The sequence below is a fragment of the Phasianus colchicus genome, chromosome 1, assembly GCF_987193195.1.
Source record: "Phasianus colchicus chromosome 1, bPhaCol1.hap1.1, whole genome shotgun sequence".
NCBI classification, from domain to species: domain Eukaryota; kingdom Metazoa; phylum Chordata; class Aves; order Galliformes; family Phasianidae; genus Phasianus; species Phasianus colchicus.
The window spans coordinates 122062624-122206802 of NC_143436.1; the positions used below are offsets into that span (position 1 = coordinate 122062624).

General features: G+C 42.1%; 2 protein-coding genes and 2 long non-coding RNA genes across 11 annotated transcripts; 2 read left to right on the forward strand and 2 right to left on the reverse strand.

Annotated features, from left to right (window-relative positions):
- Positions 1–5700: 5700 nt before the first annotated feature.
- Positions 5701–13452, reverse strand: LOC149919999 (uncharacterized). Its single transcript, XR_016459962.1, has 2 exons — positions 12126–13452; positions 5701–6885 (listed from the first exon to the last, which is right to left on the reverse strand). It is a non-coding gene; the product is annotated as an uncharacterized LOC149919999 (long non-coding RNA).
- A 9671-nt stretch (positions 13453–23123) lies between these two features.
- SCML2 (Scm polycomb group protein like 2) lies at positions 23124–92781 on the forward strand. 7 transcript variants are annotated; one of them, XM_090124947.1, is made up of 15 exons: positions 23124–23229; positions 33876–33983; positions 38686–38754; positions 44607–44677; positions 50614–50848; positions 54897–54985; positions 56368–56611; positions 70671–70921; positions 75243–75378; positions 77103–77306; positions 81979–82161; positions 83200–83313; positions 88137–88415; positions 89112–89275; positions 90740–92781. In XM_090124947.1, exons 2-15 carry the CDS (start codon positions 33962–33964, stop codon positions 90863–90865), a joined length of 2187 nt encoding a protein of 728 aa, XP_089981073.1. In that variant the 5' UTR covers positions 23124–23229; positions 33876–33961; the 3' UTR covers positions 90866–92781. The 7 variants fall into 7 exon arrangements, with proteins under 7 accessions (XP_089981073.1, XP_089981054.1, XP_089981092.1 ...); XM_090124928.1 differs by having other exon boundaries at positions 23125–23229; positions 88134–88415; positions 90740–92779; XM_090124966.1 differs by having other exon boundaries at positions 23125–23229; positions 77103–77189; positions 88134–88415; positions 90740–92778.
- A 9970-nt stretch (positions 92782–102751) lies between these two features.
- On the reverse strand, positions 102752–134875 carry RAI2 (retinoic acid induced 2). Of its 2 annotated transcripts, none has more exons than XM_031596045.2 (2): positions 134764–134875; positions 102752–104863 (listed from the first exon to the last, which is right to left on the reverse strand). In XM_031596045.2, the coding sequence occupies exon 2, from the start codon at positions 104770–104772 to the stop codon at positions 103126–103128; it is 1647 nt and encodes a 548-aa protein (XP_031451905.1). In that variant the 5' UTR covers positions 104773–104863; positions 134764–134875; the 3' UTR covers positions 102752–103125. The 2 variants fall into 2 exon arrangements, with proteins under 2 accessions (XP_031451905.1, XP_031451906.1); XM_031596046.2 differs by lacking the exon at positions 134764–134875 and adding an exon at positions 119254–120191.
- A 2409-nt stretch (positions 134876–137284) lies between these two features.
- LOC149920000 (uncharacterized) lies at positions 137285–143203 on the forward strand. Its single transcript, XR_016462165.1, has 5 exons — positions 137285–137454; positions 139967–140067; positions 141795–142105; positions 142354–142428; positions 142922–143203. It is a non-coding gene; the product is annotated as an uncharacterized LOC149920000 (long non-coding RNA).
- Positions 143204–144179: the final 976 nt, after the last annotated feature.

Sequence of the window (144179 nt, forward strand, 5' to 3'; positions counted from 1 at the left end):
AGGCTAGGCTTTACCAAGTCTAAATCTTTAGATTTGGTATTTATATTAGTCTGGTCTTTAGATTATATGCTGGGGGAAAATTTTCACTCAGAGGATGGTGAGGCGCTGGCACAGCTGCCCAGAGAAGCTGTGGTGCCCCATCCCTGGAGGCGCTCAGGTTGGATGGGGCCCTGGGCAGCTGAGCTGGTGGGGGGCAGCCCTGCCCACGGCAGGGGTTGGGGTTGGGTGGGCTTTGAGGTCCTTACCAGTCCAAGCTGTTCTCTGATTCTATGATTCTGAGTAAATAAATTAAGAAAACATATGTTTTATCGGGTAAGATGAGCATATATGAGTCTGAATACAAGTAAGAATTCAGTTTCATTCAAAACAAGATACCATTTCAGGCCTTTTTCCCATAGAAAAGAATAGCAAATGTCCCAGTTTGGGGCCATCTACGTGTTATTTTTTCAGGGAATCTGAATGGGGTTGTGAAGTGATCCAGGCCAGAGACAAACACGTGAAGAAAGCAGCCAGATTGCCTTGGCTTCCTTTTTTGGTACCCCAGGCGCTAGCTGGCTCTGTGCCAGGTTGGCCCTCCCGTGCAGATGGGAGAAGTCTGATCTGTTCTGCTGGAAACAGCATGAAGTGCCAAGTCTGACATGTGCCTCCTCTAGGAGCCGCATGAGTCAGTACTACTACAGGCATAGCAGCAGCTACAGGGCTGATGGCTGACCAATGTAACGCAGTCTCAGGAGTAACGAGCTGCTCATCCACTGCATCCCTGTAGTGCCACTACAACCAGGTAGGAAAAAATGTGATGTAAGCATCAATGGATGTGGAGGGAGCTGCAGCGTCTGATGCACGGACTCAGATGTGAACGATCCAAATTGTTTATTACAAGTTCTCATATCACTTACATACCTTCACAAGTTTTCTTTTTCTAGCTTTCCCATCCACCCCTACAACTTTCCCATCCACCTTTACATGTCAACAGAGCATTCTACAAAACACTCTTCAACCGTTCACACAGGCGCTTATTCAATCAGAGCCGTGAGACGTTCTCTCTTCTTCTAGAGGTGTCCTTGGTTCTCATGCTGTTTATCTTGCTCCACAGCTTCTGCTCTGAACAGTTTTTCTCATATTCCCACAGGGAGCAGCACAAGAATAGTGAGCATGCACCGTTGTCCACACAGCTTAAATGGGTATAAATATAAATACATGGAGCAAGATCCTAGCAGAGCACTTTAGAAAAGCCTTTAAACAGACAGCCATCAATGGGAGTTTCTCCTAGCTGAAAGGTACAAAAATTAGCACGCAGATAGGAGCAGATATTACATTATTCTCGCTTGCAGTGACATTTCATTACATACAGAAGAAATAAAAACCATGAAGAAGTGAATAGATATTTTTTCTTTCCGAGGGTCTTAAGAGAAAAAAAATGCAACAAAAGGGAATGCTGCTGCCTTTGTTATTACTCTCTACAAACCAGCTGTTGCTTTCCCATGCTCTCAGCTGAGCAAGCAGTAACTTAAAAAGAATTTTACCTCACATGTTCTATATGGCATTGCATATTTAATATGTGCAATAATAGGCTGGCAGCCACAATTCTCAGGTGGCAGAGTTTGCTATAACTGCACTGACATCCTTTCACAAAGATTTTCTTAAAATATACATTTTAAAATGTGTAATTTGCAAGCTCTTGAATGGGATAACATTCATTTTTTAACATTGGGCTCATGAACAAAGAGCAACAGCTTTATTCCTCTCCACACAGGCATTCCCATCCAAGTGCTGCATGCTAACTGTTTACTCCTCCATTCAGTGGGTGCCGCAGCCATCCTCTACCAGTGTGGCAGGTGGTACCCTGCCTGGGATTTGCTTTGGGATTCAGCAGGGATGCTGCCCAGCACTTCCCAGCCAAGCAGAGCCCTTCCAGAAGGCATAAAGTAACACAAGCAATGATGCTGATCTATAAGAAATAGTTTTAGTGTCTTATTTAACAAGACTTATTTAGGCTAATGAAAAGTACCAGTGATCTGGAACTTACCTAATCTGCCTTATGGTTTATAAATAGGTTTACAGTGCTGCTCAGCCACCTGCTGTACACTCCTCCTATGCATTACCACTGCCCTTTCTTCTGGCTTCCTAAGCATATGTGGGTAGATTGCAAGCTTCTGCTTTTACAGAGACAGGGCTCAGCCTAATTATAACCCACAAGATCAGGATGTGACTGTTTTGACTTGCAGAAGCAAAGAGGAATAAATGTGTTGTTGACATTTAATTTGTTTAGATATTCTGAACTCAGTCCACTTTTTCACTGTGATTTATTGAGTTTATGAAAATTCTGATACCTGATGAAATCCTGTGTTTGCAAACCATCGTTTGCACTGAATTTGCTGATGAAATACGGTGACCTTTAACGAAGACACTTCTGTTGTTCTTTTCTGATTCTGAAGTCAGTGTATTTTTATAACTTCTCAATGACAGGAAAATAGTACACAGAATGAAGTTAAATAATATTTCTTTTCAGACTACTGTAATTTAGACAATGTGACATTTCAAAGAACCATGCATATTTATTTCAATAGTAATGACCAGTTACAGTTAATGGATTCCATTCACCCTATTATGCCTTACTGTGTATAATAGGCACCTTCAACATGCACGCAGGTAGCTTTGCCTTTAAGGTGTTTCTTGCCTGAGCATAATGCATAGTTTTATATCAGCATTTGGTTGAAACAGGAAAGGGGAGAGATAGACTGATTGCAGGGTGGCTTTCCCTTGCAGTAGTCTGTGCTTTGAGTTCTGAGGGCAATTTCTGTAAGTCCAGACCCATCGATGGTGCAACCCTTGGCTCATCTTCCAGTAATGGCACACACATACATTATTTCAGCCTCACAAACCACATTATCTTCCCCTTTGCCTTCCACAGGGCTCTGGTGTCTCTACAGTTGAACAGACTCTGTGCAGGATTAGGAATCATGTAGGGCCAAAATAAGATGGTCCCAGACCCCGGAGCCTCGTACTTCAAGAGGTGACACAGTACCAGGAAAAGACGAGGTAGTTCACTTACTAATCTTACCTAAATCTATAGCATGATGGCAGAGGTGAATTTCAAGTAGAGATTTTTAAGGAAAATACCAAAGTGGTTTTGTTGATGTTTAAGAGAAACTCAAGAACACTTGACTGCAGTATTGGAAATAACTTGTGTATGTCTACGTGAAAATTTAATAAGTAGACAAGAGAGGATGTGATGGAGATAGGTCACAAACAGAGTTGAAAAAGAAATCTTCATTTGCATACTATTGATTCTATGAAGACAGGAGGAGACAAAAGAAAGGGCTGTTAGAGGGAGATCTAGAACTTGGGATATCTCTGAATGATAATGCATTATTATTAGCGCAGTGCATGGCAAGGGTAGAGAAACAGATGTTGCAGTAGTCAGTGTTTGGCTTAATGAAAAATTGGATGTGTTTTTAGTATGTAGATGAATTCAAAAAACACTTCTCCTAGAAATGTTAGTCTTGTTAAGATTACAGTGTGGTTTGGCTATGAGAAAAAAGGAGGTGGAAAGTGCAGATAAGTGGCAGGCCAGATATGATTTGTCACAGTGACTGCAAAGAAGATGCAACCAAAGGTGTTGTTTTAAACATACTGTTCTTAGGGTGATGTCCTGGAAGAGCAAATCTGAGCCAATTTATTTGAGACATTCATTTGAATAAAAACAGGCAGGTCTGGGGTGAAGAGATGAATATTCAAAATAATAACTAAATCATCAATGGTAGATCATCATAAATGCCGGAGGCAGGACTTGAAAGACCTCCAAATAGCCTGCAGTGCTAATGGACAGATGCACAGGGAAAGAAACAACAACAACAACAAAGAAAAGAAAATGCAGTCACAGAAACCTAATAAATACAAATGTTCAAAACTGAATTTTTATTTTTGAACTTTTGTTCAGTTCAAAACTGATGAGAGGTAAGAGCAGATTATGTTGTGTCTAAGAGGAGATGTCTAGTTTATAGAGGTTGTTGGTTGAAAGTGGAGATGTAGTAAAATTAGTGAACTTGGATATGAAAATAAGGAGCAGAGCTCCTCCTTTCTCAGTATGTGAGAAAAGGGGATCAGAAAAATAATGTTGGGGGTCTTTTTCTGGGAGCATGAGAACTGAAGGAGAAGTGAAGAGCAGCATGTTCAGGGTCAAAGAACTGAGGCAAATGGAAGAGTTGGAAATGAGAAAGTCTTAATACATAGAAGGAAAGGACATACAGGAAGGGAAGTGATGGAAAGCAGATACTTTCCTGTAGAAGACATCAGTTGAGATCCCAACTGGAGAGCAAAGAAGTTGCAGGAGCAGGAGAAGAGGGAGGATGATTCAGGGTAGCAAAAAGCCTTCTTGAGATGACAGATGTTCTCAAACTGGAGAATGGGAATTAATTAAGAAACTGAAATAACCAAAGATGGTTAAAAAATGTGTAGCGGGGGATCTTATCTCAGAACTAGCTGGTTTGGAGTAGAAGAGAGACAAAAGAATAGAGTGAAGCATGAAGAAGGCTGAAAGTGAGCAATAATCCTTGAGATAGAAAGAGACGGGAAAGAAGAAGTGCAAGGAACAGAAGAGAGACAAAGAAATACTCATGGTATGGAAGTTATCAAAAGAGTGAGTGACAAAGAACAAGGAGAAGAAGACCGTAAGTATGAAGCTGAAAGATACAGGAATGTTTTTAAGAAGGAGGAACACAGAAAACAGAGATCTGAAAATAAAGCTGTTGAAATCAATGCAAGCCAGTAAGCTTTGGTATAGGGTGAGCTGAAGGAAGAAAGCAGCCTGAACACAGATGGGAGACTTGGAGCAATTCAACAAAGGAATTGGATGAGTCTACAAAGACATACGAGGAATATGGTGAAAACAAAAGAATGTTCTGAGCTGAAATCAAAGAGCAAGGCTGAAGAGGGCTGCTGCATGAAGCATGAAAATTAGAGGGAGAAATGGAAAAGGGTCATATGTAATGTTGCTGAAAATGGAAAAAAAAGAAGGATTTAGGTAGGAGGAGCACAGGCAGAGAGAGAGAAAATGTGTGATCACCATGAAATGAAGCTGGGGAGAGAAGCGTGTGAAAAAGAGGAACCTCTGAAAGAGAGAGAAGAGAGACAAACGGATCCAGGCCCTGTTGAGGCTGAAGAAGGCATAGGAAGAAGTCATGGATGACAGGGTAGTTTTACAGAGACAAAGGGAGTGGGAGGAAAGAAGGGTGTGGGTGTGAACCTTGAAGCTGTGAAACAAGTCACAGGTAGAAGCAGCAAGAAGAGAATATGTAACATAAGGCATGAAAATTTTTCCAACTTAGAAGGTAAAAATAATAGTCCTAAATTCTGTTTATCCATCTCAGTAGAATGTGGCTTCGTAGAACAGTCCTTCTAAACATTTTTTTTCTCTTTCCTTTCCAGAGGTCATCTGCAAATAGTTGCTTGGATGTGTGGGCTTTCCTCTGTGGAGGGTGGGGGAAATGAACTGATTCCTGCTTCAGAGTGCTCATTAGGCAGTCAGAGAGGCTGAAAGAAATCGTATTTAATAAAGGGGTAGGTGATTGATTTAGCTGAGGGAAGGCATAGCTGTTAACAATGTCATTCCTAAGCAAAATTAAATCCCTGTTTCATCACGCTAAGCAGATATGGTTGGCTGGTGTACAAACTAATGCTCAACATGGATTTGAACTCAAATGAAACGTAAATGGCTGAGATGAGGTTTATTTCAGCAGTTTGCACAGAAAGGCTTTGACATTCCATGAGAGTGTTGGTTTCTGTCCCAGGGATTTTCTTCAGCTTCTTCTGCAAAGTGGTAGCAGCTGTGATAACTTGTTTCAGCATGAGCTTTGCCTGGAGTCGGATACCTTTTCCTTCTGGATATTGGCCTTGCCACTTCTCCATGTTTCTGTCCAACGTGGTGTTTGGGTATCTGTGGAGAGCATGGCACAAACCTGTTCCCAGAGCTCAGAAAGAAGCTTCTCCAGGTGCAAGCCCAACACCCACTGGTCCCTTCCTGCCTTCCTGACAGGCAACCTCGGCCTCTGCATAATTCAAGCCCTTTGCTTCTACTCTCAGTGCAAGGCTTTGAAAGGGGATCTGTCTCTCTTGGCTGCACCTCTTGCTCCTTGTGTTTAGTTCGCATTCCAGGCATGGTAGATCAAGGCCTTCTCCTACCTTCCATGCCAGAGGAAGGCCAACAGATAGATCCCAGACACAGTGCTTCTGGCAGGCATCATCTCCATCATTATCACCACACCAGAGCCTGAGGCTTTGCAGCCTGCCTCCAGTATCAGCTTTCCCCTTCCTGTTTTTGGGAAAGGGTTTGGCTGTTTGGCTACGGGAGTCCCAAAGGGCCATGGTTCTGGTTTGTTTTCTAGAAATGAGTGAGGAGAGGGTTTTTGTGCCTCCACCTGTGCTCTGGTGCCTCTACTAGCAGCCATGCCTCTTGCTGAAAGCATGCTTTTCATCCTGTAAAACCCTCCTCGATTTCCCATGTTGCTTCTCCTACACATTCTGTTATTTTCACTGTTAGGCTTCAGTCCTTTCTTGTCTGACAAACAGCCATTTCCAAGAATATGTTTAAAATGGTAATTTTCAACTCAGTAAACATTTTACTTTCACATTTCTTCATTGTTGGCTAACATTTGAATATTCCTTCTTTTAAGCAAAACCCCTACACCCTGCTTAAAAACAGCATTTACTTTTGCTATATGAGCGGACAAGCCATCTTAAAAGAAAAGAGATTACATCACAAAAATTAAAAACTAATGTGGCAGACATTTTTCTTTTTTGTTAGAGCCAAAAATGCAGAAAGAAGAGTTCAAATCTTGCTGAGAATGCTTCGTGCACAAGGTTGAGGACTTGATGAGAGACTGGAGACTGCAAGAGAAAGAAGGTAGTCATTTGGGTCCACAGAAGCAAGATGAATGCAGTGCATATGAACTGGTTTTGATTTAGAATGATGATTGTCCCAGATTATCTTTCCTGATGTGAATTCAACTGCAAACAGTTTCACATCTTTGGTCCCAATCAGGAAACAATGGTATTATTTTATTTTATTTTATTTTATTTTATTTTATTTTATTTTATTTTATTTTATTTTATGAGAGCTGATAGTGCTGCTGAAAATGTGAAGGCATAAGGCCTCAGTTCTCCGTAGCAGACCACTCCCTAGTGAAGCTGGTTATCATTCTTTTCCCCAGTCGTGCTAGCCTGTAGCTGGGTGTTATCCTGTGCTGCAGTGACACCTGCTGAAGGAAAGCATAAAACGCCTCTAGAAAGGAAGTGCTGGCTTTACCAGAGCAGTGCAATCATCAAATTAAATCAAAAAAGTGTGTTTTTAAATACGAAGGGGTTCCATCTTTTTCCCCTTCAATACCTCAGAGCTATTATTAAGTTTGTTACTCAGCACCCTTCATTAAAATGTTTCTGGACATTAAGCAAATGCATATGCAACTAATGCATTCTGAGGCTTGTTTTGCATGCAGATATTTTATTCCTGAAAGTCTGTGGTTAGGTTTAATTTGCTTTCCATTTGAAAATGGAAGTAAAGCGATTTTCCTTACTGAAGGAGTAGGGAGACTGGTAACTGCACAAAGTGTTTGGGTAGAGCTGTCTTGGGCTTGGCAGGATGGGAAGAGTTGGGAAAGGCAAGCAGCCTTGTCTTCTCTTTTATTGAGATGAACTTCTTCTATTTGTATTACATGTATGTAAGCCAGTTGGTCCTCTTCATGCTCTTTTCTTGCCAGCAAGCACTTTTCTAGACCAGAAATGAAACTGAGCACAGGTTTTTATTGGCTAATGGCTTAGTTTTACACTTAACTGTTTGTAGAGGAAAGTCTATCTTGTTTGGTGGTGATGGTCTGTGGTCTGCTCAACCATGATGCTTTCATCCCTCTCTTCCAGGAGATCATATCGAAAAAGATGGGAACAGAATTTGGAGGGTCTGTTGCAATAGGACAAAGGGAAATGATTTCAAACTAAAAGAGGGGAGATTTAGGCTGGATATAAGGAAGAAGCTTTTTTCTACAAGGGAGGTGAAGCACTGGCACAGGTTGCCCAGAGAAGTGATGGATGTCCTGTGGAGACATGCAAGATCACGCTGGATGAGGCTCTGAGCACCCTGATCTAGCTGTAGGTGTCCCTGCTCCTTGCAGGGGAGTTTGACTAGATGGCCTTTAAAGGTCCCTTCCAATTCAAACCATTATTTTTCTATTATGGGCTGTAACCTTTCTGCCACCAGCAGCAGTGGGGACAGGTCTCTGACTCAGGACAGGAGCTGTGATACCCACGTGCAAAGAACAGCTCCTTACAGAAGGAATCCTGCCAGCACATACACGTCCCAAGCAAGCAGGGGGATAGGAAAAGCATCATGGTTACTAATCTGAGAATGTTATTGTTTGAAAAAGACTTGAAATACTGATAGAAGGGTTTTATTATTCTGCTCTCTTTGGCTCTTTTTTTCCTTGCCTCCCAGAATGCCATGCTTACAACCTATAATTAAACCAGCTTGCTGCTATTTGCATTTTCATGAAAGGAGCCTCTCTAACGTACCACTCTTAAATCTCCAATTTGATATCTAGTGAAATTTAATTTCAAGGCTTTCCTCTTTGCAGATCATTTAACTCCTAATGGCTTTTTAGTCTAAATCTATCTCTGCTTCTGTCTGAGCCATCTCTCTCTCTCTCTAGCTCTCTGTCTCTCTTTCTCATTACCGGTTCACCTTTAAGCCATTCCAAAGCTATTGGAAAGACAGATTGCAAAGACAGAAGCCTGAATTTTGCTATTATGCTCAACAATTCTGGCAGGAGTCTCTACACATTCCTATTAAAATAATATGCCTGTAGCTGAAAACCCAGTGAGGGAAAAACAGGCTTTGGGCTGTTAATTAGTTAAATAGTTCTATATAGCACTATCTGCACATGGGAGTCACATTTATAGATTTAGTTGAACAGTGGAAGAACAGTGCTTGGTGCTATATTCTTGGAAGAGCTGAATTTGTGGACAAATATAAATTAAAATGCTGTGCATATGCTAAGCGCTGAGTACTTTGTGCAATACAACCAAGCAAGGGATCTCTTAGATAAGTACTAGCTATCAGCAAAGGATGTCTAGCAAGTGGAATTTTCTGTTGATTCTCTCATTCCCTTTCCCATCGTTCCTATTCCTGACAGAAACAGATGGACTTTTATTTTCTCACAATTGCTATGAACTAACAGCTCCTAAATTGGCAGTGAGGAGGTGGAAGGAGGTGAAAAGAAGTATAAACATGCAAACTCTTTCCAACAGTCTGAACAGGAGAATGTTGAAATAAACCCCGTCATACAAAATAGCCGTGACTGCAATGTTTCCAATGGATTCTCTTCTTTATATAATGATCCATAAGCTCTTCAAATAATGTGTGCATGCTAAGCAATAAAACAATGCAGTGGAGCTACTGTTAGTGGCCAGAATTCTCAAACTATCGTAAAACAGAGCAATACTATCATGTTATTTATCTGATCTTGAAATATGCAAAGTTTTTCAGCTTTGAAATTGTTGTTGAAGCATGATCTATACATTCAAGTCATCACTTTTTGGCACTTCCTACATTTGTGAACAACTGTTTTCAAGGATGAAGCACTGGAGAAGTAACATTTCATCAGAAGTCTCTGAGGAACCCCTTGAGAGCTCACTGAGAATGGCAGCCACTGCCATCTAACCAGGCTGATGCATTAGTTTCATAGAGACAGGGTCACATATCCTACTAGTTTTGCGGTTTTGTTACTCTACATTTTTATATTTTTAAATGACAAAAATAGTTTTCTCACTTATGTACATTAACTATATTATATATTTTATGAAGGCTACTCTGAAAGTAATGCCTCCTATTTTATGCTGTTGGCCTACAATGTCAGAGGTGGTTGTTGGTAGTACGGCAGTAGAGGTTGAACCTTCCCATCAATATCCCATTGCATTTTGTTGCTGTGTGACAGATGGCAGCAGAGAGGCAGTCTGACACAATGACATATGTCATGAAAGTGTGTTTGAAGCAAAGGTGTACCACTGAATTCCTCCATGTTGAAAAAAATGGCACTCATTGACACTCATCAGCACTTGTGAATGTTTTTGGAGACCAACCCGTGAATGTGATCACAGCGAGGGGTGGCTGGTGTGTTTCAGCAGTGGTGACAGCAACAGTGGGTCACCTCCAATGATGCAGATTGTTATAAGCATGGCATGCAGGCTCTTGTTCACCAGTGGCAAAAATGCACAGCTCATGGTGGTGACTGTGTTGAAAAATAGTGTTTTGAAGCTGAGAATTTGCTCTACCAAATAGTGTTCTTGTGCTCTTTCTATCTGTTGTCATTTATATGGAGATAAACAGGAGTCATTACTTCTGGAACAATCTACATATATTTTTGTTCACTTCATGTGGCCCAGGCAAGCCAAAAGGTTGAGCACCCATGAACTGGTGTGTGGATGTCTGAGAAGGAAGGCACTTGACTTTCTTATAAGTAAGTTCTGATGCTAATCTGGATGTGATTGACTGACAAGGAGTCATGAGGTCTCTCCCTGCCACACATATCCCTAGAAAGAAGACTTTTTAAGCTGAATCTGTTAACGCATGTCCTATGCAGGCTATATGGAAAGATGCCTCTCAGCACTGCCTCTTCACTGCACCACTACCACTGAGGAAATGATGTATTCCTACATCAGATAAGCTTGGGGCTAGAGTTGGTGCTTGACCCTACCAGTGAATTGCAGAGTGTACTGCACTGCAAAAGTGGACAACAACTGTAAACCAAGAGCCTATAGCAAAGTCCGTGCTTCCACAGTAACCTTGGGGTATTGGAATGTTACCCAAGTGAAGGCGGTTTTCCTTGTTCTGTTTGTCCATCTTTTTAGAAGTCTTATTGAAAATAGACTAAGAAAATAAACTCCCTTTTCTTTTGAGATAACTTCAAATTACAGTCACTATGAGCAAACCTGCAAATGATTTAAAGCTTGTATTATAAAACCTGTAGAAATATATTAAAGGAACTATTCTCATAAGTACATTTTCTATTGCTTGTATTAGAAGTAATAGAATTTTAAGAGTTTTTCTTCACAAAACTTAAATTCTGCCTCCCCCCGCCCCCTTCTTGACATATTCTGAGAACTCACACCAGCTTGAAATTTTCCATGCTATTTCAGTGAACTAAAATATTTAAAACAAAGGAAAAGAGAGTGAAAGGGAAGAACATTTCCTATTTAATATCTCATGAGCCGCATAGTTCTAGCTCAAAGGTGGGAAACATTCAGCCTATACTTCTGCCAAAGTTTGTTGAAGTCAGCAGAAAGAGCCATACTACATAAAGAGTGTTAGAATATTGAGGTGACTGAACAAGTTTTAAAGTACAAGAAAAGCCTGTGGAACAGTAGCTGGCTGCAGTGCAGTATGCAGATGCCCGAGCTGGATTTACAGTCAGTGCAGGAGGCAGCATACATAAGAGCACAGCAGCATGGACTGCTGTCCCAATACACTTTTTCTTTCCCTGTGCTTATTTCAGTCTCTGATGAGGATGTTTGGGATATTCCAGGTTTCTTAGTAATTCTTTGTAATTCCAACTGTTGCCTGTTGTTACTGCCCATAAAACAAGGCAGTACTGCTGAGGCTTCCTCAAGAAAGGAAGAGTGCCACATTTCCTTGAGTGTAGGGTCCTCAGCAACTATATTTCCCTCTTCACACAAGAGAGGAGAGTACTAAGGATGGGATGGCACTCTTTTATTGCATCTTGACCTCTACTACAATTTGGGGTGTATTTTAAGCTCAGTTTTGGCATTGTGACAAGAACCAAGATCATGTTGGTCCTGAGTACTGGTTGTGTGTTGATCTAAGATTAGGAAATTCATTTGGGTGTGATGGACTTTGATTTTGGTACTTCTGATCATGACCAGGTATTTAAAAAAAACAGAGTGTCTGTATTCTTGGTAATGCTCTGTACTGACTGAAACTGTGTTTAGAATTGATTAGCAATGCCAGGTAATAAGGACTGTTGTCTCTGGTCCAACATACATATTCCTTCCTCTTTGCATCCACACATGAATGATTCTAGTGCTGTCAGCTAGATTAGCCCACAGTGTGAAGCAATACTTACAGAAGTGGTCAGCGATTCCTTCTCCTTACTGAGGGAGATGAAATATGGAGGCTGCTGAAGGTTACACACCTTAAGCTTAAGCAGAGTTTCCGGGAAGGTGTCTGTGAAGCATGGGATAAGAGATCTTGAGAATACTAAAAATATTCAGTGAGGTACTTTATGCCAAGCAGACCCTAAAAGTTCTGGGAGAAATGCCAGAGTGATACGTGTAGATTGTTTCAGAGCCATCTTGTCCTTGACTGCAGGAAAACAGAAATGTTGTTGAATCAGGCTATATTTCTAAGGCTAATTTCTTTTTGTCTTGCTTTTCTTCCTTACTAACAGCCCAATTCACATTACTTACACTGCATCCTCATTCGGTCTGCCTTATTATATACAGATGAAGAATATTTGGGCCGAGCTATTCTGAAAACTTCCCGAGCACTCGCTCACATATATCTGCACTGTATTTTGGACTTTTGCACCTGTGCCAAAGAGGCAGTGGCTGTTGACATTTCTGCCTTTTTTGCAGAATGATTCCCTAAAATATAGCTTATTTTATTCTCACAGTTATTGTTCTTTGCCTAAAAAATTAAAAATTACTGCCAGGGTCTATTATGGTTTGAATTACAATCTTTGCTCTTGGTAATGTTGATGAAGTAGAAATGTTTCTAGCGCTGTACATTTCTGTTATTACTGCAATTATTATTATTTCAGTGCTAAAGGTTGGTTTTTTTTTTTTGTTTTTTTTTTTTTTTCTGTTCAGCACAGCCAAGGAAATTTTTATCTTATGCCTGCCATTTTTTTATATTGTTCATTGTAATAGGAAGACATCTTGCTGTTTTACTTCAATGTCTTCCACTGACTGATGTTTCTGAGGCTCTTTCATATCTTTTAATAATCACAGCTACAAATTCAGTGGGGCTCTCATTTCACATTAGCTCCTTGTACTCTGGAAAGATATTACAATAATGTGGAAAAGTTGTCCCAGTCTTCAAAGAAAGTTTGTCCAAAATAAAAGTGTTTAAGATCATTTTTAAAGTTTTTTTTTTTTTTTTCCTGATTTTTGACCCCTGTGAGACCTGAAATAGCCAAATCAAGTATATGTTAAAACATGAAGTATTTTTATTCCGTAATACAAGCAGATTTTTTTTAATGGATTTGTTTATACTAAGACTGATGCTAAACCAAAGGTGGGGTCATCATGATCTGTATGTCAAGGCTGATATTACATGGAAGTTCTTTAGGGGGAAGGGATTTAAATGCAGTGTTATTGGAGGCCATGTTACCATAGCCTTGAGAGTGAGAAAAAATTGGATTTGGATCCTATTTTCTTCCTATATCTTTCTGGAATATATGCATCTTTTTGATGAAACTTAGGAGCTCATGTTCAGTGCAAGCATGGTTAAGTTTTTTTTTTTTTTTAAAAGAAAGAAATTGAAGATATGCAAGGTTAGAATGGTGGCTTCCCAAATCTACAACATGGAAACAGTAGCTTCTTCTGCTTCTGTTCAGTCTGCTGTTTTTTTCTTTCTGGAACTGCATCATCTCAAAAAAGCATGCAGCCTAGCCTTAACACAAAGTGCATACTTTCCCATTTCTTGTATACCTACGGTAGCTTTTTGGAGAAAGGCATTTAATATGCTCCTGCTGTATTATTTCTAGATCATTGCTTCCTTAAGCTACTGAAGCACTGAAAACAAGCACAAAAGGGTCTTCGATTATTTTAAAGGGAAGTACATGAATGCCAGTACTCATATAACTAAATGAAGAAAAACACTGTCATTTTTTTGTGCTATCCCTACACAGTAGTCATTTCTCCAAATGCCTTGAGTATCTTTGGACATCAGTTTATTAAACATGGCTCAGCCAAGAATTCTAAGGCACTACTTTGCAAAGCATGTTTTATTGCAGACTTAAAATCAACAGATTTTGAAAATAAAGGTTCCTGACTTTGTATATGAAAATAAATCAAGTTTACAGTTTCTTTGGCAGTGAGAACTTAGAGAATTTCATCCATATTCAAAAGAAATTTCCTGTGATCGGGAGAGGATAGAGTAGTGACATTTGGATGGGGACAGTGCAAATACATAATTTTTGCCCATCTCATGACCTCAAAACCACTATCCCCAATGCTACAGCGCTCTCTTTGTCCTTCAAGGTATCTCCTCATGGTATCTCCATTGCATCAAAGGAGAAGTCAACCAGATAAATTCCAGCCATGTGCTGTCCTGTAATAGGCTAGTTCTATCTGGAAGCATAAAACATTCTGCAATGTGGGCTCATGCCCACACTGAGAAAAGTCCATTACAGTCTACGTGATTTCTATGGGTTTATCTCCTGGTACAGTCCCCTTGCATGTTGGACTTTACGTACGTATTTAAAAGGCAGCTTTCAGCTAGACATTATGAATTAAGAGGTCAACAGCTAGACATTATGAATTAACAGGTTAATAGCTGCTGCTATGGGTGTGTCTGGTCACTGCATTGCCAAAACTAGCTGATCATGCCTAAAGAAGACAGCAAACAACATGAATATAGCAGTGGTGCCATGACATGCAATGGTTCAATGTGAACACAAGCTGAGGCAGAGAAGCAAACACGTGGAAACACGACAGTTTCTAAATGGATGTGAAAAGGTTTCCATTTATCTTCAAGTGATTTAGGTGGCTATACACATTCAGTTGTGCCATCATCACAGAGCTGATGGCAGGGATTGAGGGGGAGTGGAGCGTTTTGTGGTATCTTTTGAAAATCCAAATTAACAAAATTTTTCATTTTGACAAAGTAGTTGTGAGTAGGATATTAGTAATTTGCTGTTTGTTCACAAGAGCGGTCTTGTAGAAAGCTAATTTTTAGCCTTACAGAGTGAGAAAAAAAAACATACTCAAAGTCTGTCAGTGCAATGGTTTTGCACTATCTAAGCCATCCATGTCTTGTCAGTGTTTTACCACAACTTGTTCGTCACTTGTCACAGTCAGTAGAAAAGATCTTTGTCTCGTGCAAATAAAAAGACATTTGAGTACCTCTAAGTACAGCTTTGAAAGAAAAAAATATTTGCTTGAGACAAACAACTGCTTTGTGACAGAACTATTTCAGGTAAAAAGAATGTAAGAATCTAAGCAATGTGTCTCTGGTATATAAATAAATGCCCTGTAATTGTCTGCTAAAAGTGGAGGTAATGGTGTTGAAACAATAGACTCAGTTGAAAAATGAAATCCTGTAAAGTGATAAATGTGGAAGGTCAGCTGAACTATTTAAAGGTAAATCATTTTTCTTTCCTCAGCTTGTGGCACCTTTAATCTGAGAAAGATGACTTTCAGAAATTAACTCCATGTGTTCCACAGAGGTAGGAAAAGACCTGTATCAGGTATAGGATCACACCTTCCACTTCTTTTAGGAGGAACCCCTTCACTATGCTGTCTCTTTGGGGATTAGACAGTTCCTAGCACAGAAATGCTCAAGCTGTGCTCAGACATGCTCAGCTCCGGCTAAGATGGTTTCAAGCAGATGGCTGGCAAGACTGATGAGATTGACACATTTCTGACCAGCCTGCTGCCATGGGGCTAATACTTCACATTCCTTTCAAGAGGCAGGGGTCCTTTAAACAAGTAAGTAAAAATCCTCTCCCATACACAAAGAAATGCTGGACAGGTGGGCCCAAATCCAGCTGGAGCTTGGGATTGGAGAGTGCTGACCAGTAGACAGAACATTTTACTTTCCATCCATTCCTAGCTCTGATGTCTCCCAGCCTCCTCCAATTCTATATATACTTTACATATATAAAACATTATTTACATTATACAGTATATACATATATCTAATACATACATGTCTATATACTACTGTTGCAATCCCAGGCAGCAGCAGTTTCTTGGTGTAAGGAGTTCCCCACTTCAAATACATCACTCATTAGAGGTGCTCAGGATCCCCACTGCACGTACAGAAATGCTCTGCTTGCAGTGGGAACACCAGCTTCTGGTTATTAATAACCCAGTGCAAGTGCAGAGGGTTTCATTTGAGAAGGCTTTGGCTCAGTCTCTGTGTTCATGGTCTCTTTCACTTGAAAGCAGAAGAATTTCTCCAATAAAACTTCATTTGCAAAGTTATTTTGAGAATAATTTCACATGCAACTGAACATGATGTAACATGAGAATAAAGACATAGACAGCAAAAGAATAAAGATGAGGCTGTTAATGCCAAGTGTGTCAAGAACTTGTACTCACAAAAAAAAAAAAAGAACAACTAAGAAGAAAAATGTTATGTTTGGATAATTTGGATATTTGATCTCTTATTTTTCACACAACTCATTTTCTTTACTTTTCCTTTAGAAATAGGGCTCTCCTTCACTGCCTCCTGTTCAGATGGCATTTTGATCATGACAGTTTTTCATCTTCAAGGAACAAGGGAATTTTTGTACTTTATAAGATCAGAGGCTGATGCAGTCCCACAACTTTTCTCTGACAATGCTAACCCAAATGATTGTTAAAAAAGTTGCAATTGTTGTAGGCAAATAAAAAGAATTTTCCTTCCTCCCTTTAGCAGCTCTCAACTTCAAAAGAAAAGTCTGAAGGGATGCTCCCTATTTAAAATTATCTCTATTATTATCAGTGTAAGATGCTCAGGCCTATTCCTTTGTGATATCCTCTTAACTCTTGATAGCAATGTTATGTTGTGGTAAGGAGTTTCAAGAATGATTCTACTTTAACTCTTCAAATTTTCTGCTATTCAAGTTCAGGGCATGGTTTATGTTTGCATTCTCTGTGTTTCTTTCTTGTTGTTATTGTATTTATATGTTGCTCCTCACTCATCTTATATTAAATAGTCCCATGTATAAGATCTTGCCTTGCACAGAAGAGTCTCTAGAGAATTTCTAATAATTCATTCTCTGTTTTTGCAATAATTTTCTTTGCACTGTTTTGAGATGGAGAGAATAAAACTAACTAGAACAGAGAATATACTTCTGACTTATATAGTGATTGTATATCATTAGTGGCTTTTCTAATGCATATTTGCTAATGATCCTTTTACTTAGGTATTTCCAAACTGTTACAGAATTTGCCTTAGAGACCACCCAGGGACCATATTCGATCCTTTGTAGGTAAATGTTTTAATACCTTAGGCGGAGAAACTTTTGCCAAGAAGTTTCTGTGAATTCTCTCTTTGCTTTGCCTAAGAGTAAATACACATTATTTTAGCAGTTTCACCATTTCTTTCAAAACCCTCTAAGTATAGCCCCAAGGATTTATCCTGCTGTTTTCAGCACCTTTTCCTTCAACACTTCAGTCTTCTTTACTACCTGAGGAAGAACAAAATCTGTGTAGGGTTAATCTAATCATTACTTACTCTTTCTACCCTCCCTCACAACTAAGTTTCACTGTTATTTTCTCATTTTTAACAAAGAAAATTTACATTATCTGTTTTATAAAAATGTTTTATTTGATACCAGGAAAAATCTTGTGACAATTGAAAGCTGGTAAAAGTGGTTGAAATCAATACTTCATTTTTTTCAGCCAATCACTGAAGAAAATTGAAGGTAAGGAGATATATTTATATGAATAAAAAAGGCTATTACCGTTGCTTTTGTAAGAGTACTTTCACTGCAGTACTTTTATTTCTTATGAGCTAACAAACTAAGCATTTTTTCAAAGTAACTAACAGCAATGTTTTGACACTGGTTGGATATTAGGAAGAATTTCTTCTCAAAAAGAGTGGTGAGGCAGTGGCACAGGCTGCCCAGAGAGGTGATGGAGTTACCGTCCCTGGAGGTGTTTGAGAACTGTGTGGATGTGGCACTGAGGGATGTGGTTAGTGGGCACGGTGTGATAGGCGGGTGGTTGGACTACATGATCTTACTGGTTTTTTTCAACCTTAATGACTCTGATTCTATGAAAAGAAAGACCCATTTCCTCTAGGTATTACCGATCTGAGGTTGTCTACTGTATATGCTAGCAGTTACTTTGGGAAGAGTAACTGGCTGTTAGCAGGGAGCTGTGCCTGGCACTGCCACACACGCTGCCACTGTGGGCACATGTCTATTTCTGGGAAAGCTGGATGAATGCAGTATGGGAATGAATAAATGACTGAGATGCTGCAAACATGAAATATCACCTTCCAAGTTCAACACAATCTATTCTATTTACAAAGAACAGCCTTTTAGAGAAGCAGAAGGCACTTGCCTTTCTGAGCTACTAGCAATTTGCCTCTGTCATCACTGCAAAACACAATAGTGACAGATCTCTGACTTGATGGTAGCACCACACAGGATGGCCACTTTAGCATCTCAAGTTTCATTGCACTGACATAGCAATAAGTGCTGTTCACACAAAGCATGGCATTTTACACAAAGAGTGGCATTTTTCTCAGTATCTGTACCTGCAACAGCCTCTCAGAACATACGCAGTCTTGCGCTTCACATCAAGCTGCATGTGGCTTAAACTAAGCTTTGCAGGTGTTACAACCAGCTAAATCTTTGGGTCTTGATGTACTAATTGAAACATACAGCAATTCAGCACAAACGTCTGCCAGAGAAGCAGAGTTTGGGGTGTATTCCTACAGAAAACATTCTTAAATCTGAATTTGGGTCAAGTGCATTACTAAAATATATCTTAGAATCACAGAATCATTAAGGTTGGAAAAGACCTCTAAAATCACCTAGTCCAACCAACCCCCAACCCATCACACCATGCCCATCACCCACATCCCTCAGTGCCACATCCACACGGTTCTTGAACACCCCCAGGGACGGTCACTCCACTACCTCCCTGGGCAGCCTGTGCCACTGCAGCACCACTCTTTCTGAGGAGAAATGTTGCTGCATGGGGACTGGTACGTTAGGGTTAGGTGATTGCAACATTTGCATTTGGCTTCCTTACACAAACCACTAATCTTGAGTACTGTGGTCCAGATGTAAAAGTTTTGTTTCTTGGTGCCACTGCTTTGTTTCAAACCATATATTTACATCCATTCAGTAAAATGGCTTCTCCCATTTTATTCATGTGTTTCAACTGATTAAATATACTTTTGTAAACTGTAATTGTCTTTAGTAAAGAGATTATATTGCTGCTTTTCCTAGATCCAAATAAACAAAAAACAAACAGAAAAACAGTGATAAGTGGATATATTATTTCTCAAAAGATTCACAAAATTTCAATTCAAACACAATGTAATTTCTATAAAAACATCAAAGAAAGAGAGTGGAAAAGGGTACTTAGAACCAGTGAAACCATTTCCATGTACTGAAATCGTTATACTACAGTTTTTCAGCATCAATCAGGACAGAAGAACAACCTGAAACACAGAAAATTCCTAGGGAAGGAAAAACAATTTTCTGCCTTGCCCCTATATAGCGTTTATCTCACCAAGAGGCAGCCTGAAGCTCCAGAGGACCTGAGAGATATCAGAAAAAAGAGCCCTCCATCACCTTAAATTTTATCTTTTTTGGTACTACAAATCTATTACAGGTTTTTGCCCCCAGCATCTTTGGAGTAGGCTATTTTGTTTGTTGTTGTTGTTGTTCGTTTGTTTTACTTTCCCTTTGTCCATGTGTGGGAAACAAGCACCTAATGTGATACGTAACCAAAGAAAGCAAATTTGTTTTCCCTTGCTGGAGCAAATTTACTCACTATCCTTTTGCTGACAAAAGATTACTTGTAGCTCAAGTCTGTCTTATCTGAAATCAGTTCCTCATTGCTTATCCCTCTACAAAGCAAATACTAATTAATACAACAAAAGATTTCTAAAAGCATGACGGCCAAGATCTTGTTCTCATTTACTTCTGAAAGCTTTTTTGCATCTCAGGAAAGTTATTTTCAGGTTTGTAGCCACACAAATGAAAATAACACAGCTCCTTTTCTTTCAGTCTAACCAGCTCCCACATGCATATCTAAACACCTAAGCTAAACATCTAAACTGCTTTAGAAGGCTTGAATTTTTTTTACTTATTATAGTCATAGTGAGTGTTCTTTACACTTGTCATCTGTAATTATTCCTGTTCTTAATCTACCCCATTTAAATAATGTGAAGGAGGTGATGGCATTTCCTACACGCAAGCAGAAAAGAAAAAAGCAAAAAAAGATGTTATTAAAAGAGTGTGTCATTGTCACACTTGAAAGACTTCTGAAGCAGTTCAGAAAAAGGTAAACTTCACTCTCAGGAAAGAACAAAATGTTACCATCCCCTCAGAAAAGCTATCAATAATTTATGCTGAATTCACATAACCAAGAGAAGAAACCAGACCCATTTATGTCTAAATGATGGCTTTCTTTAGGTAAGGAAACTGTGCAACCTTTCAAATATCTGTAATACACCTTACAAAGGGCAACCACCCTGTAACAGCTTGGAGGAGGGAGGACTCAGAAAGCATGAAGACAGTTTCCGATGGATAGAATCACAGAATGGCTTGGGTTGGAAGGGACCTCAACCAACATCCAGTTCTCAGCCCCCTGCTGTGGGCAGGGTTACCAACCACTAAAATTCACCTTCAAATTTTTGCTTTGGGAAGCACTCTTAAATACTTGTCTTACGTTCTTATCTGTATCTGTAAAGCTGTTTGTGCTGTTTTCCCTTTTACCCCTTCTTTTCCCCATTGCATAGTGCTGGCTTAAGAATCTCCTTGTAGTGCATACTCTACAGTTATCTGTTCATCCAAATTGCTCCTTTCTCTCTCTTCAGCCCTACATACTTTCTGCAGACCATCAGACCACTGCTACTGAGCTTCTCCACTGTGTAGAGACAGCTACTTCATGTGGAGTCTCTGATTCTGTTCTCGCATCCTTTTAAGTGGTATGACATTCTCATTGTGGCACTTTGATATTGTCACCTTGTGTACAGTCTGACTGTGACTCATATAACCACAGACTGTTCTCTTCTGCACATAATCGCACATCTGTTTTTTCTTTTTTTCCTTTTTTCCCTACAGAATACCTCATATTTCCCCGTTTCCTATGTGTTCCTATCTGCCTCTATGTTACCACCCACCTCAACCCAGCAGTACCTAATGACACATTCCTTTTTTCATACCTTTTCCCCCAATGTGTGGAAATCCCACTATCCCCCATCACACCATGCCCACTAACCATGTTCCTCAATGCCACATCCATACATTTCTTGAACACCTCCGGGGATGGTGACTCTACCACCTCCCTGGGCAGCCTGTGCCACTTCCTCACCACTCCTTCTGAGAAGAAACATTTCCTAATATCCAACCTGAACTTTCCCTGTGCAGCTTGAAGCCATCACTTCTCACACTATTGCTGGTTACCTTCACAATTGGTCTGTAGTGTTGTAGTTTTGCAGAGTTACTCAACCTAACTTCTCCATTCTGCTTGCTTCCCTCCTGCCTGCGCTCCTGGACTGGTTTGTGACAGCTAGGCTAGTCTTGTACTACACTCCTTATCTTTTCTGTGTGGACAGATAGTTCATTCACAATCTTGAAGCAGTTTCTTTGAGTAACTGCCAGGTTTCAAACATTTTTTCATCTGTGTCAGCTTTCTGGGACATCATACTGAGTTGTTGTAGGGGTTCATTGTAGTCTATCTTCATGAGATATTTTTATTTTGACATCCTTGCTTCTTTTGAAAATGATGTAATTTCCCTGCAAAAACCTGCAAAGCCATGCATACATGTATGTATGTATATACGTATTAAATATGTGTGAAAGCATAAGTATAGCGTATATATAAAAACATGTATGCATGCATGCGTGCATACTATATACTGTAGTATATACATACATAACTCTCTCTGTTTCTAAAGAATAACGAGAATTAAAATATTTCCTGGCTTTTGTGACCAATTAATTCAGATTAAGACCCATAAAAGTAAACAAAGGATGATGGGTGTGCCACCAGCAAACAAGCTCGTCACACTGCTGGCAAATGGAAACAGGCATGACTCCTTACTCATTTTTCTAATAATCCTGTGCAGAAATTGTTGGCTTTGCATCCACTGCCGCTAGTTAGGTGAAAGTGCTATGGATCCCTTTAGCTGCCGAATTACAAGAGAGCTTTAAAAGTTTTATTTTGTTCTGCTGTTTTTACTGGTGACGGTGGGTGATCTTGCACACATTCATTCTCAAGTCTGTTTATTAGCTACCGATTTGCCCAGGTTGCCAAGAAAGCCAATGGCATCCTGGCTTATATCAGAAATAGTGCAGCCAGCAGGAGCGGGGAGGTGATCCCTGTATTCAGCTCTGATGGGGCTGCACCTCAAGTGCTGAGTTCAGTTTTGAGCTCCTCACTACAAGAAAGACTTTGAGGCTCTGGAGCGTGTCCAGAGAAGGGCAATGAAGCTGTGAGGGGTCTGACATAAGTCTTACAGGAAGCAGCTGAGGGAACTGGGATTGTTCAGTCTGGAGGAGGCTCAGGAGAGACCTTATTGCTCTCTACAACTGCCTGATGAGAGGTTGTGGTGAGGTGATGGCCTCTTTTCCCAGGTAACAGCGATAGGACAGGAGGGAGTGGCCTCAGGTTGTGCCAGGAGAGGTTGAGGTTGGGTATTAGGAAAAAATTATTCTCAGAAGAAGTGGTGCTGCAGTGGCACAGGTTGCCCAGGGAGGTGGTGCAGTCACCGTCCATGGAGGTGTTCAAGAACCATGTGGATGTGGCACTGAGGGATGTGGTCAGTGGGCATGGTGTGATGGGTTGGAGGTTGCACTAGATGGCTTTAGAGGATTTTTCCAACCGTAATGATTTTATGGTTCAGTTATGTATTGCTTATTTCTGTCACACTGTCTAAGCACTAAGAATTAAATGGTGAAGATTCATCTTCCTTCTTTCTGAAGAACCACTGACCGCTCTGAGGGCGTTACTTTAAGTGCAGTAGCGACACTAGCACTGGCTGGCTGAATTCGACTTCCACACTGAAGAATTTGGTGCTTTATTTGGTATATATTTGGATTTCTTTTCTTTCCTTCTTCCCTTTCTTTTCCCTTCCCTTCCCCATCAGCACAGCCCGGACCCCCAACCACCCCGCCGGCTCCCCGCAGGTAGGGGTGAGGCCAGGCGGAGGGGGGGCGGTGGGGCCGGGTCGGGCATGCGCGTTGCCCCCGCAACATGGCGGCGGCGTGAAGCGGCCGGCGGCGGGAGCCGCTCGAAGGAGGCGGGGGTGCCTCTGCCCCCGGCTCGGTGAGTGGCGACGGGCAGGACCGCGGGGCGGGAGCGGCGGGGCGTGGAGCCGAGCGGGAGCGGCCACGTCCGTGTCACGGTAACGGCGGCAGGGGTCGGGTGCGCCCGTGCCCGGTGTCCGGCCTCCGGGGCGGGCGATCATTGACAGCGGGGAGCGGGCGGAGGAGGGGGAGCGGCTCCTGGGGAGCGATCCTCAGCGCTGTGAGAGCCTGAGCGCGGGCTGAGCTGCGAGGAGCGCTGAGAGGGCGGCCACGAGGGCCGGCTGCGGGACTGCAGAGTTACGGTGGTGTCCGAGCGAGATCTTACACTAGCAGGTACTCTTGGGGAGATGTAAGGACGCTTCACGTGTTTTAGCAAATGTTTTAAGTAGCGCTTAACGATGGACAGCGCTGTGAGCATCCTGATGTGGCTGTCGGTGTCCCTGGTCACTGCAGAGGAGTTGGACCAGGTGGCCCGCAAGGGTCCCTTCCAACTCAAAGAACTGTATGGTTCTGTGCCGTGTAGATTTGATGGTCTGTCTCGTGAACAACTCTTCAGTGCAAGCTGGGGTATGTTTTTTTTTTTAATTATTATCATTATTATTCAGAGAAGAGCAGCCTTAAATCTTTGGGTGTTTAAAGCTGTCATGCTGCATCTTGCTCTTTGGAGGTGGCAGGGGAAAGCAGTGTGTGGGACAGTGGGTGTGGGACCAATGGCAGCACCCATGCAGGTGGCAGAGTGACAGCAGGAGGGCACCCGGTGGTGGCTGTACTGCGAGGCAGCACCTTAGCATTGGGACATAACCAGGAGGTGAACGCCCTGCGGATTGCTGTCAGCTCGGGGGTCTTGGCAGTGTCTGAGGGAACTGTTGCCTGCCTGGGTCATGGTGAGCCCTAAGGTCCCCTTAGGGCATAATAAAACCTAAGTGCTTCTTCAGGATGATGGCACTTGGATTGATGTAAAGAAGAACCGAGTTAAAGATCTAGTATCATAGAATGGCCTGGGTTGAAAAGGACCACAATGATCATCTAGTTTCAACCCCCCCCCCCCCCCCCCCCCCGCTATGTGCTGGGTCGCCAACCACCAGACCAGGCTGCCCAGAGCCGCATCCAGCCTGGCCTTGAATGCCTCCAGGGATGGGGCATCCACAACCTCCTTGGGCAACCTGTTGCAGTTTGGTTGGTACTTCATTTACAGGAAATTTCATGGTAATGCAAGCAGAAAGTGTATAAAGTAGAAGCTGAAATCTAGGTGTTGAAGTATTTGTAGGGCTGTTAAGTGTAACGAGGTCCGGTTCTGAGTATTCAAGTAATGCTCACTGACTGTGTTTTGAGACGTAACTGACAGGATTGATGGCTCTAGTTCTCTCACTGCTGTAAGTAATGCAGTAATATTTGTGTAGTATCTGCCAGGTTGCTTGGTATTACATATTTTATAGGAATGTTCAGGTTCTGCAAAGAAATACATGACTCCATGTGATACATTCCTTTCACACCACTTAGAAGTGGCCTAGGTATATAAATGCAGCTCTAACGAGGTCATTCTTAAAGTTGGACCCTATTATAAGTGTCAATCTTAATGCAGAGTGGATTGAACAAGAAGCAGTGACAGTTTCCTAGAAGGTATTTCCTCAAACTCTGTGTGATGCTGCTTTGAATGCAGGTGCCTGCTTTCTTTCCTTCCACTGGCAGAGATGCTGCTGCTGCCCTTGCTGTCTGCAGTATATTGCTCTGGTAAGGCAGAGAGAGGTATTGTATTGCTTTCTGGAGTGGCTGGCTGAGTTCAGAGGAGGCATCAGAGAGGGTTTCCATTATACAACCAAGTGTAATTTTTTTTTCACTAGTGTGAAATTTGCAGTACTTAGAATGCATTTGTTTCCAATATCTGCCTAAAAGTTGCTTATATGAAATGCCGACTCTGCTTTACTTGAGAGAGCATGGAATAGGCTGAAGCAAATGTATGTAGCAACTTCAGCCCTTTGCATGTGGGTTTCCTTTTCTCACAAATTTGTCTCGTTGCTTTCTTAATATTCAGATTGGCTTGTGAGCTGGGAGTGAGCCATGTTTGCTTCCTTAACTGCTGGAGTCTGTATGTGATGGAGTGGAAGTCCGAGGAGAAACAGAGTCTACAGTAGTTACTGCTTGATATTAAACAGCATCACTGATGGGAAGAGCCCATTGTCATTAGCTGTCCAGGATGCTGCAGCTGGCTGTCTAGCTTGTCAGGCTGCCTCAAGCAGGGATGGGCAAAGTGCACGGTTCTTCTTGTACGTGTTCACATGATCTCTGAAAGTACCTCAGTGTACTGTCATATTTTCCAAGTGTAACTAAAACAAATGACAAGTGGGGATGGGGATAGTGCTTCAGCAAGTCTGCACAAGTGAGGCTGTTGACCAACTCATTGACCTTTGCATCTGCTGGGAATGTGAGGTTCTGTTTGTTCCCATTTGACAGAAGTAGCCTTAGGCGCACAGTCTTAGTGCTGATTGCTTCTTCCAGAGATTAAAATCTTAAATGTAAAGGATGATGCTGTCACTGTTCTTCAAAATGTAAGACGTGCCATGTAAGTGTCCCAGGACTCTTGAGACTTCTGGCATGTTGGAAGTGCCAGGAAATCCTCTGTAAAGTTATTGAGGCTTAATAGAGCCATTTGCAGTAGAGGAGCAACAGAAATGTTAAAGGTAAAGTTGTTAGTACTTGAACATTACAAGTGTTTTCATTGCATGTCATGATTTTGGTATTTTTTGCAAGTATCTTAACTTTAATTCAGCTCTATGTAATTTTAAGTCCCAGAATGTTTGTTAGTATTCCAATACAATTTGATGAATGTTTGTTTTTGTGCACACGCTGCTGCCACTTGACTTGCCCTTTGCAGGCCACTGCTGTGGAGCAGCAAGAGACGGCTTGGTGAGTGACAGGCTCAGCTTGCTCCTTGCACTGCCCTAAGCTTGTGTCCTACCTGCAGTCTCTTCAGGTTGTTGTCCTGCAGAATGGGTGAGGGGCCTTGTGCCTGCTACCACTAGGGCCTGGTGCTGCAGTCTTGTCCTGTGGCAGCTGCCTGGGTGTCCCAGCCAGCAGCAGGCATGCTGCGTTATTATTTGTGGGAGGTTTACGAGCAGCAACCAAGGCATGAGTGGTGGTGAGGAACTCTGGAGGTGCTTGTAATCTCTTCCCTGTTAGTCTTTCTGCTTGGTTAGTGAGGAAATGGCCAGGATGGATAGGACCCTGGGCAGCCTAATGTAGTGGTTGGCAACCCTGCCCATGGCAGGTGATTGGAACAGGGTGGGCTTTAATGTCTCTTGCAACCCAAGCCATTTTAAGAATCATTGATTCTATGAAATAAATTCGGAGGAAAGGCAGGAGCTGCATTCACACTGTGGAACAAGCAGGAAGTCTCTTTACAAGGCTTCGTATCTCTTTTGGATAGGTTTGCTCTGATCCTTTCTCTTGTATGTGGTGGATATGGGGCATGGGTACATGTAATGGTATTGTTTGTGGTGGAGGGGATATGCTGCCTCCTATACTATCACAGGGTTGCTGCCACTGGAAGTGAGACCTTTACTTTCTATGTTCTAGAATCATAGAATATCAAACACAGTATTAGCTTAGATATGAATGAAGAAATATACAATTCTTTGATGTGGTAGCGTGTGCGTCTCATATCAGCCCTCTGGGTTCAAGACTGCCTTATAGGTAGTATTTGATCATTTTTTATCCAAATTTGATATCAAATTCTTGATGAAAGAACTAAAGCCTTTAACAGAACTTTGGTGCTCTTCCACATGTTCTTGTAAGCCATAGTCTTTCTGCTCCACAGGGAAAATGGTGCCTTATCTTATGTCCAGACTAATCTCTAAGTACATTTTCTTTGTTAGAATTTGTTAGAATAAAGCTGTGAGCAGTGATTTTGGACTGATTTTTCTCCCCTGTATTTTTCTGGTGTATTTTCTGCTCAGCTCCCCATTTCGTATGTTGTCATTTAACAACAAGTAAGATATTACATTAAATGTAGAAATTCTGGTTTAAATCATTTGATTCTATGCTTTCAGCTTCACAAACCAGGTCAAATTCTATTTTAAGATACCAGGGAAATCTGGTCCTTTCATGAAAGGGATGAACTCCTTTGATGGGAATCCAAGTTTGTCATCTTCTCAAAGTAATACGATATACCTTTTTGTACAGGGCAAAGCTGAGGTTGAGCCTTTGGTCATCTGTAGCATGCATTAGTTCAGGGAGTGTCTGAAGTTTATAGAACATAGAAGAGAGTAGCACCGTTTTAATGGGGTGCGTACATGGAATGAAGCATGCGCCGTTATTTATGTACTGTATGGAATCTACCGGAGATTAAGGCAGGAAGGTTCAGTGCAAGGAGTGCAATTCCTGGGGCATGTTTAAGAGGCCATTTGAAAAGAACAGCTCATAAAAGTGAGTCTTGTACGTGGAGGAATGTGAAAGGGTATCAGAGAATTTGGTGGAGCTCTTTACTGTCACTATCATCCTTCCGGACTCAGATTAAAAGGACTGTGATGTCTGTGGTGGTGTCTGTAGGACCATATCTCTCGTGTCTGTACCCACTCTGAAAAGGTAGGCAGTGCAGGCACACCTGCCTGGTGGGGCATTGTGTTATTTGGGTTCTCAAGCAGGGAGGGGGGGGACGAGTGACCTTGCATAAATTTCTGCATGAAGCTAAAGGTGACTGTGTTCTCTAGTTACTCTGCTGGATGAGCAGAAATCTGGACCACAGAGATTGTTTTGTAACTCCACAATACATGTGGGGTGCTCTTCAGTCCCATCTACACTGAGCTTCTCCAGTCTTTCTAGGTAGCATTTGGAAGCAATGTAGCTGGGAGGAAGCCAGGGCTATCTAAGAGGTTGTAAGATCCTTTTCTAGCAGCCCTGTGCTTGTCTTTCCACCTCTTTTCTTCCTGTGTACACATGTTCTCCCAGTGCTGCTTTTGAAACTGCTGCTATCGTTTTCTGTCGAGAGGAGTGCTTTCGCCACACAGGGATCTCTGTCATCCCATTGTCCCCTATTCGGGCATTCTTTACTATGTTTGCAATAGCAATTTCTTTTCTCCTTTTACCTGCTGTGTTTGCTCGGTGCCTCATAGAGCAAATAGAGCTCTGCGCTGCCTCGGGGCAGGCTGAGCTGGAGGCAGAGGAGGTGCATCGTGGTGTCCTGAGAATTTTATGCAGCTGTTGAGCTCTTTGCCACTGTTGGTCATGTGAGATGCTTGGGTTTTTTTGATGCGTCGTTTAATGAGTTTGCTCCATGAAAACAATTTGAGTTAGGAATTCGAACAGAGCCAGGTCAAAGAATGAAAATGAATGTTTCAGGAACAGTACCCCAGGAAGTCGGAAACAGCACAGAAGCTTTAGTGAGTTGAATCCGCCAAAATGTTGGTGCTACTGCAAATATGTACCAGCAAACCACTAAAACTGACAGTCTGATTTAGATAGAAATGTAAGCGCCGCAGCTGTATTTTTGATTTATTTGTATATAACATTAGAATGGCCTTTCATGTGGGAAGACGGGCGTTTTAAGAATATTTGAAGCTGTTAATGGGCAGTCAGCCGCTGTGCTGAACTGCTGACTTCACACATACCATTTCCTTTTTCAGGTTTTTACAGCCCCACATCGTCTGACTTTTAAAGCAGGACGGGGGCGTGCAGAGAAGAGAAGGTATCTTTATTTTCCATCGGTAGCCATGGAGTGGCTCTTAACTTTAATATCAATGTCAAATTAGTAGATGTTGAATGTCTATGATGTGAGATCTTTCTGTTTTCGCTTGATGCTAGCTACGTTATTTACTTCTGAGACCTAACTTTTCTGCTGTTCACATTGATAAGTATATATTTCTCATTTTAGGAATTCTGGGGACAAATTTGTGGTCTAAACTTTGTTAGCATCACTTTTTAAGATGTACAATGCCTGGCACTGTGCCGAATAATATATACCTCGTATGGACTGAGAGTTTATGATTTTGTTGTCTTGAAATGTGTAATTACAATTGCTCACATCCTAAAGCAGATCGTAAACTTACCTGCAAGGAGGCCAGAACGTTTACAAACAGTATTTTACTGCTGACAGCTTAGAAGTTTGGTTATGTGATCACTTCGTAAATAGTAAGAGGTGCACTGTCAGTCAGTATCCAAGCAGTTTTTGAATTGCAGTAAATTTCTTGATGTTGTTACAAAATGATATTTGTAAAGCAGTAATTACTTACTCTCTTCCTTTACCAGCTTAAGAAATATTCAGTTAGTTGTATATGCAGCTGGCTAACATTGGCTCTTTTGGAAGCCTGTGATTTTTTTCCGAAGGATGGGCTCTCTGAGCTACGCTAAGAGAGGGCTTCTGGTCTCTCTGTTTCTTTAGAAGTTCTGCCATAGGAAAATGTGGAAGTTTAATTTCCTTTCCTGGAAAAATCCTCACTTTTTATTTATTTATTATTGCAGAAAATGTGAAAGAAAGGGGATTCTGAGTTGGATCGTGTTTCTTGTCAGAACACCAACTGGTTATAGATTTGTGTGCATAAATGAAAGGAAACCTCAGCTCTAGGTTTTGTTTTGAACTCTGAAATGTGCGATGCCAAGTCTCACTGATTTACAGCTGCAGAGCTTGTGTTTTGTAATCATGTGGTGTGCATTTGTGCCAGTGTAAGGTTGTTTTTCCTTTTGTCTTTTGAGATGTTGTTTTTCTATCATGGTGCCACAGTGTGTGTTCCTGAAAGTATTTATGGATGGCTCCCGTTGCAGAAATGCAGAGGTGTATGCTGTTGAGTCTTGAGTGTATGTGAGGCTGTGCACTGGGCAGCTTGCCTGGAAAGAAATCTTCCAGGAGACTTGGAAGTATCGAATGTTACAGCAGTACACTTTGTAGCCTTATTCTGTTTATTTGACTGTTTGCAGAGCCTCTGGGACTTGTGCACATGGTGTGAAGCAGTACTTGTGTTTAAGAGATGACAGGTGAATAGAGGAGTAGGTAAAATAAAATATTCCCAGTTCAGAAACAGTAATTGTGAAGGAGTGCAGCTCCTCCTGAGGAGCCAGAACTGCAGTCCTGCTTTGCCCTTGCACAATCCTGCTGTTTGGACCCCGCTTGCCTCAGAGATCACTGTCTCTGTCTTATCTCTGGTCCGAGCTGCGTGGTCCCTGACAGAAGCACCGTAACTCGTTTGGTGATGCTAAGCTCGCAATCCGCTGGGCGCTCAGGCTGCTTTCAAATGTTCCCTTTATCTCCATAATCCCACACTGTGTGCTTTTTATGAGCAGGCGTGCTGTCAAGATAAACCTGCGCAAGGAAGCCCTAAATATGCATGGCTTTTTTTTCAGGACATTCAGCTCGCTCGAATGCCTGAAAAGATAATGGAGATGTGGTCTAGAGAAAACAGAACAATTTGATGTCTTCTGCAAAATACCGGCTTCTTAGAAATGCAGCAACGTGTGTCCTTAGAGTAATTCTTTCAAAATTAGAAGAGCAATGTGAGACACAAAAATGTTTCCCAGCAAACAGGATGACCCCCAGCTCTGTGCAGTAGCAACGCAGGGAGGGTGAAGGCTGAGGTTCATCTGACAGTGCGCGTCCCACTGACAAAGGGCTGATGCAGGGGGAGCTGGCTGCTGGCAGAGACGTGGCTATTAGCATAAATGCTGCAGTAATTAAAGGGAGGTGAATGCTTTCCACCTGTTCTTGTTGGTTTGGTTTCAGTTTTTTGCTTGCTTGGTTGTTTTTTTAAAGTAGCTGATGCTAGGGAAGTTAATCAGAGAAAGAATAAAACTCAGCTTACAGGATGAATTGAGAAATAAATGGTGTAAATGATACAGTTGATCAATATAAATATGGAGATCTTCTCTATATTTTTATGATGATTTTAGTTTTCATGCTTTTTTTTTTTTTCTTCTTGAAGCTACTATTTTAATTTCTTAACCTCAGCTTTCCATTAAGGTTGGAAAAGACCTTTAAGATCATCTAGTCCAACCACCAGCCCATCACACCATGTCCACTTTGCTGGTAAGGGCTGAGGCCCACCTTGGGCAGCAGAGGAGGTGACTGCTCGCTGTTGGCTGCATTATCACTCAAGGTAGTGTCAGGCTGTTCCTCAGACTGCCCCAGTGAAGAAGCTCATCCTTCTTTTCAGATTGACCCTACTGTTTTGGAGGTAGCTGGTTTTTTTTTGGCTACTGTTCAGCAGTTGTTAGAGACTCAGAAACACCGTTTTTGAATGTCTTCTGTGACCAGTGTCTCTGCCTACCAATTACTATAATAGAGACTGTAAGTTGAATGCTGTAGGTGTGATTAGGATTTAAGCAGCACCTATTCCACACAGTAATACCCATAGTTCAGCCCACACTCTCAGAGCTTTCTGTTGCCTTGTATTTTTAACAGGCTGGTGGGCATGCTGTAAAACTGCCTATCTGCTGGAGCAGGGGCTAATGAAACGCTGGAATCCTTTTTATGTCCTGACAGACACTCCAGTTGTGCTAAACTTGATGACTATCACTGCAGGCTTGGAATCTTTATTACTGCACCAAGTGCAATCTGGTGCTTGGAACAAAAAGATAAAAACCATGCGCTGTTTTAAAGTAATCTGTAAAAACAGTTACTTTGACTCCGTATCACCTTTCGCAATTTATTACTCACGGCGGAAAAGCTTTGAATTTTTGGGGGAGTCTACGAAAGCATCAAGTATTTCAAATTTATTTGATGGCTTAAAAGGATTTCTGTTTTTAATCCTGATGATCGCTTACGCCGTGAGAGCCATTGTGTAGCAAAACCAGCTTACTTTATGTCAGTGCTCGGTTTTATTTATAACTGCTTTCAAGTCTCAGTTCCTTGAGTTTTTGTAATGAATATCCAGCACGTTTGTGTACACATGAAACACGTTCTTCAGTCATTAGACTTTCAAAAATCATACTTATTTTTAGCGGCACAACCTGCCCTGTGTGAAGTTTTCATCATAGAGTCTACCACCATAGTGTACAAGTTCCTCAGAATTTCACTGAAATTTCACCATTTCCAGGAATATAATTGTCTGTATGACACACCTCTTACTTTATGCAGTATTGGTATCCTTCTTTTTTCAATATGTGAGTATAAGATTCGAGAAATTCCAAGTAGATATCTTGCTTTTCAACTATTGTTCTTTTTTTTTTTTTTTTTTTAACGGCTCTAGAAAGATATGGTTGCTAAACATGTCACTTCTTGACAAAATTCATCTTTGAAAAAGTGCTGACTTACTTAAATTAGAAAAAAAAAAAAAATCTCGAAGTGTTGATGTTATAAACTCTGACCTCATGGAATTTCCTTGAAAGGAAGTGGTCAAAGAAGGGAATTCAGAAACGTGAATGTACAAGGTCTGCTCTGAAAGTAATGCCTCATGTTGTATGATGTCGGCCTGTGACATCGAAGGTGGATGTTGGTGGTATGGCAGTGGAGTTTGAACCTTCCCGCCAATGCGCCGATAGACGTTGTTGCTGTGTGACAGATGGCGGCCGAGACAAGATGGCGTCTGACATGGAAGTACGTGTGGAGCACAGGTGTGTGACTGAATTCCTCCATGCAGAAAAAATGGCACCTATTAACATTTGTTGACGCTTGCTGAACGTTGATGGAGACCAACCAGTGGATGTGAGCACAGTGAGGCAGTGGGTGGTGTGTTTCAGCAGCGGCGACAGCGGGCCACCTCCACTGGTGCAGATTTTTATGAGCACAGCATGCGGGCTGTTGTTCATCACTGGTGACAATGCATAGCTCATGGGGAAACCATTGAAAAAGAGTATTTTGTAGCTAAGAATTTGTTCTATCAAAAAGTGTTATTGCACTCTTTGGTATCAGTTGTAGTTCCATGGAAATAGGAGGCATTACTTTCAGAGCGATCTACGTATTTTTATGCACTATAATTTTGAAAAATGTCAAGTAAACTTACTGATTTTGTTGCTTTAGGGATAAAAAGCTTCAAATGAGTTTGTCTTGGATTTAATGCAGTCAGAATTCCCAAAACTAGATGCTGTAGAACAGTAGAACAATAGAACAGTAACACACATAAATGTTTTTGCTGTGTTAAAATGGTTTCACTTATAGTTTTGAAAAACTGCAAAAGTGTGTGGATCTGCAGTTAGCTTCCTCTAATGGCTTCTCCCAGCTCTGCTGTAAGTGGTAATGACCAGCAAGCAGATGCAGCAAGCAGTCGTGCCTTTGTGTAGATTTTTTACATCTATGTTTTGTTCCTCCTTCCCCTATAGTTCAGAAAGAGCTTTTTTTTTTAATCCTGGGCTCTTTAAAGTGGTGGTTGTTAAACTCTCTGCACATAACTGGGTGATGCATTAAAGTCTTTCTTCCAGTTTTCAGTAATGTTTGTTGGGGAAAACAAGAAAAAAAGAATGTTTTATGCCTTTCTTTGTATTAGAAACTCACTGTGAATGCAAATCATTACACAGCAAACGTCCTAAACCAATGAAATACAAGTTTGGGTTCTTACGTACCCTTGCTGCTTTGACACAGCCATTGTTTACATGCTGTTCTTCTACAAATAGCTTGTTAAACTTTTGCAACCTTAAACCGGCAAGATAATTGTAAAACAACACACACACACAAAATCCTCCTTTCCAGAACAAGAAGACCCAAACTCTAACAACCTCCCCCTAACTAGTTGTATTATTACTCCACAGGAAACTGTTGTGCTGAAAGGAAGAATTAACTGGTCTTTCAACTTCAGCCTTTTTATTGTGAGAGGGAAGATCACACAAGTGTTACCATGGGGAGAACCACAGCTAAAGGTGAGGCCTGATAACTTTTATCCAAGAGGAAACAGGGAACATGTTAAACTATCTCTTCTAAGGTGATGGGTTATTATTTGTCAATTAATATACTGTGAAGTTAAAGAGGAGAGATACTGAACACAGGTAGGTTTAAACTTTACATGTTTTTAGAGTAAGTATGCTGAATTCAAGTTATCCTGGAGTTCTGTACTGTTCAACTGAGAGAATTTTGACCTGTGACAGTCTTGAAGTCACTGTAGTGCTCTAAAATTGAAGAACATGTCTACATGCAATATTAAGTGCAATGTAGTGTTGTATTCTGTATCTGCACAAAATTTAGCATAAGAACAGCAGAGTAGTGCAAGGAATAAATTTTTACTGCAATTAATAGTGTTAGCTGCTGTCTTCTGCAGGCTTCTGAAGATAAAACGGGCACTTTTAAAATAAATCTGCCCGTGATGTGGGCAGTGTATTATGAAGGTGTGATTTGTGCTGTACCGTATCTGCAGAAGTTACTGTGAGTTGAGTGCTAAAATGTGTGAATGCTAAGAAGTGTTTTGGGGTTGGTGAAACAAAAAGAACGTAAAGCAAGAATGCCCACTTGAAACCAGGTTGCTGCTGCTTTCCAAACCTTTCAGATGGGTAGCTTTCCGCTATAAAAGATCCCCAACACTTCTGTACTTCTCTTGAGCTTTCCACCTTCTGCCCAAGCTGCTTTCAGTGCTCACGTGCTCCCTTGGTAAATAATTGTCTTTTGCTATAATAGATTTTCTGTAATGACAGCAGTCATCTCTTTAATTGTTGCACTGAGAGTTTATGGAGGAAGTCTGCCCCCTTTTCTTGTAGCTTTTCTGCATGACTGTTTTCTAAATGTACTGAAAGAAACACTCTGTTCTGGGCAGATAAGAATCCCAGTGGGGAAGCACAAAAGGAAAGGGAAGGGGGCATATTAGATTTACTCTTTCTTGATAACCTTAGCTGTGTGTACTGAGGTTTGGTGAAGGGTAGCTAAAATATGCTCACACCCCTCTATGTTGGGGAGCGAAAGCAGCTTGCTGATCTGTGGTAAATCTTGGTTTTTTTTTAGCAAACTTCATATGAGGGTGAGCAACTGCTTGGCATAGGCAGAGTAAATGTTTCTGTAACTGGAGTGTTTCATGTCCATCTGAAAGAGGAAAAGGATTTTATGTTTTTTAGAAAAGTAGCCTCCTGCGATGTTTTGAACACAAGCTAGAGTTGAAGACTTTAAGATGGCTAAGAAATAGCTGTGCGTGTCTTGAAAGCATGACTGTGAACTTTTTTCACCACATTGGACAGCAAGCAAATAGGAGATCATAGATGACAAACACATGCTTCCTCATGTAGCATGCAACGGTGAAACATTAATGCTAGCAAAACAAATGATGCTTGCTAGTGTACAGACAAAAAGTCATCTTGTTTGCTGTAAGGTTAACTCTTCCCAGAAAAAAAAGTGTTTTGGATTTGTTAAGTATATCAAGAAGGAAGCTGGTGTTCAGCACAGGATTTTGTAAGAGGAAGTGTAAATTGGCCACCAGAGTCATCTTTACCAGACTTTATATTCTAAAGGTACCTTTTCTGATTGTTGTTTGTTTGTTTTTTTAAACCCACATTTACAAGCCAGTAAAGATAACTTTGATTTCTTCTTTCTCTCTATTTTTTTGCATGATAGATGTGGTTACTCTTGCCTGTCTTTTGTTGAATAATCTTATCATCAGAAGAATTCTGTGGTTACTGATAGGGTGTAGTAATGTAAACACATGGAGTTTTGAATCAGTAAGCAGAAAGCACTGTTTTAAATAATCTGTTACAAACTTGTTGCATATCTACTGCTGTAGTTTATGATGTGTGCTGTAGAACAGCTTTTATTTCAGTGAATAACAGAATATACTGCTTTTTAATTTTAGTGAATGCGACCAAGATGAGAACATTCTTTTACAGGGTTTTGAAAATTCCTGTTTAGCCTGTATGTATTAAAAGCTACCTATATATACTGTGAATTACGTATACGTGTGTTATATGCTACCATTCACTTGCATAGTGAATGTAACAACTCTTTGTATACTTTTATATATATATATGTATATTACTGGATGTTTAACACTTTGGTTGAAAGTGGTATTTCATTCTTTTCTCTCTCTCTCTCTTTTTTTTTTTTTAGAAAACTGAATAGCATATAATTAAATCCACAATAGCAGCATTTCATTTTTGTTTATGTTTTGACAAAATGATCTGAAATATGCTGTAAGGCTAAAGTAAACACAAGTAAACTGGAAAAATGAAAACAAGCTTGTCCTTTGAAAATGGGCTTTCTGAATAGAGAAGATAGATAATGAATTAAAATTAAACTGACTTGCTTTGTTCACCGTGACCTTCAAGACTCTAGAACTAATAAGTCTCTGCTGTCTCTAACATACAAATAAAGTTCCCATTTTCGAGTCCACTTTTCTGCCTTGAAGGAAATAAATCATTGAATGTAGTTAGCTGAAGGAGATGAAAAGAAAATGCTCTTTGTGTCTATAGAAATATTAGGGACCTTCACGACCTCATTTTTGAAGATTGACCTGAAAGTTTACCCAAACTGAGGGTCATATGCTGAGGGAATCATATTCTTCAATCCAGGTATTTGACATAATACTCTTCCATGTCTTAATTTTGTTTTCAATGATCTTTTGAAATTGAATTTTCTAGAATTTGGTTTTCCAAATGATTTAAGTACATTGGCACACTTAAAGGCATTTATTTCATAGTTATACATTTAGATATTAATAGACCTTATATTCCTTACTATTTCTTATAAAAATAGGCCATAAATTCTTCTCTACTCTGACTAATGACATTGGAAGAGGCACACCAGACCACAGCATCTTAGCATCAGTAATGCATAGTCTAAGGGAAATCTTTCTGAGTTGTGGGGGGTGGTAGTGGATTTCAGGTATCTCAAGCAAAAACAGGATGGCAATTCCTTCAGTTAATGGTATTTCATCTGCTTAGATAAAATAGCTCCAACTTTGTGGTGATCTGCTCACCATTAAAAGCTGGGATGCATGAAAGCAAGGAAAGCCTTGAAAAACAATTTTGAATTTATTCAGACTTTTTTTGGGGATGCTTCTGCTTGAGTGTTTTAAAGAATAGCTTTCTGTCCATCAAAACCAAGTGATAGCAATGGTACTTTGAGTTTATTATAAATAAAGATGCTTCTAGCTAAGATTAAAGAGATATTTAAGGAATCCATTTCTTTTCGTTAACATCTTAATCTTGGTTTGTTCTTATAGTTTTTTTTAATGGATGATTTTAAGAAGAACGTATCCCTGACAGTGTTCCATTTCAGTGTTCCTATCTGTGAGATAGGCAGTGACTCAAACTGATAAAGGAAATAAATAATTTGTGTGGTAGTTGTCAGTGAGAACTCATCTGGTGTCCAGGCCATGGTTTTTCACATTCTTTCACCTGTTGTTGATTTCTCTTTTCATGAAAGGCTGTCATCTTGTTTGAAATCTGGCGTTGTAGGGGAGATGTTCTTTCATGACTGTCCTTTCAAGTTTTGGTCTTTGCAGGAAGCAGTTATTAGTTCTGTTCTTCAGTATTCTCATGTGGGACTCCATTGGATTTCCCCTTCAGAAATAAGTGCATTGGGAAGCTTTCTCTTCTGTAAGCTATCAGCCTGATGTCTCTGACAGTCTCATGATTTTTTTTTATTTTTATTTTTTGAAAGCCTGGGTACCAGAAGTTGTAAAACATGGCAAAAGGCTTTTCTAGTAATTACTACCACCCAGTAGAAAACTGGCTGGATTCAGTTCAATCCCAAAAAGACTGGATAGAATATATATTGAACTGTAGGAAGAAGGCAGTGATGATGTCTTCTTGTGAGTGGTGTGAGTCCCTTCTTGGGTTCTCACTGATAGCTTCAGGACATAGAGTGTGCACTGCTGAACAAGAACCTAGGTTAGAACTCTGTGGGCACCATCCACAGGTACTGCAGCTGGTCCAGCCCTCCATAAGGATTTTTCTTTGGGACCCTGTCAGGTGCTTTTATCTATTTTATATTTGTGAAGTGGCTCACCCCTGAGTACACTAATACACTTGAGTGGCCCTGATCAACCTCACCTAGGTCCTCTTCCCCACCAGCACACACGCTGACATCACCCTGGTACTGCCAACCGCTTCCCCAGCAATGCACAGCAGCAGGCTCTAGCACCCTGTAGCTCTGCCATGCCATGGTCAATCCCTGTCCCCAGGAAGGTTCTCATTGCTGGGACTGCCCTGATGTCCCTGGCTGCCTGCTGTGTGCTGGGGTGGTAGGACAAGCCCTGACTGCCAGGCCTTCCCTGGGTGTCCATGGACTGTGCTGTGACCTGGCAGGAGAATGCCACATCCTGTCCCGCATGGATCCCAGTGCCTAACTTGTCTCCTCACTGAACTATGGTGGAGGATTTGGGGACTGATGAAAGAAGACTATTCTTACTCTATTCCTCCTACATCTATATGTCTTTTCATGCTGTACTTTTCAGTATATTGTGAAAGAAAAATAATGTGATGACTAAATTTGTATTACAAATACTTTTTTATTATCCACTGAAATAGATAAAACAAAGTCTTTGGAATGACAGATTCTGTATTGTTTGAAAGTATTCTGTGTTATGCTGTATGTTATTATGATGGGAATATTACATTTATGAAGTAATGGAATCTTGTCTTTTAGATTCAAAGGAAATTAAAAAAGAGAAAGATGGAAAGAATCAGCAGGCAAACAACCCGTCTTTAAAGAGTGGTAGGTATTGCAGCTGTCAGGTTCTTAGTTAAGGTACCCTAAAAGGAAAAGTATATATTTGGAATGTCTGTCTCTTGAGACTGTTTTTTCCTTCAATCTCTTTGGCTATAACTGATGTCTAGTTAAAAACATGCAATTGCTTTTTGTCTAACTGTTAGCAAAGTATGTTTTAGTGTAGCAAATGACTGTTGAAACTGCTTGGCTTGAATTTGACAGTTTTATTAGCTCAGACAAGTACTCATGATGTATGTAATAAAAAACTATGTAAATATAAACACTTTTTAAAGATCATTTACTGATTTCCTTGTTCTTCTGATGATGTATGTTCCTGGTGAATGCCCCTTTTGCCTCAGTTACCTTCTCTTGCATTAATGCTTGCTTTTGCCAAAAAAGCTGAATTTCATTTTAATAGTTTGAGATCTTAATATTGCTAACTAGATTAAATTGCCTGAGCTTCTAATTTTATTTTAAATAAATTCTGTTTTCAAATAATAGTTATTGATAATGAACCGAAGAAAACTACATAGTTGTCAACAACAAGCCAACTTCTTGTAAACTTATGCAACCTCTGTTGTCCTCAGTAGGTGCCATAGGGTGACATATACGTTGGGCTGTTGGGAAATATGTGGAACTGTTGGCAATTGCACTTTCGTGAAGTGCAGTAGGAGAGAAGCAGCATCCTTATATGCTCTTCATGCACTTGCGTTGGTTGAGTTTGAGGCAGTGAGAAATGTCATGAGTACTGATGACTGAAGTAGAATATCTCTTTAGGAGTCCTTAGTTGTTAGGAAAGTATCACCGGGTTTGCTTAAACTCTCACTCTTCTTACATTCCCATACCATCTGACTCTTAGTGGATGATCTGGTTCAGAGGTTTTACTTCATGCCACCTGAGAAGTTGTGTAATTGACTATGTCAAGGACTATATCTTTGAATATAGTGAGAGCCTAACAACATAACTGGGTAGTTGAGACGATGTCTTTTTGCATAAAGATGTGATATCCTGCTTCTGCAAGCCGTACTAATGCTTTTTACAGTTACATTTGTTAGACTTCTTTCTTCCATTTCTTGGGAGGATATCAGTGGTAGTTTTCTTCTCTCTTATGAATGTCCTTCTTTGCATGTCTTAAAGTGTCTCTCTTCCCCTCTCCAGTTGTGTAAGAGGAGCTTACATAGGAGGACTCAAATGGCTTGTCTGTGTTTTAAAAAATGTTGTCTGACATGACAGATGGAGCCCCATGAGACAGCCCCCGCCAGCAAAGTGCTGTTCTTGTATGACTAAGATAACTGTATTTCTGAGTCACTATAAAACTTCCTTGTCTTCTTCTGCACTAGAGAACAGTATGTTGAAAAAACTTTGGATAGGAATAGTGCTAAGCAGGCAAGCCTTGTTCTGTTCTCTGTGTTCTTCCACTCGAGACTATGCTTTTCATCTGAGCAGTGAATTTGTTCATGAAATCTGGACTCAAGTCTGTCAAACACCTACAGAGGAGTGCCTTGCTTAGGATCTCTGATTAACTATAGATTAGATGATAGTTTTTATCCTGTGTTATTGTTGTTGGTGGCCAGAAAGAAGAAGGACACCTCTTCTGGCCACTGGAATAAAGAAAGATACCATCCAACAAATGTCCAGAATTTTCAGGAAAGCGTACGATAGAAAAGTTGAAGAGAAAGGGAAACAGCGTGGAAGAGCAAAAAAAGAGGGGAAAAAAAAAAAGCAAAAATAGTCTGCAGTGAGTTGGGAAAGGGAAGGGTAGAAAAACTGGCTGAATGATCCCAACATAAGAAAAGAAGTACAAAGTACAAAGAAGGATATGAAGCACCTTACAGTTTACCTGCTATGTTTGCAATAGTTGTAAAACAATTAAAAGGAAACTTTGTCAAGGAAGGGTGGTGGGAAGAAGAATAGAAAATATGCATACCTGGATCAGAATTCTCAGATATATACCAGGGGAACATAGGGATGAAATGAGAAGGCACAAGGTGCTTCATCTGTTTAAACAGGATTTAGACTGTGATAATACTATATTAAACTAAAAAAAATAACTCTTGAACTCTACTTATTTACAAGTTACACTTGAGTCTTCAATTTAAAATTTATCAAACTTTGATTTAAACTAAGCTAAAGCAGTGTGTGCAGTAGAAGAAGATAGAATTAGGGTACACTCCAAAAAACTGGGCATTCACACACGTTCGTAGGACCAGATGGGATGCCCTGGGAGTGCTGCCGGCCTGCAGGCAGAGCGTGAACCAGCAGTGTGCTCTTGTGGTTGTAAACATGAACTGCATGCGTGGTTGCAAAGATGTGGCTGCAGGCTGAGAGAAGTTGGCTCCTTTTGGGTGTCTGTGAGACTGTGTCTGGAGTACCCTGTTCAGTTTTGAGCTCCCCAGGGTGAAGAAGACGTTGACATGCTCGATGCCACCAACAGCATGAAAGTGCTGAAGCACAGGGTGTAAACAGAAGACTGATGATTTGCACAGCTGAAAGAAGAGGAAGCTTACAGGAGATCACCTTGCTGATTTCAACTGCCTGACAGGTGACTGTGAAGAAAATCTAGCCAGACGCATTTCTGAGACACAATGGAAGGTCATCTTGTCTTCACTCATGGGAACGTGAGACATTCCTGCTTCCTGTGAGGAAAGAAATCTTCACATGAAGGGTGATCAAACACAAGAAGAGGGGCCCAGAGAGGTTACCCAGAGATGCTCAGAACTCAGCAAGCCTCCGAGGAGCCTTGCTGTGATGGGACCTGCTCTGAGCAGCCAAACTGGAGGCATCCTAGGGTCCCTTCTGGTAGCTTAAGTTAGTCTGTAATGGGCAAAGCCTCTCCAGAAGGGCTAGGGTATTGACACAGAATTGAAAAAAACAGCAAGACAGCAAGCACTGTTAACCCACAGAGTGCTGACTGTAAACCAGTGCTACTGTAGGCAACTATGGCATAAACTTCTTTTCTTTTTTTTTTTTTTTGGTTAAATAATGAGGCTGTTTGGGCATGCTGATGGTCTTGGATCACTGTTTAGAATCCCACTCCTGTGCTGGCTACAAACTACCTAATTTTTTTACAAAATGTCCTGATTACCTTCAGGTCTTTGGATTTTTTTTTTCTTTTTTTTCCTTTTCCTCGTTCCCAGTATATGCTGATTTGTTCTTCAGCATGAAAATTCCTTTTTCTCTCTCATTTTTACTTTGCTGGTGGATTGCAAGAGTTGTCTGTGTTGCATGACAGTTTTTCTTAAGCTGTTTAATTCAGCCTGCAGGTTGAGTGGGAAGGAGAATGCATGTTAAATCATTCAGTGTGAACTAATTTTCTCTTCAATTTCTCAGAAGTTGTGGGCTTTAGAATTAGAAATATGTAGAAAACGTTTCTTTACTTTTTGGGTAGAGATTTTTGGATAGAGATTTTTTTTTTCCATGTTACTGTCTTCCTAGGTAACCATCTTACATGTAGTGACATTCTTTCATTTCTCTTTTCTATGACCGCAGCAATTAAATAAGTAGCTCTGTATCTGAGACATTTGTTTTACTGTAGCATATCTTCACAGATGGAGTGGTCCTAATGTAAACTAGGTCATTTATGCTTGAGGGAAGAGATTTTAATATCCCGCATTTAAAGTAAGGAGCAAGGCAATTTTTGTTTTCCTTATGGTTTTAGGTGCAGCTGGGTGTTGTGTTACCTTATGTAGCTTTCTAGCAAATACTCCCTGAAAAGTAAATCCATTTGTTTTCCTCTGTACTTTCTGGACACCCCACCAAATTTAAGTCCTATTATCACAACTGAGATCATTTTGGGAAATGGAGATATGGTATTTTCTGAGGATGTAAATGGTGTCCCTCTCTTGGAACATGCTGTCTCTGAGGTATCTACATTGCCTGGTCCTACCACAACAGCACTGTGGTTCATAATTACAATTTTGAATCAAGTTACAGCTGAAATAGCTGGAACATAATTAACATTTTGGTAGGGTTCACAGAATCATAGAATGGCCTGGGTTGCAAAAGGACTACAATGATCATCTAGTTTCAACCCCCCTGCTATGTGCAGGTTCGCCAACCAGCAGACCAGGCTGCCCAGAATCACATCCAGCCTGGCCTTGAATGCCTCCACAGATGGGGCATCCACAACCTCCTTGGGCAACCTGTTCCAGTGTGTCACCACCCTCCGTGTGAAATTGACCTCTGAGTTAATTTTATTGAACTGAGTACATTAAAGTTTACTTTGAAAAATATTTTTTTAATCACAAGTCAGTTGGTAGTGGCAGTTTTATTTTTAGATTCAAAGGCTATTTTTATAAGGTGAGACTTAGAAAGGAGTTAATTATTATTTTTCGTATTTGTGTTCTCCATGGCTTTTCAAAGAAAGGAGCAATGGAGCTGGAGGCGGGTTTCTTAGGAAAACTCTGAAGGACCATTTCCAGAGCATACCCTCCTAAAATAGAAGTATCTTAATGCATTTTTAAATTAATACCTTTTGTGAGTAATACAAAATCAGTGCAAGTGTATAAATGTGTAAATAAGGTTTTTATTACAAAATAGACAGGCTTCCGAGGTGCCCTATGAAAGCATCTTTGTTACCAGCCTAACTGCAGTTCAGTTTGCTGAATTATCAACTTTTGAATTTTTTTTACTTCTTACTTAGTTAACAACTGCATGCCCTCTGCAGAGTCAAGGACCAATCCTTCATACCCTTTTGAGGCTGCTGTGCCAAAAAAAAAAGGATCTTAGCAGACAAGAGGATGGTTCTCTTCTGCTTGAGGCCCTGTAATTTTCAATGAAATGCTGTGCTAATGCAGGCAAGCTCTGAGAAGTGTGCAAGTGACTGAAAACACTGCTGTTTTCTGTTTGTTTCTTTGTTTCTCAAAGTTGCAGAAATGTGTTTGCCCGGTAGTGTTTTTACTGGCAGACACGATGTAGTTTCTCCACCGTTGTGAAGATTTTGCTCTGTGTAGTTATCGCTGATTGAACCACTGGGTGGCATCGTTGCACTATTTTGGGGTTCATTTATGGTCTGCTTTACAGGAACATCAGATAGATTCCAGCTGCCCAAACAGAAAAATAAGCAAAGGAGATCGTCTAAATGATTTATGGACAAAAACATTAGTTGTGCTATGGTAGTTTTTATCTTGTAGTATTTACCTTACAAAGGGAAACCTTTATCAAACTTCTCATGAAAAGAAACAAAGGTGCTGTTGGAATGTAATGCTAATTCTTTTGATTTATAGTGGACTGGGGATACTGATTCTCAAAGTACATTTCAGTAGATACTAAGTGTCTGTGGTTTTTACTGTGTATTATTAAATTAGTCCTTTGAAGTTACTGTAGCAGTGCTGCTCTTCCTCCCACTGCTGAAGTGATGTGGAACTAAGTTGCAGAAGCCCTGAGGTGATTTTTACAGGGATGTGCAGAGAATTGAATCTAGGTATCCTGACTTGTATGTGTAAATGTGGAGCACAAAATATATAAATGTGGAGCACAAAAAGAAGAACTTGTGGGTATACATATTTTCCTGTTGTGTGATTCCCCTGTTGACTCTTAAATCACAGAATCACAGAATTACAGAATTGCCAGGGTTGGAAGGGACCTCAAGGATCATGAATCTCCAACCCCCCTGCCACATGCAGGGCCACCAACCATTCCACCTAATGCTAGATCTACTTCTGTCTACTTTAATCTACTTCAAAGGCTGTGTATTTTATGAAGTTTTCATTTTATTGTAATGCTGTTCTTGGGGAAACAAAAATATTCTACAGATATTTGGGTGAATTTTTTGCTCTCTTTTTCCCCAGCTTACCTCCTATTTTATGTTCCCTTTCAAAAATGTCCGCATGGCCTTTTCTTTGTCTTATGTCTTCCAGAACAGTTTAGTTGGGATGATTATCTGAAAGAGACTGAATCAATAGCTGCCCCTCTACATTGTTTCAAACAGGTATGCCAAATACTATTTTGCAAGTCTGTGTGTATGTTTACTTGTTATGGGGTGATTGTATGTCAAATTTTACATTTGGACTGCTTGCAGACTTTTACTTCTTTTGATCTCTGTTTATCAGTATCTTAAACTTTTGGTAGATACTAGCAACTGAAATTTTCTGTTTTTGTTTTCTGCCTCAAGCCAGATTTTGAGGGTTTCATTAAAGCTGTATCTTTGGACTTGCTTTTTCTTTAAAAGAGAACAAGATAGAACAGTCTCATTGGACTTCAAAAATAATTTCTGGTTTTTTTTTTTTTCAGTAACATTAGAGGATTACTGTGAAAATTAAAATTTGGCTGATAATGAAAGGAGCCTTCCACCAATCTGTAACTGTAGGAGTCCTTTCAATTCTGGCTAGGTATTAGATGTACAAAATGTATGTATATATATTTTTGTGCATACTGGAAAAGTTATTTACCACTTATTTTCTTAATCTCCAAAATACTCAAATCATAGAATGGATTGAGTTTAAAGGGATCCTATGAATCATCAAGTTCCAACTCCCCCTGCCAAAGGCAGAGTTGGTAGTCACTAGATCATGTACTAGATCAGGTTGCCTAGGGCCCCATCCAGTCTGACCTTGAATGCATTCAGGGATGGGGCACCCATAACCTTTCTGGGCAGTCTGTACCAGCACCTCACCACTCTCTCAGTGAAAAATCATTCTATGATTCTGTGAAATATGTTGCGTTGCTCTTTCAGATTTTTACCAAGGTATAATCATAGAATTGTTTGAGTTGGAAAGGTCCCCTAAGGGTCATCTGGTCCAACCCTCCTGCAGTGAACAGGAACACCTAAAGCTAGATCAGTGTGCTCAGAGCCTCATCCAGCTTGAATGTCTTCAGGGACAGGACATTTACCTGCTGTTTGGGCATCCTGTTCCAGAGCTTCAATACCCTTATCGTAAAAACAAAACAAAACAAAACCTTCTACCTTATATCCAATCTAAATCTCCCCTGTTCCAGCTTGAAACTGCTTCCCCTTGTTTTGTCACAGCAGACCTTGCTAAAAAGTCTGTCCCCTTCTTGAAGCTCTCCTTTAGATATTGAAAGGCTGCTATCAGGTCATCTCAGAGCCTTCTCTTCTCCAGACTGAACAGCCCCAGCTCTCTCAGTGTCTCTCTGGACACAGTCAAACAGGTTCACATCTCTCCTGTACAGAGGGCTCTACATCAGGATGCAGTACTCCAGGTGAGGTCTCGCCAGCCCAGAATCACCTCCCTCACCCTGCTGGCCACACTTCTTTTGATGCAGCCCAGGATATGGGTGGCTTTCTGGTCTACAAGGGCACGTTGCTGGCTCATGCCCAGCTTGCCATCCCTTAGTATCCTCAGGTCCTTTTTGGCAGGGCTATGCTCCATGCTTTTGTCCTCCAGCTTTCACTGATAGTGGGGGTTGCTGTGACTCAGGTGAAAGACCTTACACTTGGATTTGTTGAACCTTATGAGGTTCTCCAGGGCCCACTGCTTGAGCCCATCTAGGTCCAGCTAGATTGGAAAGGAGTGCAAGAAAGAACAAAATGGCTTCTACACGTGGCTCAACCAGAAAAACTCCTGAACAGCTGGTAGTCATTGATGGCCACGCCCACCAGATTTCAGTGATGGCAACTACATTATGGTTTTCTAGTGGCTTCAAAAATAGATAGTGGTAACAGGTACTGGAGTTGAAAGAATACATTAAAAATATTTAGAGGAAAGACTTTTTATCAGGACTTGTAGTGGCAGAAGGAACAATGGTTTTAAACTAAAAGAGAGTAGATTTAAACTGAATATAAGGAGGAAACACTTCCTTGTGAGGATGGTAAGACACTGGAACAGGCAGCCCAGAGGAGGTGCTGATGCCCCATTGCTGGAAGTGTTGAGGGCCAGGCTGCATGGGGTTTTGGGCAACCTATTTTAGTGGCATGTATCCCTGTCCTTGGCAGGAGAGCTGGAACTAGGTGATCTTTAAGGTTTCTTCAACTGAAATCATTCTGTGGTAGAATATAAAGGAAATATTGGATCTATAATAAAGAAAACTATTTGTCCCTGAACTTAATGTACTTCTGCTATGTCAAAAGATGGAGAGTGACTAGAGTTAAGTGTTTTGAAGATAGGAATTAAAAAGATTGAGTTAACTGAAGAGTATGCATGTGTAACTACAGTCTCAAGTTACTAGAATTCACTATTATTTGTCATTCAGTGAGAGATATTAAGGAGTTTGTACAAAGGGTATTTAGTATGCTGCTTTACGTTGTGCTCTACAAGCTTGATTTCCCCCTGCCTGATGGTTGTATATGTATTTACTGATGCAGTTTAAATCTACCATCTTCTGTGAGCTAGTGATCTTCATTTATTCAGCTCTTTGGAGAATGAATCAACCTCTGAAGGCGTTTTTCTCTCTGTAGGAGCATCTGGGGTCCAATACATTCCCAATTTGGAGTGTCTGACTTAGCTGTGAAAAATTATGTAGGATGAGTTTCAGTAGGTACACCTTCCATGTATTGGGTGCTGAAGGAATTGGGTAGTTCAGGTTGGTAGAACTATAATATATGTGAGAAGCAGTGTATACGTGGTTTACTAGGTTGGAGTATCCAAAAAGATAACTTTTAGGGTTTGTGGGCAGTCTCATAGTACAGTGTGATAGTGGCTAGTGGGAACCAAGCAAAAAGCAACAAAGGAATAATCTGAAGACCTGGACTAATAATATGAGGTGAGGAATCATCACACTGTAAATCTGAAGTTGTTTGCAGGAATGAAGAACAGAGAAAGATGAAAGCAGATGTAGTATTTCTTCATATTATGTCTTGAATTTCAACTTTCGCTTCAGGAGATGAGGATAAAGGACAAAATGCTCCTTTTGTGCTGCTTTCAATGAGAGAGGGCTAAGAATAGCAAAGTCCATAGCTCTTTTTGGTTGGATCACCTATAATTTATCATTTTCAATATGTGTTTTTCGTAGTAGATACCAGCTCAAGGCAGAGACCCCAAGCCCTGCTTGGGTAGGAACAGGGCAGTGGTCTGTTTCTTGGTCATTCTAAGTTAGTGCCATATTCATACCTTGTAGACCATGATGACCAGAGCATACACTCTTAAGATATGTAGCTGTAGCAGAAAGCTGCTCGGAAGCCTTTCCTTGTGTCTTTTGTTTGTTGACTTCTTTGTGAATGATGCTTGGGAAGCCTTAACCATACAACAAAATAACATCCCAAATAAAGGTGTTTAAATAACATGGGCTAAGATAGAGTGACTTGGATTTACGTTAGGAGTGTGTGGGTTGGAAAGAAGAGCCTTCATGTCTGTGCATAGCAAATTTCAAAACAATTTGCATATTGAAACTACACTTCTTCTAGGATTTGACCTTTAAGTAGGAAGTGAGATGCAGTGTTAATTATTGCAGAGCCAGCTCTTCTTGCTAATTAATGTTTGAGGATTTTAGAAACTAAAGTGCTTGAGCTGTGTGTAGGACTAATCTGACTTCTGTTGGGTTACACATGAATTGTACATGTTGTTATCACTCTGTGTAATGAAGGGAAGATGCTGTTGTGGCCAGCCAAAAAACAAGCAGAGAGCTTTATTTGACAGTTATATCCAGAAATTGTGACTTGTGCGAATATTACAAAGTTTACATTTTATAGTAATTAAAAATGACCTGGGAAGTAATAGATTAAAGTCTTTACCATAAGTTAAGGTACAGGCATAGACTGCTAATAGGAATTGATTAAAGTATTTTTCATAATTTAGAATATTTTATCCGTTGCTCTCTGTTGTTTTTAATTAGTTCCTAAAATTTTGAAGCATTCTACATCTCGTTCTCTTACCCCTAAACTTTTCTTTTCAAGTAGCTGAAAATTTTAAATATAAACAGCTCAGCCCCTTTGGGTTAGAATAGAGCTTCAAGCAAGGCTCTTAAATAGCTGGTTTTGTTATTTTGCTACATGGTAAGAACTGGTATGGAGGAGTTATCTTTTAGAACTGTGCCTTGAATTGTTGCTACTTAAACAGGCTCACCTTTCCTTCAAAAAAATAAACAAACTCCCTAATTTTTCAATTTCAATTGTCTTTCATGGTTGTAGAGAATAACAGCTGGACAAGCAATGTCCTGAAATTGAATTGCCCTTTAAATTTAATATGCTCAGTCTCCCTCTTAAGACAGCCTGCTGTCTAAATGCAGCATTGGCAGATGCTGCCCTCAGTGCTCAATGAGTATTGCTTGTCTCCTTGGTTTTTGGGCTCTGGCTCCTCCACGGCTCATGCTGTTGATCTGGGATCTGCTTGGAACACTGCACCTGCACACCATAGAAAAGACAGAGCAAGATGCATTTTTAAATATTAAGTGCTGTGGAGGCAAAATATCACTAATACTTATTTAGGTAGCAGAATTCCTCAGCCCTTTTCTGTGTACGCAGGCATACAGGTGCACCCTGTGTACTTAGTATAGTCTCCTACCTGGCCTGACCAGACAGGTGTGGAAAGGGATGTCTGAGTCTTGTGGATGTGAATGCCCATGTTTGTGAGCCCTCTGCCTGCCTCCTGTGTTAGGATTCAGGTTATGTTAGCTACAGGGGTAAAATGGCAAGTGGAAGGCTGCCTATATGGTTTTTAGCGTCTGCATTTGGGAGCAGCTTTGACCTAGATGAGGTACAGAAGGCAGGCTTCCAGGAGTACAGTCTTCCTTTCCTATGAGAAACCTCAGTGCTTGGCTTGTTTAACTTGAGGAAAGATTGATCAGAAGGGATTAGGTTGCCACATGGAAATACACTGCAGAATTTTTTCATATTTTCAAAGATGTAGAGAGAACTGGAAGTACAGTATTGGTAAAAGTTTCTACAAATAAAATCGGGCTGAAAGTGAGGAGGTATCTTCAGGGAAGTAGAAAGATTGTTCTAGAATCGCGCTAGAGCCAAGGTGAGTCATATACTACCAGTTAGTCTTGATACAAGATTGTGATCATTGTAAGGTGATGTTATTGCCTACAGGGTTCCATTAGGCAAGCATTTGGACTGTGATCCAGCTGATCTCTGCCAGTGCTTGTTGTCATGTGAACTTTTCTGTGTTCCTCATAATAGCTCACTAAAGAATATTCTTCTTTTTTAACTTCTAATTTGTAACAAAAATTCAGCTGAAAAACCAAATTGCATTCATCATCTCTTCCTTGTGCTGGCATCTTTTTCCAAGAATCTGATGCCTGTTAATTAAATTGGCATTTCATTGTGTATGTGTGTGTGTGTATGAATGTACTCAGTTCTCTGTGAGTAAGCTCAAGCTGCAGTTCCTATCTTTGCACAGTTTTACGTGACTGTAGACTGTCTGTTTCCTTTCTGTAAAATGCATTTAACACTAATTCCTTTTTCTGTTTCTTTCTTTGTACTGTAAGCTTTTTTTTGTGAAGAAACATTCTTGCCCGAAACTTTCATAGTGCCTAGTGCAAGAGGATCCAAGTTTTGTTTTAATTTGCAAAATATTTCTTATTTCTGTATTTCTGTATTTCTTATGAATTAAAAACTAATAAATATTGTCTGTTCTGGTATTTATTTGTTTGTTTATTTTTAAGAGTTGTCATGTTTCCTGATATTCTTGTTTTTGTTTCCCATTCGCTTCAAGTATTATTCATTCCTCCTCCATCTTTGTATTCATATTTTCGCAATATTCCCATCTTACCTGTCCTGGTTGTGCCTGTGTTTTAAAAAATCAGTTGTGTTTATGCAGCAGAAACATCAAATATTTGAAATTATGCTGCTGGGAGGTTATCCAGTCTATTTTTCTGATTTACTGCTAAACGCTGAAAGTTCAAAGGCTTCTTTATATTTACCCACTTCTATGAAATATCTGGATGAATGAAAGCTGTATATTGAAATGGCTGGCAGTTTAGCAATGCAAACAACAATAACAAAAAGTCTTTTATCTCTTACTGTAGTCCAGAATTCCACCTACAAATGATTTCAAAGTTGGTATGAAACTGGAAGCCCGTGATCCTCGCAATGTTACCTCGGTTTGCATAGCTACAATAATTGGAATCACTGGCGCCAGGCTAAGGTTGCGACTCGATGGAAGTGACAACAAAAATGATTTTTGGAGGCTTGTGGACTCCTCAGACATACAGCCCATCGGGACCTGTGAGAAGAAGGGGGGCATGCTGCAGCCTCCACTTGGTAAGAAACAAAGCTTCTGAATTAATGTCTATGGAGCAGACCTGTCGTGTAGTCAATTTTACCTTTCTGTCTTGGCAAATTCAGTGGTACTAAAGTCACCAAAGCATTATTTAATGCCAAAGGAGAGGTAAGTGAACTAATTTGGAGTAAGTGGATTGTGACTTTTTCCTTCTTTTTTGATGAGGAGAGTCTTTTGAAATAAGAATTAGCAGAATAATTGCTTTTTGGCTTTAGTTATTTTTATTTAATGAAGTCCCTTAGTACTGTAGTGTCAGTCAGCTTTTGTAATAGAGAGATGCTGTCACGTGCCCATTCTGAAACTGTTCATTGATATACACACCTACCTTATGAGTGTGTATGGATGCAATATTTTATTGCTTGTTGTTGTCCATGTCCCATTTAGTAGAACTTAATAAGGACTAAGTTTTGGGTAAGGCTGAATATCCTTTTTTCTTCTTCAGTAAGGTGGAGTGGCCCATTGAAGACACTTGCTGTTAAGCCAAGTGTGAAGTGCTCAGCTGGACTGCATAAAGTGCATACAGTTCAGGACAACCTGAATCAAGCACTCAATTTTTTTGGGTGCTCCAAACAAATTGCGATCTGGGAAAGGTAACAGTATTGCATCAGGAAAGAGGCACTCCAGAGCTGTAGCAAACTGCGTGTGTTTCTTATTTCCTCAAACTGACACAAGAGGGGGATGTTTGATCAATTTGTTGTGATTGCTTTGTGAGCACGACAAATGCTCATGAAGAAGAATGCAGCTGTCCTACACTGAGAAATAGTCTGCAGATTTTTTTTTGCCTTCCATGAGCAGTGTGAGCCACAACAGTACATCTCCCCAAACTGAGAAATAATGCTTGAACTTAGAGAAAACTAATTGAGGAAGTTTATTAAACAGGGAGCTGTACAAAGGAATTCCTTGCTACACAATGAATACTCAAAATTAATGTTGACCAACTACTGTGAGTAATATAACTGTGGCATCATTTTTCTCTGCTGTGATTAATCTGTATATTTAGATCTACATTTTTCTACTGTGTTTGGTAGAGCTTACACTTCTGGGTACAGAAATCTTGAAATAAAATGAATATTTGTTATTAGTTTGAAAATACTTCTGCTTTTCAGAAGCGGGAAAAATAATGACCAACTTTCATCTTAATTAAAGATTACCTAGTCCTGTTATCGACCCATAACCACCATACCACCAAACCATGTCAATCAGTGTATTATCTACCCTTTTCTTGAACATCTCCAGGGACGGTGACTCTACCACCTCCGTGGGCAGCCTGTGCCACTGCCTCACTGCTCTTTCGGAAAAGAAATTTTTCCAACTTCCTCTGATAGAATTATAGAGTCATTGAGGTTGGGAAGGTTGTTGTGCTTTCTCTTACTGACCTGAGGAAACTCTTCTACCATATCTGTTAACAGATTTCAGATTTTCTGTTAGAAAGGTAAAGTGAAAAGTGTGATTTCATTGCAGTGCAAAACTTGATTGGCTTGCAGACAGATACACCAAGAGTTCACTTAACCAGTAAGTTGCTTCATGTAGATTGTAAGGGTAGATGTTTTTGTGCTGTTGTGCTGCTTTAGGTAAACGTAAGATAATGCAGCTAGGGCACCAGTCCACAAAAAATATTATTTGAGATAGTTACAGTCTCAGCTCAAAAAGGCTTTTTTTTTTTCTCTCTTTTTCTTGTGAACATAGAGGTTTGAATGAAAACATTTGAATTTCTTGACACTGAAGGGAAAAGATTCTGATTTGTTTTTATTTTGTTTTTGAGAAATGACTGTTTAGCCTCTCTGAAGTTTTTGGTAGAACCTTCTAGAATGAATGCAGTGATACCAGCATGAATAAGGGCTGTAAAAGAAAAGAGTGTATCTATTCTTTCAGCTACATGTATGTGTGATGTATAGCTTTTGTTCAAGACCACAGTGCTTTTTTTTTTTTTAAATGTGTTTCTAAACTGGCCTGATGAATGAAACAACTCTGGATTTTGTGTAATGAAGACAGTTGAGCCATTAAGAAGAGAAACTTTCTGAGATTATCAGTTGAAGGGTTGATGCCTTCTCTTAGGATACTGTTTCTCACTCTGTTGGCTCAGGCTACTTGCAGAGCAGCCCCAAACAAGCAGATGTTTCCCTGCATCCAGGAATGTAAGTTTACCTGCACTCAGAACAATTGCAGTTATTCAGAAAAGAATGCAAATGCCATTATTTTTCTCTCCTGTCTTAGATTTTTCTGGAGATAGGCAGAATTCCAGCAATGAAGCGTTCTGGCATACCTAGATAAATTTTTGAAAAAGCCTTCTTGGCAGCTTTACAGCATCCTGTTCCTGGGCAAAGCTGGGAGCTAATTGGGTGTATAATTACCTCCTGTTAGACATTTAAGCAACTGATTTTATTATTTTTTTTTCCTGAGTGGTAGGGAACCTTCTGGATACTAATGTTCTATTTCTCTCATAATAACAAGTTAAAATACTCCCTCCTACCTCATCTTTGCATAGCTTCAATTATGTATGTTACATAAGGTTTTTTAGAAAATGATTAATGTAGGAAAGGGTTCCTGTTTTGTCTTCTGTTTTTCATAGGTGATCTTTTATGGTTTTGAGAACTTAATGTTCTCAGCAAATTATGATAAAGGTAACACTTACTGTGTTTTTACCAGGACAATTTATAGACCAAGTGAAGTTAATTGAAATTGTTGTTTAGTTGTCACTCCTCTTTCTTTGTGTATGTGTCTTTTCTGTGCTAGCTGGCTAGGAATATTGTATTTCAGCAATCACACGTGTTTAGACTTTGTAAAGACTCCAGTATGAAACCAAGACTGATAATCAGCTCAGTAGTCTTCAAATTATGACACCATTTCTCAGTTGTGAGCTTTTTATTAATTTAGGTGTTGCGTAGGTAGTTCCAGTGCATAAACTTTTATTCGGCTAAAGATAGCTTAAAGCTGTAATTTGAAGAACAATTAAAAAATATAATCCACGTAATTCAATTTTAGATTACTTAATGATTTAACTGATCAAGAATTGCGAATACGTTCCACCTTTCTAGTGGCATTCTTCCAGGATAATCCTCATGGTTCGGCTGTGAGGGAGCTCATCAGTTCCTGGCAGATTCTGTTAGTAATTGCTTTATGGACAAATTTCCAATTCTCTCTATTATATTTATTTGCCCGTAAAACTGTGCCCGGCGTGTAACTGTAAAAGATGGAGTAAAAGGGGATATTTTTGGTTTTGCTTTATGCTTTTTTTTTTTTTTTTTTTTTTTTTAAACTGGAAAGTAGTTGATTGTGAAGGAAGATTATCTGGAATGAGAATATTTTCAGCCAAACCTTTGTTCTGCTTGTATCAAGTAGTTCAGCTGAAGAAATCTGATTACTGTTTGTACTTCTTACTCACTTGTTTAATGAAGGATGCTAGAGAAGAAACATCTAGTTTGCATTTGTCAATATGATATATACATCTATTACAGCCATTATATGTTTCTTCTTCACTGTTATGTGTTCTTTGTTAAGAATATTTATTTATTTTAATGGTTGGGGGAGAAGAAACCAATTGGTCATCTTCTTATCTAATCTGATGGAAGATTTAAAACAGCCTTGAAAATAAGAGTCTTTCTTCAGTAAATGAAGGAATCTGGAGCTGAGGAAGTCGTTTGAGAATAAGAAGTGGCCCTGTAAAGTAAGCTGAGTTATTTCTGAGTTCATTCTGCTTGGGAAGTTCCACTGAGGCAGGGACTGTGTGGGATGACCTGGTCATCTTCTGTGCTAGAAATCATATGTTGGACAGTCTTAAATGTTTTATCTGTCAAATCACAAACTAACAATGACTGATTCTGTAAGCAAACCACTCAAAATGGGAACGCAGTGTGCAGATTTCTGTACCAACAGCTCCTCTATTTGGGCCTTCTTGGTTACTTTTACTTTGTCCAAGTCCGAAGTAGAGGGAGTGAGGCAGTAGTAAAGCCAATTTTATATCTTTTTCCTCTCGTGTTTTACAGACTGAATGTAGGGATGTTATACACAAGTAATTTATTTGTTACTTAGGATTCCAGATGAATGCATCTTCTTGGCCAATGTTTCTGTTAAGAACTCTGAATGGAGCTGAAATGGCACCTGCGGCATTCTTTAAGAAGGTAAGGAGAAAAGGACTGCTAGTATATATGCTTATATCCATTAGTCTCTGGTTGCATTTTTTAGTGAGAATGCCAAGATATTGCCTATTGGCTGCAGCACAAGAAGGCAACTGTTATTTAAAACTACTTTGAAATGGATTGGCAAGGTACAAAACTAGAGAAGAAGTGGTCTGCCTCTAGTCCATTAGATGGGTATCTCCTTTTCTGAGTTGAGACTTTTAAAGTTTGCTTAGAAAAATGCTAGCACACTTTTTGTGTCATGGATTGAAGACATGATGCCTTTCTCACATTTCTTAAAAGCATCATACTTGTCTTGTGATTATGCACAAGAGTAAAATTTTTTTTTTCTTAGAAAAGGAGTAATTGGAATAAAATAGTGCTTGGAAACATTTTGTTAAATGTTCTAATTGGGTGCATTACTCATCATTTGAAATCTAATGAGAAAGTTGTTGACAGAAAAAGCTGTTCTGCCTGTTTTTTTTTAACTATTAAGTAAACTGCACTGAAACACAAAAAAGTATATATAAAACAGTAGTAATATTAAAATGACATCTTTATTTTTTTTGTTACGGTGCTGTAAAAGAGAATGGCTTCATTTCTGATACTGTGAATGACATTTGAATGTATGTCAGTAAGGGAGAGTTCATTTTAGACCTGCGATGGTACTTACATGTTTAACTTCATGTAGTTTTCTGAGGTGTGTTGAATCAGACTTCCCTGTGGTAGGCTATCAGCATAACTGAGATGATTGTGTTTTGGAGGCTGAAGTTCCTAAGGTTGAGGTGGTAATGCAGGCTCCCTTGTGTCACCACCTCTGCACTGAGGGTACATTTTTGCTTGGTTTTTTTTTTCTTGTTGACTTGATTTTTGTTTCTCTTTTGTCCACTTGGAATTGGTTTGAGGCAGGCTTAGTTAATAGAGGCCTATAAATAATGTCCAATGCTAATGAATTTTTCATGGACTAATTGAGAGATGAAGCTTTTACCAGACATTTATCAGTCCCCAGAAATACCCATTCTCTGCAAACCTTCTCTTCTTTATTAGCATGTGATAATTTCACGTTAGTGCCTTTGCTGTCCTGCTGCCCAGTCATGATGTATTGGGTGCAACCTATTGCTTATGTAAATACTTTCAGCACAGCCTTGCTGTCATGGGGAATTTTGCTAATTATCCCAACTGTGTTTGTGGGCACAGAATTGAGATTTTTATGATACACAAAAGGAAAAGCAAATATGACACATCAGTGAGTTTCTTTGAATATCCATTGTAACTTTTTGATAGTACTAAGAAATAAGACTGTTGAAGAAAAAATAGAGGTTTTCTGACATCTGCTTTTAAGGGATCATGCGAACACAAATAATCTACCAATCTTACTTTTGTAGGAACCACCCAAACCTGCAACAAACTGCTTTAAAGTTGGAATGAAACTTGAAGCTATAGATAGAAAGAACCCATACTTGATTTGCCCAGCAACCATTGGAGATGTTAAAGGAGACGAAGTTTTTGTTACGTTTGATGGCTGGAGAGGAGCATTTGACTATTGGTGCAGATGTGATTCTCGTGATATTTTCCCAGTTGGATGGTGTAGCTTGACAGGAGATGCATTACAACCACCAGGGAACAATGGTAAGATGGTTAATAATATTGCTTAATTGTTTTTCCCTCAATTACGGCAGAATTTTAAAAACCAGCTGGCTGTATGCAGATAAGAATGGAGATTTGATTTGTGAGTAGCTGAGCAGGGCGAAATATTGTTAAATTTTCTTTATGTAGTTTAAAGCAAATAGGATAGTTTCCGGGAAGCAAGTTTCTGTGTTTGTAGCAACTCTGGGAATATTTTAGTTAATATTTTACTGTGAGAAGGGCTTCTGGTAATCTTATTTTTTTGTGTGTGCTTGTGAAGAATCGTGGACTTAAGCTAGGTTTGCAGTTGGTATTTCAATAGTTAAATGATCCTTTTTAATGGCATCAATATATCCTCTGCAGCAGTTTATATTAAGCTAACTGCTAAGATTGTAGGTTTAAACTGTGTTTTTAGGAGGTTTTTGCTTCATACTCTCAAGTTCTGTCTTGAAGCTGCCTATTCTGAATTTATCATCCTCATTTTTTAGTTTATGGTTATGAGTATGTTTGGTAATAGAGTCCATTTAACTTGTGGCAACCTTGCTTTGTAATATTCAGCCACCTACCCTGGAAAAATGGGAGATTAAATAAAGAGGAATATCCTGAATGTAATTCTTCTTCTACTCTTGCCTTTCTGTAATGCAAGATTTTTCTGTAAACTATTTGAACTCTGCTCCCTTTCCTCTCTTCAGATTTGACAGAAATTAAGTTTTTTATAGAGGGGGCCATATTTTAGTTCAGTGCTTCAATACAGTTCACCAGAATAAGTTGTTCTAACGGCAAACACTTTCACAGCTGGTGTTAGGTAAGGAGCAAGCAGACTGGTTCCAGTACAAAAGGAATAGAAACAATGAGACAAGAAATCAGTCATTCTCCCTACTTTTTCCTCTATATTTTTCTCAATCCTTTGCCAATGGGTCAAGAGTGTATGGAATATCTAGGTGATAAAGAGTTCCCTTCTTAACTGCTTGTTTCCTCTGAGGCGTTGCCCTCACCTGCCTGTCCGTAATCGCTGTCTGCAGTCATGGCCATTAGGTCACAGTAACTGTAATTTAGTTTAGCCCGTGCTCCAGATTTCAACCACGGAGCAGTGATGTGTGTAGCAGTGCTGGCAGATCGAAGATGTGCAGGTACGAATCTGTGGTGAGAAGGGAGGGGGAAGTGAGGAGAAAGACAGTATACATTTGATCAAAATAGTGCAGAGTCCCAAAGTGACTACAGCCTCAATGTATCTCTGTTCCCAGTCTGCAAAGTGCATGCCTCAGCTTCTTCAGAAGGCTGTCTTTGTCTTGAGGAGTCATGAATACAGTCTGTTTTTATGATAAGTTAGTTTATGTCAACTGGGGAGAAGTAAAAGGGATATATACAAAAAGGGATGTACAAAAGGGATTGTGTAAATAGGTGATGTACGTTTTTTTTTTTAAGATACTTTTGTGACCATTTAAATTGCTGACTCCAATTGCATCTTCTGAAAAGAAGCATTATGAAATTGTTTAGTCTACTCCAGTTTCAGTGCTGGAAAATGAACAGTGTTTTGAGACAATATGTACAGTACTTCTCTTGCCTGATGAGTGTTTGATAGACATCAAAGAGTAGTGTAATAATAAGTTTGATTAAATATTTCAATTGTTCAGATACTAACGTGAACACAATTCTTGAGTATGCTGGAATTTGGTGAAAGGTGAAAGACCTACCCAAGAAACTCTGGATTCTATTGCTTTCTTACGAAACAATAATGCTTTAGGCACTGATAAAACCCAAGGTGAGGTTGTTGCAGATGTTTAGTCAAAACTGTAGAATTTTGGAGACATGGCAGAAATGTGTGGTAGGGAGGTGAAGGCTGTCGGGATTTGGTTATTTGCAGTTCTAAAAGTGTGTCCAAGGCTAACTGCACCACACTTAAATTTTTCATAAAACTGCAGTTTTGTCCCTTCCCCCCCCTCCACCCCATTTGGAGCAGGAAGTTTGTTCTTTGCTTCATGAGCATGTTATATGCACTTGTCAAATTTACATAGCTAAGTGTAACATTTTTTGCTCTCAGGTTGTTTTTCAGAGTTATTTGATTGCTTTTGAGCCATTAAAGAACTGTAATGATAGTCCTTTATTAAAATGTAAATAGTAGCTTCAAGGAGAGTGTAATCAGGTCATTTCAATTCAGAAATATGATGAAGTTGTCAGGATTCTTCATTAAGTCACATTAACGTTGACTACTTCTGTTAAGGAAGAAAGCATGGCAGATAATATATTGTAGGAATTTGCTTGAAATATTACGGTATCATTCTGGCCCTGACTTTTTTCCTGCCGATTATTTTAGTGTTTCTGTGTTCAATTACCACAATAGAAAGTGAAAATAATTGACTGAATATGTCTTAGATTTCAGAGTTGTAGTGGAAAATATTTTTGTTTATTTTATAACTACTTTTTTTTTTTTCTAGGAGGCATTTAAACACAGTAGATCAAAAAAGAACTGAAAACAAAACAAATCTTAATCGCCAAGCAAAACCAATATTCTGTAATCTGAGTATGAAGGTGATAAATTATGCTTTAAGTTTCATCCATACGTATGACAACAGCTTCCTGCCATGAGACTTATATTTTTAACGTCTGAGAGAGAAAGTGCGGTAATGGAGATGATCTGAAAATGAGGGAGCATTTTAATGCAGTTTACCCTCTTAGCCACTTAGGACGCTTAGGAGGGAATGTAGGACTTGTCATGGGTGGTTTCTGGAACGGTTTTAACACAGACTTCTTAATACAGATTAATTTATTTAAAACTAGATATGTGATGTATTTAATCTTTTTAGTGTTTTAGTCTCGTAATTTTCATTGGTATAGAAAAATAAGCTTAGGAGCCTAGACAAAATTAATAGATGATAAAAAGAGGAAGATAAGTAAGAAGTTGTTCTGGACAACTCTTTGCGATGTTCAGTCCTTAGTCTTCTTGTTGATGTTTTGTCTTTGTCCTTCTCATCAAATGTGATGGAGGGGACGTAGCTTGATGTCAGTGTATGTGCATAGTGGTATGAAATGTCGTTGTTTAATTTTTCTGCTAACAGAAGCTGTACATTGCTAGTATTGTAGTTGGCTTCCTTAAAAATGTCTAGATCAGTAGTAATTTATGTAATATGTGGTTTGACAGCATTGCTTGATGTCAAGTTGACCTGTGGCCCAAGGTTAATATTTTAAGGATGCAGCAGCTTGTTTTACTCCATGTTTCTTGGTCAGATAAGTGTTTTTATGATGAACATGAGTGTGAACTGTGGCATGATAGTGTCTGATGGATGAAGGAGGCTGCTCTGGGAGGCTTTTTCCAGTGGTGGCTCAAAGCAGATAGTTGAAGAAAAGCATAAGCACGTAGGAGAGAGGTTGTCAGAAGTATTCCTAGTATCTGTCAGTCTAGAACCCGCTAGAACCTGCTAGCACCCATGCCCCAGATAATGCCTTTATGCTGCGTACCTCTAGGCAGAGTTTGATCATTTTGTTCAGGTGTGTTTTGGAGCCATCTGAACTTTTAGTATCTACCGCATCCTGTAGAAGGGAGTTTCCTGCAAGAGGAGATGACCTTTGCCTTGCTGGTAGTCCGGTAGTTTCACTTTTATGTCTTGTAATGAAACAGCTTCTTGTACTTCTATTCTTGTAAAGGAAGAGTCTGTAAATACTCATTCCCTAACTTCTATATAGCTGTCATGTTCTTTTTTTTTTTTTCCTGTGTCCCCCTAACTGCTTCTACTGCAAACTTATAAAATGTTGTTCTGTTTTCTTGTACCTTGCACTAGGATGAGTTTAATTCTTCTTTGTTGTTCCGTACTGTTTTCATTTCAGCTATGCCATTTTGAGCTACTAGAACCAGAAGTGCACAGGATGTCTAAGTCTTAGAGGCATTGTTTCTGTTTTCTGTTCCTTTTACGATTATTCATAAAGTTGCATTTGGGATTCTGGAGCGCTGTGGAGCAATGAATTAATGCTGCCATAGAAATAATTATTTTAATTCCAAGATGTTTCTTTTGTAATGCTTTGTAATGCTTCACCATTTGCAGAAGCTGAATTATTTTTAATTGCTTGAAACTGAATTTCATCTTTTACTTCCTCACCTGCTGAGCATCAGCTCAGTTTTGCAAGATCTTTACTCAAAGAACTGCATTTACATTTGTTGCCATTGCATGCTTCTCTCTTGTTGTAGATCATAAATGGATAAAATGCACAAGCCCAAGCAGGGATCTCATCAGGATTTCTCTAGAAACCTCTTGACTTTGGAAATGTCCATTTGTTCCTGATCATTGCTTAATATTTTCCAATAAATTCTTTAGAAAGAGCCATGTGGGTCTTCTCTTCTATCCATTGTTACTTAAGTTTGTTAGTTAAGAGACTGTGGTGTGAGATCTTGTCAAATGCAAATCCACAGACTGCATCAACTGACTTTCAAGCATCTGATTGCCTACTGATTACTTAATAATAATATTCTAATGGATTTATGAGATGTGACTTTACAGAAGCCATGTTCGCTTTTCCATCAATACATTGTGTTTATATTTGTGTTCACTACCTCTGTTCCTGTACAGTAGCTTTTAACAACTTATCCAGTACATACATCAGGTGTCCTGTCCGTACTTTCCTGGCTGGAGGATTGGCATCATGTTAGGTACCTTTATGCCTCTGGACCTGAGGCAATTTTGAAGACAAACTTCATAGCACTATCAGTAGGTTGGACATATCGCTTTTTATCCTTAAACTTCAATGGGCTGCCTGCCCAGCCAGCTCTGCTCTTTGTTTCGTCTCTGATTTCTGACCTCTGCTACTGGTACTTCATGTTATGAGCTTATTTGAAATCCTTGTGAAGAAAGGTTCTAATAAAGGAACTGATGTGAACTTCCTTGGGGTGAACACAAAAGCAAAAAGAACAGTTGATCTTGTTGCTCTGGTGTTACCTTCTGCATTTTTTTCTGAAATTTGACCATCCATGTAACTTCTGCTTTTTATATACTTTGAAAAGACTTTTTGAAGTCTAATATCTTTTGCATGTTTTACCATCTTCTGTTTTTCTGGGCCAAGCATGTTATGCTTGTATACTTAACTGCTATAGATTGTTATTTTTATTCTACTCAGTTGGATAATAGAGAGCTGTTACTATGCCTAATAAGTAGCTGGTTTTATCTGAAGCTTATGACTGACATAGAAGACAGGTGACTGAAGACTGTCAGAGCAGTTTTGGTTTGCTGTTTCTGTATAAATTCATTTTGCTAGTTAGTCGTTATATATAACTGCCAGTTACTTAGCTAACTCATCTTCTTATAAGCAAAATCACTTCCATGAAAGAATGAAGAGGAGTATGTGGGGAAAAACCATGTAGGAGATATGTAGGTTCACCTGTGAAGATTGATTTCATTGTAAAGAACCGTGTATCATTTAGATGTGAAATGCATCTGCAGAAAGATCATTTCCCATTGTTCCCTCATCCTTCCCTCTTCTTCCAGTCTTATGAAGTTTGATCTCTGACAGATCAAGGTGTTGCAAGAATCTGCTCACTGCATCTTGCAGGAGAGAGTTCAGGTGAACAAGAAAAGATGATGTTGTAATCAGGGGGAAAAAAAAACCAACAATGAAACACTGTAGCTTTTATCCTTACCCCCTCTTCCTTCCCTTCCTCTCTGTCTTTTTCATTCCACACTATGTGCCACCTCATTGCTTTTCTCTCTGTTTTGTGCTTTTATTGTCAGTGAGGGCAATCTTTTTTCCTTACACTAATCAGGCTATGATGTTAAATATCTCCTTCAAATAGCTGTCTACAGCAATAAGAGAAGGACGGGCCCAAGTGAAGGTAAAGGAATGTCTTGTTTGTCTGTTTAATGATTTCTTGGTTTTTGGTTTATTTAAATTTCAGACATGATCTCAATAGTTTGTGCAGATTTTTTCCAAGCTAGCTGCCAGAAATATGTCTCTCTGTTGCTGATAATGAAATGACGTCAAGATAACTGTACTGGGTTTTCAGCTGAGTTGTACACAATTGTGCAACATCATTGTAAACTTCAGTACTGCTCTACAAAGGAAGCATTGAAATGACTTTAGAGAGAGCTACAGTAAGATCTTTGAAAAGACTGCGTTGTTTAAAGTAGCAAAAAAAATCAGATAAGCACAATAATCCTTAAGTTTCATTATAGATAGAAATATGCTGAATTTGCACAGTCTCATACTGCTGGAGATTTCATTTTACTCTCTGTGCAGCCAGCTTCTTTCTCTGAGCAGGTCACAGTAGTTAGGCATACAGTAAGCAGATATATGCTGTCTTCAGAACTGTAGATAAAGAACTCCTCAGCGCTTCAGGCTAAAATCTGATTTGCCACATTCTCTCGCTTGTTAAGCTTTATTTTTTATTTGGTATTAATGTTTCTTGGCATCATGCAGCAGGGCCTGGATAGTGCTGCTACAGGGCAGAAATCACTTACTTAAAAATAAAGGTTTTACCTGTCCCAAAGGTGTGACCTTATTGTAAGACTGGTTTTGTCACCATCTTAACACGCTTATGAGGTAACTGTATTTCTCTTTCAAACTGCAAGTGCTCCAGGCACATATATCTTTTTCCTGTTACATGGAATTTTTTTTAATTTGCTCTTAGAATAGAACAGTTCAGCTGGAAGGAACCTTCAGAGACTACCACGTCCAACTCCTGACCATCTCAGGGCTAACCAGAAGTTAGAGCATGTTACTGAGGGCTTTGTACAAATACCCCATAAACACTACCAGGCACAGGGCATCAACTGCCTCTCTAGGGAGCCTCTTCCAGTGTTTAACCACTCTCATGGTAAAGAAAACTTTCCTAATGTCCAGTCTGACCCTTCCCTGGCAGCTCTGTGCCATTCCCCTGTTGCTGTCAACTCCTGGGAGCAGAACCTGGCACCTCCCTCTGCTTCCCTTCGTCAGGGCACTGCAGGGAGCAGTGAGGTACCTCTCAGCCTCCTCTTCCCAATGCTCTCAGCCTCTCCTTGCAGAACATGCCCTCAGCCCTGTTACCAGCTTTGGTGCCTCTTTTGAAAGTCTTCATGAACCTTAACGTCCTTTTTGTGCTGTGGAGCCCAGAACTGCACACGACACTCGATGTGAGGCCACACCAACACCAAATAATAGCAGGAACATCACCTCCTTTGACCCGGCTGGCTGAGCTCTGTGTGCCCCCTGGGTGCCACGATGCAGTGCTGGCTGATACTGAACTGCTGTCACCAGGACCCCCAGGTCCTTTTTTGCTGGGCTGCTCCTCAGCCACTCTCCTCTCACCTGTACTGTGACCAGCATGCGGCACTTACTTTTGTTGAACTTTGTGAGCAATGTATGTAGACCCACGTCCCTCCAGGCAGCCAAAAGCACTTTCCAGTTTACTGTCAACAGCAGACTTGCTAAGGATGCATTCCGCTTCTGCGTCCAGATCGTTGATAAACACGTTGAGCAGGACTGGACCTAGAGTTGATCCTTGGGGAACACTGATGGTGACTGGCTGTCAGCCAGATGTAGCCCCATGGACTGTAACCCTTTGAGCTCTGCCATTGAACCAGTTCATAACCCAGCCTAGTGTGTGTCTGTTCATCTCACAGTTGGACAGCTTGTCCAGAAAGGTGCTGAGAGGGATGGTATCAAGGGCCTTTCTGAAATCCAGGAAGATTACTTCTGCTGACTTCCCTTTGTACACCAAGTGGGTTACCTAATATTATAAATCCAGCTTTAGTTATTTGATGTCCTTGTGATTAACCTGTGTTGACTATGCCTGATAATAGCTTTTTTCTTTAAATGCCTTTCAGTATCTCCCAGGACACTGTTCTCCATAACTTTTCCAGGTACTGAGGTTAGAATGAGAGGTCTCTAGTTTCCTGAGCCTTTGCTCATGCCTTTTTTGTAGTGGGGGTAATATTGGCTAGCTTCTAGTCAGCAGGAACCTCCTCAGCGTCCCACAGCTTTTGGTAAAATGTTGAGAGAGGTCAAGTTGTAATGTCTGCAGACTCCTTCAGTGCTCTGGGCTGAATCTCAGACTCCACGGACTTAGGAACATAGAGCTGGTAACAGCTGTTCCCTTACCATTTTGGTGACCACAGATTGAAAGTCACCACTCCCCAAGCCATGGTCCTCAAACAGTGTGGACCAGGCACCATAAGATCTGTGATTACTATTAAATATTCAGATTAAAAAAAGTCATTAAATGTCTCTATCTTTTCCTTATCCTTAGTTATTAGGTGACCTCCTGCTTCAAGTATCAGTCCTGTGTTTTCCTTTTCCTCCTTCTGCTGTTGACATACTTTAAAAAGACGTCTTTGTTGTCAAACACCACCCTGGCTGCAATCAACTCAAGTGGAGCCTTAGCTTGTCTTGTTTTCTCACTGCAAGTGTGAGCTGCAGCAAACTCCCCACGAAGTCAGATGTTGCTTCCAGATGTCGTATATTTTCTTTCTGCCCAGATTGCAGGATACCTGTTCATCCAGGCCAGTCTTTCACCCTGCTTACTTGACTTGCGGCATAAATGAAGACCTCGCATTGAGAGCTTGTGAATACTAATGGCATCAATGGTTGGTTGTGTTATCCAGCTAGTGGATGGGGTTGGGTGGATTTTTTCTGAATCTGTATTAGTATATATAAGCTGTATTAATAATATCAGTGCTCTCATTCAGATCCTGCCCTGAAAGGTAACAAATCACAGCTTTGCAATAACCGTGCTCTGCATTTGTTTTGCTTCCCCTGAAGCTTATTGCATGCTGTAGTCTTGGGCCTACTTTGCATCCTGCTGAGGCTATTTGGGGAGAAGTAAAGACAGAAACTGTGCAGAATCAGTAACAGCAAGGTCAAAAATCTGAATGTAAGAGCTTACACTTGATGTATAGAGGTAGGCTTTGCCAGGCTTAACATATCAGCACACCTGAACAGTCTCCAGATAACTCAAATTTGTACTGCTTTGAAAGTTAATCGAGTGTTAACTTGGTCTCTTCCATCTGAGTTTATCAACAAAATAGAGCTCAGGATTTTGGTTTTTGTTTGTTTGTTTTCTTTTTTACTAGCATACTTGGTGTTGTTGAATGATGAGACCTAGAAGCTGGCTTTTCACAGTTCTTGCTTTGTGAAGATTAACTGTAGGGATCTTTCTAGGAGTCTTTTTTTTTTTTTTTCCCTGTTTGCCTCACTTCTGCCAGCACCAGTGTGAGTTATTAAAAATGTTTGGGTTTTTTTTTTTTTTGAAAGTGATGCATCTTTGTTTGGTGAGCAGTGGGATTTGGTGGAGCTTACTTTGTACTTTCATAGGTATCCACAAAGATCCCAGGCTTGTTCCATAGGTGCTGGCCTCAGTAGTTATTGACGACAGGGGAGATCAGGGCTGTGCCTGAGGATGGAGGTGATGGAGCAAGAGTGCTGAGGTGCTGTTAAGGGAAGTCCGGGTTAAAGAAACACTTTGCCTCAATTCTATCTCATATTGCTTACTGTCCTCCATTTCACCTTTCAGGACTGCAGAAGGCAAGGACTGCTCACAGAAGATAGCAAAATAACACTTTTTTTTTTTCCTTTTAAAAATATTGGCAGAAATATAAATAATGGATAGAAACAGCATGTATTACAGATACTTTCATATGACTCTCTGCTTCTTCAACTGAGCATGTACATTTTAGTAATGCTTAGCAGTAAGCTGTTTTGAAACCTGCTAATCTTTTCCACCTCCTTTCCCCGTTTGTCAAAACTATCACAATAAATATGTAATGTATTAAAGAATGCTAATTTAATAGTTAAAATTCAGGGCTAGAATTCAAGTAGTGTTTCTATTACTTCCGCTGTGGAATTCTCCCATGGATTTAGGGTAAGTTGCTAAATCTCTTTGCCTCAATTTTATTAATCTGCAGATGAGAGTGGGCCAAGCTTTTACATTTTCAGAAGAATGTTCTGCTTCGTTCTCAGGGAGGCATGTGAGCTATACTGCATTACAAACAAAATAACTCCTTTTCTTGAAAGAAAAGATGATCTAAACTCTGAATTACTGTTTTTACTGTCCTAATAGGCAGCTTCACCTGAGGTAGGAATGCTGTTTTCACGTGTGGAAAAATGGATTCCTACCTTGCTTCATGCAATTTTGCTTCAAATTTCTTAAATCATTTCTTGTAATTGCTGCTCTGTGACACTAACTGAACAGTAGATTTGAAATGTTAATATTACAAATTGGAAGATTTTTTTTTTCCTTGGTGTTAGTTAAAGAGGTATAGTGAAACTGTTGCTGTGGATTATTTGAGGGAATTTTAGTAATTAGAATTGCATGAGAGCTGTCATCTGTTCCATCCCTTCTCAAGTGCTGGAGCTGTTCAGTAGCTTTAAATTTCACACTTGTCTTACATATCTGACTTATTCCAGCAAGAGGACGTGGGGTTAACATTATAGAGTCCGATTTTGCAGTCCTGCATGTGTCTTATCAGTTTTTTTTTGCTTCTACAAGCAGGAATTGGCTCTGGTATAAAATCTAATCTTTCATATCCACTTCATGGAAGTAACTTGGTTGACTCCAGTGGATCTACTTGTGCAAATTTGGACTGAATGGTGGTAATGCATCTTAAGGTTATGGCTTTGGAAGTATATGGGTTTGCATTTCCCTTAAATACATAGGATACAAAGTTTATAGGTGCCAGATTCTCACAGGATTTATTTTGGACAGTAGGTTGGTAATGTTTTGAAAGAGCAGTCACTGAAGGTTTGAAAGTTCTTTGCGTATTGCATGAGCGTAGCCAACTATAGCCTTTGCTAGCTTGACAAAATAACAAGAACTCTTGTGGCCTTTGAAAACTGTGTTTAGTTGTTAACATTACTATGGTAAAGGATGTTTATGGTCTTTGGTTATTGAGGACACCAGAGTGGTTTCTGGATATAAATAAGAGACTTGGGAAAGAATGCCATGCAATGCATCAAACTCTTGAAACTTGAGCAGTTGATATTTTTGTAGAAGAGCAGCATGAAACAAATGCTTTATTTTGTTTGTGCAAATGAGAAGACTATTGTGATGCAAAGCAGTATCCTGAAAAGGCAAATGTGCTTTTTTTCTGTTGTAAATATCTCAGCTAAATAGTGCAGTAATTGCAAGCAGAGCTTGGCACTTTTTCTCTCTATTCTTTTCATTGATATATTTTAACAAGTTCTCATGAGACTATTAAAGCATCTTAGTTTTTGGAACATGTGGTCTAGTGGGGATAACTTGGTCTGCAGATGCAGTGGGGTTGGCAACTAGCTTTTACATGTCTTTTCATTTCCCTCTAGATCCTCTGACCCAGCATAACCTTTGGTCTCCCTCTGAAGGCTGGGGTGAAGGAAGCATGAGCAGGTGACTGATGATCACTGTCAATACAGCCTGCAGACAATATGTGAATTACTTTAGCAGTCTCCCACTGCCCCCCTCCTCTCTTAAATCAACAAATGCAAATAGCTGCCTCCTCATTTGCTGCTATCTCAGGGAGGCTGCCCAGGCAGCATGGGCTTTGTTGTAGTCCTGCGTGCTGAAAAAAGCAGCTTCAGCTTTAGTTAGAAGAAAAAATATCAAATGGGACCTGACCCTCCCCCCAGTGGTTAATGCTGCTAATATTTGGTCCTTTGGCGTATACAGGTAGGAAGATGCTGTGCTAAGAATACTTGCTATGTGTATTTCAGGAGGGCGGCCTGAAGTGGTTAAACTGTTTGCATTGTTACTCTTTGTGTGTAAATATCCTTCAGGAGGGGACTAGGATTGCTCAGAATATCAAAACTCATACCTGTGCTTCTAGGACCTGTTGACATTGTAATTAGTTCTGTATTTAATGTACGCTGTATTTACTATGAAGGAAAATGAAGGAACACTTGCTAGATTTCAGCAGAGGCACAAAGAATTTGTGAACCAACAATTACAAGGTCACGATAGCTTAACACCTAGTTGTGTAGCATGAATAAATAAAAACAGCTGTATTTTGCATTCATGTAAGCATAACACATGTAATATGTAGTACTCTGTAGTATAGCATGTAGTTGATACTGCTCTGCTTTTCCAGAAATATTGGTTAATTCAAATTGTCACTCAGCAATTCAGAGCCATGAGAGTAGTGCTTTGCCAGCAGTTGAATAAAATTCTTTTCAGCTTATTTTGAACTATCATTGCCTATGAAAATAAGTTTTGGTATAGGGAAGTGATTACATTCCACACTGAGAAGGTGGTTCTTCTCAGGTACCTAGGGATGTAATGTCTGTATTTAATGTATTAGGATTGCAACCAGTCATAGTGAAAAAAATTCTTCTGAACTGCCATTTAGGAATATTGGATTAGTAATCAAATCAAACAAATCACAATGTTTGTAAACAAAAGCTTTAAAAATGGATGTCAGTAGACCTTGTGTTTCAAAAATCTGCTTGTAGTATGTAATTCATTCTTATTGTTATATTTGCTACTGCAAATACTTCATAACAGTTAACTTGAATGAAAATTCAGAGCCAAAATAACAGTTGTAAAGCTACGTACTGAAATGTTCAGGTGACTGTCACTCAAATAGCTACTGTTAAAATTATTGCTTAATCGCTAAGTATATTCTCCAGATTTCATTTCAGATGTATCTTTGAGTTACATTTACTTACCAGAAAGTATCAATGCACTAACATTGTAGGGGAAGAATTGCTATAAATTCATGAAAACCCAAGAAATCGACTTTTAGAAGGCCCACGTTTTCCAGTTTTGGACTGCATTAGCCCTCTGGATCGGGCACTGGTGACTCACACAAAGCCCACTTGAACCCTAACTTGTAGTACTTCTGCATCATGTCACATTAAGCTCGTGGTGTTTATAGTTAGTGTGGATCATGGAGTTTTTCCTGTATCAGCAAGCTGCAAAAAGCTAGTGTTAAAGACAGTATGATACTAGAAAACCAACTAAGTTTAGTGCCAAGACTTCAAATGATTTCACAGATGCTGTATTTTCTCCTCTTCCTTCCCATGCTTCTCAAAACAAGGGTGGTTTATCCTCACAAAAATTCCCATTTTCATTCTCTTCTTCCCTCTCCTTTAGCTGCTTCTGCATCTGCCTGTCCATTATCACTCAGTCCAAGAAACAGAATGTAGTTTTTTGTGGACTTGGTCATTGCTTTTGTTGGCCACAAGAAGTGTGGTGTGGGATGTCTCCTCATTGAGGATATCTTCCATTTGACATCCTCCTCATGTTTTAATCAGTCTGTTGCTAGGGGAATCATTACAGTAAAATCATCGTTAGTGCTTCAGAGAAGGGAGATGGGTGGAAATGATAGCAGACTAAGAAGTTTTGTTCAATGAAATCTGATTACAATTTGCAGCTTCTCATCAGATTATAATGCAGACGCATCTTGTATGTAGGGGATCAGATTTCTATTGGGATGGAAGAATCAACAGAGAACCACTCCAATGTTAAGATGAAATAAAAATGACTTTATTTTGGCTTCCAAAACTAAAACATAATTAAAAAAAAAAAAATCAAATCTGTTCCAAGTATAAAAATCTGAGTACAGTTATGTGAACTTTCTAACCTGACGTCTCAGACAAACACTGATGAACAATACTTTGCCTGTCATCAATTTCTTCTCTTAATTGGATGACTTCTTCACTGCTCAGAATTGGTTTGTAGCTTGCTAGAAGTTGTTGGCATGTCTCGTAATTGTGGGAACTGTTCTGGGAGGAGAGTGGATGTATTATGGGCTGTATACCTTATGGAGTATTATGTAGGCCTTCTTGATGAATGGTACTTTATCTTGTGATGATGCAAATCATGGGAAGCATTTATAAGGTGAGTGAATTAATTCTTTTTTATTTTTATTTGAATGGTTTCTTTTTTTTTCTTTTTTTTTTCTTAGGAAGGTCCCTTTTGAAATAATGGGTATAAAGAATTCTCTCTTCGGCTTTAATGAAATTACGTAGTTTCGTGCCAACCAGTGGGGTTCAAAATATCCAAGTATATTTATTTTACAATGTAAATTGTGCACTACACTTTTTTTTTTTTAAGCCTTTATTAGAAAAGTTGCTTTCCATCGTTCATTTTGAGGTTTTCCCCCCCTTCCCTTTTGTTTTTGTTTTTCCTCAGTTTCCATTACAAAGAGCAGTGCAAAAATCCAATCTTCCCCTTCCAAAGTGACCCGGCGTTCAATGCAGTCTCCACAGAAATCTGCTCCAGTACCAGCGCAGCGGGGCAGGAAACCAGGTCGGGGCAAACCCCCTGGACAGTCTACAGTTCCCAAGAAGGGCAGGTCTCCTAAAAATATTCCCCTGATCAAAAGCACCTCTCATACTGAGAATCTTAAAACAAGGAAAAAAAGTTTAAAACCTGGAAAAAAGGTTAGTCCTTATCTACTACTTTACTTTATATTGCAAAAATTTTGTAGTGAGATTATTATTTTTTTTAATTAATTTTCAGGCTTCTCTTCAGCCTTCAGGGCTTTACTGTGTTCAGAAGTTGATTACGACAAAACGTCTAGAATAGTTATTCTAGAATATCTCAGGATAAACTTCTGGGATTTTCTTATTCCAGTATGGGAGTACTGATTTAGATTAATTTATGAATTTATGGGTGTGTTGTTGCTATTGAAAAATACTATTCTGGAATAGCCATTTCCAGTAACAACCCAAGAACCATGGGGAAACCCTGAGGCTTTTTAGTCTGAGTTATTTTATTACTGTAGCATACGCATGTTTTTCATTTTTTTTTCTCTCCTGTCAAACAAACAAAAAAAAAGATTAGGAACACTGAGAATTTTGGTGAAAAGCTTAGGCATTTTAAGCATGCAGTGGGATTTGCCAAGTTAATCTCTTGAATATCCCATCATCCTGGAGATCCTGCATGAACCAGGACGCTTCTTTTCAGGCAGTGCATCAGTTCATTTCATCAGGTGTGAGCCTGAAAGATATGCTGCCTTGCTCCCTTCAGAGCTGAGTCTGAGACGTGGACAGTGGTCAGCCACCCACACACACTCTGATTTCCAAAAGTAGAAATTTTGCTTTTTCCTTTCCTCCAGCCTGGGTTACTGTGGGCCAGTAGGAAATTGCTGGTGGTGCATGGGAAGGGATGAAGTAACGGCATGAGTATGACTTTGCCCTTCAGTGTGAAGCACTAGTGAAGTGTGGTATTAGAGCGTACCTAAAAGGCTTTAGGATAAAACTGGAGGTGATTACTTTGGTTGCAGTGATGGCTGCAGGGTAAGGAACAATTCTGCAGACTGGAATTAGAAACCCTGCTGTCTTCTGCCACTTGTCCCTCCCAGTTGGGCATGCAGACCAGTAGGCTGCTGGGGCAGCTGGGCTCCAGCTTTCTCCTGCATGTTTCTGAAACCACATGGAGGTGCAGGCTACGGAGGAGAAAGCTGCTTCCAGACAGACTGAGCTAGTGGGTTGGCTGTTTTCCGTAAGCCTGAAGGGCTTTAAAGGAGATCAATTGAACACGTTTTCTTATCTTAAGGAGATACTCGGGTATGGCAGGATGTGCACTTCATGTAAGGGTTTTGTGCTTCTCTGTCTGTTGTAAAAAAAAAAAAAAAAAAAAAAAAAAAAGTTGGAAGATAGTTGCAGGCATCTCACCTTTAAAAGAGGCTTCTGGGCATCAAGTGCTGGGTAATGGGAAGTGTCTTCTTGGAGCACTGCACTTGGCACCTGGTCTGTATGAAATAGAGGGCTTTGCTTGGGATTGGGGGTTACTTTGGGCAGTTCTTGCAATCAGGAAGGGATCTGAGAAACCTTCACGTGCATCTGATTTCCTCTGTGGGACCAGTCAACTGAGCATTAGATTTTGTAGTATCTTGAGTTTGAGGCGCCTATCTAATGTGGCATGTTACTTTTGTAACTTTTGCACTGAGAACTTTACAACTCCATGGTTCCTTTAGAGAAGCCATGGAAAGTTTTTATTGCTACGGTATGTGGTAAGTATGTGGTAAGGTTGCCAAGACATTACACATATTTGCACTCTTCTTTGCAGTGTTTTACCTAATACTGTAAGGGTGGAGGGAGGAGAAATTGCTAAATGGGAGCTCTGTATGTACAGGGTATATATGATATAGAGCGACACACAGCTTGTGTACTTCCCAGTACGCACACAAATACAATATTAGTGATATGCGCTTAGATATTTGAATGCAGTTGTTTGTTTTAAGACAAATCCAAAATAACCCTCCACCTTTTCAGCCTGTGCAGTTGTCCTCCAGATGTGAACTGACTTTGTGCTAATTCAAAACCTGTGTGTTTCGGGAGATCAGTCTGGTGCTTGATGAAGTAGAGATTTGTTTGACTTCTTAAATCTCACAGTGAAGAGGCAGGCTGGGACTCCTTGCCTTTTTAAGCTTGTTACTCTGCAATGTTTATCATTTTGCAGGTATTAATTTTTATTATGCAGCTAGGAATGTTAAGCTGTTGTCATTTTCTCCCTTGCTTAAATGTTTCCTAAGCTTCTCCATGAGGATAAAAAGCATGTCAAGTCTTATTCCCTATTCCTATCCCCCTGTGTGCTCTGCTTTTTTTTTTTTTCTTTTTACTGTCATATTGAAAAAAATCTCTTTACATTTCTCCCATCACCTTTGAAAGTACACTTTGCAGAGCAACGCAAAGAATTCCTTCCAGACCAACTGGTTTATATGCATCTCTCAAGAAAGGGCCTTGGTCTGACTGTGGGTTGCAGCCCTAAATGTGACCCCATGAAAGCAGCATCAGTGAAGGGTGGTGAGGTGCCAGCCTGCGTGCTGAGCTCTGTGCAGACACGCAGTGCTGGTGTGCCCTCCCAGCTAGCAGGGCCAACTGGTAAAGGTGGGTAGGGGCAAATGTGGTGAGCCCAGCTGGGAGCACGGCCTGCTTCCTGACACAGCCTGGCTGTTGGACTGCGGTGTGCTGCTCATCACTTTGGGATTACAAATTACTCAGCTGAGCAAGTATAACACACTGTATTCCCAAAATATGCTCTTTCCTCGTTCTGGAGGAGACAGTAAGAAATGGCTGGCTAGCCTCACCACACTTATGCATTCGTGTAGAGGGTAGACAATTCTTCTGGCTTACAGCTTAGTGTTTACATTTTGTTTTCATGCTACATTTCTCCTGTTCCCTCCTTTTTCCTCTCAACTCGACCGCTGGCATTTTGCAGCATGACAACAGACAACTGGTCCCCTGGAGAGTCCCTTGTGCAGAGAGGCTTCAGGAATGCCAGGCTTCAGATCAAAAGCTCTAACTTCCTAACTGCATTGTTGTTCTCTGTGTTAAGGATGGAGACCTTTCTGTTTCCCAGTGTTAAGATGCATAGGCAATCTCTGACAAGTAATACATCACTGCTTCAATGTTTGACCCTTTCCACCTCGTCTCATTCACAGCAGTGCCAAACCTTGGCAGTCTATCTCTTACGTTTGTGGTGATTCTATCCAGTGCTGTGTTGTCAAATAATTTCTCTTTCCAAACCTATTTTCTCTTCTTAGATCTATAAAGAGCACAGAAATTTTCTTTACCATGCCATAGACTTTAGAAGAAAAGAACTACAATTCTTAGTAGGTGTTGTGGAGAAGTTGGGCACTACTGTTCTTTGGAATAGTGTGTGTATTTTGATTGCTTACTATATAATTTGTTAATGTACTATTTAGTAAATATCCTCCTTATCCATCCATTACACTTTTATTACATTGCACTTCTAAATCGAAGCTTTCCCTGGCAGCTTGGCAGATTTTTTTTTTTCTTTGCTGAAGATCAGTGTTAGATATAAACTCTGTCCACATGATTATCCGGGTCTCTGTTACCTTAACCACCTTGACTAATCTCTTATATTCCTAATTTTTTTTATTCAGGGTAGAAAATGACGATGTAATATGTTCTCGTGCAAGAATAAATGGCGAAGGAAGAGGTGAAGAATTTTTTGCCAATTAATTGCTTCTTTTATTTCCATGTATTTTCATAACACATCAGAAGTGCCTTTCTAGCATACACCTCTTTTCTAGACCTCAGCCCAAACTAAATTGCAACATTTTCTTTTTTCTCAGCTGGGAGACACTGACTGATTTCTACATCCTTGTGCTATAAAATCTGTCTGTGTGGTATATAATAGGCTGCAAATAAGGTTGGCTTGGGAAAGAAGAAAGTTTTGCAAACTCAAGTGACTCAACTATATTGGTTTATTTGATACCTTGCATAGAGCATCAGTTTCTGAAAGTGTTTATGTAAGAATTTCAACCTCTTTGAGACAAGCTGGGAGAAAATCTAGATGCTCTGTAAAGGTGACAGCTAAATCTGAATCAGAATTGGTATGACAATGTATGCACAGTCCAAATAATTTATTGGAATTGTGGTAAACCCAGGTGATGGGAAGAATGTGTGTGGGAAAGTAATCCAAATACCTCTTCTGTGATTCCTAAAATTTAGAAGGGTCATGAATTGATTATATATAGCTCATTGCTTTCCTGCTCCTTTTCAACTGTAAGTGGGTTCCTTTTCAAGTCATTTGTCTTCCCCTCCGTTGCTGAAGTAGCTGTAAACGCAGGCAGTTTCTGATCATCCCTTCCCAGGCTTCATCATCTTTGCAGTGTGTAGTACTTCTGTAATGAGGAGCTACATGCACTCAATAGTATGATAAATGATAGTGGAAAGGTTTGGCATACTACTTAAAAAACATTAAATACTTTATTTTTTTTTCTCAAAACAGAAAAAAGTCTTACCAGAGCAACTGACTACTGCACCACCTTCTCCTCTTTCTTCTCCTGATGGGGACAGTGGCACTACGCAGATACTTAAAGATGGAATTAGTTTGTCTGGTGCAACTGCAGCAGTTATATCCACAGGTAAAAGAAAAAAAAATAATGATATTTTTAGTGTGAAATGACTTCAATTTCAAGAAAATTAGTAGTGTCTTCTTATGGAAATGTGATGCGAACTTACCTACTATGTTTTTTTAAAAAGATGTTTGTAGGTGCCAGTGTTACTTTGTAGAACTGGTATTTTGATGCCTGCATTAAAACAAGAAGTGCTGGGGCACAGAGACTTTGAACACATCTGCTAAACCTGTCAGTTTTGCTCTGTCTGAAGGAGGAAACTGTACAATTGTTTCATTTCTGTCTCATTCTCTGATGTATGAAATGGGATTAGATGTAGCTAAAAGCTCATATGATATTTTGCTTTCATGCACGCTTGACTTTAATAACACAAAATGGAGATTTTGTCTCTCTTCAGTGTTCTATTAAAAAAGCAAGTCCATTTAAACCAAGTAAAAGCAATCAAGGGAAATATCTCCCTTATTTTTAAACAAGCAAACTTAAGAGAAAATGTAATGAAATGTATCTTAAAAAGCATTGGCAAAACAAAAATAAGCTACTTAATGAGCTGGCTTGTTGAGGGGCTTGTAACTCTGTAATGAAACAATTTGTAGGTTGTCAATTGAAAGCTCAGATCTTTCTAAAAAAGTCCATAACTTATGTTAATTTTGTTTGGGATACTTTTGACATTTAAAAACTGTTTTTACAATAGAAGTTGTCAGGCTCTTCTCCATCCCAACTTCAGTGATGGATGAGGGGAAAATACCTATGTGTTTCCTAGGAAAATAAACCTTTCAGCTGTTATTGAGGTCAGACAGAAGATGTCATGAAAGCTCTTTTTGCTGATTTGTATCTTTGTTTATTCATACAAAGCGGCTTCCTCCAATTTGCAGACATCAGAGACTAAGCAGATAGGCATGAAGACACAAGATCAGTGAAGCACTTCATAGAAATGTTTCATTTTTAAAATCTATGCTTCTAACTAAGCCAGAATGGTACTACAGCTGAGAAAATGCAGCAGTCTTTTCTATTACGTATCACTTAGATTGTCTGCTTAGTCACCACAGATTTAACCTGTACTAATGTCTTTGTGCATTCCTGGTCATGTGATAGTCAAGACCAAAAAGAAGAAAGAAAAACCCTTCAGTTACAGCTTTTCTCCATATTTTTCTGCCTTGTTGTTCCTTTTGAAAGATAGTTTTTCATTGTCTCTGTTTTCAATAGTCCTATTTGATTACTTTCATGATAAGCCTTAAACCACTTTGCACAGTTTCCAGGTAAGTACTGTTCTTTTGTTTAGCACTGAAAGTCAAACTGTAGTGTGGAAATCATACATGCATGGTTGCTGAAGATAGCAGATACTGACCATTGTGCACAGACATTATTAACGCTGTGTGGGTGCTTCAGAATGGGCACCAATAGCAGGCGTATGCTATAGGGTTTGGTTTGTTGTATCGTCTCAAATCTGAGAAAAAATAGGGCAGCAAGGACAACTTTTAAGAATAGATTTTTGGTAGTTTAGAGCATGTACTGGTAGTTCTTGCTTTGCTGGGACTATTGCGTGAGTAGAGATGCAGGTTGTGATAGCTTTGTACGTTAGCAGGGTACGGAAAGGCTTTAGAGGTCAGATGGGAGTGAATTTGGGACTTAAGAAACAATGCAATTCTAGCACGTGAAACATGTCTCCATTCTGTGTGCACTAGGTGTGAAGAAAGCAGAAATATTCTGTATAAATATGGCTTGTTCTTTTTCAGTGTGTGTTTATGTCAACAAGCATGGAAATTCTGGGCCTCACCTGGATAAGAAAAAGGTTCAGGAGCTTCCAGATCACTTTGGACCAGGTCCTGTCAACGTGGTACTTCAACAAGCTGTACAAGCTTGTGTGGATTGTGCCTATCAATCCAAAACAGTCTTTGGATTTCTGAAATCTGGCCATCATGGAGGGGAAATGATAACTGGTATGTGAAGATGTTTCTAATTTTTTTGTTTCTTCACTTGTTTGTGAACCTAGGGTAGGGAGAAAGAACTGAAGTAACCTGCAGTTAGATTCTATCACTTTTGTAACTCCTTAAGCATAGTCAAGAATGTATGTTTGTGAACTACTTTATTAAGATAGTCCTGGTGGAGTATACTTTATATCACTGGGAGTCCAGGATTTTCTGAACAGTTCTTAAATCAGAGTCTAGCAATAGCAAAGTTGAATTACATGTACACTGTACAGTTAGGTTGTTGGTAATAAGCAGAGCTTGTGCATCTCAACAGCTGCAGCTATACAAGCTATACCTTTGTCAAGTAAGCTCAGTATGAGTGGAGTATCAGCTTTATTAATTCAAGTCATTCTCATAATCTTATCCATACATAATGTTTGTGTTCTTAATACCTTAACCAAGTGAGTGAAAAGTTTCCAGCTAATCTGTTTAGCTTCCAGGCAAGTGATTCCACATGTTAAATTTGCTGCTTCCTCCTTTCTCCCATTCCCTGGTCTCTTAGGTCAGTGTTCGTTCTCTTATGTCCTCTATTAAGGAATAGGTTTAGTTCTGCTACATATTAATGCCATGCCTACAGATAAATTATCCTTACATCTCAAACTGAATAGCTGCTGCTTGACATTTTTTTTTTCCTTCTAGGCTAGGAAGTCTCTGTATGGCAGTTAGCACATCAATTCATAATTCTATCACTGGCAGTAAAAAGACTTGGTGTTACTTTAATCTCCTTACATTAACACCAGGTGTGAAAGATGATTAGTGGAATACAGGTTTAATTAAATCCTTGTAAAAGATGTTGCTATCTAACAGTGTCTGTAACATAGCACCCTGACCTGCATATAGCAGAATTTCAGTAGTCCTTGCTTATGTGTCTGCACAAGTTTGTTCAAAAGATAGATGCTTCTTTTCTACTTTGTAATAGAAGTTTACTGGAACTGTGTAAGTATGGGTTTGAAACTTGTATTACTTTATTTTTTGCAAAACATATGAAATTTTATTATATTATTAATATAATAACATAGTTGTGCCTTGTTGTGCCTCATTCCAACAAGTCATTTTTTTTGGAACAAAATACACTGAGATGTGCTTTGCCAGTATTCTGATTGTTATTGTTCTAGAAGAAGGACTAAATTGTAGGCCAGTGGTGAATGTGGGCTATGATGGAATAGTTGAAAGTAATTATTTTACAAAGCAGATGTAAAAAAAAAATCTATCTAGTTCTGATATGTTTTCATTCAAAAATCCTATAGGAACAGGAATTACTATTGTAATTACTGCTAGATTCAAAGAAGTCAGCTCAGTAGTCCTAAGCTCAAGAAGCCTGTGGGCTGCTCCTGAAGCAGAGTGCTGGAGCTCTCTCAGGTGTTACAGAGCCACAAGGCCCTTGTGGGTTTCCTGTGTTTTTTAGCTCTTGTCTTCTCATCATCTTGTTCGATAGGTTGCTGAGAGGCTCACTGAGTGATAAGTCAAATCGTAAGTCATTTTATAAAAAATTTTTGAGGGATATATTTTGAGAAGAACAAAATGTGGCTAAGGTTAATGTAACGCATTAAAACTCTTTGAAAGGGTAGATAACAGCAGGACAAGGGGAAATGGTTTTAAGCTGAAGGAGGGAAGATTTAGGTTGGATGTCAGGGGGAAGTTCTTTACAGAGAGAGTGGTGAGGTGCTGGAACAGGCTGCCCAGGGAGGTTGTGGATGCCCCATCCCTGGAGGTGTTCAAGGCCAGATTGGATGGGGCCCTGGGCAGCCTGGTCTAGCATTGAATGTGGAGGTTGGTGGCCCTGCATTGGCAGGGGGTTGGAGATTCATGATCCTTGAGGTCCCTTCCAACCCTGGCCATTCTGTGATTCTGTGAAAACCAACTGTGCAGTTGAATAGGAAGGTAGGGTGTATACAGTAGAATTAAATGAGAAATTGCAGAATGAAATTGTGAGAATATTTTCTTGTAGAGTTTTTGTTTGAAAGTTTTTTTTTTTTGTATAGTTGGTTTTTCTTTAAGACTGGCAAGAAAAACAATTGTCTGCATCAGAGATTAAGGAAAGAAATCTAAATCTTTTGTGATGAACTTTCATGGCAAGTATTGTATTTGCTATAGTAGAAAACTGCATGCTGGGACTTGGATGAAATAATCTTGCTACAATATGTGTGAATAATTAGTGGGTTCTTTTGGTTCAGCTGCCAGAGAAAATAATTGTTTTGAATGGAGTTGAATTTAGGATTTTTTCTTACTCAAAACAAAAGCACAAACCATTTTAATTTTGCTTGATGCATAAGGTTTCAATTCAAGCAAATGTAACCAAAGGGAAATTAAAGGCTTGATTAGCAAGCCCGCTCATGGTGGTGGTGTCAGCCCCTTTTTTCTGCTTCTAGCTCTGAGTCTGTGTCATTTAGTGGGATGAAACAGACTGAGGTTCAGATAAACCTTCTCAAGCAGAGAATTAAATCAGTCTCTTGGGTGATTTTCTTCACTATCAGACAGACACATTTGTCTGATAGTTTAGTGCTCAGCCTTTCTCCTGGCTTGAGCTTGCTGTTTGAAACATACCTACACAATGAAAAGTAAAGAAATGAGAATGACTCTTCATCCCAAGGGCTGGGGTTGCACAAACAAGCTCCATTCCCTGTTTATTTGTCATTAGAGGTTGAGGTTGTTGCACCTCAGAAGTGCTCCTTTTTATTTTCAGCCCTAGCATTTATCTTGGAAGTAAGAAGCTTATGTTGTTCCCAGGCAGAGCAGAGAGTTGAGCCTGTAGATCTGGATCCCACTCCTTTGCTTGGAGTTCCTATGGTTGCCCTCAGATGTTTGGAGTACAAGGGAGCTGTGTTTGCACTGAATTCTGTTTTCTTTTTTTTTGTGGATTTTTCTCATGGTGTGACTTGGGGCATTCAGATGGCCTCAGATGTTTCTTGCTTTATCCTCCTGACAACTCTAAGATAATATTATTCTTTTCAGTGCTTCTTTTCAAAATGAGAAATTAAGATGTGGAGAACAAGTAATTTCCCTAGGGCCATGTAAGACTACCTGTGAGGCTATTATGAAGTTATTTGAATGTTTGCTGCAGCTGATAGTGCTACCTTGAAGTAAATACCAGGAGATCAGGCTGTGCTGGGTCTCACAGCCCATTTGCTCTCCAGAACTGGTTGAGCTCCTAGCAGAAATATGCCTCCCGAGGCCTTTTCCCCAAACAGGAGGTAGAGAGCCTTGTGTCTGAGCCACATGTGAATCATTAGGTTTTCATTTAAACATTGGAGTCTGGAAAAAATGTGAATGGGCCATGGAAACCCGTGGGTCCAGGATTTATCCCTGTGGTACTGACTCTTAAACTCTAGGCACCTGTACTGGGTCACCACACAATGAAAGCAAACGAGAGGTAGTGTGTTATTGTTGATGCTAGCTCGTGTACTTGCATTAACCCTAATCATAGGCTCACTTAACAGTATAAGTCAGTCACGCTTCTGATTTCCTAAGGAAGCATAAAATATGCTAGAGCTGGGGCGTTTTCTTTGTTTTTGCATGTAATATCTGTCTTCTTCTGTAACGCAATATGGATATGCTTCTTATTTCAGACTTGTGAATAAAGGCTTTCTTGTAATTTTTGTGGGTTTTTTTTTTTTTTTTTTTTTTAAATGCATCTGCCACTAACCAAATGTGATCCTTTAAAGCTCTGCTTACCATTTGGAAACTCAAAAACAGAAAGCTGCCTGAGAAGACAAATTGATGCATAAACCTGGTGTTCACACTGATTCTTTCCAACCCTAAGCATAATTTACAAGTTTGTTCCTGTTTTGTTTAGTGTCTTTCTAATTAGAAATAACCAAAGGATTCAGATAACGTAATTGTAATTATTTACCTATGTAGTGGTGGCATTTGCAACAGTAAGTTTTTTCAGAATCTCACCAAGTATCACAAAAAGGGAAAATTATCACTAACTACTACTACTATAGTACTACTATCATTCTAAATATTTAGGGAGCAAGGAAGGAGGTTAACAAGTTAAAGATGTTGGCCCATGTTCAGTCTCTTTGTAATCACTCATTCAAGTCCATTCTTGTGGTATCTCTGCCACCTAGATTTTTTAGAATTAAGTTGGAGTTTCATCACTGTAGCGTTGACAGCAGGATGGATTTCTCTAATGGTAAAATATCAAATGACAAGATGAGTTTCTGTAGTCAAAATTTCAGTGGTGATGCATGCCAGCACGCTATTGCAAGTAAGCTCAGTTCAGTTACAAACTAAAAAAAAAAAAAAGTTTATTTTTTTTTCTCTCCAGCAAGTGCTGTAATGGATCTTTTCTTGGTTATCTCCTGCAAATAGGTGGTATAGAGGTACTGTTTTATAAGCAAACAACTGAAATTGCCCGTAAGATTTTGATGTTGCGAGAATAGATTTGTTATGCTCGTTTAAAGACAGTGTTATTTTCTGAAAATAAGTTCTCATAGAGCAAATTTAAAGTGGCATGGATCCAATGGAAGGTACAACCAGTTCTTTGGATATAAACGTGTTAAACACCAGAAAGATTGTTTATTCCTCTCATGTCTTGCATGTTTTAAATCAAAGCTGAATGTCTTTTCCTTTACTTGTTAGTGTTTTGCTATACTTCGTGATGCTCAGGGGCTGTTTGACATCTTCTTCTTATTCGCAGCTTCCTTTGATGGGGAGAAGCATGCCATCAATCTTCCTTCTGTAAACAGTGCATCGTTTGTCCTACGTTTCTTGGAGAAACTCTGCCACAGTCTTCAATGCGATAATCTTTTCAGTAGCCAGCCTTTCAGCCCCTACATGGGGTGTGCACATAGTCCCACGGAGTACGATAGGAACAAACCAGGTACTATCAAACAGCTGTTGTTTACAAGTACTGATATTTTTGATAAGTGTGGTTACTTTATGAAATTTAACGTTTTAATCTGCTTTGCTATAACTTTAATTGATTGAAATGAATACTCTTCAGTTCTTAGAGGATTCGTTCCAGAGCACAAGTGCTGTGGCAGGTTGGGATAGCTCATACCACATGTGCAGAAATCATTTTGTTCTGCTAACTCTTTCTTGTGGTCAAGTAGGAAACACATGTATTGTACCACTGGGTTACTAAAAGAACAGACTCAAAACTTCACATTTTGCCTCTTCAATTTATGTTTGAATCATAAAATAACCTTGGAGAAAGATGCTTACTACCTTATAAGAAGGGGCTTGCTCTGAGAGATGATTCAGTTCAGCCTATCCTACAACACTAAATACTCTTTTCTTCCTTCTTTGTTCACCTTGCTCAGTGGTGGCTCCAAAATTTTAAATTCTGCAGCATACAGTCTAGTAGAGAAGGTGGGTTTTGCAGCTGGCTGCTTGTGACATTTTATGTGAGTTTTGGTACTCTGGGGGTATATAGAGTGAGAGGGAAATAACATGCTCAGGGTCTCCCATCAAATGGCTTGCAGTGCTGGTATTACGAGTCCCGGTCCAAGGGTTATCAGGAGCCATAGCTGAGAAAACTTTGACATCAATGCAGTTTCAGTCTTAGAGGTGCTGCTTTAGAAAATAAAGTATTGTGGTGGTTTTGGTATTTCGGTTTTTATTTGTTTTGTTTTGTTTTTTTCCAGTAGAGAAATTGTATTTGTTTCATTTCATCAAATAAAAGTCATTTGCTTTAATACTTTTCAGGAAAGTAGCCTAAATTTGGAAATTTGGATGATGACAGTATAAACTAAGCTGTTACTTCAGCTTTTGAAGTTTGTATTGAATGACCGATTCTATGTGAAATGGATTTGTTACCTGGTGAATGACTTGATGTATGTTTTTGCTTTTGTACTTTGACTTTCCCTGTGAGCATTTTTATACCATAATAAATTGGTGATATCTTTCCTTTTCACAGCAAAAGAAGAAATACATGAAAACGGAAGTGTTAAACGATACTCTCAGGACTCTCCACCATACACAGCTCCCCTTTCCCCTAAGCTTCCGAGGAGTGATGCTCATCCATCTGAAGGTGATTACATTGTGTTGTAATACATATGAGGATTACGTATGATTTTGGTATTTTTAGTCAAAAGGACTGAGTATAGTGTATTTCTCTGGTTTGTCTATAGCCCTTGACAGCTGAGAATGGAGATATTTATTGATCAGTGGCATGGATTTTGTGCTTATGGACAATCTACTGCAAGTTCAAGAAGTCTTTCTCCTAAACATGTCAGTCTTTTTTGTGAAATCACTCAGGCAGATAGGTGACATTTGAAGCTTCCTGCTTCATGTATGGCTATTTAGTAGAAAAACAATTCCCTTGAAATGGATTAGGAGATAAATTGGAAGCAACTCTAATAACTCGTGGTTTGAGCTAATGATTGTAAGAGCAAGGATGTGTTTTGATGGTACAATTTAATTGAATGTATGGCTAGCTGCCCCTAGAAGTTGCTCTGCTCCTGCTCTCCTTGCCTCCTTGTCCATGTAGTGCATCCCAAGCCTCCCTGCTGATTAGGTGATGAGCTGACCCAGTGAAGCACAGAAAACATTTTGGCAAAGCTAGGAGATATCTGCAGTTAGCTTCTCTGCACTGACTCATTGTGGGCTCAGATGAGCACAGGAATGGGTTGGATAAAATGCAGCCGTGGCAGGGATCAGAGCAGCAGAGCCTCTCTGTGCAGCTGACTCCAGGACAAGGAAAGCTTTTGCCTGTGCCATGGCTGAGGTGCAGTAGCTCGTGCCGATTTGTAGTCTGCCTCAGATGTGAAGTGAAGCGTGTCAGCTTAAACCTCACAGAGAGACTTAGGAAAGAGTGGTTTTACTCTGCTTTTGCTACTTGTCAAACCATGCTAACTTGTTGATGTGACTCATCCCATCTGATACTTTCTATTGCTGTGGTATATTTGCATAATATTTCCAAAGGCTTTTGAGATTAGTCATTTGTTTCTCTTTTTTCTCTTTTTTTTTTTTGAGTTACTGGGGTTTTGTCATTTAGCCTCAGTGTGGGGCAGAATAATCTTTTTCTATGGAGAGTCATAAGGCCACACTTAAATCAGAAGAGGATATCAAATTAAAATGTTAAAGCTTATTAAAAATGGTTCTTCTTACAATTTAATATAAACACAATGTATTCACTTCAATGATGTAACCACAACAAATATAAAAATTGTCAATGCAGAGCTTTCTCTGTCTTAAATAGACCCTGGTTTAGGTCTAGAACATCTCTGCAATTAAAGCAGATATTTCTAGTAAGCAACTGCGTGAATAGCTGTAAAACACATAATTCTACCTAAATTAAGTTGTTTAAATTGGAAATAAACAGATGTCTTAGACCTGCTTCTCTTATAAGAAATCTCCCTGTAAGTAAGTCGGCACGCGTGTTGTACCCTGATGAGCATTTTGATCCTGGAACCCTTTTATAGATGAAGTTGATGTATTTCTTCAAATTCATTTTAATATCAATAGCTTATTGTAAAGTGCAGTTACTTGGATTGAAAAAAAAAAAGAGGTCTGAGTTTGTACTGTGTGTATTTTGAGAGACAAAGTATTCTCTACTGTTGTGTGTTTCCCATTAGAGCAATGTCCTCTGCTGAAAATCTGGAGGTAATTTCATAGCGGTCAGTCATGGGCTGGTTAGCAAGAAAGATCTGCCCCTGAAATGTTCTGGCTCCATTGAGACACAGTTGTCTTGAAAGAGTTGTTTTGAAATACCATTTGAACGCAAAATGGAATAATTGTGGGAAAGGGTCTTTCAAACAGCTCATTTTCCTTCTGATCTACTCGTAGATATGTTTTGCAGATTTTGCTGTCATTTCTGTTCCATTACAGTTTCTTCTTAAAGTTTTGAAAGATAAGAGAAGGGAAAGAGAAACAACTCTGTCTCCCTCCCCTTGAAAACAGAGTGTTCTTTACTACTGCAGCCAGTTACATCATGCAGTTATGTATGAAGCAAAACAACTAGCTTATTCCCAGAGGAGCTTCAAGAAAACAAAACGTCCAATTCCTTCTAAGGCCTTCAGTCTTTCGCAGTCTGTTGTCACCCTTACATTTGAAACATAAGGCATTTTACTGGCCTTTTATACATCTACCCAGATTTCAGGTATTCTGCAGTGGAACCTCCTGAGTAACAGAAAAAAACTTGTTCTCATTCCATCCCTCTACTACTCACATCTGCTCCACATGTCGAAGTAGGAAAAGAGTCATTTGTTGCTCCGTTAATTGCAAAACTGTATTTGTCAGACACCAATTCTGAATCAGCTCTCATACCTGTTACCGTGCTTTCAATAACAAGACTGCAGTTGGGGTTGGTTTGCAGGGAGGCTAGATGAATTGAAAGGGAGTGGATTGGGATAGTATAGCTGCTGGACAGAAACACCTATTTTAAAAGATGATCATCCTATGAAGTATGCCAGTTTTCCCACCTTGTGTATGTGACCTGAGGAGCTATGTTAAGATAAGCTTAAGATAATGGCAGGACAAGGGGAAATGGCTTTAAGTTGAGGGAGGGAGGATTTAGGTTGAGTATCAGGGGAAGTTCTTTACAGAGTGAATGGTGAGGTGCTGGAACAGGCTGCCCAGAGAGGCTGTGGACACCCCTCTTCCTGGAGGTGTTCAAGGCCAGTTGGATGAAGTCCTGGGCAGCCTGGTCTAATATTTAATAGGGAGGTTGGTGGCCCTGCATATGGTGGAGGGGTTGGAGCTTCATGATATTTGAGGGTCCCTTCCAACCCAAGCCATTCTATGATTTTCTGATTCTAAGCTCAAATGCTAGTGTCTTGGGAATCAAAGCAGAGTTTCTCTTTGCCATCCCTATTTACAGTTGCTTAACTAGGATCTGTAGTATCAGAAAGAAACCTGGGATATAATTGGAGTAAATGCAATTAAATTCTTCTGTAAAATAGTCAATTTAAAACCCTTTATGTCTTGAGCGATCATGGAAAGAGTGACATAAAATGATTATTTAACAGATGTATTTGGGATCTCTGCTTGATTACTATAAAAAGATTCCTTCATAAGACATTGTATGGAGTTGGCTGATATTTGCTGAAATACTCCTGTTGAAACTTTCTGGTGTGGAATATTGCTTCCAGTATTTCATCATACCTTTAAAAACTTATGAAGTCTCAATCTACAAGTTTTGGACTCCTTCATAGTGCTTTTCTGTAGCCATTTGAAGTATTACTTCTGCCTTTCAGTCTTGCACCGAGACTTCATTTGGTGGTCTCATTCTCTACTGATCTAATTTTCTCATTTGTTTCCTTTAATATTATAGTGCTTATCATTGATTGTGTCTGTTAGTATCTCTGAAATTCTATAGAAAGATGGCTTTTGCTTTCCTTTTAGCAAGTTGCTACAGCTACTTCAAGCCGACAAATAAAAGTTTGCTTTCTCCAAAAACCTCAGTAGCCACTGCTTTGCTTTTTTGATACAGATCAAACTAGAAAGTTTATCATTATTGTCTTGAGGATTGTGTACTTGAAAGAGAAGGGCTTGTGGACTTAAAAGCTTTTTGCCACAAGTGTTGTGTTTAATAGAAGATGTTATGGTGGATTGCATGTCTTGCTTTACTGAATTCACTAAGTAGGGAACCGGTTCTCTGGGTGTCTTTGTTCCACTTTGGGATAATGTTGCCTGAAGATCATAACTGTGAAATACACCTCAAGTTCTTCACTAAACTCCAGTTTTATACAGACTTCAGGAGAGAGAACGTAATTGCTAATAGAACAAGTTAAACGTGCTTAAAAAGCTCTCTGTGTGTTTTTTGTTGCTGTTGTTTGTTTGTGTGTGGAAAATACTCTTCCTTTATTTAATTCTGGAATTTTCCCAAGAAATTATTGGAAGTTGTCATATAAGAAGAGTAATAAAGAGCATATTCTAGGAACTTGTTTCACAGATTGTACCAGTTACCCCCAAGAATATGCTGCTCCACTAGCATATGTTTTATAACTTTCATAGAGTAATTTTCAAGATGGTAATGTGGAGTTTACACTTCTGTGAACCTGTTAGCTATATTTTCCAGCTCTTAACTCTCTTGCCAAAGCAGCATTTGTTTCATGCAGATTTTTGCATCAGGCTTCCAACTTCTTCCTCAGGCTAGATGTTGACCTAGTGCAAGTGGAGCTGAGAACATACAATGATGAGAGAATGGAGTGGTGTTCCCACTGATGTTTAACGACTCGTAGTTGCAGCATTGTGATCAGACTGTATTGTGTTAGTGTGCATGTGAGTCTAGGATTTACAGCCTTCTGCAGCTCTGCATGTAGTCTCTTCAGTTTTTTGTGATGGCTATTGTCTCCGAACATATGGAGATCTACAGATGATAATTGTCCTCTTGCATATGAAGTTAGAGACTCCCTCTACTGTGTAGAACAAATTAAACATTTGCTAGTTAACATGAGAGGTTTTTTTATGTTAAAAAATTCTTTTTATATTTATAAAAAATAGAAACATAATGCACTCCTAAACAAATTCTCAGAAGATAACCATTAAGAAAGATAATGAAAATGCTTGACTGAGATTGCATATGTGTTAATGCTAATATCAGACAATGAAAAAAAAATCAAACCTTATGTCCACATCCTGCTCCTAATATTTAACATATACAGCTGAGATGATTTATGGAAGACTGTCTCAAACTTGTCTATTAGACATTTTACTGGAAATTTTTTAATGTAGTAAAGGACCAGTGATTACTTGAGAATGACTATTCTTCAGTAAGTCTTGTCTCACAGGAGACTTGTTAACAGGCTTGGAGCTTGTTATTATCTTCAAGAGAACATAGCAAGGAATTAAATAACAAAGCTACAAAGCCCATCGTTTTGAACAGATTGATGCTTTTGTTTTCTGTAGCAGAAACGTTACGTATAGAAGAAAACAGCACTTCCAAAGAGCATCGCTTTTCTGAGGACTCTATGGATTCTGCACTTAATTCAGTAAATCTGTCAAGCCCAGCCCGTCGAAATTCCACTGAATATCGTACTTCGGGGAGTGCAGCATATTACAGGAATTCCTTTCAGCCAGTGACTGCTACCTCAAATTCAGCCCCGATCCTGCGCCGGCTGTCATTGAGCTCTGCTGGGAACAGCAGTTACTATGAAGTCAGTAGGAATCGAATACAGAGGAGGATTGAAGGTATGCCTGAACTTTCCAAAGTATGTAACAGCTTTTATGAACATGCAAAGTCCGTGAGTTATGAACAAAGAAGTTCTTTGCCACAGAAAATACGTTACATATGGAGTGAGATGTTGTGCTGTTGCCAAGCACATCAGGCTTGCTAATGTAACTTCAAATGCAGAACTTAAGCATGCTAGAACTAATACCATGGTACAAGCTAGAGGAGTCTTGTCTGCTGCTCTTTCCTCTCACTGCTGTCGTGGACCCTGCAACAGGCTGGATTGGACAGTGCTGGTTAAACACAGCTTGTTTCCTGAGCATTTTATCAGTTATTTCTGTATTGCTGATATACAGATATAGGGTTTTTTCCTGTTCCTCTGCACAGTTGAATTTCCATTTGCCACTTTCCCAGATACTGGCATCTTGGGACCTGGGAACCAAACACAAGTCAAACTAATCCCTCTAGGTATGTCATAATGCTGGTTTTTATGTTGCTGTAATTATCTGCAGTTGTATAGAGTATTTAAGACAAATGGAACTGTTTGGTATTATGGTTTGGTACATGAAAGAAAATAAAACATCCTTTATTTTAATATATGACAAAGAATGAATAATAAAAGCCTATTGTTAAGAATGTCATATGTAAAATGAAATGTGTTAGTCCTGTACAGACTAGTGATACTTCTTCTTTTCACAATATTCTTACGCTGAAAGCTGCAAGTTCCACAACTGGACCAGATCTGAATTCACTTAAAAGGGAACCTTCAAGAATATTGAATAAGGATCCATCCACCTGGTCAATAGAGGAAGTAATGTGTTTTGTGAAAGAAGCTGATCCGCAGGCACTTGCTCCACATGCTGAACTCTTCAGGAGACATGTATGATGCATATCCATTCTGTTCTACTAAATGTCATGTATCGCATTAATCTTCTAGAATACAACTTTGATGTCTGTCACTGTATTTCCAATTAAAGGTAGACTCTGCTCACTTGTGTAATAGAGGGAGGCTGAAAAATTATTTTTCCACCTGAAAATCCTCCTGCATATAATATAATATACATTGCTTTCCAGCTGGTACGAGGTAGTGTGATACTGGAACTCTTACATTGTAGTGGCCAGCTTCCAAGGGACCTTGTCACTGTGGTACATCTTGAGAAGCTGACACTTTCACCTACAATATGGGGTGCTTGTCTTTTATAGGTGACACTTCTCTAAGGCAGTCTGTTTTGTGGATGGATTATCCCAAAGCAGAGAAGCTGTTGTGCCTTGTTACCTTTGCACTTGGTCATCAATACTAAAATTCAGAGGTTGAGCTGAACTATTTGTCTGTTTTGACAAAGAATACGGAGTTTTGTAGGATTGAACTAGATATTGTATTTAGGGAGATAAACTGTGAACTTTGGTTTCCTTATGTTGTTTTTGATCTCCCTTTTCACTGTGCTTTTGTATGGCAAGGTGTTAAGCAAAGAACTGCGTCTTTATTTCATTTTGTATTTGGCTCTCCGAAAAGAGGTTGGCTTTCTCTTTAGTAGTATTTTGCCCCCATTCTGCACCAGCTCTTACTAGCAGTTAAACTCTTTCACAGTAAGCTGGATTAGAAGCAAAATTCAAAGTAACTTTTAACAAAACTTCCTGTCTTATGTGTTATTCTTAGTTGTGTAACAAGACTAAATGTTGCATGTTTTGTCAGGTTTATGTTTAAAAAAACTAAGACAGAATAATTCTCTTTATGGTGTTTTAGGGAACTAATTGCCTGTCTGCAGTATGTAATGCTACTAAGAGCTTTCGACTGTCACATTTCAGCAACTTTTCAAGCAGGCAGTTGAAATCTGACTAAGTTGTCTTCAGTCTTGATCCTAACAATCTGTCTGCTTTAACCTGGCTGTAGATCTGTCTTATTTCACAGCTTCAGATGGTCTGTAACCCCTTCCTCTGAGTGACTGTTTGCCAGAATCCTCCCACAGCTGTGTTCAAGGTTCAGTGCAAGGCCTCTGTGCTTGGATCATTTAATCTCTAACTGCACAGACCTTCCTTTCCAGCCTTTTTTCTCTCCTTGACCCATTCACTTTTTTTCTCAGCTGGTACCTATTTTTGGGGGCTGTGTGGTCAGTTTCCTTTACTTACTGTAATTTCGTTTAGTATCTCACAGACCTTAACCATACAGTAAAAATACTACAATAAATTCAGGGGGTGTGGGTAAATATCACGTTGCAATAAGTTGCTGCCTCGTATATGGTAAATGCTTTTTTTACTACATTCTCAACAAATATAATGTAGTTTTCAGTGTTAGCGTGCAGATTGTTAAAATAGTTGTGTTGTGTTTGTTCTCTTCCTTCTGCAGGAAATTGATGGAAAGGCACTACTGTTACTGAGGAGTGATATGATCATGAAATACATGGGACTGAAGCTGGGGCCCGCCCTGAAGTTGTGCTACCACATTGAAAGACTTAAACAAGGAAAGTACTAGCTGAATGGGGACATTGCTGTGTGTGTGTGTGTGTGTGCGCGTACTACACTGAGCTCTCAGGTTAACTGCCATCACCTTTATTTAAAAGTCTTTTGCTGGTGTAAGTTATCTGTATTTTTTGGAAGTTCTTTCAAAATGCGAAAAAAGAGGGAAAAGATGTATTACATTCTAGTGTTTAGTGAACTGTTTCAGCTAGCTTGCAGGGAGAGACAGTTGGTAATGGGCAGGTTGGGTAATAGCACCAAAAGGTACGTTCTCTGTTGCAGTCTTCAGCGAACATGTTCATATTCAGAACCAAAACAGCTGAATCCCAAAGGGAAAAACAAAAACAGCATCAGATGTTAATAATTTTTACAGGGATGGCTGTGAACTTCTACGTTGCAAGGAAAATAGAAGATCTAATCTCAGCAGTGAGTGCCTGTTTCTCCAGCAGAGTAATATTACTCAGCTAGATTATTCTTCATAGATTTCCATAAAGGGAATAGCCGTATGAGCAGTTCAGGGGGGAGGGAGGTGTAGGGAGGGAAGGGTTACGGAGGAGAGGGCTTCAAACAAATCTAAGCTTTTATAAAGTGTGATTATCAGTCCTTTGGTAAGTTACGAGGACAAATGTAGGGTATGTTGTCAATTTATGGTGGCAATAATAGTTCTGTTTCATGGAAGGGCACATTGGCTGTATAAACAGCCTGTTCTGGGACAGACAGATTTGACTGGAACAACACATCCACATTTTAAAACATTCCATCTTTTTGCTAAGTTTGTCATGGATACATGTCCTCATGCTTTTTATAGATACACGTGTATGTGTCGGGGAAATGCACATTATATGTATTTGAAAATGCACATACACACTGTACATATGTATTCAGTTTTTAATGTGTACTTTGCACTGTGCCAGAGAGAACTGTACAATTTCTTGGGTTTTCTTTATTACCAGTTATTTTAGTCATGTACTACTTTCATTTCCATTAGCACCTGTTTAATTTGTTGTCCATTCTTGTAGTCAGAAGGTGACAAACAATCAAAGGGTAGATTTACTCCTACAGGCAAAATCTCTGTACTATGCAATCCTCATGGTTATTCATCACTTAACTGAGCCATATATTTCGGTATATTTCTGGAAACACGTGGTTGGTTCTGATGTTTAAGACTTGTATTTCCTTTAAGGAAGTGCCACTGTGTAATGGATAAGCCTGTTTAGGGTAAAATTGGTGCTGTTTATATAAGCTACAACAACCAGCAGTGATAATAAACCAGTTTGTTTTCACTGCCAATTGTAATATACATCAGGGACAAGAAAGTATACTTCTGTGTAGGAAACTGAATGTACTGTATGTAATAGTGCAAGTGACGAAAACTATTTGGTAGGGAAGGTGTAGTCCTAAAACGGTAGGTTTTATTATATTTCTTATTGCCTTTTTATATGAAACTATATAGTAAAAATGTATTTTTTACAAATTCCTTTTCTGAAACTGCCTTGCTGTACCAATACTCTGATACTCCTCAGGTCTCAGCAGAGATACTGCTGCAAAATAATGTGTTTTGTGGCTCACCGGCGTCCAAGAGCTCTGTTAGTTTAAGTGACTGCAATGCAATTTTAATTTGGGCTCTGAGGATTGTTTTTATTACTCCATTGCTAGACATTGGACACAAAAGGTTATCTATATTGATTTGTTTTGCATATCTTTTGTGGTGCGTGTGTGCTTAGATGAATAATACAAGCATGTTCTGTATATTAGGAAGAGGTCAGAGCATTGATTGGAAAAGCAGAATATTTTCTCTTTGTGTTTGGAAAATACTGACTTGATCATTGATAAAAACCATATGAAAGTTACAGTTATATATTAAAAAAACATCATGCCCCGCATGTTGAGTATGTTGTTTAAACCTTACTTCCACCATGATTTATTATGCTAAAGTTCAGAGTTCTTCAGTGTAAAAAGAAATACTGCTCATACAATTAACTGAACAGTTTTCATTTTTCACATTGCCATTGGCAGAGGAGAAACGAAGATGTTTAAAATCTCGGTTTGGCCTCTGTGGAATGAACTTTTTATACATGGCACTATTATGGGTATAAATATTTGTTCAAGGCTTTGCGTGCACCCGTGTGCGTGGGGGGCTGACAATGCCAGAATTTCACCACGTGCTGTAGCATGTGAGATTCAAGCGTTCTGTGTGTTGTAGCAGAATTTATTTTTTATTCTTTCTTTTCAATGGGATGCTCTTTCCCATCAGCAAAAATAAAATGGTTTGTTCATCGTTGCGCGTTTCGTTTTGACACTGTGTGTAAGCAGTGCCTGCGTAGGCAGGGGTAGCTCTTATCTGGCACTGGGCAGGTCTGGACAGCTCGTGTAAACATCTGATGTGAGGAAGTTTCACTCAGAAGGATAACATGGTTCCAACATTGTTTATCCCAAGCAGTTCATATTTGAACTTTGGTTGGTCTGTGCTTTCAAAATAACGATTTAGGAATATATTCATCTCTTTAGTTTTGAATACAGCATACCGCTGCTTACAGTTTACAGAATTCCCATATAAATCACCGGGGGGGAGAGACAGCTAAAAACTAAAACACTGTGCTGTGTTCAGATGGAGTGATTTAAAATAAAGCAGTCAGTGCCAGTGGGTTTGAACTTCATGTACTTTAGGTTTTATTGTTTGTGTTATAGAGAAGTCTGTTATTCTGATGCCCGTTTGCAGTGATCTGCCTGCATTTGAAAAGTAATGTAAATTGGGTTAATGGTAACACAAACACTTTGCAGGCGAATCGTGGAACATGGAAATAATAATGGATAGTCTGGAGGCATTTTGCATCTGATGTTGCTCAACGGATAGCAAATATCTTTTTGGTGCCTATTCAATACAAAACAATGTGTAGTGTGTTCTCCTTGTTTCTCTGAGGTACTTTTCTATCAACGGGGATTCACCCACTTACCAGTTGAATCTGCAACTTTCAGACTCTTCCGAGACTGGTCTATGACTTGTCAGTGTGTGGTAAGGTCTCTTCTATCTGAAATCAAAGTGCTACTTCTCCAGGAGGAGCAGCATCTCTCACAATTCGTGAAGAAGAGCAGTAAAAGACACCAATGTTGCGTTGTAAGTATTGGCTCATAGGATGAAATGTCTTCCCCTTTTTTGTTGCTTTAATAAAGGCACATCATTTTTTACGTCAGCTGGTAGTTACAGGGGAAGATGTTCTTCTGCCTGCTCATAGTGTTTGTAGAAAGCTGCACTAATCTTCTCTGTTATCCTAATGGCAGTTTTATGGGAGTCTGCAGGCGTCATCATGCATGTCCTGCACATGATGCAAAAAACTCTACTTTTGAATAGCTCAAATGTTCCTTTATCTAAGGTAACAATGATCTCTCAAGTAAAGATGGCTAAAATCCTGAACCCTGAACCTGGACAGATGAAACAGTATGGTTATTCATGCCTGTTTTTTCTTTAATTGGAGGTAAAATGGAGAGAGTTAAAACAGAGGTACACTGTTGAATTAATAGGTTATCTTCCTGCTTAACTCAGAGAGTCACTTTCTCCTGTTCACGTAACTTTCTAGTGGGCGAGCTTGGGATCATGCTTTCTTTTAAAAATGAGGAGTAATGCAAGTTTATTCATATATTTGTATATATGAATCTGTACTATAAGTAGTTTTTAATTTAAATGGCCCAACGTCCACAAGTAGGGGAGCAGCCTGTGTGTAGCCAACTTGAAGCAGAGATACTCACTGCTTTAGGATGATTTGTGTTATATTATTTTTCCATTCTTTTTCCAGTTGGAGCTGGTTTTCTTTCTGTTCTTTATTATCACAAATTATCTTAAGCCTGCTCAGTGATTTTGTCTGTACCACTGCATGTAAATTTTATGCAGCTCGCTCTGAACCTATTTGATTTCTAAAAGCTTTTTTTCCCATAGACTTAAAATAGTGACTGGAAGTAATGACTGTATAGAAAGCTGTAGAGGAAGTGGTGCTACAGGGAAAAACAGAAATACCACTCAGCATAGGCCTGAGGGCTTTTCATCTAAGTACAGTGGGATTTGTACTGACAGCTTTTAGTGTTTCTAGCTTTCTCTTGTCTCTGCCCTGTTCTGAGTAAGAGTGGAGGACTGTAGTTGGTTCTAATGCAGTGTCATGTGGCTAAACAGATTTGAAAGTGGATAGCAGTATTTTGTTCTTTGATTGCCAAGCTGGTTATGTAATAGTTACATGAATGTTTAATTCCAACATCGGATGTGTGAGCTTCTGCTGAATTGAAGCTATGTAGAGTTAGGCTTAGGTTTAAAAAAAAAAAGAAAAAGAAAATAGGGCAAAAACACCCCTTGAGATCAATTTTGGAGGTCATACATTCCTTCTCTCTTTTTTTATTGCTTGTAAAACTATTGGAGTGAGTAGAAAGTGCTTGGTTGGAATTGCCTAAGAGTGATGCAGGGAGGTAGAAACTGATTCACATCTATTCCTCTGGTGAAATGGTTGCTGCTTTTTGCTCAATCCTTGATTATAATCTTTGGCTTTGTAAAGCTCAGTAACCAGTCCATAGTCCGGGGATCTTGTTCCTAAACTGGCAGTGCTCCTGCTGCTTGAAAGACCACGCAGAGCCATTTTGAGCCTTTATCTTCTTAAAATCTGAAGTCTGTTGTAAGCTCTCTGTGTTTTGAGTCAGCAAGCAGGAGGCATTTTATATTGTGATTTATTTATTTTTTTACAGTGGCAACCCCAGAAATTCTTCTTTGAAAAACAACAAACACATAAATTTTAAAACTTTCTCCTCTGTCCGTGGCTGTGTAGATGATGGGAGTTCAGTATGTCCTTAAAATATGCCGTTGCAGCGGTCCAGCAGGCTTTTAACTCCCTCGCTTACATGAATCATCCATCCCTGTCCTAGCAGATCATTTTGATTAGCTGTAATTTGTCCCATCTGAATCAGAATTAGCTTCCACCAGCTCCATAATCTCTCAGCTCTGCAATACAAGCAAGGAGCCTTGCCTGAGCTGCTGCTCCTCTGAGCTGTACCTCAGACCTCTGCTACTTTTATTTTAGCTTTCCCCATCCGTGGTGGAGCTGCTTAGTGCTGATAGTGAAGGCTGCACATCTCTACTTCTTTACTTGTTAAAATACACGAAGACATTCTCATCTATTGAGATTGACTTTTTAGCCTCCGAAATCAAAGCCCTTCCAGGACAAATCGTATGAGCAAACAGATGCCAGCACAAGAGGAAAGGGAGATCACATCCTGTATTGTGTGAACAGACAAATCTGAACAGATGTACAGCTCGATGCTGGCAGAAACGCACTCCTGCCAATGACTCCTTTCTAGTTATGACAGCTGGAAGGAAATGAATGCACCACAAAACCACCATGATAATTGCCATTACCCTGTGCTGGCAGCCTCAGCAGTGAGGTCAGGAATGGGAAAGACAAGTACTCGGCTTCCCTCCCAGGTGGAAGCTGAGGCAAGTCAGCAAGGCAGTTGGAAAACCTCAACAAATGGCAGTGCACCTCAGAAAGTCTGGTGTTTGAATGGGATCTTCCTAGATTTCTCCTTTTCTCATGTGGAGAGTATTTGGTGGTTTTTGTTGTTTTCGTTTTTTTTTTTTTTCCCTCATGGTTATGTAAGTACACTGTTCCTTCAAGCACTTGTGTTAATGTTAATGGGAATTTCAGACAGCTCTGAATGCTTCTTCCCTCAACTTCCACCTCTCCAAACCAGAGCTGCCAAGCAGGTCTTCCTACCACTGGAGAGCCTCAATTTTTGAGGGAAGGATCTTTACATGTGCTTGTTACTCTGCGTGTTTTGAAAAATAAGAAAAGGACTCAGCAGCTTCCTTGCTGATCTCTGCATAATGTATTACTGCTACTGATTTCTTTCCTTGCCTAGGAATGCTGGTGGTATTCTGTTGTGAACAGAGGGCTGAAGCTGAATTAGCCAAGGTGCAGTCCACAGAGTGTTTTCTTGTCTGTATGTCTGTCTGCCTTAAGTCCCTGTGCTCGCATGAACAAAGTAGTGGGAAGGGCACAATTAATAAATCAAGGCTCAGTTCAAGCCTAGCCCTGGCTTATACTTGTGCTCTAGGAGTGAGCTACTAGCTAAGTCATTGTAAGACTTGGGATGTTTACCAACACAACTTCTTTTTCATATCAGGCTGATGAACAGTGGTGGCTTTTTAGGTGTGTGTTGTTTTTTTTTGTTTTGTTTTTGTTTTCAATTGAATGTTGCCAGCTGTTTTCAAAGGGCCAGGGCAATAGGTTTTCAGCTCAGTCAAAAGGAGCTTATTGCTTCCATACATCCTTGCATTCACCATAATGAATTGTAAACTGTCTTAGGGTTTGGCAAAAGGAAATGAACAGGTTGGAGAAAGTTTAAATGTTTTGAAAGAAAACAGAAATGGAAGCCGGGGATGAGTGATAGGGCTTTTGTGCAATAATCATGGGAACGAAAATCTATGAAGAATGAAGTAATGGAAAACTAAGGAAAAGGAGAAACCAGGTGGAATGCAAAGTTAAATCATTTTGGATTTAGATGCACTGATTGCTGAGTCATAACTGATGACTTTGGGCATTGGTATTGAGCTGAGATTTTAAGGAGGAAAGTTAAAGATTAGCATTTTGAGCCATGTCAGGGATGTAAAAATAGTTTATCTTGTGTGAAAATTGACCATTTTCCCCCTTCGTTTTGCTGGTCACCAGTTGCAAAAAATCAAAACCTGTCTTTTAAATGTAGTGCCATATTTAATTGAAGGTAAACCCATGGGCCTATAGGTAACTTCAGATATCAAAGACTTCTTGACATGATTTCATTTGAGAACAAGGGCTGAGTCATTCCCTACCTGATCCTTCGGGCACCCTCTCTCTGTCCTTTAATTGTTTCTTCCTAATTGAATGAGCTGCTGCCACCAATTCCCTCCTAATGTGATTTGTTCTAAAGTTTTATCTGACAAGGAATACAGCATTGGGTTTAACTTCATACAGCTTCCCATCTTTGTACCATAGCTGTTTCACATTGTAGACCACGTAAGCGTAGTTGACTGAGTTTGGAGTATGAGCGATCTGACCCAATAGCAGCATTGGCTTTACAAAGAGAAATAGCTCTCTGGACTCCTTAGCTTTTGTTGACTGGTTTGCCAGTATCTGTCATGGGAGCCTCAGTACTTGTCTCTCTTCACTTCAGGATGTTAACTAATTCATCATCAAAAGTGCCATTTGTTGTGAGAAGGATGGAACAATCCCTTTACCTGAAACCCTAATGAAGGACCTACCTGGCATTTAGGAGGACATGCTTGAGTGTCTTACTAAATGAAAGGGCACTAGCAAAGTCCCATGGTCTACCACACAAAGGGTCTTGCTCAGAAGTCCAGATGTCCACAGTATCTGGCCTCAAAAGTCTATCTCTTGAGAATATTTCTGAGTCCAGATCCCAGTGTGTTGCACACTCTCAGCACTGTCATTTCTCATTTGAAGTGGCAAAATGTAGATGACAGCATTTAAATATTTCTTTTTTCAGTCCTGCTATATGAGTATCGGGGTACTTGGCCCCGTGAGGCGTATGGTCCTCAGGCTTTGGGACCATTGGGGCAGCTCTGTACCTGCATGGCTGAGCTGTGCAGGGTCTCCAAGGGCATGCCATCATGCCAAGTTTTCCTGGTACACACTTGGAAACCTTCAATTAAAGCATGACAAATCCCCCTGAAATCTTTATAAGTTTGGATGCAGGTGAGGTGTTATTCTTTTCCCCTTGAGGTCTCAGTAGCCAACTAAACGACTGGTGAAGCAGAATCCTCAACAATAACTTTCCCATATTTACTGATGGGACTTGTGGGTTGTTTTTGCTTGCTTGTTTGTTTGTTTGTTTACAGTACATAGGTTCTGGGGAGAAGGACCTCCTTGTTTTGTGCTGCAGTGACACACTCTTTTGTGGCTTTGGTTTGCAAGATGCCAGACGTGGACAGAACGTTGCCTATCATTTCTGTTTCTTAAGCAGAAAAGGATGGGAATGCCGTTGATGAGGAGATTGTGGGAAGGATGATATTAAAACAATGCAGAAAATGTGGCCATTTTGAGACAGCTGTGGACTAAGGAACATTAGTAATCCCGGGAGCGAAGGGGGGCTTGGCATGGGTTGGCAGGGCATTGGGTTCCCAGCACGTCCCTACAAACCTGAACTTCATTACAGTGAAAACTTTTTGCCTGGAAACCAGTACTCCATTCCAGGCACTTTTATTAGATGCCATCCTGCCTATTGCTCTTTTCATTTTCCCCACTTCATTTGAAAGTATCCTAATAATTTCAGTACCAGGATCTTACGCTATTACTGAAGGAGAGCTTGGGGTATGTGGGCACAAAGCAGTGCTAAATACTTCAGTGGTTAGTAATTTTTCTCCTCAAACATGCAGAAATGATTCAGGTGGTTAAACAACAAGATGGATTTTCCTAGCAGGGGGGTGATACTGGAAATTTAACAACTGTGGAAAACACATTTTCCACACTGAAATTAGGGGATTTGCTTGTGCACGGAGACTGTTCTGAATTGCAGACTTCAGAACTGATGAGTACATGGCGTAGTCTCAGAGAAATGAAATTGTAAATAAGAATAGGGGGGAGCAGGTGAGTATAGAAGCAAATTGAAGTGAATAAAGAGGCAGGTGTGTACAGAAGCAAATGGCACAAATACACACCATTACTGTTGCAGTGGCAGGCTGACATGCAGGAAGGCAGGAGCCCATACCAGCCAGATGAAAGTGAGGGCTTTGCCCAAGCACTTCAGCGTGTTCTCATAAACTTGAGCACAAAAAGAAACCCAAACGTCTGGCACCAGGATATTATGTAATATTGCTCTACACTACTTCCATTGTCAGAGGTCCTTGGTCAGGGCTGCTGGTAGGCCAAATACTGCTGTCCTGGGGTGCCTCTGCACAAGTGGAGAAGAAGACTCCCGGCACTGCTCCCTTTGTTGTTCAGCAACCACTTCTGTGGGGACGTACAAGGCAGTGCTATGTATGCATCTGTGATAGAAGTTGATGCATTTGCTGCTCTCTTTTCAGTTTAATCGGGTTTGCTGCTGAGTCCCGCTCTTCCCACCACTGGCTGTGTCATGGCAGAGGCAGAATGGGAGGGGAAGGACATGTTCCCTGGTGCTGTGGTGTGGTGTGGTGTGATGTTTGTGTCTCAGCTGCCTTCAGCCCAAGCAAGCGCACTGCGTACTCGCTGCCCTGTTGCTCACGATGGCGCAGTTCCATGGGGTGCATTGTATGAAGCTGAGAGCTTCCTCTGCTCTGCTCATGGCCAAGGGCTGCCGCATTGCTTCTTCCCTTCATTCTGTGGCTGCGTTCTTGCTAGCTTTAATACAGGTGTCATAATATGACAGATCTGGAGGTGGCTCTTGGCTTCCATGACCTGTTTCCATCTTCTCCTGTTCCACCTTCTTGAACTCATACTTGCCTGCTTCTCACCTGGCTGTCTGTCTGTTCTGCCAGTCTAAATATCACCTGTTTTTATCAGGCTTAGAAATGTCATTCCTCTTTTCACCTCAGTGCCAGGGAACAGGCCAGCTCTGCCCCTAGGGCTGCTTTCCCTGAGCTCAAAGTTGGGGTCCATGGCTTCCTGCAAAGCCCCTCCTTGAGAGCAAACAGATGGGAAGGGATCCCACTTTGCTCTTTCCTCACCTCCTAATAAAACCCACCTCTCAAGTCATTGGGAGCTTGGAGCCAACATGGGTTGCCCTTGAGGGTCACTGCTGCTCCTTTCTGTCTCTACTTTGCACGTGCCCATCGTTGTAAAACATCCTCCTCCTGCCATTACAGCTTAATGACTTTCCCTTCAACTTCTCAAGAGGTATTAATGTCTCCATTAACAGCCACCAGAAATGGAGGCTCCATATATCATATAGCAGCTCCCCATCCTTCTCCTGCAGAAGTTTCAGAAGCAGTTAAAATGTAGCCGTGGAGAAAATTAATGGCCCAATGTACAAAATCTGTAATTGCTGCTAGCAGCGAGGAGGAGGAGGAGGTGGAAGTGCTCAATCTTCGTGTAATTAAGTGCCTTGTTCTGTGCCCATGTGCTTCAAACACAAGCAATGGTAGGAGGGAGATGGTATCTAGCTCAGCATAAGGGGAGGTGCTGTGGCATGGCTGTTCCATGCCCACCGCCCTGTGGTGCAGCCCCTTTCCCTGACCCCCATCTGCCCTCCCCTGACACAGCTCCATGCCGTTCCCTCGGGCCCTGTCGCTGTCACACAGAGCAGAGCTCAGCGCTGCCCCTCCGCTCCCTGTGAGGAGCTGCAGCCGCCATCAGGCCTCCCCTCAGCTCCTCGGGGCCTCGGCTGCTCCTCACACACCTTGCCCTCAGCTCCGTTTCAGAGAGGGAGGGCTGTAATAATTGGGGCACCTGCTGCCTGTCTGTCCTCACGCCTGAGTCAGCCACCCACAGCAGCTGGGTGTTCTTACAGTGCTTCTGTGGACTTAAAAAGGCTGCTAAGAGCAGCTGACTACCATTGTATGAAGGTTTTTGGGGCTCGGGTCTTAACTTGTTCCCCCAGGGCAGTCCAGCAGGTCATGTCACCCTGCGCCTGGCCCTGCCACAGCTGTGGGGAAGCAACAATGGGACTGGAGTCCGGAGGGACCTCCTCAGACCCAGCACTGCAGTTACTGGGAGGTGGAACATCAGCGCTGCTTTTTGGGAGGAGCAAAACAAAATAGAGACCGCTTTCAATTAAGAACAAAATTATTTAAAAAAAACAAAAACCTGTCAGATGACAAACCATTAATGAATCCATCAATGCTACGAGCTCTCCAAGCACTTTCAGTTCTGCCAGCTTTGGGAAAAATAAAGGCTTTAAAAACATTTAAAGAGAAGAGTTTGATAGGATTTGATGCTGCGGGTGCGCAACACCCACTCATTCTTTATACTGAGTAGTCCTTCAGCCCATAAGAGCAGCAGAATGCCCTTCCCGAACCCTGGTCGGTTGGTGGGGGCATTGAGCAGTGCTGTGCTCTTTGCAGTGGGAGTGTCAATGGAGCTCATGATGAGGCCCATACCTGGAGATGGCGTTTTGAACCTGGAAGTTGCATCTCTGGCCAGTTTCCTGCAAGAACTACTGCCACAATCTCCTTAGCCCAAGGGGAGACTTGGGAGTTGTTCGGCTGCAGAGGGAGGAAGCCTGGCGCAGTCAGAGCACTGTGTTACCTGGATGATGGGTTCAGAGCTACGTTTCAGTGGGTGCCCCGTCCCTGCAGACACTCGAGGTCAGGCTGGATGGGGCTCTGAGCACCCTGATGGAGCTGTAGATGTCTCTCTCTATTCATTGCAGGGGGTTCGACTAGATGGTCTTTAAAGCCAACGTGCAGTAGCGTATCTCCAGCTGTCATACACAAGTGCAAAACCATCACTTACCAGAACGTTTATTGTAATGGTACATTCACATTTCTCCATGGACGTGTGCGGCTTGTACACCGTCAAGTAATGAAGTTACATAGTTCTGCTCTTTCATGTGCATTGACTTCAGCCATCAAAGACAATTATAAAACTAACAATAAACAATGCCTCCATATATCTACAGCCAGGCTGGGAAAAAATTAGGCGACTTCTCCTTATCACCCTTCTGCAACCGAATTCCCACAGATTTTAAGACTTTCTTGTTTAAATAACTGCTGCTGTTGCTTTCAACACTTTAGAACTGGGTTGTGAGTGTCGGCACAGGGCCGCACCGCTCACCTACCCTCATTTTTGCCACTCTGAAGGCCATTGGGGCGCAGTGCCCCCAGTAGCACGCCCTGATCCGCTCCCAGGTGGATTGTTAGTAGCATTCTGAACACGTGAAGGCGGTTGCAGACTTTGGCCAGGTCTCTTCCATGCTGCCAAAGCCCCTTCAGAAATGACAGAGATACCGCCACCGATTAGCACGTACAAACATTTATTTTGAAATTTCCGTTCTAACCATTATGAAGAATTACATCATCAAAGCACTTTATGGCAGTGAAAATAGCTCTTACCCCTCTGACTCATCCGTTACTCCATTAAAGCTGCAAAATGTGCAATCTGCTTGAAAAATAGGTTGCTTTTATTCAGTTTCCCACGAAAAGTCAAAATTTAATAACAAAAAAAAAAGAGAAGAAACCCAGCTTATAGGGACTCTACATCTGCTCCTCTCCCCCTTCCCCAAAAATAACTTACAAAGATAGTTTAAAGTTTTAAATGAGTTTAAAACCAAGTGCATCTTTTTTATTATTTTTTTTTCCATAATAATCTTAAAATTCTAAAAACCCATAATTTACTTTCTTGGAAAAAAGGCCGCAAGCCGTTGCTTCTTTATTGGAAGAATGTGTATTTCGGGCGAGTTCATTTTCTTTAGCTTTACGCTCCTGTTCTTTACGGGTTTCCTAAGCGCCTCGGCGTTTTCCCGGGGCTCGGGCTGGCTCTTCACGTCGTAGCACTGCAGCACTGAGTCCTGGGGCATGTCCCTTTTGAAGGAGAAGTTTTTGGTGGATACCCCCGACAGGCCCTTGATCTTGCCACAGAAGATGGCGGGCACGGCATCCTTGACGGAGACGATGACTTTGGCTGTCTGAGAGGTGCTGACGATCTCAATGTTGTTGCCACCGGCCTTGGGTTCGCAGGCCGCTCTCCCGGCCGGTTCCACCAACCACTTCTGTGGCGGCCGCAGGAGTTCACCTGGCCCCGGCCCCACCACCCTGCCCTCCACCTTGCCTGCAGCCTCTGGCGCTTTGGAGGGGGTGAAGGGGGTGGCTGGCTTGTCCTGCGGGCTGCCCTCCGCACTGGGCCCGCTGCCGGCCATCTCCCCGTGGGGACCCCCTGGCTTGCGGCACGAGGAGAGTGACAGGTCCAGTGCCCCGTCCTCAGGGGATGGTGGTGGTGGGGCAGCCTCGCAGGCCCGAGGCATGGGCGGGCCCTTCATGGAGAGGTCCAGCGCCTCATTCTCGCTGCCCATCTTGATGACAGTGTGGCGGTTTAGCTGGGAGAAGTCTCGCTGGTGGACGAGGTCAAAGGGCTTCGTCTCCTCCTTCTCCAGAGGAGTCTGGGTGCCCTTGCAGGGCTGCGGGGTGAAGAGTGGGGGCTTGGGTGGGTCGGGGGTCACCTTGCCTTCAGCACCATGGGGCATGGGGATGGGGACAGGGATGGGAATGGGCACGGGGACGGGCAGGGGCACGATGACAGGGTAGGGCACCAGTAGCGTGGCAGGGGGCACCAGTGGGGAGAGGGGTGAGCTGAAGGCCTGGGGCGGGAGGGCAGCATAGTCAGGAGGGGGCTGGCAGGGGGCTGAGCCCAGGGCACCCTGCCCTGAGGGGAAGAGGTCCTGCAGGACTGCAGCGAAACCCGGTGTCTGAAAGACAGGTGGCAGCACAGGCTCCTGGCCTGGGCCTGAGGGTTTGGGGTCCAGGAGCTGGGGCTGGCCGACAGGGTTAGAAGCGCCTGGGAAGAGACCACCATGCAGGGGGCTGGCAGGGCAGGCAGTGCCGGGGGGCAGCACCAGGGGCGAGTTGAGGTGCTGAAAAACATGCTGTTCCAGCAGGACTGGTAGCGGGACGGGGCCCTGCGTAGTCATGACGTATGGGGTGGCACCACTGGCCGGCATCTGCGGGGCGGCACTGCCAGCCACCTGCAGGTGGATAGGCAGGACAACGGGGCTGTCCCCCAGGCAGATGGGCTGCAGCACAGTGGCCGCCACCTTCAGTGCCACCCCGCTCTGTGACTCAGCCGGTGGTGTCAGGATGGAGGGAGCAGGAACGGTCACTAGCGGGGACAGGGCCTTCTTCATCAGGTCAGCTGAATTGATGTTCCAGGCCTCTGCCGTGATCAGCTGGGCCACGCCGTTCTCCAGCTTGTTGTTGGCCATGGCCGCCGGTGGGCTGGTGACATCCATGGGCAGGTTGGGAGTCTCCTTGTAGAGTTCCTCCATCTTGCAGGGCTTTGGGGCTCCGCAACGCCACGCTCACATCGCCGTCAGCAGGATGGGGCTGCCAGGGGCTCCGGCACCGACATCGCTTGGCCTGCAATGCAGAAACATGGTTTAGACACTGCATAAATCTCCTGCTTAACAAAACATTTGCGACTGCCTTGAAAGACCCTGTCGCCAAAACAAGCCCTTGAACATTTCCACGTTTCAGGGTAACGGCTCCACAGCTCATAGCAGTAATGTACACAGTGATGCTATATATACAGACATCTGTGAGTGCTGTACGAAGAGTTTTAAGGAACTTATATTTAGCCGTAAACACAGATAATTTAAAGGACCTGAGGGCTGCTGCAGTCAAAAAAAAAACCCCTCCCGTACGCCAGCCAACCCAAGGGCTTGGGCAGCCCCTTCTGCTGCTTTAAAACAAAGCTCTGCATAATGACAGTGTATGGCAGAGCCAGAGACAGCGCACTGCTTTAACTCAGCAGGAGCACAAAACCAAATGTTTCTAAATATACATGGCTCAGAAATGTTCCACCGTGGCAGGGTCCTCAGTTCCCTGTGAGAGCTGTTATGTTTTCCTCCCATGAGGCTTTACTTAAGTGGGTCAGGCCATTGGTGCAGCACCTCTACAGCCTGTCAGGAGTCCAGAGGAAGCCATGAGGATGATCAGAGTGCAGGAGTACCTCTCCTATGAAGAAAGGTTGAAGAAGTTGGGCTTGTTCATCCTGGAGAAGAGAAGACTGCGGGGAGACCTCATTGTGGCTTCCCAGAACTTGAGGGGAGCTTATAAAGGAGGGCGACTGACTTTTTACAAGGGCAGATAGAATCCTAGAATCATAAACGTCAGAAAAGACCACTAAGATCATCTAGTCCAACTGTCAGCCCATCACCACTATACCTCTAAAAATCACATCCCTCAGTGCCACATCTACATGTTTCTTGAACACCTCTAGGGACAGAAATTCTTTACTCAGAGGGTGGTGAGGCACTGGCACAGCTGCCCAGAGAAGCTGTGGTGCCCCATCCCTGGAGGCACTCAAGGCCAGGTTGGATGGGGCCCTAGGCAACCTGAGCTGGTGGGGGGCAGCCCTGTCCATAGCAGGGTTGAGGCTGGGTGGGCTTTAGAGTCCTCTCCAAACCATTCTGTGATTCTGATTCAAATTTACCAGCCTATGCCTTTATCTAAACCAAGCAAATGTCAACAAAAAAAGGACAGAGATTGTTTCTGTTCATGGTGACAGTGAAATCTGCAACCTATTTCCTACAAAGATTAACACTCTGCTCCCCCCAAGCTCCCCGCAAAGCAGCATATTAATGGTGCTGTGCATTCATTTATTCAGAAGGGTAAATAATTTCCGCCTGCAGATTTTGCCATGCTGCCTGTGCCACTCCTGAAGTGAGCAGCGCATCCTGCGGTAATAATCACCATGGAAACTTGTCCATTTTTAACTCTGTTACCATGGGGAAGCACCGGAGCACCCCAGATTTACATTCCTCACCTGCGCACAGCTGCACGCTATTACCCAAGAGCAGACCGCACACCATCACCACTGCTCTGCATCCTTGGCCCACAGCAGCCACACATAGACCCTAAGCCTGTTCTGGGTACATGGGCTGATGTTGGACATGATGATCTTAGTGGTCTTTTCCAACTTTAATGATCCCATGATTGTACGGACGGCCCAGCTGCTCACAGCGCTGCCCTGCCCACATGGATGGCTGCGGGAGCAGCACCATCACCTGCCAGCTCAACGCAGACAGACGCAAAAACCGACCCCGAACAAAGGGCAAACCACGGCCAAGGCAGGGAAACGGGAAACCAGAGCATCCCTCCCGAGGCCTGTAAATCCCCGGGTTTGGCAGCACGGTGTCACGGCCAGAGCAGGACTACAGCAATGTTGGGAGTTAATAGCTGGGGCCGGGCGAGAGAAATCCCGATAATGTATCATCAGGCACATCTGATTTTTAAAGAGGATTTTTAAAAGTAAACAGATGAGTCATTCCTTCTCCCCCGCTGCTGCTGGCTGGGGGAGAATAATTCATGATTCTTCTCATCTCGTGAAATGTTGAGAGGAAAACACGACTGCGGGGTTGAGGGGTTCTGTTTGTTTCCTCACTCACCACCGGCTGCAGGCAGAGATTCCCGAGCACAAGAAAGCAGGAGAGAAATAATGCTGATGATTCAGACAGCGAGGAGCAGCGGCACCAAAACAAGCAGGCCCATCTTGTGGAGGAATTAAAAAGAGGTTTTATACTTCTCACATCATCTCCCTCCTTATAAAAGAACCATTCAAAACTCCCTCAGGCCTGCAGCCCAGCCCTGCACCCCTGCTGCCCTCCATTCTGCAGCACTGAGGAGCACTGCAGACGGCACCAGTACTTCTGCTTTGCCGTTTGTTTGCAAAGCGTGAGATGATCTCTGCGTTTCCACAGCAAATGAGTGATCTGGTGGGGATGGGAAATGACCTTCTATTCCCCTGGTAAGGCCATTTAGCATTGAGAAATAGAAAAATTAAGATGAAAATTATGCCGTGTATGAGCCTTGAGGGATTAGCATGCTGCACAGAACCACAGAGAGAGACAGATAACTGCAGGATGAAAGTCTGAAGCATCATAAAATCCCCCACCGCTGCTTTAGAAAGTGACAGGGCAGAGGAACTATCTAGACGAGGGAAAAAAGAGCTCATCTATCACCATCAGGCACCTGAAAGGAATGCCTGCTTCTGCTCTGGGATTTTTAAGGCACAGTCAAATGCCGTTCCAAGCTGCATCCCGTGTGTCCCTGAGGCACAGGAACCCAGTGATGCCAGCAGCACCTGGGTGGCAGGGCACAACTCTCAAGGCCGGGTTGGATGGGGCACCGGGCAGCCCGAGCTGGTGGGGGGCAGCGGGGGTTGGGGCTGGGTGGGCTTTGATGTCCCTTCCAACCTGAGCCATTCTGTGAATCTATGATTCTATGGAGAGGACTTACTTACACCGAACTGCATTTTCCAACATTGCTACTAACAGTGAAAGCTTTACTACATTTCTCCTTTAATAAAGAATAACCTGAAGTGCATACTGCTGTTACTTTGAGGACTGCTGCTTCTCAACACATATTAAAAGCTGCCTGGCTTTTAAAGCCAGTCCCGTGTACCTGATAAGCAAGAAGGAAGGCAGTGCAACTCAGCAAAACCGCCTTAAGGTTCCTCTTTCTGCCTCACCCCGGTGCCAGAAAATCAATTAATTTCACTTTCCCTACTTATCTATTTAATATTTAATTTGCTGTTTGTTTTAATTGAAAATAAGCTTACAACACTGAGAAGAAAGCTATTGTAAATAACTTGGGTTTTCCCACTGGGGCGCTGATAAGAGTTAAGTTCATGGCACTAAGCAATGATGTGTGCAGCTCTACAGGAAATGATATGTTAGCTATGCAGAAATGCCATTATGAAGGCGGTGATAACTTCAGCCTGCTTGCTGATCCCCTGCCGATGTCAGCTTTTCCCAGGGCTGTGGGTGCTCGCTGTGGGACCACCCATGCCACACATGCAATTGCAGGCAGCCAAAGCCCGCCCCATCTTTCTGCATCCTTCTGCAGTAGATAAGGCAGAGGGCAGCCGGGGCACACACACTGACACACAGCAGCGAGCCATAAATCACCTTGCATCCTGTGACTTCTGTGCTGTGTTGTTACAGCCACACACACATAAAGACTTTCCATGTTGTTACTAAGGTCGTTGCTGGAATAGAAAAGAAGCGTTTGGAGGAAGCGAGCTTTCACATGGAGGTATTAACGTACCAGTAGCTCTCCTGTACATATAAACCACAGATGAAGCGTGTCCAGAGAAGGGCCACAAAAAATGATCCAAGGCATGGAACATCTCTCCTATCCACAGCACATCCCAATCCCAGTTGTCTCAAAACCGCTGCAGCAGAAGAGCCTTGCTGCTGGGAACAAACCCTGCCCAGATGGGGCTCTATTTTACCCCTCAGAGCAGCACGGCAATACCCACGCAGCAGCAGCAGCTTGCTCAGCTTGCACTGAGCCGGACACACGCTCAGAGCCCCAGACAGCATATGGAAAGCTGATGTATTGAACCTGACATGCGAAGGACAAATATAAATTTGCCAGCCATAATTACTGCTGAGTCACGTGCCGCAGAGTTTGGCAACATCCCTGCAACTTCACTGCAGTTTTCACGCTCCAAATTCCTGTTCAGATGGGGGAACATGAGGCTCTGCTCCTGCGACCATGGGAACATCCACCTGCATCAGTTCTTTGGGACAGGGGCACTGGAGGCTGCTGCACTGCCTTGGGTATCCCACAGGGATGTCAAAACGACAGCAGGTGGGGCCTAAGAAATCCCACATGAAAGTGATGGAGGGAAAAACTGGACGTACTCAAGGGATGTCTCTTGTGCCAGAGCTCGCAGGATCCATCACACCTTGACCCCCACGTTTCAACACACACACTGTGCCCACATATCTGATTCTAGAGCGAAGCAGTAGGAAGGATGCAGACTTATACTGGCATTAAAAGGCTTCTTAGGCTTGAAAAGAAAATGGCATGATTTTCCTATGGGAAAAAATATTTTAAACAATTTTTCCTGTCATTAAATATCCCATTTAACCGATTATTTAGTATTGTTTTCAATCAAAACATTCTATTTGCCAGCAAAGCAAAGAAAAATGAGCTGCTTGGAGAACACAGAGCTAAACAAAACAAATGAGAGCTGTGACTTTACAGTAAATTTTTTAAAACACGCATTTTGTTTTCCCAGCAATCGATACCCCAATGATAACAAGAGGAAAAGGATATCAATTAAACGTAATTGCCAGTCCCACTTCCCCCAAAACCCACAACAAAAAGCACTCAGCGTCAGCCTGATAAAATATTTGCTTCTTTCCCAGTCGAGAGCTTTATTAAACAGTCCTTAAAGCACTGTGTTTCCTACAAAGGGTCTCAGAGTTTGATGTCAGTGACACGACTTCAAAGCCTTGCCAGCTCCTCGGCAGAGGTTTGTTCCCAGCTCTGCAACCCTCAGCTCACTCCTTCCTCCCAACCCACTCCCCCGACCCCAGGCTCACACGCTCTCCCTGCATTCCCTTGATCTTTCCAATACCAAGATGAGAACTGGAGGCCGCCCTTCATTGCCTGTCCCACCTCGCAGACATGACCATGCAGCTCCTGCTTGCAGGGGACAGGGATCCATCACACCAGTCACCCTGCTCAGCTGGCCAGGTCAAGTTAAAATCCATCTGTGAACCGCTACAACACTTCTGCAGATGAAATACCTGACTTTGCCCCATTGCACCGTGATGGCTTCAACACCTTCAGCTGCCTTCCAAACCCTCTCAGGGCAGCAAGGAAGAACAATCAGGAGGCAGGCTGTGATCACAGTTCAACATCGTCATGGCCAGAATCACTTACCCTCACAGATTTCACAACCTCTTACTGTCCCAACATACATCCTGCCTTCCATAAGTAAAGAATCAGAAGAAATGCAGCACCATGTTAAAATCAAACTTTCCTGCACACCAATCCTTTCTAGTGATGCACACATGTTCCTAAGACCGTAAGAAAGAATGTGCCCATGACTGACTACAGGTGTTGGTGCCATCAACAACCAAAATGGGTAGGCCAAAATGGCAGCTCCCAGGTGCAGCTTTGATAGGCTTACCAGCAGCACAAATGTGCTGGACAGGAAAGGGTACAGCCTCCAGGCCCTGCACGCCAGAAAGAGAGCACCAGAAAGTTCCCAATGAATGCAGTCCCAATGACGAGACCTGGAGCTGGAGAGAGCTGGATGGAACACCTCCCCAGTGAGGACAGGCTGAGGGAGCTGGGGCTGTTCAACCTGGAGAAGAGGCGACTTCGGTGAGACCTGATAGCGGCCTTTCAGTATCTAAAGGAGGACTGTAAGAAGGACAGACTCTTTAGCTGTCTGGAGAGCAAAAGATGCTTATTTAACATTGCATTCCTCCCCACCAACTCAAATATCCATATACTCCTTCAGCTCGCCAGTTCAAGATCAATTTTCTTACTCGTAGCTTCAGATTTACTGGACTGACTCTCCCTCTCTGACACGTCATCACATCAGTATACCAAACCCCACATTTCGTCAGCCACTTGATGGCACTAATCCTCACGCAGACAGCACGCCCACACCAGGTTTCAAACACCACCCTATCCAAAGCTGTGTGGATGGAAAAGCTTCCAAGCAAAAATAGCCCCTTATTTTCATCCTTGCAAAATGTGTAAGCAGCTGCAGGCATTTTGTTTAAAAGAGCCAGAAAAGCACAGGGTTCCTGTGATCTGAGAAAAAAATGCAGCATTTTTTTAGATCTCCATTTCACATCCGTTTACACACCAGTTTCCATCCCATCGGCTGCACCAACCCTTTCCTGCTCCCAAGGAACCAGTCAACACAAACCTATTTTGCAGACGTGTTTTGCAGGAGGAAACAAGATCAGCACTGCCCATGCTTTTCCATCAAACCTTAGAAGAGCGCATACATCATGATGAACGCAGTACAGCAAATTTTGTGATTATCACTTCCCCCATCTTAACGATGGCTGCCTGGTACCAGAATAGAAGCGAGCTGCCATGGGATGCAGAGCCCCTGACATATTTACTGCAACATTCGTCACCAGCCATCTCCATTGCGACGTGCACTACTACGTGTGCTGAAAAACTTACGGAAGCGGCGGGACACGGAACGGCAATTACATCTTTCCCAGATGAGACTGCTGCATTAACGGACCAGCGCAATCCATCATCATTGACTGTAAGTCCCCTGGGGCACGTCACCGGGCCACTCCAGCAAACCTGGAGGGGAGGTCTGGCGTCCGGCTGTGCTGCCCAGCCTCAGAGACCTGCAGGGATATGTGTGGCTGTGCACTGACGGCTCAGCTCTCCCAGGGAGGTGGGAGAACGGGCAAATCCCTGCACGAAAACACCAGTGGGAAGAGCCTCACTCTCATGTTGTCACATTTTCAGCTAGAAATGAATCGCTGTACATACATACACTAAAGGATGAAAGCTGGCTCTGCAGTGTCATTCATTTAACTACAAAGAAGAGGAAATAAAATATAATGATGAACAAAACAAACATCTTAAAAAAAAAAAAAAAAAAAAAACCTGCAACCGCACTGGAGCAAATGTTGGAGTTTTTTTTAATGCCTATCTTCTTGATCTTGTAGGAACTCACCCTCATGGGCTCTTCCTTTGGGGAAACCAAGCAAACCACAAACACATAACAATGTCCATGCTCCAGCTCAGCAAGACATGGCCTGTGGCATCTCCCTGGGTCTAGGACAAGCCCCACACCAGCAACCAGCTGTAGGTATTGGGATGGCAGTGACAAAATGGAGTGTTCCCTGGTTCCCCCAGAGGAACGGTAATGGGGCACCAGACCCAGCTGTTTGGGTCTGGCTGTCTAAACAGGCACTGAGGGATTAGGTCCCATTGCGTCTTTTGCGCTAATTAAAGGCTGTTTATTATCTGATTGTCCCCAATAGTATATATTTCTTCCTTGTGTAAACACAGCTGACGCTGCTGTCTGAAAATTCACAAAAACTGAAGAAGTGGTAACATCCATGTTCGGGTAAATTATAGGGTGCGAGAGATGCCCAGCAGGCCTCCCTGCCAGCACGTGGGGACCGGCGGGGTCTGTGTGGCCAACTGGCATGCCATGCCACCAGCAGCCATTCTGATGCTGTCCCTATCACCTGCTCTGGTAGAAAGCATGCAAAATGCACATCTGCAACCATGGGTAGCATCCCATCAGGCACTGCTAACCAACAGTTTTTTGGGCCATGGAATAGGTTTACTCAAATCTAGGCCAACAAAGTACTTTGGCAACATCCATGCCTTGGTTCAGACCATGAAGAAGTCTTGATGTCCACATCTTGATCCAGTCCACTGACAAGTCTTGATGTCCACATCTCAATCCAGTCCATGGAGAAGTCTTGATGTCCCCGTCTTGATCCAGGTCATGCCTATAGGCAGGCAGTGGGCCTGACTGGACCCCAGCCCTTCCACTGAAACACTACTGTCACCACAAGCTCTGGCACTCAGAAGTAAAGCACTGCAGACTCTTTGCAGCCACATCCATAAATAAACAACTATCCTCCATTTTCCTCAAAGCCTCTGTTGTTACACTGCAAAAGAACGGACGCAGAAGGGAAAAGTAATTTTTTCACAGGCCTCCTTCTAACTTTCAAGCATCGGATGCCAAACCAAGTAACACTCTTTTCACGCAGATTTGTGCATCTAATTTAAAAGAATTAAATTAGTCTATGAATCTGCTTTTAATGATATGAAGCTACATGTTACCCTTGCAAATTTATAGAACTATCTTAGGCTTCCTCTCACTGTGTCTTACAAAGGCAACATATTGTAGTTTCAGCAGTTGAATTTTTAAATGTGTTTATCTGGGTCACTGCTACTTACAGCATAAGAAGATTTAGTGAATCCAGTTTAGCATCAGTCTAATGCAAAAGAAAAAAAAAATCTTTAATTAAAACCAAAAGATTTACAGTGTTTGGTGAGTAAAAATCTGAACATAATCAAATAAAAGTCTTTTGACTCAAGAGGCGAGCAGATCTCCTCACAATGCAATTAAAGTGAGTCTTGGAGTTTTGCGTTGATTTTTTTTTTTTGGCTGTCAAGAGTTTTTTTTTTTGTTTAACTGGCTGTTTCAGGTAAAGAAAAGAAAGCAGAGAGCACTGCAGCATTAGGAGGAAATTTCCTCCGATGATATCATTTAAATTCACTAATGAGTGAAGAATGTGAGTGCTGGTGCTAGCAGTTGACCTACCAGGAGCACAGCTGCATGTGTGCCCATCTGCCTAGAGGAGCTGTACTTCTTTGACAAGCAGTGGTCATGACGGAAGGTGGTGGAGAAGGAAATCTGTTTTGGTAGCACTGCTCTCCGGCCCTTGCACAAGGATACAAGAGCAATCAAGGGATGTTCTGAAAGCAGAAGAAGCACACAGTGTTTGTACATTTCTAGCTGACCTAGCTTTTCTTTCATGCTTATCATCAGAAGAAACTAAGATGTTTCAGAAAAGACAAGCAACCATTCACGCAGGAAATGAGGTAGGAGGCTGAAAGGTCACTGAGAAGAAAGCCTCAAAATATCCATGTGATGTGAGATGACATCCCCCAACATCACGCTGCTTGCCAGGTGACACGGATGTGACTCAGAAGATGAGTGCACCTCAAAGACTTGCCGGAGGTCTGCAGTGGCAGGGGGATGGCAGCAAGCAGAAAGTGTCTGCTCTGCATTCTCTGGCCTCTGCTGGAGCCCTTCGATGCCTACCCAGAGGTGGCCCCATGGCTTCCAGGAAAGCTCTACACCTGCCCTACATTTCACAGGGCATTGGTGCCACAGACACATAAGATAGCAGAAGCCGCACCACTGGGACCTGCAGCCTGCTGCTCCTCAGCTTCCCACAGCAGCACAGGGAAGAAAGGGAACAGCGTAGAGTCAGGAATTTGATCCTGTTATTGATTTGATGCTAAGAAGGAGTGCAGGAAATAACTAACTACAAAGCATTTCCCGTGTCAAAAACTGGGAGGGCAACGGACCTTCTTCAGATTACTGGGGGGAAAAGAAGCCATAAATTCTCAATGTCCCAATCCTATTCTTTATTTTCTTTTCAACCACAGTGGTGTTTTTTTTCCTCTGGTACCCCATATCTCTCAGTTGCTGACAGAGAGCACCTCAGCCCTGTGCTGGACTTGGTGATGCAGCTGCTCCCTGGCCTTCCTCCTGCACCCTCTGTTGTGATGCAGCAGCAGCCATCTTCCCGTCAGTGAGGGCAGCTGCAGACTGAGACACTGAGATAGGAGAAGATGCCGTATCTGGCCCTTCGCTAGAGGGGATTTGTTTTATCATACTGGCTTTAGAGATTTATCACTTCCTTTACCTTCCTCCATACACATAGTGAAGAAATCTGCTTTAAACATGCGATAGGCACAGTTCCCATTGCAGAATAAATCTGGGGACTAAAATAAAGAAGAAAGAAAAGCTATTTTAAAACCAGAGATGACCAGCATGTTGACCACAGCACAACTGTCTGCACGCAACTGTTGTTCAGCACATTTATGACATCAGGTTGGCGCATCATTATTCAGATGACCTGAAATCACCTGTACCTGTACCAGTCAGATATGACTATTTTCTCTTCCAGAACCTCAGAATTCTGCTGCAGGATCCTGAGGGAAAAACACGTTCAGCCCTACAAGAAGGGCCTCAGGAGCTGCCTGGCAGACAGGACCACCAAGCCCACGGAGGTCAGGAGCACAATCCAGGAAAGTGAGGGAAGGGGCAGAAGGAGAGGGAAGGGGTAGAAGCAGCATTCCTGACATCTGTACTGCAGAACTGTGAGGACTTCTGGGTTGTCTCCAGATCAAAGGACCACTTGATAGCAGTCACCAAAATCCTTTTGGCAGAACATCACCACTCATCTCATACTTTGCACATCCTCACAAGAAGGTCCACTCCATTGACACTCATGATTTATCCCCCAGAGTAGCTGAAATGGAAGAAAGTGGTAGAGTATGGAGATCTGACACTGAAAGGGAGACCACCAGCCCCAGCTCTGGGAATGTATGGTGCCTGCTGCAAAAAGTGAAATGCGCAGTGCACAGAGAGATCCAGGCAGGAAAAAGACAGGAAAAAATGCATGATGGTGGTAGGGAAGATGAAGAGGGGAGCTGAGGAAAAAGCCTAGTGCTGTTAATGCTAGGCAGAAGATGAATGGTGCTGTAGAGAGCAACTGAAACTGAGAGAGGGTAGAACTGTGCATGTTAGGGAACAGAATGAGAAACAATGTTTGCAACCCCTTAGCTTGTGAAAACAAGACTCAGTGAGGGATGTCTACTGTCTTTCTAAAACAGCTGCCAAAGATGGATGAAAAATATCTCCAACCGCAACTGAGGAAGCGATGCATTTCTCTAACTTTGAAAGTTGGAGAAGAATCATGGCGCCTTGGTTGCACCACAGAAAGCCAGGTCATGCAAGCAGGCTTCCTTGGGCAGAGCCATGCTCTCTTCTGCAGCCCTCCACAGGCTTCCCAAGGGCTGGTGTGAAGGCCTGAGCAGCCCGAAGGCAGTGGCCGGCCAGTGGGAGCAAGTGTCTGTAAGGAGTACCAGGGCACTTCCACAGTGTGATTTACAGAACTGCTGCCCTCTGAAACAACAGGAGGCTGTGCTGAGTGAAAATACATTGAGAACGATATTTAAGGCTCCTGAAGTAAACCTTTCTGTCTGCAGTCACTTCCACATACCAATCCCCTTGGCACCTTCTCTTCTGGAAGGAAAGAATGTTGCTCTGGAACCTCTCTTGCACAATAAACTATCTTGAGATGACTGAAAACCAACTTTAAATGCATGGTGTCATTTACGAAGCCACTAAAATTCTTATCGTTGCCTTGAAGCCAAAAATTCATGTGGCCTGCATAAACCCACTTTGCGCTTCAAATTCTCAAAATCAGCAAAAGAGCAAAAATCATTAGAAAATGTATGTTGCACTGAGGCCAATAAGCACCAGTAAGCTTTACAACAAACAGTTACGGTGATTTAACAGAAAGCCTACAATCTGAGAGATAAAGTAACTAAATAAAATGGATCCAAAAAGCATTGAAATATATTCCAAGGCCAAAATTAGCAAGAAGCTGAAAAAGCCAAAGAAAAGTCAATACTGTTTTTCAGTTTTATTACTTTGATTCAATAAAATTCTTTGGATACTGTTGCATGCTTGGTGCAACCATAGAAATCCGAATGGCAAACACTGTACTGTGATTCATGGACTGAAAGGCTGTCTGATTTCATTGGGCAGGTAAATATAACAGTGCAAACAACTCCTCTGGGCAAACTATTTCTAAACTGCTATATCAATATTCGGATAATCAAAATTGATATTCACCTTCAATAGGAACACAACATATGCGGACAAACACACACGTCCCCTTTCTCCACACCTTTTGGACCACAGGAACACAGCTTGTAGGAGACACTGCTTTAACCCAGATCAAGACCTTTGCATTTATAAGATGCTTAGCTCCTTATGCTGGATGCATTTCTGCTAATGGCACCTCCTCACTCGCTAAAATAAGTGCTCGCAGAAATATTCATCAGAGGTTCAGTTCAACCACTCGTTATTCCACTTCGGGTTTCCATGACATAGACGATGGAGAAATGCTGAAGCCCTAGAAAAATTCAGCCCAACCTTAACTCTATTTTTATTACTTATTCTTTATTTTTTTAAGTAAAGCGAAGTAAATAATTGTTCAACTAACTCCGCTTTCCACTCACAGCTTCACTTCATAGGCTCTGCAACAGAAGTACAAATCAGCACATTGCAGACTTCAGGGGTCAGTGCCATACACTGCTACTGACAGCGGGACAAGAAGCAGGCAGGAAAGCAAGGAATGCTGGCCTGTACCAGCCCTCAGGAACCAGAGAGCCCACAGCATGGCCTGGCATGGACACTACAGTTGCTCCATTCCCAGCACCATGAGTGCCCAGATAGTGGTAGTAGGATCCTGTATGACTGACCTGGTCAGCCTTGCCACACAGCTGCTGAGTATCCTTGGATTAAAGTTTTTTCATGGATTTTGGTGGGAAAGGAGCCAATCAACACAGCCAGTCTGCTCAACCTGGGGCCCAGACCTCACTCATCTACAAGGTTGGGAAGGATTCCTTTGGCAATGATTAAGTTGCAAAGTTGAAGAACGGCGTTTCTGCAGCATTTGTAGGTCAGATAACAAATGCTGCCGCCAGAACTGCTTCAATAATTGTGAACAGTGAAGGACAGAATGTTATTGGCATGAAGAAGAACAAGGCAGAAACAAGGAGGCAAGATGGCCAACGGGGGGCAAGGACCTCCCCTTCCTTCATCTGCCAGGCCCCTGCTGCAAGTTGGAGCCGGGTGTCCCTGCTGGCCTCAATGAACCCCTCTTGGCCTTCCCCAGAAGTACCACTGGTCCCCACGGGCACAGTCATGCAGAAAAGCTTGGAAGAGCATTACGGCAATTGCAAATGCAGTTCCAAGGATGCAAACCCGTGCTCTGCAGCAGGCAAAAAACTTGGAGCGCTTCATGCTGTGATAAATAAAGCAGGCGACAGCCCTGTTCTGAAAAAAGCTGCAGGAGCTTATGGGTGAGCCTCTACCTTGTCCTCCTCGATCACTGTCATCACAAACAACAACCAGCTCTTATCAGCAGAGACATCTCTGCTGGGAACAAGTGACTTCAGGACACGGTGTCCTTCCCCAGTCCCTTGAACCCTCGAGACAATTTACAGTGCTGTCACTTGTACACGCTCCCTTCTCACGAGCACAGTCCATTCCTCTAAATTTAGCATTTTGATTTTTAAATAAATGTCCTCTACAGCTCTTGTGAGACCTTGATGATAAGCCATTTTATTGATATTCCAGTTCACTTTTCAAAATATTTTCAGATTATAGGATAAGTAGTGTCTGCTTTTATCCCTTCTTTGGGAGATAACAGTTCGGTAACTTAAATTACCCAGATGAAAATTTATTGGTTAGCACTGGGGGAAGCAGATCCTTTACAAAATCAGCCTTTGATTCAGTTAGTCTTTCCTAAACAAGCAATGATTTAAAAAATTCTCAGCGGATAAGAGATGTCTGCTGTTCCGGCATCAACTTGCACGAATATTAAAAGGTATAAGGGTAACAAAACCGCATCATCTATATTTTACAGCACGAAGACCGAGGATGAAAAACTACTAAAAACTTCCCTAATGAAATGTCAAAGCTAACTAGCTTCACTAAAGCTAATCCTCAAATCTTGATGACAGCGCAGATTATCCAGCCTGCTAAACTGGCAAATATCCAAGGCAGCTCATCTCCCGGGGATTACACCTCCATTTAGGGTTGCCGTAGTTTGAATTATTTGGAAGAACCCCAGAGGAAACAAGTTGCAGCTCATATTATTTGTTCTCGGGCATTTCAGTGCACGACCCAGTCTTAAAACATCAAGCAACAACAGCACACACACGTGCAGAGCTCCAAATATCAGTGGTACTGTGTGATGGCCAACCACCAACATGTCAGAGCTGCCGACAGCTGCTGCAATATAAACTTCCTAAGGACTCTGCGGTTCGGGGAAGAAATCCCTCGCTCTTCATCCGCCCTGCCCTTGTGCTCGGATCTGAAGCCCACTCAAGATGGAAGATTGTTTATTTCTCACAGGGCTATCTATAGAAGACCCTTTTTGTAATTGTGCAGCTCCCGAGCATCAGCCCAGCAAATCACAACATTTTATTGTAATTTCACATTGTTTACTTTTGCGAGGCAGGATCTTGGCAGAGACAAGCGTTTCCTCCAGGGACGAAAAGGATGAGGGTGGGAGGGGGGAAAAGGACAGAGGGGTGGAAGGAAGCACCTTAACACACACTTCCCCGGGATCTGTTTTAATAGCAATGTTGGCCCAAACACAAAGCACAGGGGTAGCCACACAGACCTTTCATCCTGGCGGAGCCCTTGGGTGAGCATCCCACAGCCGACGATCCCCTGCTTCGCTGCCAGCCTGGCCTTTCCTCCTTACCGCTCTGCTGTGTCCCTGAGGAAGGAGGAGGTGGAGGAGGAGAGCTTCTATGCTGTCCGTCGGAGACAAACACCAGCACCAGCGACTCCACACATGCGGGTTCTTCTCTGCTTGGTTTCCAGGGAGATTTGACTCATCATGTTCGAATGTTTGGGTTAGCAGTATTTCAGCTGACGGGAGTATCTGAAAGCTCTAGGTGGGGGGAATATGGTGTCTGTATTTCAAGGTGCTACGCTCACATCTCCCATATTTACCTGCTTTCAGAGCTTCTCTCCTCAGCTGCTGCTGAAGCTGTGGTTCTCCATAGGGAAGGCGGCTGTGGCTCCATGCTGGGTTAGACAGCAGCAGGTTTGCTCCCTCCCCCTCTACCTCTTTAGGTAGAGAACGTGGTTCACAAAGACCCCTGCACACACTCACCCCAGCAGCAACTGCCTCGCTGCATAAGATGATTCACTGATGTTTAAGAATCATGCCGACGGGAGCCCTCTCTCATTTTATTACCAACTTTCCACAAAGGCACCGAGGCTGAAGATAGCTAATGCTATGTCTGGCATTAGCTCCCTGTGAATATCTTTCAGCAATAACAACTGATAGCGAAGCCTGGAGACTACACATCGCTCTGCTGTTTGTACATAAATTCCCTCTAAAAGGATTTCAGCACCCTCCCATGGATTCTACCCGAGCTCTTAAAGTCAAGTCAGGCAGACAGAATGGTGCCACGCAACTACAAACAACACGGGACAATTCTTTATTACAATATACCACGCTATTATTTCTAAAAGCACTGACAGCAATATGTGGCGCGTAAAAATACACATTCATCATAAAGAGGTTAGATTCTAATTCCTGCAGCTTAATTTTTTCTTAAGGGCCCCAACCCATTTTTCAATTAAGGCAGGATAATATTATTAATCATAAAAAACTGCTGATGTGTAAAATTGTTTCCTTTCTAGATAGCATTGCCTGAGAAACATCACACATGATGCCTCTGACTTATTCCAAGGCGGTGACAATGGGGGAGATGCAGCACCCTTCACAATGAGGGCTCATGCAGCTCCCCAGGTGATGGGCAGAGCCTGCCCAGTTCCATTACTGGGTGCCCACTTGGCACAGCAGGAGCAGCCAAGCAAGGAGACAACCCCTGGCAGCTTCAGGGGAATGCTGGGCCCACCGTACCTACACCTCCTACCTCTGATGGGTGCTCTCCCTCCCACAAACTGCAAGGCTGCATGTGAAATCATACAAATTCATCAAACATCCTGAGTTGAAAGAGACCTATAAAGATCACGGAATCCAACCCCTGGCTCCATGCAGGCCTACCCAAAATCAAACTCTCTGACTGAGAGCTTTCTCCAGACTCTCCTTGAACTTGGGGCCATGTCCACTGCCTTGGAGAGCCAATCTCCCCAGTGGCAGAGTCCTCCTTCTGTTTTTCCCCCAACAGATCAGCTCTTCAGTGCTATTCCTGGTTAGCTGTAGCTTCATGCCAGTAGTTTTCTCCCATCACCAAATACTCCATCTTATTAATTGCTGAACAAGAGTAGACTGCATAAAGAGCAAAGGCAAGACAATGAGACCATCTTGTGGGACACCCCATTCTGCAGCTATTCCCCACTGCCAAAAGCAACAACAGGAGCTCTTCACTCTGAAGCCTGCGGAGGCACATCAAATAAATAGAAATTGTGAGTTTCAGCCAAAAAATCCTTTCTGACACGAGTCGCTCCTATTCATATGACTAGTCTCATTAAGATCAATGAGAGCTGGAAAAAGCTGCACGACAGAGCTTGTGTATGTCTCCTTGCTGAAATGTTCAGCTGTATTCTTCCTTGTGAAAAGGCAAACCAAACCTGTGCCACCAAAGCAATAAACACAGTGGGATTAATGGTCAGCAGCACATTAGCATTTCCAACAACGCTATTGTTAGTAACTACTCACAGACAGTAATTGTTCCAAACAACTGAGCTGCCAGATAGGTTTTCATATTATACATACATTTATATTTATATAAAAAGAATACTACTTCATACAAACCCAAAGTATGTGAGGCTAAAGATAACGGGCCAGGTTTGTTGAGCATCTCAACAATCTAATTAACTGCAATCAAATTCATGGTACAACTCATGGTTCATTTCATTACTATCAGAAAATTCAATCTCTGAAATCTTACTGTATTAAGCTAAAGCAATGATCTTTCTGTTAAAGTTCTTTCTTTTTCCATTTTAAGGTGAGAAAAAGCTATCAGGCCCTGGGAAGGTGGGGGTAGGGACTCCTGGTGGCTCCTACTGAAAGCCTGGCAAACATTCAATCGATTACTCTTAAATAAGAAATAAAAAAATAAGCAGACTTTCAAGCGTATGCTGAAATACATTCTGCAGCACAAATCCTACCTCTTGTATCTATTTCTACAACATGCCTTTTCTTGCTAAGATAAAGTCCATACACACATGCACATCTATATGCATCCACATCCTTACATTTAAAATACAAATCCATCAGGGAGCAATTTCAATCTACTCATTGCTGCAATAACGAATCATCTAATCTCTGTGTCATACTGAATATGGGAGAGTCGGAGGTTCAAGCAAAATGCCCACACTTACACAAAGACCGAATCTGCTTTTTTTTCGGTTCATTTTAAAATAAATACTCTTTAACCTTACTGCAAGACCCAGAAGGAGAATACTCACTGCAAGCTCTGCCTCCTTTTTATTCTTTCTCTTCGAGGTTTCCAGCTATGTCTCTCTGCAGGAGTCAAGTGTGGTTTTAATAAGGCAGATGAGGCAGGGCTTCTCAACTGCTTTTGATAGAGGTGAGATGGTCAGCTCTTTATTGACTTTCTGCAGTACTGCAGCTACGCACCGTACAGACAATCCTGCTTTATGAGCATGCACCAGACAGGAAATGGGTCTGGAAATTTCCAGTCGGTGTTGTTTGATGCACTGTTTGAAAAGCTGCACGATGTGCATATAAAGGAAATGAAGGAGAGCCTTTGCTGTTGTTGCTGCTAACCCATCGCACTGCAGGCACTAAGTGCAGCCGGCAATGCCTGCGCAGGAGCCATTTTAAGAATTAGCATGTTTCAGCAAAAGAAAGAAAAACGTCAAAGACTTTGTGTGTGCAAGAAAGTACTGCTTATCAAAGATCCTTTATAAGGAAAAATAACACTGGAGGTAACTGCCGAAGGATTTTACAGTCCTCTTGCTACATAATCAGGCACAGTGGCATACCTTGTTCACAAGGCACTGCACTGACAGACAGGCATCTTCACAAGGGCATGTGGAAGAAGGAAGAAATCACAGCCCTGTACCACGTACCATTAAGGTTTTACTGACACCAGCACAGAACAACTGCACCACTAATTAATGGATACTCACAAGCTGCACACATCCTTCCAATCAAGTGGCAGTAAAAGCACCTAGCGTTCTTCACCCCCATACATACATACGGATGTTTACCCTCTTTCCCTTTCTTTTTGGTCTTCTGCATGTCCCTGGTTTCTCACCAGCTCACGCACACACCAGCAAGGCAGGTTCCCTCCATGGTCTTTGCACACTCAAGTCCCCTGCCACAAGCTTATCCCGTGAGGTTGAGCAACCGACACAGAGCCCAGTGCCCACAGATACAGGGCCTGGAAGAACGTCCCCCATTGTGCCTCCACATGAATGTGACAAAAACTTTTAAAATCTCCCTGTGCCTCTTCTATCTCCCTGCCAAAGGGCAAGAACACTCCTCTGCCTCCAAGAAGCACAGTGATGGCGAGTAGATCAAAGATGGCAGGAGGTACAGGTGCTCAGTGATGGCAGACATACAGAAAGCCAGCACGGACATTACAGAAGCATGACATGCACATACCCACATGCAGCTGGTGCTGGCTGCATGACGGTACAGAACCAGGCACCAGTTCACACTGCTGGAAATGGCAGCCACAGAAGTGCTAGTGCCAAGCAGCAGGCGAGCATAGCACACCTCCTGCAAAAGAGCTGCACCTCGGCATCATGAGATGTGAGGTATTCATCATAATTTCTCTTCTCTTGGCAGAGCTCTTCAGGATGCTGATAGTAAGGCTACAAATACACTCAGAGGTTCAGGGCCCTTCAGCATCAGCCTTACAGCTATTGTGTTGCTATCACTGTACATGTCCCTATTTCAGGAAAGGTTTCAGTACATGCTTAAATGCTACTGACTTCAATAGAACATAAGGATCTCCTTAACTTTCATTATGTGCTTAAGTGTCCTTTCTCTATAGATCTGCTTTCCTGCATGAGAAATTTAATGCATGCTAGCCATTTGTTTTATAGTTACTTGGATAATGTGTCTTTCCTTTCCAAGTGCAGTACTGGGTTACTTACATGGTAGGATGTTATTTGCTACACATGTACAGACAGAAAATGGGGAAGGTTGGGCTTTCAGTTGACCAGCTGAAGAATCGCAAGATCACAGGATGGCTGATGCTGGCAGGCAGCTCAGCATCCATCAGGCCCAGCCCCCGCCCCAGCAGCACACCCAGAGCAGGGTGCAGGCCTCATGGCCAGGTGGCTCTTGGAGATCTCCAAGGAGGAGACTGCACAACCTCTGGGCAGCCTGTGCGCTCCATCATCCAAACATGAACAAAGACAATGCCAGGCCATTGACTCTGCTGCACAGTGCAGTGCTGCTATTCATGCGCTCCCAAATTTTTGTCCACTAAATAAATCATCAGCAGACAGCTACACACAGTACTTAAAGGAAGGCAAGGAAATGCCAATAACCTATTGCACTGAACTTTACCATCCTGTGTTCTGCATTTATATTTAAAATGCAGCTACAGGGAACAGGCATCTTGTAAAATAACAGATGCCAGACCCACAACATGTACGCAACTGTAATTCGGAGGACTGTGCTGAATTAGGAAGCTAAATGCCCACCTCTGCTCCCAGAAGCCTGTCTCAAACAGACCTGTTCAGCTACTCTGTCCTTCCTCTCAGCTCCCCCATCTGCAGTTTCCCCACAGTGCATGTTCACCATGTTTTTCCCAATCAGACACTGCTTTCACTGCAGCTCTCACACATTTGCTCTGCTGATAGGAATCAGTGACTCCTTCACGCCAGACCTGGCCTGGCAGAAACTGGGGCTTGCCCTGAGCTGCCGCAGGGCAGTGCCTGGGTGTGCTCCCAGAGCGCATAGGATGCTCAGTGGATCTGGGGATTCACAGCAACGCACCGATCTCATCCTTCACTTTCTGGAGGTTAACTTGAACAGTCCAAACCACTGATTGTTTAAGGCCTTTATTTCAGCATGTATTTAAAATACTCCAAGAGAACAGCACACCAACATGATCTTAGGTCTTTGTCAATAGTGACACAGATTATTCCCTTCATTTTCTGTAGGGATGCTGTCAAATGCTGTTCCAGGCTACAGGCCAAAACCTACCCCCAGCCCATGTGCTCCGCTCCCACTGGCACCAGTGGCATCTCCATCACGGACTGACAGCAGTAAATGGGCAGAGATGCGCTGGCTGCTCCAAAAGCATGATCTGTGTGCTGAATAATTCATTTTAAACTGTTGCACAGATGTCAAAATGTTATTGCTGATTCCTAGCCAGCAGAATGGTGGTGCTGCTTCTCCCCATGCAAGTGTGTCGCTCCCAGTGACGCTGCTGACAATGTGAGGGATGTCTCAGCCTGACAGCAAATCCTGGGGTGCAAAGCCCATATGGAAACATTAGACTAAATTCTCAAATGCTTATCATACATCACCTTTTGCTGGACACAAAAAAATTTCAGGAAAGTAGGCTGCAACTGTACATAGTTACGTATATGGTGTCCAACAATCAGTTCAACCCCAAGATTTTCTACAAAGTTCCCCAGAAAGCCCATAAGAAAAAACAGCTTGAGTCACAGCCAGATTTGGACAGCAAAAACCAATCCAAGCCAGGATCTCTGACAGGAGCCCCAACAGTGACTGGACCCCTGCAGCACAGGTGCACCTCTGTGAAGGATGCATTGGCTAAAAAGTGCCATTTTCCAGGCTCACAGATGTGCTTCTCCATGTCAGCCGCTCTGTATGGAAACAGACCTCGTCTTAATGAGTTCTAATTTGTTTTAAATCCATAGGTTTCTTTTTAATAATTAACAGTCCCCATCGCTCAGCAAAGCCATTCCTTACCCCTGACTACTCACTATTAGGAACGAATTCACAGTGAAATATTGTTAAAAGGTGAAAAGCAATGGGCATAATTCAAGTTTTAATTAAAAAAATATATATATCACACAAAGCAGGACCACTAGTTGGAACCATAATTGAATTAAAAAAAAAAAAAAAATCAAATCCAAGCATCACTGCATACTCCTCCCAATTACCCACTTTGTTCTTTTTATGCTATTTGAATTCTTGTAATTGGTTTCCCTTACTGGCTGCCCCGTGCCTGGGACAAATACAACATTTTCTCTCTGCAATTCCAGGAACTACAGAATGCATCGGCGTCATTACAGCGAGCATTACACACGCTCACACACTGGGGTCCAGGAACTACAATTAACACATTAAGAAATAATAACTGCCAAGGGAGCAGCTGAAGATAAACAGCATGTAGCTGATGTAGCAAGAATTCAGGTTGGAAAAGGGCTGTCTCTTGGGTCGCAAGAGGAGAGAAATCGAAGCGCTGTGCAGCACCGCACCACCATTTAGCTAAGAAATCCCAAAAACGGGTTGAATGGCACATGATGTGTTTATTTCTTGAAATTCAATTTCACTGAACATACTGCTGGCTTGAAACTGGATTTCAAAGGAAACTGAAGGCTTGCATTCACAAAGAAATAATAATTGCATCCAATTTGAAAGTTTAAACTGGAGAGGGTTTTTGCTGGTCAAATAATTGTCCTGAAGTGCTGTGGACTGTTGTTGGTTTTTTGTTCTATTTGCTAACAGAAGACAGAAATATTTACTGAAAGGCTTTTTTTCCCCTCTTGTTGAAATCTACTTTGATGATCGGTCTGTTTGCTTTCTTAAGAAGAAATGGAGAAAAAAAAACAATTTTCAAAAATTGTTCCAAGTATTACTAATAAGAAAATATTCTCCAAATTCCACATTCTCTTATTTAAAACTTCCAGTCTTTCAGGGCTGAGAAAATACAACAGCAAGAGCACACCCACCATTGGATGGTGTGGGGATCTACAACTTGATGCCATGGATCACATTGCTCCTTTTGGGCGTCAGCCCATTGCTTTCACCTTGGACCGGCAGAAGACCTCAATACTTTATTTTTCATGGAGATTGGAAGCCAAGGGGAATGGTGGCACAAGGAGGGCTCAGGGATGGCTTTGCCTCACCTCTCTCCCACCACAGGCTGGGAAAACTCAATCACAGCAATGCTATCATCACCTCCTTCCTAAATTCACCCATAGCCCCAGAGAAAGGGGAGGCACACGTACGAAGGTACCACCAGCAGCAGTGTAGAACCCATCATCTGGGGGAGAGCGGCAGCTCCCCTCAAGCTGGGAAGATGCCTGCACCCACTCCAGCAAGCCCTGTGCAAGAGGCATGATCCCCTGTGCCTCCCTGAAGCATCTCTCATCAGTCAAATAAGACATTTCAGCAAATAACATGGCACTTTGTAAAAACATAATTGTTTTTATTTTCCAATTTTCCGTGTTTTGTGTAGAGTGCTGCTGTGTTCAAGTGAACTCAATAAAAGCATAAACAGTAAGCACCATCTGGAGAACATTCTTCCAGCACTCTGAGAAATAGCAGCCGCCTGTGCTCTACCTGCTATAAATAAACGTCATTAAAAAATGTCCAAAAAAATTGTTTGCTCCAATTTGATGGAACTGCAGCCAGATAAGATTTTGCTTAACCCCGTATTAGCGTACCTGCCATCTGCACAATGGGAAATGAAAGTGTAAATGTTTGCTTCCGAGCCCTTAGCGTTAGTTTCAGTATTGCTAGCAGAGTATCAATCCTACGCATTATTCTAATGAAGGCACTGGAGGCTGCAGCCTGGAAGTAACACATGAGCAAGCTATTCGAAACCTGATTGTTCTTCAGCTGTATCAGGTTCACACCACAGTGATACTGCTGAATCTGCCAGCAAGAGGATGGGTGAAATTATTCTTGCAGCGTTAACAGTATGGAGGGAAAATAAATAAATAAATAAATGTTGGTAATTTCTTTTCAGCCTAGCACAAAGCCACTCCACCCTCTCTCCCTCCCTCCCTGCGGAAAAAAACACAGACGAAGTTGGCTGCGGGGTTGTGATGAGGCTCTGCGAAGGGTCAGCCTTTGCTGTGTTTGTTTAATCACTGCAATTAGAGCTATGCAAATAATGAAATTGTTTGCTACAGTGGCCAGGCTGAAAAAAAAAAAAAAAAAAAAAAAAAAGCATAAAACACAAAGAAATGTTTAGGTTGAGCAACTGAAGGACTATTTTTTTTTCTTTTTTCTTGGTAAAACAACAAAAAAAATAAGCGTGTTGTTTGTTCCACTCGGAAGGCAGCAAGGCCTTGAAGGAATCAGTTCAGCTGGAAATGAAAAATACATTTTCACAGCAGAACCAAGAGCTTGAACAATTCACATTTTTCCCCTCTTTTTTGTCTCAACCTCAAACAAACATTTTCAGCACCCCAAAAGGGATGCTTAGGATGACTTCTTATTAGCAGGGAGACAATTTAAAACAGACGCTGGGTCCCTCAAATAATGGAGTGGCCAAAATTCCCAAGCCATGGTGCATCGTAGCCTAGGTCCTAAACCTAATTTCAGGGCAAGAGTGGAAACGATGGGCATAAATCATATTTGGTCCTCCTGGCAAGCTATACTGCTTTCTCCAAAATCAGAGTTGTGGGGAATTGGTTCCTTCCATACAGCAGCTCCAATTATGCCCTGTTCCCACCAAAGTGGAGGACCCATTCCCACTGTAACCTGTTTTTTTTCTTTTATTTCAGAAGGACTTCATCTGCTAGGGGCTGTGTGGAGGCAGATGAGAGCACAGTCCCTTCTCCCTGGTGAAGCCGTCATCTCAAACACAGCAAGGGCAGGAAATGGTAGCGTGGTTATGGTTCACATGAGCCATATTTTCCTAATATAAATATTTTAGCTAGATTTATTTAGAGAGTTCACTCACATTAGTTAAAAGAGAGGCTTTGCAGAGTACTTAGACCATCTGGAAGCAAAGACCACTAATTTTTCGTTAGGGTGAGGATCTGCCTGCATCACTAAGGTTTTCCTGGAGCAGGTATGCTGGGATGTCAGGTGGACAGAGTGTAGATGTGCATCTGTGCCTGTCTGGGGGGAGGGTGATTCTTTGTTTTGTTTTTGCCTTTGGTCAAATTCAAACAATATGCAGTAACAAGAACTAAATGTCATTTTCCTCCCATCCATCTTAATTTGGCATCCATTTTAAAGCTTACCTTTGACCTTTTAAAATGTTAATACACTTAAGCAGATATAAAAACCACACAGCTCCTGGAAAAATTAATCACAGCCATATCATAATGTTAGCCTGAAAATGTAACATCAGTTGTTTTCCTCCATAATTTTAAGAGATGTTTGTCAAATTCAGCAGCAGTAACCATACTGCAATTAACTATTATTTCCTTTTCAAACAAGTACCCATGTTAAATGCTTCAGCAAAATCCTATCAGCATAACCAGAACAACTTTCTACAAATTTATTTTGTCTGGTAACTGCCTAGAATCATAGGAAAGGTCATGAAGAGGACCTTGATAAGTTGTCTGAGCCATTCTCCTGCCCCAGGGCAAGATTCAACCACATCTAAACCATTCCTGACAGGAAACCTTACTTAGACTTCCTTAAAGCAGCAGCCTCAAATAGAACACGAAGATTTATTTGCACAAATCAAAACACATAAAAATACGATAACTATGAAAATAATCCACGTAAGTGCACTACATCTACAAATACAAAATACAAAAAGACAATCCTTCTGTAACTAAAAAGTTCAAAACAGGAAACTCTAACAGAAACACCCCCTTCCTTTTTAAACTCCTTGGAAGTTCAGTGGCACCTCTCCTCAAGAAAAGCAGTTTCAGAAGCACCGAGCCCTGAAGTATTTGGGCCTGTGTGCTTCAAAGCAAAGAGCTCTTCAGCCCCACCAGAAAGCAAACAGGAAGCAGGAGTGTTGACAAGCCTCTCCAGCGACATGAGGGGAATGCTGATCACAAATGGACATCTTGGCCATGCTGTCCAGAGCCCCATGATCAGCATTCCCCTCATCTTCCAATTTACCAATTTCGGGGTCAGCTGCCTTGTCGATAGGGGCTGAGAGGCTGTGTTAAGTCCCTCCAGGCCATAGCCAGCTTTGCAACTGCATGCTGCAAATGTGAGGACTGTGGCCAACCACAATGCTCTGCTTTCACTTTCTTTTCTGTGGCATCTAGCAGCACTTGGGCGAGCCCCATCAGTGTCATGATTCTCTCTGGAAGACAGGATGTTACCATGACAGCTAGAACCTATCCTAAAACACAAGTGATGGTATCACGACAAAACACTAAAGGGATGATGGATGGCCCATGGCTGCTACCTGAGCATCTTAAAAATAACTGACTAGCTAAATAAATCACTTAAGGACTTAGCAAATCCAAACCAGAGAGGGTAGTGCATTCCCTCAGCAAGCAGGGATGTAACTCCTTACCACTGCTTTCTTCCACCTACCAACATCCCTTTAACTCCAGCACAACCAGAGCTCAGCCAAGCAGTCTTCGTTAAGCTGAACTGTTGCTTAATATAATGGCTGGATGGGATGTGAGATACCGAGGTTGACACCACAAATCCCATCAGAGCACAACATCCCTTGAGGTATCCTGCATGCCCAACACAGAAGAGCTGTGACACAGAACTCAGTTCCTTCCATCACGGAGGCCTTGTGAATCCACCCTCACCATGCAGAGGTCCTCCCATGCCCAAAACAGAAAGACAATTCCATCTGACCCCAGGGATGAACTAACTGCACCTCATGACTACAACAGCAGGGCTCTTCTCTGCATTCCTTCTTCTAGGACAGGCTTACATTAGTATGCACGGGCCTGGGCACATGTACCTATATAACACATGCTCTGCCCTAGGTAGCAAGCAGCCTTTGCTGTCCACCAGGAGACTCTCCAGGGCTACAGACCCATTGTTCTTTCAGGCTGAGTGCTGTGATCCAACCACTTCCCAGCGGAGCTTGCAGATAACTATCCCCAAAGGCCAGGCTTCTGGGTTCAGCCCCTGCTTTAACTTTCTTCCAGGACTCCAAAGAGCGTACCGCACAATACAGTACCGCACACCAGATTCTTCCAAACAAAGCACGACAGTTCTCTTTTTTTTCCCCCCCAGGGAAGTAGATAAGATTTTATTTTTTAAGAAGCACAGTGACAGCTATTTGTACGTCCATTCTAATTGACTCTGGGCGCTCTCAGCAAGGCACCACAGGGTTGCAGGCCTCCGCCCCACCTCACCGCCTGACCGAGCCACCTTCCCGCCTCCAGCCCATCCATCACCAAGGCTGGAGGAGAGGGATGCTATTCTGGTGGCGATGCCTGGCTGCTTGGCTAGGAAAATCCCAACTAAAAAACAACGCGTTGCCCTTCCTGTTTGCTTTGCAATGGCCTCGTGTGAGTCCAGCTCTATAGCAAGCCATCCATCACCAACCACCAGAAAGACGTGCATCATAAACACAAAAATATTCTACACTTTATTTAGTTTTCCACATTTCTATTCTCATTGCCCTTTTACATCATTCAATTCAGCGCTCCTCGATATCTTTCCTTCAACCAAAAGAACCACCTATTTTTTTAAACCGAGGACAATTTCATGCAGTACAGTCACATAAGTTTTCAAAGATAATAAAACATAAAAAAATATAGAATGAATACATATTACTCACTTTGTCACTTCTTAACTCTGTATTTTTTTTTGCTGGAGTGCAACAGAACGCACATGTACAATTGCTAATACTGTCTGAGAGTATTTTATTCATCATTTTCTGATACTCATGGACCGTAAGTTAAGTGACACTCCTCTAACTAATTAGTTTATTCACCAAGCACAGATGAATAACTGATGAGCTACAAAAATTTGCTATTGTTCCAATCGGTCACCAAATAACTAACTTGGCCATTCAACCAGAGAGAAGTTTTCTTCTCTGAAAGGTGACAAGTAGCTATGTAATGACTTCTATTATTTTCTCAATAAACTCGGAGAAAATAGAACACTGCAGTTAGAAAAACACAGAAAAAGAAATTAGCTACTACTGTCATTAAGGATTCAGAGGCTGAAAAAGAACAGTTGGTGCAATGCAACTGGAGTGCCTTTTTGGAGCAAAGCGATTATTCTCTGGCTGTTAATGAATTATTTTTCACTGGAATGCAAGACCTGCACTCCTCCAGATAACCTGGCTTTGCCACCAAAAATGCATCGTCTGCCAGAGCACGTGAGAGTCATTGTTCTCCTGGCCCTCCTGGTAGCCACCGTATTTCTGCGGCCTCTTTGTTTCCACGTCACAATAAAAACAGAAACATAATTGAAAGGTTGAAGCAAACAAAGGTGTTGGAGGACAAACTGCTGTTCAAACCCAGCCTGCACTAACTGGATGGGGAACTACAGCTTCAGATATCCAACAACCCCACCGAAACTCACTAGGGTGGAGAGGTCAACCTGCTTCTTACCTGTATTACGGCTTTGTTATGTGGCTGCTGTACGTGTGGGCAGATCTGCTGGAAGATGGGAGGAAGCCAGAACTGGCCAACAATGCTACATCACTTGACAAAGTGGCTCGTACACAGAATGGCTAAATTACTGGGCTGTTCAGTGCCCGGGAAAGATGGACAACACTGGAAAAAACAGGAAAGGAAATTCCAGGGGGGAACGGAAGAAGGGCGGTGATAGTTCAAAGTCTAGAACTTCTCACAAAGCTAGTTATCTCCTCTTTGAAATGTGGTGTCTTCTGAGATAGTTCAGAAAGGCTTGAGCAAAACAAAACAAAATGAAAAAGGAAACCACCTTCTTTCAAAAGACAGTATATGAAAGGCTACCAAAAATATCTCCGCAGATGCCACTTCTGCAAACATGACCCAGGGCAGCCTGACCTCCAAACGAAGCCATTCACAGCCAATACCCTGCATCCTCAGCCTGCTCCTTCCACCCCAACTAGAAAAGCCAACACTTCCCCAGATCATTTTCCCACCCCAGCTTTGCAAGGAGACAACTTATCTGCTCCCTCCACAGCTGCCAGCTCTGGGAAACCCCCATTTCAGCCGTGTGTCCCACAAGCAGAACTGCAGGCGCTGTCTCTAATGGTCTTCACAGGTTTTTCATGGAAACTCTTAAAAATACATATACATTTTTTACTCAGCAGCTCGGGGGCACCCATCACATGTACTTGGCTACTGTAACAATCACGTGATTTATGTCAAAATAATTGGGGTTAAACTCTCTGCCACATCAAACTCTTCACATTTGGCCCCATCTCTAGGACCTAGAAACATCTGAAATGAATAAAGCCACGCATCACTTAACGGGATCTGGGCTTAATTAGGATCATTCTAGTTTTTACGGGAGGAACCTTGTACCACCAGCTTCATGTGGCAAGTCCATCACTCCCAACGTTATCTGCTTCCTTTTTTTTTTTTTTGTTAGTACCCACATGAAAACATTTCCACCTCCACAAAGCTTTTTGTTGTTGTTGTTCCACAAGTCCTCCCAGCAGCCGGATGACAACCGCTCCTTATCTTTGGCCGTCTTCCACGCTAAAATAAGAACCCCGCTGCTACGCCAAGGGAGCTGCGCCCTCCCACCTCCGCTCGCTGCTCCCCGCACACAGCTGGCTGTGCAGCAACGCCCCAGGTGCCATTTTCTGGCCGCTTCTCCCTCTCACTGTCGGGATCTACCCTCAAGCCACAGTTTTTATTTCCTAATCACGTGTGCCAGGGATGCTCCAAACCTAACACATGGTTGGAACGCTACGCCTGGTCCTTACCACCTCGTGTCAAAGCTTTGGCGAGGCGATTAGTGGGACAGGATGGGATTAGAGAGGGATGAAGCATCGACGGGTTGCTGCGTCTGCACAGTGCCCAGCCTGGTGCGGGCAACCACAGGGAAAGAGGAGGGGTGTGAAGGCACCCGAGGAACTGAGGGTGCCACAGTGCCAGAAGGCAGATTTTTTGAAGAATTAGTTCCTCAAACAGGAGATCAGCCAAGCGCCTTTGTTACACGCGAGTGCATCTCTTCCCTGTAACACATGCTGCTGCAGGCTCTGCTCGGCCAGCTGGCAGCAGATGCCAGCTGCACCGAGCGGTGGCATACTTGGAGCTACCTGCACCTTTATCACACCCACAGTGCCATCCATGTGCTGCAAGCACCCGGCTGCCCCAGACAGCTCTCGCCGCTGCTTACGGGCGGGCACTCGATATCCCTCTCGAGTTAATGCCGGCGTTTATCCCCTCTTCAGATCGGGCTTCCTATCGCAGGCTGAAAGAGATCCCAGCGTCTTGCAGGGGCTCACCGCAGAGTGCAGCCCTCACAGCAGCGGTGCGGAGCACAGCGGTGCGGGGCAGCCGGGTCCCCATTAACCGCGGCAACCCGCAGCCGTTTCCAGCCAGGGGAAGCTTCTCTTAATTCCCCTACACGCACTGGGGAGAAATGGAAGCGCGCTGATTTTCCATCCCACGCTAACGCCGTGCCCGAAACACTCCAATCAGCGGCGTATTTGTGGGGGAACCTTCACCTCACACGTTCAGTCACTTCGCGAGCCATAAACGACGCGCTAGGTTGCTAGGAAAAAAAAACACTGAGATTTGCCTCGCTGAGTTTAAATGGAAAATCCCTGAAGAATTCAGGATAACCGCTCACCCTCCGCTCGCTAACAACGCATCCCCGACAGACAACGCGTATGTTTTAAGCCCCGCATCGCGAGCGCTGTTTAAAAACAGATTTCCAACGAGAAGAGCACCCTCTGCGAACACCGGCCAAAAAATCCCCAGGAGCAGCAGCAGCCCCCGAGGCGCGGGGCGGCACCGCACGGCTCGGAGCGGGGCTCGGGACCGAACGCAGGCGGCGGTCCGCTGCCAAGCCGGGCAACCCCGCTCTGCCCACGGGCGGCCCTCCGCCCCGCGCCCGCTGACAGCGCGACGCCCCGCACGGCGGGCGCTGCCCCGCGGAGTCGCGCTGTCACCGCCACCGGGCCGCCCCGCGGCAGCGCACAAAGCCGCGAACGTCGGCCCCGCACCGCACCGCACCGCCCCGAGCCCCGGCGGCGCCCGGCCCGCAGCGCCCGCCCGGCGCCGCCGGAGACAATGGTCACGGGCCGGAGCGGGGCCGCCGCCCGCGGCACCGGGGCCGCCGCAACGCGCGGCGAAAGGGCCGCGGGAGCCCGGCCGCCGCCCCGGCCAACCTGTCACCCGCCGCCCGGCCGCGGACCGCCGCGGCTCGCCCCGCGCCCCGCCCCGCGGCACCTACCTCCGGCCGCCGGTGGAGGCTGCGAGAGCCCCGCGCCGGGCTCCGTGCCCCGCCGCCGCCGCCTCTGCCGCCGCGGCCAGGGCGCAGCCGCCACCTCCCGCGCCAGCCCCGGCCGCCGCCCCGCGCCGGGGACGCGCGCCGTGCCCTGCCCTGCCCGGCCCTGCCCGGCCGCCGGCACCGCGTCCCGCGCCGCTCCCCAGCGGGCCGGGCGGGCAGGCGGGGCGGGGCCGGGCGGGGCGGGGCCGGGCGGGGAGACTCCGCCCACGACCTCACGCCCCGCCGGCGGAGGGAGGAGTGGGGCGGCGGGGCCGCGCATGCCCGCGGGGCGGCCCTGGGAGAGGGGGCAGGTGTGCGGGAGCGGGCGCTTGTGCGGTGCGAGGTACCGCCGACCGCGGAGCGAGGGCGTTTTGGGGTTCTTTTAACTACCCCCTTTATTTTCCACCCTTTTACCTTCCGCACTCCGCCTCCCCTTTCCTCATTTTATCCCCGTTTCCCCATCGTATTGCAGGCTTTTAGATGGATCTGTCCTCTTTAAATTGCTTTCTTTGATGTCACGCATTTTTCCCCCTTGCAGTAGCTTATCGGAAGGTGCGCTGCATTAAGCTAAATCCGTGCCTGGTATTACATCATGTGCCCTCAACCGAGTGCGGGAGATGATGGTAATTCCATCTGGATTGCTGCTGATATTAACAAACTGCTCAAGATTTCCTCTTGTGGTTTAATGTGCATTGCAAAACCCTTGGTCCTGGATCAAACAGATAATGACTTAAGAAATAAGAAAGCGTGTGCACTTGCGACATCCCAGGAATTACTAAAAGGGAAAAAAAATAAAAATACTTAGTAGGTCATCAGCCTCATCCATCTCCCCAAAGAGGGGAGGAGTGTCCCCCGTGGTATAACTTATGGCCATTTGCCTGCTGTCATCTCAAGTGCTCCAGATATGTGGCTTCCTCATTGCTGTAGGAACTTAGGTAGTAGGAACTACAGCTCCTCTGCATCTTCCCAACAGTGCTGCTTGGTTGGAGCTGGACATTCTTTGCTCACCAGCATGGGAAGAACTCGGCTATCCCTTCTTATCCCTTCTTGTGTCCATCAGCAGCTTCCATTTGCCTGCTTACACCTCTCAGAGGTGGGGTCTGTCTGAGGTAACCTGGCACTGCCCAACACCGCCATGAATTTGACTATGGACTGCGTGATGTCACTTGTAGGTGTAGATGCAGAACCATGGTTCTGTTGGCTTGTACCCTTAGGTAAGGTGGTGGTGTTGGTGCTGAAGCTCTGACTGGTACGAAGCTGTTACTGATAACCTAGTCCTTACAGAAGAGCCCTGCTCATGCCAGCAGCACAATGGCCACATGGTGCGTTGTGGAATTTGGATGCATCAAACCCTACTGGAAAACCATCATCACGTATTGAGTCAGTGGAGGGATGGTTGCAAACAAGTTTCTCTCACCCTTCTAAAATGTGACAGAAGTAATCAAATCTAGCTGTGGCCCGAGGGACAGTGACCTTAATTTAAAATCAATCACAGATCCCTCTGTCAGTGATGGCTGATTGCCCCACTCGCATCTCAGGCCGATGCTGTGGCAGCCCTGCCATCCCCAGTGCTGTCACACAGCCGTAAACGCCGTGTCACCTCCATGCTGGGGAGGTTGGCATTGTGTGGCCTCAAGCACTTCTCCATGATTTTGAGAGGGGAATTTTATTAGGAGTTTGCTCACAAAACTCTACAGCATGCGTGTCCAGCCATTTGGCTTGCCTGAGCTGTTGTCACAGTGTTCATGCAGTAAAACTTGCTCAGGTGCATGGTGGAGCTCCACACTTGATGCACTCTGAACCTGTGTGAGTTTCACTGTGAGGTCAGGTGGCTGAGAGAATGATGGAGAAAGAATTTGCATGGGCTGTATGTACTGCCCGTGCTGATGGGCTCTTGCCGTTTCCCTTTGCGAAGGATGCAAAGCATGAAGTGCCATTCATCTTCCTTTTCTTTGATGCTGTGATAATGCTGTGCGGCAGCAAAATAAATGCTGCCAGGTGTGGTTATTAATATGCCAATCCAGGATACGCTACAAGCTTTAAATCAGATCCACAAATTCCATGTAAGCACTCACACTGCAAGTGCTGGGTAGGGAGAGCTGATAGATGGGTGCACCTGTGCTGCTGTGGGCTTTCAGAGCACAGCAAGGTGCTCGTTGTATGCAAAATGGGAATTCTGAGCAGATGGGATTTCTAGTGGCGGAAGTAATTTTCTGTTTTTTGTTTTTTTCTAATAATATATAGACAGTAGGAAGCCTGTGACTGCTCTAAATTGAGCGCTAAGCAGCTTTGAAATTGTTCAAGGCATTATCTATTATAAGGAAGTTTATAAAGCTCCATCTCCATTATTTGAGTTTTCATGAGGTCATAATCCACTTGACCCTTGTGGTTTATTTCATCCCTATCGTCCCTCGGAGGAATTATAACCTTTACCATTACCACTTACTAAATATATCAAGGGGTTTTAGTGACATTATAACAAATCACCAAGCTCAGCATTGTTGCTCGTAACGTGACCATAATACCTGCTGATTTTTGATTCTTTGCCTTTTTCTGAGGTCATCTGAAATCGAAGTGCTGGCTTCTTAGGTATTGTTTTGGGAATCAAACACTGAATAAACTCAGGAATATTGAAATCAAGCACCGTGGCTTCAGGTAACACTCCTCTCACAATTATTTTTTTTTTCCAATTATGAGTGTTCATTAGAACTGAAAAGCATTATCCTGAAAGCAATTATTGTGATGATCAAGGGTATCACAGGTAAGTCTAGTACATCACTATATGTGGCTATTTAAAGATAAAACACAGAGAAGGTAATGAAAAGTGAGAATATGGGATAGAAGTAATACATATAATTACGTTTCTTTCTGCAACTCAGTCATTTTACCAGGTGGGTCCCATGTCAAGCCTGCATGAGATGTTTGTAAAGTTACAGAGAGAACTTGCCATGGAAAAGTTGTGCAGTCTGTCAGTGTGCCTTTGTGCAGTCACTTCAGGACCATCTAGGATTAGATCTCGGTCTATTTCGATGAGCTATACATTGTAAAACTGCCACTGGGATCCAGTCAACTGGATCTGGGTGTATGGCACCATCTCAGCTGATGTACATCACGATGCCTCTGAACAGAAATTCCCATCTGATGAAAACCTGGAAATCTGCCACTGGGGAGAAAAGGAGGAGTACTCTGTCTTTGTCCTGCAGACCTTTTTACTGTGGCCAGCAGGGCCATTGGGGTACACTTTAATATCCCCCATCAAGGCACAGGCTTCATGTCTCCAGCATTATAATTTACATCTGCGCTAGTCACTCTTTTCAACCTTTATGGTCAGTGGAGAGAAATAGGCACTTTTAGGATGCAATCCATTTGACCTTTCTTACACATCTACTTTAGGAAGAGATAAATCACTCCCCCAAGTGTCTGCATTTTTCTGTTGACTACAGAGGGATTGGAGGGTGATTTGTTCAGAGTCAGGTATCAATATTACAGACTGTCTCTGTACAATTAGGTGAATCCCAACATGGTTTTCTGTACAATGATGATTGAAGTGCTTTCCAAATAATTTTATTCATGTATCTTGAGCATGCAAAGCAACATATATTTTGTCCTTCTTTTATAGTCTGTATGTTTGAGAAGCATTACTTTAGCAGGGTCTACATTTTGTGTCTGAGTTGGTCATGTTGGTGTTCCGTTCAGAACTGTCTTCAGCTTCCAACTGGGAAATGGGCAATTTCTGCACTTTTTCACCCCGTGGCTTTCCTCAAATAGTTGTTTGATTTAATTTACAGGTAGAGGAAGGGCATATTTTCCAGCAAGGAAATTAATATAGCATTAAAAACATCTCTTATCACTGTATACAGCCAGAAATCAAAGTTGAATGTGCATACGTTTGTGGGGTTTTTGTTTTGTTTTGTGTTTTTTTTTATCACTGGACAAGGTTTTAAATAATATTAGTAACGAAAGATCTGTAACTGTACTGCCATAAGCACATTAAGGCAGTGTACAGTACATCTCAGAAAAGGCCCAAGGCTCAGATGTCTATCTCTGTGTTCTTGTATTCCCAACAAGCAGTGAATAATGCATTAGTTTTGCTTCAAGCATCCTATTTTGAATATGCTTTGGCCAGAATTATTAGCTTTCATGTAATGTGTATTGTTAACAGAGGTCACGCTCTGTGCCCATCTAGTACAGTCTGCAGACATGCCCTGATACAGCACACAAGAAGGCCTTAGTTGGAATTCTCCTCATTGATTGTCCCCACAGGATCCCCTAAGATTTCCAGATTGGAGGCACAGATCCAACTGAAAGCGGTGGGAACCTCCTTCCACACACCACGGCTCATTGGCTCAGGCTCAAAATATTTAACAAAGCTGAAGGAGGGAACATTTACATTGCACTGACATGGGAAGAACTGCTGCTTTCCCTCTACCATCCTGAGACCAGCCACCTCTATGCATAGACACACTACTGGGTGTGTATTGGGCTGTGCTGAGGACATCCAAAGGCAACTCCCTGAAGCCGTCCTGTAGCCTGCTAAGGAGAGAGTACTCTGAAAAGATCCTTCCCTAAGGACAGCTTGGTGAGAGCACCAGCACCCTAGGACTGGCCTTAGTCATGTGCTGAGCAGGGGCTGGCTTAAGAGCAGAACAGAGCCTGAGGGGAGAACCTGCTCTTGGTTGCTGTAAAGCTGTTGTGCTTTCTCCTTCCACAACTGTGGTGGTCTAAAAAGTGAATTAGCTTGCAAGGAGCTATTAAGAGAATGCTATTTAAGATACAGGGTATAATTTGGAAAAGAGTAGGTGTTTACACATCCTCGTATACACACACACAGGCACGCACATCCCGTATTTAAGTTTCCACAGCTACCGCTGGTGCAATGCAGCCAGCTGTTAAATCCGAAATAGCAACGAGAGCACATCATACGCCCTCCATATTACCATTTGAAAGGGACAGTTCCTTGGGAGGATGGGAATTTGACAGCATATGAATATGTCTGAGACTCTATTAGGCACTAATTCAGCAGGACTGGCTGAATGAGATGAAGAAGCAATGAGGAGGAGAGAATCTCTTCAAATTTGAGCTGATTGGTAATTTTGATGAAAGCCCTTTAGTCTCATTCACTGACTGTTAATTACCTCTGGAAATTAACATTTATTTTTCTCTTCAGGAGATGTTCAGCTGCCAATATGGAAAGATTAATTAATTGTTTTCTGTGGAAGGAGAAAGGAGGGTCCCTGTGGTCAGTGCACCTTTTGGCTCTGGAGACAGGTATGTTGTGACAGCTCCCCTTTGGAAAAAAGCACTTAGTGTTAGGGGATGATCCCTGTCCCTGTGTGTCCCTGTCTTCCTGGGGTAGGATGGCAGGCCAGGTGCTGTCGGTGGGGAAGGCAGGGTGTGGAAGTGCTTTGAAAGAGGGGAGGGAAACGACAGCGATGACTGGAATTAAACAGTTTGGAAGTAAATTAGGGGAAGTCTCCTGCTCCACCCAATGAGAATTAATTAACAATTCAGGACAAAAGTATCTATGCTTAAATCAAAAGGAAACCCTCAGCTTGGGCCCATCTATACAGCGTATCACAAAAGTTAATTGATTCAAAAAAGTGGTAACTTGAACCTCACATTCATAAACTGTTCATAAATGCGACAGCTTCTCCTACCAGTTCTCATTTATTTGATCTTGGCTCAGCCTCAAAAGCTGCTTTTGTCAGCACTAATGATGGCCCTTCCACTGCTCAAGAGTTTATTTCCAATATCCACTATTATGCCACCCACTCCTGCTGTGCAGAACAGAAAAAGGAAAAAAAAAAAAAAAAAGGAAGAAAGAGCAATGTCCTAGGGAAATGTGCATGTTTGCTATGGGCATTTGAGTTCTTGATTTGTAGCTGTGAAACCAAGCGTCTAGGCATAGCTGGTAAACTCAGACAGCATTATTAAAAGAAAGGAGTGCTCTGTCCCTATTTTTTTTTTTCTTCTTTTTCTGAAAGGAAATCTTTGCATTAAGTTTTAATGACCGGTAAAATAGATGGGCAGTCCTTGGAAGCACAATAGATAGATCTCAGGCTGCCTGTGTGACGCTTGCGGGGAAGAGATGAGGCAGCTCAGAAGGCAAATAGGTCAAACAGACTCAACAGCTTTCCAGAAGCAGCCTGGCAGAAAGCAAAGCCCCACAAGAGAAGCCAGAGCGGTCAGTTGAAGCCACCCGGGCAGCCAGCTCCCAGGCTCGCTCACTGCAGCACAAAGTGCAAAGCACGGCCCTTTGCTGACCCGGCTTGCTTTTGTTGGAGGAAATCCCAATTAACCACAGAGGCATGGGACACTGTGCATGAGGTTTAGCTGGCAGCAGCACTGAAAGGTTTGGGGGGTTACACTTTGAAGTGTTTGTTACAGATGATATAACATAGTCCTCTGTGGTCCTTAACAATTATCTCTGTGTAGGGAGGAGGAAATACTACTTTGACCCAATGGCAAATCTCATACAGCTTACAGATTTTACCTGTAGTCTTCTCTACAGTGTGTTTTGAGATCGATACACGAGGGCACAACAGCCAGCGTTTGCTATACTTTGCACAAGCCGTAGTGTAAGAGCTTGCTGCCAGCCAATGGTGCCATCTTTTGCCTGCAATAAATTTGGAGATTAGCAATTTACAGTCTGTTCAGCTGAGTAAGTGCTGGGGAGGAGCGCTGCAAATTATGAGGAATGGCAGTAAGAAGCAAGTAAAAGTGATATGAACAGAGAAGATGGAATAGAAAAGGGTAAGAAACTCATATCTAGGGACTGGGATAGTGGCCAGTCTGGAAAAGAAAAGAAAACAAAAGCAAAAACAAAAACAAAAACAAACAAAAAAAAAAGAGACTTGACTACAGAGTCTAACCAACCTAAATCCCTTTTCATAGCCTTTAAAAAATGTCACATGTGAAACAAATATATATTTTCCAAACAAAAACATGGAGTGTCTCAGTTAGGTTTTTATGAATGTTTTCTGTTTCTTTCCCAGCTAAATCTGCTTATGTTTGACTCAATTCTACAAGTTGCTTCTTCAAGACAGCATTTTTTTGACAAATGCGTTATTCACCAAAAACATTCTCCCAGCTTTAATAGAAAATAAATAAATAAAAATTCAATGGACTGGAAAGAGGCCAATAGGCTTTGGTTCAGGCCTTGTAAAGCAGCAAATAAACATTTTCCACATGCTTTAGGAGAGCAAATGGTTCCTTGGTTCTCCACAGTCTGTCTGCAGAAGAAGGGAGCTAAACACTTGAAGAAATGTGTGGTTGGATTTGTTTCACCGCCAGTTAGGAGGGCAAGGTAAGCTCCTTCAGGGTGGGGATCGGGGAAAGGATCTGCACCACAGGGTGGTGGGCATGGAACGGGATGCACAGGGCTGTGGGCACGGCCCAAGTGCTGGAGTTCAAGGAGCGTCTGGACAGCATTCTCAGACATTGGGTTTGGTTTTGGGTGGTGCTGTGTGGAGCCAGGGTTGGTCTCCATGATCCTTGTGGGTCCCTTCCAACTCAGGATACTCATGATATTCTGTGAATCTATGATTCCTTCAGCCTCTGGTGTGGCCATCGGGCTGTTCTTCTCTTATATGGTACACAGCTTCAAGTGTCCAGAAGTACAATAGAAAGGTAAGTAAAAAATTACACAAGCAAAAGAAATTAACACACATAAGTGAAACCAGGAATACAGGGGATAGCTGAGATAATTCTGTCTTATTTAAACTTGCTTTATCTTGATAACCAGTGTCGTGGTGAATGTAGTTTTAAGGCTGATGCAGCTAAAATGTAGTGTTTGAAGTCTAATGATGGGCAAGAGAGAAAATGCCCATTAGACATGTTAGATGAGCAGTATATCCAGTTCCTAAAAAATAATGTTATTTTTAATGCATGGAAGATTTTGCTTGCAATGCTCTCTTTTGATCTAGAAAGAAGAATCCATAGATTCTTGCATATAGACACATGTATGCATGCATATATACACAAGTATTTCAATGCTAGCACTGAATAAATGATTCAGAACTGAACCAGATGCACGTGCATGTTACTATATCTACTTCTTGCTGCAACTTTCTTTTCACTGTGCAGAAATGTTCACCATATCACATGCCCCCTCTGTTTTCAGTATTACCTGCCCTCGCTGAAAAAGCCACCATACTTCTCCTGCAAAGCTCAAGGAGCCAGCAAATGAGTCACAGTAGGCGCCTGGCACCCCATGTCATCGTGATTCCACACGACATCATTTTATGATGCAAATGCACTCTGATCTCAATAGCATGCAATATATCAGACATGTAATGTATGCAAAAAAGATCCAGATAAGGGAGGAGGTAAATAAATTTGTTATGATTTTAATGATATACAATTTAAATGTCACTTCTGCTAAGCAATTAGGGTCTGAAGAGAGTGACCTTTGCACAGCACCCACATTGTCCTGAGGCATGTTTCTTCTCCATGCATTTATTACTGCCATGCATGATAAGGGGTAGTCGGTACAACACGAGCCCACCACTTGTGCTAAGCCCCTTTCAGACGGAGGCCCACAAGTGGAAGCAATGAGGCAGCCCCTGTGCCGTATCCAAGTCCCCAGAGAGAAGCGATGTCCTGCGAAAGGAGGCAGCAGCCATCCACCTCCTGTGCCTCTGCTGGCAATGTTGACAAATGGAGTGTGTGAGCTACCTATACCTCCAAGGCTATAAACTGCACAAAGCATTATCTTTACAGCTGAGGGATTTTAGTATGTGGTAAAATGCAGTTGCTGGTGGGAAATATTAACATACAGGACTCTGTTTTGACATGGAAGAACATTACAATTATATAGTAACAGACAAAGTCTACCTTCCAACTGTGCCGTTGTAAGCACTTCCAAGAGGACTGGCCATTGTGTGGCATCTGCTAGTTCATAAACAGTATGATGCATGGTGAGAGGGAGCAATGGGCTATATGCAACCATTTTCCCTCTTCAGTATTTTTCTTCAATATTTGTAACAAGTTGGTGTCAATGGAAGCTGTTGGGGGCCCTGCTGGAGCTCCCTGATGGCGGGTGCTGAGGGTAACGATGGCAAGGCCTACCCTGGCAAAGCAGATTTGGTCAGCCCCTGTATCTAATCCATTCTTGGTTTTATAGCTGGAAAAGCTATCAAGTGTTGGGCAGATGGCTAATATTTTCTTTTACTATCAGCCTCTGTTGGATTCAGACCAATGATGTAAACACAAACAGCTCTGGCTCTCGGTCACCCAAGCCTCCTGTCATCAGCACTCCCAGCCAGGGTGGTGTCATTTCCATGAACTAAGGAAGTGGGCGTGAGTGAGTAAGGTAAATTGATTCACCACACAAGCTGGAGAACCGCTCTCTTAAACTGAGAGTGCTGAATGTAGCCATT

Excerpts from the sequence above, each read along its gene's own strand:
- RAI2 (XM_031596045.2), bottom strand. The coding sequence starts at position 104,772 with ATGGAGGAACTCTACAAGGAGACTCCCAACCTGCCCATGGATGTCACC.
- SCML2 (XM_090124928.1), top strand. The coding sequence starts at position 33,962 with ATGGGGAGAACCACAGCTAAAG. Across the intron at positions 33,984-38,685 it reads GGGGAGAACCACAGCTAAAG|ATTCAAAGGAAATTAAAAAA; the intron begins GTGAGGCCTGAT and ends CTTGTCTTTTAG. Across the intron at positions 50,849-54,896 it reads CATGCTGCAGCCTCCACTTG|GATTCCAGATGAATGCATCT; the intron begins GTAAGAAACAAA and ends TTTGTTACTTAG.